The sequence below is a fragment of the Mus musculus genome, chromosome 10 (assembly GCF_000001635.26).
Source record: "Mus musculus strain C57BL/6J chromosome 10, GRCm38.p6 C57BL/6J".
Classification (NCBI taxonomy): Eukaryota; Metazoa; Chordata; class Mammalia; order Rodentia; family Muridae; genus Mus; species Mus musculus.
The window spans coordinates 23,828,734-23,972,912 of NC_000076.6; the positions used below are offsets into that span (position 1 = coordinate 23,828,734).

The following is a 144,179-nucleotide window of genomic DNA, read 5'->3' on the forward strand; positions in this document are numbered from 1 at the left end:
GGGAAACTTACTTCAAATAAAGAAGCTTGAAAATGAAAACTTTATTTTCTGAGCGCTCAGAGAGGCAGCCAGTTTTTAAACATTTTTTAAAGGATGGGAATACAAAGTGAGGGGGTAGCTGGGGCTAGCTGCAGTGTTATCCAATTGTATTTTGACATTATGGGTTAAGCCAGGGAGTACTTGTTGGAAACTGGGCCAAAACCAGGGCAGGTCCTTAATTCATTCTCCTAGACATTAATTCCAGAGCTCAGAGTGATAAGGCGACCAAGGAGCAAGTCAGCTGCTGTAGTTAATTAATGCATAGCAGGCAATTAAATTGGTTATATGTTTTTATAATTTATGCACCTTGGTTTAGGTAACAGCAATTTCTATATTCTTTAGCTGTTAACAGAAAATTAAGAAAACATTTGGAGAAATGGGATAATTGTTCATTCCTAGGCCTAGGAACATGAACTCGTTTGACCCTGCCAGCAAGATGGAGGAGAAGTTGTCCTTGAGATGGTAAACTAGACAACTGTCTACAACAGAAGCTGTCCAGCTAAAGGGAAGTCCCCAGCTCCCCTAGGGGCTGGGACCCTGAATTTAATTTCTTCCTATGATTAGATGGAGTCTCAAAATGAAATGGTAGTACTTAGAATAAGCTTCTTTTGCTGTTTTCTAACAGTATAATGCCTGGTTCTGGTTATGCCTGCATGGATACTAATTTGTACAAACCCATGCCATGGAAGTGAGACTTCAGAGTAGAGACCTGAAGAAAAATGAGGCAATCATGGCAGCAGTCCACTGGCAAGGTGGAAGACAACAGCAGGCTCCGCTGACTGGAGTCTGGTGTGCGGCAGATAGGCGGGATGAGATAGCCATCCAGCTTGGCGATGAGGGCCACCAGAAATGATGTCCCTTTTGTCAAGTTCTTTGAGTCTGTGTGTACATTGGGCGAGGATGCTGATAAGCAAGGGTGGAAATGGAAGGAAAACTTTGAGAGGAAATCATGTTTGGGGACCATGGAGGTGGTCTTAGAGCTCAAGAGAGAAGATGATACCCAGGAATGGAAATATGTCAGCCTTGCTGCTGTAGGTGAGGTGGGGAGCAGATTCAAGATGGCTCCTAGGTTTGGCCATATGGTGTAATGATTGGCTCCACCTCTTAGTGAGATGGAGAAGGGATGGAGCAGAGATTACTGAGGGGGCAGCTTAAAACCATGATGATCGAAATGTGGTGATGCATGCCTTCAGTCCCAGCACTCCTGACGGAGAGGCAGATGTATCTCTGAATTTGAGGCCAACATGGTCTACGTAGTGAGTTCCTCCAGGACCAGCCAGATCTATATAATACAGAGACTCTGTCTCAAAGAACAACAAACAAAAATAATAACAGCATAAGTAATGATAATAACAACTGTGATAAGACACTTTTATCTTGAACCATCAAAGGGCAGTGCACGGATGAAGGAGTCCTTCTGAGGAAGTGGCTCTGAGGTTCCTGGTTCACTGTGAGATTGTGGTTCATGTACTCAAGAGCTCATTTCTTTGTTCCCACCCCATCTTTGCCTTTAAACCTAAGAGGGAGAAATGACCTGGGTCAGCATGTGCTGACATGACCAACCAATTTTTATTAGATGCAGTTAACTAAGAAGAGTAGGGTAGATTCTTTTGCATACAATAATCCCCTTTCCCAGACTACAGAGAGTGACTGTCTTAGTCAGGGTTTCTATTCCTGCACAAACATCATGACCAAGAAGCAAGTTGGGGAGGAAAGGGTTTATTCGGCTTACACTTCCATACTGCTGTTCATCACCAAAGGAAGTCAGGACTGGAACTCAAGCAGGTCAGGAAGCAGGAGCTGATGCAGAGGCCATGGAGGGATGTACTTCATTGGCTTGCCTCCTCTGGCTTGCTCAGCCTGCTTTCTTATAGAACCCAAGACTACCAGCCCAGAGATGGTCCCACCCACAAGGGGCCTTTCCCCCTTGATCACTAATTGAGAAAATGCCTTACAGTTGTATCTCATGGAGGCATTTCCTCAACTGAAGCTCCTTTCTCTATGATAACTCCAGCTGTGTCAAGTTGACACAAAACTAGCCAGTACAATTGACCCCTTGTCAACTTGACACACAAAAACATCACTAGTAAGCCTCAACCCTTACAATCTTATTCATCCCCAAGATCTAAATAACTTTAAAAGTCCCACAGTCTTTACATATTCTTAAAATTTCAATCTCTTTAAAATATCCATCTCTCTTAAAATCCAAAGACTTTTTACAATTAAAAGTCTCTTAACTGTGGGCTCCACTAAAACAGTTTCTTCCTTCAAGAGGGAAAATATCAGGGCACAGTCACAATCAAAAGCAAAAGTCAATCTCCAACCGTCCAATGTCTGGGATCCAACTCACGATCTTCTGGGCTCCTCCAAGGGCTTGGGTCACTTCTCCAGCCATGCCCTTTGTAGCACACGCGTCATCCTCTAGGCTCCAGATGCCTGTACTCCACTGCTGCTGCTGCTCTTGGTGGTCATCTCATGGTACTGGCATCTCCAAAACACTGCATGACCCCTTCAGTCCTGGGCCATCAATTGCAACTGAGGCTGCACTTTCACCAATGGCCTTCCATGGCCTCTCACAGTGCCAAGCCTCAGCTGCTCTGCTCAACTCCTTCATGCCTTCAAAACCAGTACCACCTGGGTGACCCTTACACATTACCAAGTCCAGCCACAGCACAAGGTACAACTTTGGCTATATCTGGAACACAGCCACTGTGCTTTCAGAAAATACTTCCCAGAAGATGTCACCTCAATGATGCTGGTCTCTTCTTAATCACCGCTAATTTCTTAGCTCCAGCTAACCAGCATCAATAGTCCCAGTAATGCAAAGTTTTTGCTTTAGTAGTTCTGGTATCTTGTTAATCACAGCTGATTCTTCAGCCCCAGCTAACCAGAACTACAGAATCTTCACAATCAAAACAGGAATGGCCCTGAAAAGAGTCTTTAATTTTCCCTCTGAAATTTCACACACCAGAGCTCCAACTTCTGCAGTGTTCTCAACATTATCTTCCAAGCTCCTACACAACATCCGACAGAGGTCTTAACAATGGATGGATCTTCAAGCCCAAAGTTCCAAAGTCCTTCCACAGTCCTCCCCAAAACATGGTCAGGTTGTCACAGGAATACCCCACTCCACTGGTACCAATTTGTCTTAGTCAGGGTTTCTATTCCTGCACAAACATCATGACCAAGAAGCAAGTTGGGGAGGAAAGGGTTTATTCGGCTTACACTTCCATACTGCTGTTCATCACCAAAGGAAGTCAGGACTGGAACTCAAGCAGGTCAGGAAGCAGGAGCTGATGCAGAGGCCATGGAGGGATGTACTTCATTGGCTTGCCTCCTCTGGCTTGCTCAGCCTGCTTTCTTATAGAACCCAAGACTACCAGCCCAGAGATGGTCCCACCCACAAGGGGCCTTTCCCCCTTGATCACTAATTGAGAAAATGCCTTACAGTTGTATCTCATGGAGGCATTTCCTCAACTGAAGCTCCTTTCTCTATGATAACTCCAGCTGTGTCAAGTTGACACAAAACTAGCCAGTACAGTGACCAAGACCTTTGAGCCAGTGTGAAGAACAGTGCAGGGCCAGGCCTTGGTGGTCCTGATCTCTCTCAGAGGTTTTCTCTCTTCTTTTGCATTGAGGAGGGTGGGTGAGTAACTGGGGCGGGGGGGGGGCACCACCATCTCCTCTTTGGCAGATGTCCGAAGATTCCACTGAGTCCCTGCACTTCTTATTACCACCTCCAACAAGGGATGCTACTGAGGCACCGTCTCACTGAGACACTGGGAGCTGACCATGGCTCTGTCAGCCAGCCAGTTATCAGTCACTGAGTGTTGAGAGTCAGAGGGCAACACTTTGTGGCTGTCTTGGTAATTGTTATGGTTTGTATATGCTAGGCTCAGGGAGTGGCACTATTAGAAGGTGTGACCCTGTTGGGAGTAAGTATGGCCTTGTTGGAGTAGGTGTGTGGCTGTGGGTGTGGCCTTTAATACCCTAGTCCTAGCTGTCTGGAAATGCGTATTCTAGAAGATGAAGATGTAGAACTCTCAGATCCTTCTGTCCCATGCCTGCCTGGATGCTGCCATGTTCCTGCTTAAATGATAATGGACTAAACCTCTGAACCTGTAAGCCAGCGCCAAATAAATGTTGTCCTCTATAAGAGTTGCCTTGGTCATGGTGTCTGTTCACAGCAGTAAAACCCCAACTAAGACAGTAATTTATAGCAGCTAATTCTGAAGTGATGACCGACCTGTCAGTGGTATTTCATAATAACATGCCCAGACCTGTGAGTTAAATCCTTTGAGGACTTCTTGCTAACAGACTTTATTTTTTTTTTCTTGTCACTCATAGAGAAACACTGGGAGTCAGATAATTATTTCAGAAATTCTAGTGTAGATAGGTTTCCAGAACCAACTTCTTAGTGAGCTTTAACAACAAAGGAACAATTTAGGGGCCAAGTGTAATATACAATTTATTGGTGAATTACATGGGTTGTTTAATCTCCCTCAGAAGCTGACCGTAAAAGTGGAATTGACCCCCACCCCAATTACAGACCTAAATATGTTTGGCTCAAAGTATCCTCTAAATCCCTGTTTAAGAAGAGACTGGGCCCCGCTAACCCTGTGATAGGGAAGGAAATGAGCCTTTCTTGACAGAGATCACCATGGTCCATTTGCTGACATCGGAATGTCTATGGTGGGAAGGAGAAGCCAGAAGTTCAGCTGCAGGTTCAGCTGTGGGTTGCTCATCCCTGGAAAGAATGCTCAGTGGTTGGGAACTCCCCTGACTGCTCCAGAGTTCCATGTGCGAGCAGCTGATCTGATGATGTTGCTTCTATCTGGTCCTTTACTTGGGAGCCTCACCCCTGGGGACACCCTGCTATGCCTGGGACTCTTTGCCTCTGAATCCAGAACTCCAGCTGACGGATGCAGTCAGCTTCTGCTGACTATTTGTAAGCACCTGATTTGATGATGTTTCACTGACTATCTGTTACTTCTCTCTATTTATCAGATACTTATTCTTTTATCTTTGCTTGCTATACTTAACAAATGAGCTCATTCAAAACCCAGAGCATGGCTATCCTAGAGCATTCATTCTCTGGGTCATTCAGACCATATGGAAAAAAGAAAAAGAGAGAGAAAACAGTAGGATTGCTCTTACCAGAAAGATATTATTACATGTTCTAGAAAAGGAACTTAGAATCTAAATCAATTCACGCATGTTATCCAACAGAAGAATGTTTAAACTTGAGGTTTCCATGTCTATGTATTATCAGACAATATGTATATTATATACATGTATTATCAGACAATATGTATATTATACATATGTATTATCAGACAAATGTAATATTTGTCTTAGTTAGAGTTTCTGTTGCTGGGAAAAGACACCATGACCAAGAGCAACTCTTCTTTTCTTTTTTTTTTTTATTAGATATTTTCTTTATTTACATTTCAAATGCTATCCCGAAAGTTCCCTGTACCCTCCTCCTACCCTGCTCCCCTACCCACCCACTCCCACTTCTTGGCCCTGGTGTTCCCCTGTACTGGGGCATATAAAGTTTGTAAGACCACGGGGCCTATCTTCCCAATGACGGCCGACTAGGCCATCTTCTGCTACATATGCAGCTAGAGACATGAGCTCTGGGGGTACTGGTTAGTTCATATTGTTGTTCCACCTATAGGGTTGCAGAACCCTTCAGCTCCTTGGGTGTTTTCTCTAAGGAGCAACTCTTCTAAAGGACAACACTTAACTGGGGCTGGCTTCCTGGTTCTGAGGTTCAGTCCATTATCGTCAAGGCAGGAAGCATGGCAGCATCCAGGCAGGCATGGGACTGGAGGAGCTGAGAGTTCTACATCTTATTCTGAAGGCAAACAGAAGACTGCTGTCTTCCAGGAAGCTAGGAGGAGGGTCTTAAAGCCCACCCCAACAGTGACACACTTCCTCCAAGAAGACCTCTCGTCCTAATAGTGCCACTTCCTGGGTCAATCATAATGAAACCACCACAATATTAAAATTATTTTAGGGTTGGCTCAGCAATTAAGAGTGCTTACTGCTCTTTCAGAGGACTCTGGTTGGCTCCTGTCACCCACAAGTCAGCTCACAAGTACTTATAACACCAGTTCTAAGCAATCTGATACCCTCTTCTGACTTCTGCAGGCACCAGGCATATCATATCTGCATATATGTGGGCAAAATGCTCATACACAGAAAACTGAGAAATAAACAAAATGATTTTGGGGGAAAATGTATTCTGCAAAGCCAAAAGATTTTCTTTTTGTTGTTTTTATTTATTTATTAGCTTTGTTTATCTTTATGTGTATGGGTGTTTTTTTAAATTTTATCTACATGTATGTCTGTGTGTCACATATATACCGAGGCCAAAGAGGGTATTGGATCTCCTGGAATTGGAGTTACAGATAGTTGGGGACCATGATGTAGGTGAAAGACCCCCGAAGGGACCCTCACTCAAGTCTCAGTATAATAACGGACCTTCAAGAACTCACGAGAGACCAAGCTTGATGCAAACCACATGAGGCTTTATTCGGGGAAAGCCAGAGCTCTGGGGATGACTCATATCCCACGCAGGAGTAGAGGATTCGACCCCGAGGGGAAAGGGGTTCCAGTTTTTATAGGCCCTCAGGGGGGAAAGGAGAAGGGGGGAGTAGGGGATTTCCAGATCTAAACAATGTAAAATGATTGATTTCTCAAGAAATGGGTATGGGAGGGAAACAAGGAGAGTCTAATGCAGGTGTAGTAACTCCGGATTGGTCCCAGCTGTGGTTGCTGGGGAGATTTTCCGACTCTATCCCAGCAACCAATACCACAAACACCAGGCAGTGAGGTGCAGCAGTGGGCACACACCTGTGTTCAAGGAACGGTCAGAACATTGGCAGACACACGGGTTTGAGGAGGGACCAGAGCATTGTGCACCTCTATTTTTCTAAATCAGTGTAGCTACTTCTGCTAACAATGAAATCTATTTTGCCAATTTCAGGGCTTCTGTGACCTTTTACATTCTGGCAGGATCTTTCATAGGTACGAAGAATTGAACCCAAGTCTGCTAGAAGAGCAGCCACGTAATCACTTCTAACTCTCTAGCCCCACAAAGTCAAAGGTTTAAACCTATAATGCAGCCTTGGACCTGTGAAGAGCTAGCAGGAGTCCTTGGTATCCATAGAACATGTCTTAGGTAGGAGCTTTTGAGGGCATCAAGGCTAGAAGGGAAATGTAGCTGCTGGATTTAGATGGTTAAGGTTAGACTTCAAGTCAGGAATCTAGACAGAAATTTCACTAAGTCTTTCGGAGGAAGCCAGGTTGGCAGAAAAATCAATGAACTGAAAATCTCCAAGGTCACTTCAAGGAAGTGAGGGAACACTGTCTCGCAGGGCAAGCTCAGCAAGCTGTGTCCTCTTAGGCCCTAGCCATCAATCAGTGTTGTGTTGACGCCGTGCACTAGCAGAAATCTCTGAGGCATTTCCTTGGAGTAGGGCTAAGTATTAACTTCATGAAACCACTTGATCCAAGGGAAAAGGACTAAAACATGGAGTTTCCCAGATCAAATTAAAGGTTCATAGCCAAAGGCCATTTCTTTTTTTTTTTTTTTCTTTTTGGAACTGAGATGGAAACTTTATTTTCCTAATATTCCCACATCAAGAACTCAGATTGTGCTGAGAAATACAAAAACATCCAGTGCCTCTGTGTGGTAGTCAGTCATCCTGTCCTGGCAGAGCCTTAATAATGGAGTTATTCTACATTCCAGCTGAGCAGGCTCATCCTCATCACATCAGCTCTTGAGGGAAAATAAAACGGCCAAAGGCCATTTCACTATCTTATCACAGTAGCATTGAAAAAACTGGGTGGAGATTGCTGGGGAGGGAACTGAGAAGAGTAGAAAATAGTCCACAAAGCGACCCACTGGTTTTTTAACATCTAATCTTACGTAGGGAACAGTTAGAGAACAGTTAGCTGAGTAAGACTTAAGTCTTAACTCAAAGTCCACATAGATCTGGACAGGGACCCAGTTGGATCAGTCTCCCAGCGCTGGCTGCTTGTCCTTGCCTGGGAGTCGGGAGAGAAGAAAAAGCACTTCTACATGGTTGGCTTTGAGATCTTGCCTTGCCTACACCAGTTCATTTTCAGAAAGAGAAGATGATAGAGATAGAGAGACACAGAAAGAGAGACAGAGACAGAGTTACAGAGAGACAGACAGACACACACACAAAGAGATGAAGAGAGACAGAGAGATACAAACACACCCAACATGAACCCCCCTCCCCCCACAGAGACTGGGAGAGGTAGTGGGAGAGGGAGAGGGGGAGGGGGAGGGGGAGGGAGAGCATCATCAAGGTTTTAGGAAACTAACACAATCGATAAAATGACCTTCTTTTGAAAATAGATCAGTTACCTAGAGAACAAAAAATTGTCATCTTAATAGGGCTCTCCCCTGGATAAACTATGAACCCAGATCATGGAAACAGAAGGGTTTGGGCATTTATGGAAAGGGACAAGGCAGCCTGAGGCGATGTGCTTCTCTTAGGCCTGGTGCATAGGGTCAGGTTTCACTTTCCCTGAGAACCAAACTGTAACTAATTCTTTATAGTTGTACTTACCTATTTACTTGTTCACTTATTAATTTAGTTCTTTCTCCAGCGGCCTACAGACCCCAGCCCTTTTGGTAGCATATAGTTTCTGAAGTGGCAGATTATAATATTTTATGTGATATATTTTATTTCAGTTCTGCTTACAATGACTTAAGAATGTCCCCAGTTCCAGCGAATGACAAACACTGCCCCTGCAAGCATTTACTAGTCACCTTAGAAGTTTATGGGGACAGAAAAACCAGAACGTTGCTGTGTACTGTGTGTCGTCTCTCTTGCTCACTGGTTGTAGGATGAGAGGACAGAGTGTCACTAATGTGGCCACAGATGTTGAACAATCTTACTCAACAAATCGTTAGCAGGTGGCATCTAGAAACTAGTTATGTAACTTTTGAAAGGTCTCTCGGCCTCTGAATTAAGGCCTTTCCTTACAGATTTGGCTAAGATCAAGGCTAAGATCCCATTTGTGCCTTTCTCTCTGCCCCCTCAAGCCCCATCTCCTTCCCAAGACAGGATCTCACTGCACTCGCTTAAGCTAGGCTCAAACTGGCAAACTCCCTACTCTGAGTATCTGAACGCTGGGGTTACAGGTAATTGCTACCATATTGACCTTATGCTCATCTTAGCAGTGAAAGTGGTTAAAATGTGCCAGAAAGAATTACAGCTATCCTAAGTTCATATAAAAAACAATCTAACTTAGGGCATCTGTAGCACTGAATTGTTCCATCCAAAGACTAAGGCTTAATTTTAGGCACAGATCCTATAAAACAGTGAGTCTATATAGCTGTGGTTAGTAGAGTTTCAACACTACTGAAGCTGGAAAGAACCCAGATGCCCCTCAACAGAGGAATGGATACAGGAAATGTGGTACATTTACATAATGGAGTACTACTCAGCTATTAAAAAGAATGAATTTATGAAATTCCTAGCCAAATGGATGGACCTGGAGGGCATCATCCTGAGTGAGGTAACACATTCACAAAGGAACTCACACAATATGTACTCACTGATAAGTGGATATTAGCCCAAAACCTAGGATACCCAAGATATAAGATGACTTTTTTCAAGTCACATAATTCTATGGTTTTTCTCTTTATACGCCCTGGGATAATATGGCTAAATGCTACATCTTGAATATCTCAGGTCTTGGAACACAGTTCTGGCACCAGGTACAGATGCCAGCACCTGAATAAAAGTCTCTTCTTTGTTAAATATCCTCGTGGCCAGACTGGTGAATCTCTGAATGACCTAGACCCATAGCACCCAGTCAGAATTGGAATGGGGAAGTTATAAGAGGGCTGGAGAGATCTCACATGTGTCTGAGTTAAGTCCAGGCCCAGGGGAATTTTCTCTGACTCTGCAGTCATCTGTGCTTGCACCCCTCATAAATGAGAGCAAGTTCTGCTAACAGCATTTATCTTTTTTTTTTTTTAAGATTTATTTTATTTATTATATGGAAGTACATTATAGCTGTCTTCAGACACTCCAGAAGAGGGCATCAGATCTCGTTACAGATGGTTGTGAGCCACCATGTGGTTGCTGGGAATTGAACTCTGGACCTTCGGAAGAGCAGTCAGTGCTCTTACCCACTGAGCCATCTCACCAGCCCCAGCATTTATCTTTAACACACTTTAAGACTTCAGCAGTCCAAATGAAAAGCCCCGTACAGCACCCTTGCCTTGCACTGTTCTATGCTGTAGTCTGTACTCTGAGCTGAAGCCAAGCCTAGCCTCTGACATGCAGCACCAGTGAACTTTGCTTCTAACTTAGTTTACGTAACCTTTCCTACCTTTTTGGCTTCCAAAAACTTCTGGACTTAACTTCCTTGACCATGCCAGTAGTATACCAATAACATACACATTTGGGAGGCAAGTGAATCATGAGTTCAAGGCCAGCCTGGGCTATAGTGTGGACCCTGTAAGAATAATACAAATGTGCTGGTGTAATAGGGGCAAGGCTCTTTCTTATGGGGTCTATCAATGCTTTCTCACGGAATTGAGGCCTATGGCACAGGGGGAGAATTCCTGTCTGGTACTGTAAATCATATCAAAAGCCCATTACTAGAGTTGTAATAGGCACTAATGAGAACCCTACAGCTGTTGCTTTGCCAAGTGAAAATGAAGAGCTGATCAAATTGCCTCTAAATAACTCTTTATCCCCACCCAGTGGTGCCACTTGTAACCTCCCCTCCCCAGCCTGAAACTTGTTTGCTCAGGTTTCAGTGTTAGAGAGCATCGGGCGGAGCTTGCGGCCTTATCGTCCTACTACTCCCACTGCCGCTGCCTGCCACCTAGCTGTATCACCTGTTCACCTGTAACCTTACTCCAAGATGATTTGGCGGGAATCGGGCCCCTTCCCCTCCTTCATAACTCGGTGCACGAACTAGTAAAATTGAGCTTTGATCAGAATTTTGTCTTAGCTTCATCTTTCTCTTGTCTGCCTAGCTCCCTCTTCTCTTCCAGATTCCAAGATGCCTTTCCAGAACAGAACCCAGACATGTGAGCCGCTGGCCGGACACAACAGCCACTGTCAGCTTTGGCTAGAGAAGCACCTTTCTACAGTGGGCATCAGTAATAGCGGGGACTCGTAAGTGATCAAAATGCTGAGAGTAAGTGGTTGGTGAAGTTTCCATCGAAGTGGGGGGCATCTCCATTACACTGTCCACAGCTCAGAGAAGGTGAAGAGGATACAAAAGACTGTGCACTCTTTCATTTGTTTGTTTGTTTTGAGACAACATCTTTCTAGGTAGCCCTGGCTTGTTCTGAAACTCACTCTGTAGATCAAGCTGGCCTCAGCCTCACAGGCAGATCAAGCTGCCTCTGCCTCTCTTGTGCTGGGATTAAATGTGTAAACAGTGGATGAGATTACCAGGCAGGAGATCGGACCCCTCCAGCCTGTCGTGGGAGAAATGAGACTCATGGGATCCCTTCATCTCCAGGATCCATAAGCCGTTAATGGCGGGTGGAGGAGGAAAAGACATTTATTTTCTCAATGGTGTAGCTACTGGTAATGTGCACAAGTTCCTGTAAAACAAAACAAAACAAAACAAAACAACAAAAAACAATGAAATTCACTGGGTCATATAAAAAAAAGAGGCTGGTGAGACGCTCAATGGGCTAAAGAGCCTGTACCAGACTTGACACCCCGAGTTTGATCCCCTGGACCCATATGGTGGAAGGACAGAACAGATTCCACAAAGATGTCCACTGACTTTCACATAAGCACTGTGCCACGTACCTGCACACATAGAAAAGTCACCCAGAAGTGATTAAAGCCAAAGACGTGACAGTAAATATGAGAGGAAAGTGGGTAGATGAGAAAATGAAGGGGAAGTGAAAGTGGGAGGGAGAGTAGGAGTTGGAGGAGCGATCAGATGATCACACACATGCAAGTGTGTGTGACCTGTCACAACAAAGCTCACTATGTGTAAACTATCACACACATGCAAGTGTGTGTGACATGTCACAGTGAAGCTCACTTTACAAAAGTAAAAGCAAAAGGAATAATGGAAATGAAGAGAGATCTCACAGTGAATGAGAAAGGAAGGCTTGCAGAGGGCCAACAAAAATTCTCTTCCTCCTTTAAAATTTCCCTTGCCCTCACACATGCATACTCTCACATAGAGGCATTCATATTATACATGCACACACTTACACAGAGGGATAGTTGTTTTACACTCACACACACACATTCACAGAGACAGTCATCTTACACTTAAATATACATTCACACACAGAGAGGCAATCATCTCACACACACACACACACACACTCACATACAGAGACAGTCATCTTACACTCACATACATACAGATAGACAGTCATCTTATACTCACACATACACTCACACACAGAGACAGTCATCTTACACTCACACACAGAGGCAGTCATCTTACACTCTTACACACACATACACACACACTCACATTGACTCTCTTAAACATACTCATACACATTCATACAAAGAGACACTTGTAAAAGCATACACACACACACACACACACACACACACACACACACATTTTGATGCCGTTGGGAATCAAACCAAATGTAGGGCCTCCTGCATATTAAGCAGGTTCTCTGCCACTAAGCTGTCTTCAGCTCTTCATTTACATATTTAAAAGAAGTTACATTTATTTTAGTACAAAAGTCCAAACTCCAAACTTTAAATTTCCCAACATTATAATAATCCAAACTGTTGCTGGGATTATGTATAAAATGTCATTTTAAGCCCCATAGAGGGAACAACAATATGAACTAACCAGTACCCCCAGAGCTCTCAGGGACTAAACCACCAACCAAAGAAAACACACGGAGAGACTCATGGCTCAAGCTGCAAATGTAGCAGAGGATGGCCTAGTTGGTCATCAATGGGAGGAAAAGCCCTTGGTCCTGTGAAGGTTCTATGCCCCAGTGTAGGGGAATGCCAGGCCCAGGAAGCAGGAGTGGGTGGGTTGGTGAGCAGGGGGAGGGGGAAGAAGATGGGGAAGAGGGCTTACAGAGGGGAAACCAGGGAAGGGGATAACACTTGAAATGTAAATAAAGAAAATATCCAAAAACAAAAAGAGGTTTAATCCAGAAAAAAAAGTCATTTTAAGTGACCTCTGTGTACAATCCTGGTTCCTAATACAGGAAGTAAAGGGTTTATTAAATTCTTTAGGTAAGTAAATATTTATTTTGAGTTTCTATTGATTTCAACATGCTAGAAACTGAAACATTTCTTGGACTTAGAAACAGGGAAAGGCTGGGGAATTCCCATCCTCTTCCCTCGGCTTTTATTCAGATAGTCAGGTGAGCCAAGACATGCTAGAATTTCAACATGAAATGTAAATTTAGGGTTTTGTTATCAGGAAGCAATCCTTAAACATTCTTCCTGAATTCTGAGAATCTACGGATGCTGTTTCACACATAAAGGCATGGAGGCCCTGAGAAAAGACATACCCAGTGCAAAGGTTTATGGAATTCAAGGAGATTTGAATCAATTAAAAGGCAAAAAAAATACACATTTCCCAAATCTGTACATTTTCCTAATAATAAAAAAAAACCATATGAGAGAACTTTTAAGGAAAGGAGTATTACTAATTCTGTAGTCAGATTTAAATTAAAATTAAAAGATTTAAAAGAAAATTGTTCTACCTTAAATCAACTTATATGTAAACAAAGCAAGTTTTCAATTTAAAACCAGGCCAAAAGTATGCAGTTGGGTAGTTTGTGATTCCACATGAACAGCTGAACTGAAAGCTGGCCTCTGTCCTTGGGCAACTTATAAAGATGATATGACTACAAATAACAAAACTGTCTGGAGGTGGTAGCACATTCCTGTAGTCCTGGAGTTCAAGGCCATACATCCTTAGCTATATAGAGAGCCTGTGCTAAACTGTGTAAGATGAGAGCCTGTCCCAACCCTTCAAACAGAAGAGTAAAACCCTTTGAATTATCTAATAATCTGTTACGTGGAAATAAGATTGAAGTTTGTTTGTTTTTTTCTAATTTTAAAATTTTATTATTGCATTTGTGAGAGAGAGAGAGAGAGAGAGAGAGAGAGAGAGAGAGAGAGAGAGAGAGAGAGTTAGTTTTGTGTATGTGAGTGCTGCCATGAACCACAGAAGACAAAGGACACTTTTACCAAATCTCCTACAAGTGTTTCTCTGTGTCCTGGAAAAGAAATCCAGGCCCCAAAACTTGCTTAGGAAGTAAGCACCTTTCCCATTGAACTATCTCCTGGCCCTGTTTGTTTGCTTGTTTGTTTTTTTATTAGGTATTTTCTTCATTTACATTTCCAATGCTATCCCAAAAGTCCCCCGCACCCCCCACCCCACTCCCCTACCCACCCACTCCCACTTCTTGGCCCTGGCGTTCCCCTGTACTGAGGCATATAAAGTTTGCAAGACCAATGGGCCTCTCTTCCCAGTGATGGCCGGCTAGGCCATCTTCTGATACATATGCAGCTAGATTCCACCTCACACCAGTCAGAATGGCTAAGATCAAAAATTCAGGTGACAGCAGATGCTGGCAAGGATGTGGAGAAGAGGAACACTCCTCCATTGTTGGTGGGATTGCAAGCTTGTACAACCACTCTGGAAATCAGTCTGGCGGTTCCTCAGAAAATTGGACATAGTACTACCGGAGGATCCCTGTTTGTTTTTAAGACGTGATTTCATGTAACCCATGATGGGTTGAACAGATTCACATTCCTCCAACCAATACTGAAATTGCAAACATGAAACACCATATCTGGATGAAGTTGCTGTTTTAAACTCTAAAATACACACAAAGAAAGCTAGAATAAATTTTAAACATGAGAAAGAAGTTCTAAACATATATAACATTCAATTGTCACTGTGTTTTAGGCTGTTGAGCACGGTGTTCGTATCATAGACAATAGCAAATCTTGGTTTGTTATTCTGCACACAGATATTCACATTTTCCTACCTTGATCTCTTTGAGAAGACATGATGTGCTCTGACAAACATGCTTCAGAGTATGATTTATTTAAGGTCATGCCAACATCAAGGAATGAAAGACAGTCAACAACACATAAAAACATTGTAGGAGTTCAGAGAGAGCTATCAAGATAACTCAGAGGATAAAGGCATTTGAGCTACAAATCTGGCAACCTGAGTTCAATACCCAAGCCCTACTGAAGGTGGATGGGTAGAACCAACTCCACAAAGTTGTCCTCTGACTTCCACAGCACATTATATATGTGTTCAGAGGCATATAAATAAACATACATCTATTAAAATGAAAAATAATGTTTTAAAAATATTTCAGAAAAAAAAAGAGTTCAGAAATGCCACTTACAATTAGGGTGGATTTGGGAGATCTATACAAGAAAATGGAATGCAGACAAATTAAGGAACTTCCAAGGAGATGGGCTTAAAACCATCCTTGCAAAGTAGTGTGGGTTGTGCTCTCTGATGGGGAATGATCACACTGAAGAGAGCATATGTTAAGCAACGTTATGTAATTTCTGTATAAAGCATATGTAGAAATTAGCTGGGGCTCAGAGCTAAACAAAGAATTCTCACCTGAGGAATACCGAATGGCTGAGAAGCACCTGAAAAAATGCTCAGCATCTTTAATCATCAGAGAAATGCAAATCAAAACAACCCTGAGATTCCATCTCACACCAGTCAGAATGGCTAAGTTCAAAAATTCAGGTGACAGCAAATGCTGGCTAGGATGTGGAGAAAGAGGAACACTCCTTCATTGTTGGTGTGATTGCAAGCTTGTACAACCACTCTGGAAATCAGTCTGGCGGTTCCTCAGAAAATTGGACATAGTACTACCGGAGGATCCCGGAATACCTCTCCTGGGCATATTTCCAGAAGATGTCCCAACCGGTAAGAAGGACACATGCTACACTATGTTCATAGCAGCCTTATTTATAATAGCCAGAAGCTGGAAAGAACCCAGATGCCCCTCAACAGAGGAATGGATACAAAAAATGTGGTACATTTACACAATGGAGTACTACTCAGCTATTAAAAAGAATGAATTTATAAAATTCCTAGGCAAATGGTTGGACCTGGAGGGCATCATCCTGTGTGAGGTAACACACTCACAAAAGAACTCAAATGATATGTACTCACTGATAAGTGGATGTTAGCCCAGAAACTTAGTATACCCAAGATATAAGAGACAATTTGTAAAACACATGAAACTGAAGAAGAACGGAGACCAAAGTGTAGACACTTTGCCCCTTCTTAGAATTGGAAACAATCACCCATGGAAGGAGTTACAGAGACAAAGTTTGGAGCTGAGACAAAAGGATGTACCATCTAGAGACTGCCATATCCAGGAATCCATCCCATAATTAGCCTCCAAACGATGACACCATTGCATACACTAGCAAGCGTTTGCTGAAAGGACCCTGATATGGCTGTCTCTTGTGAGACTATGCCGGGGCCTAGCAAACACAGAAGTGGATGCTCACAGTCAGCTATTGGATGGGTCACAGGGCCCCCAATGGAGGAGCTAGAGAAAGTATCCAAGGAGCTAAAGAGATCTGCAACCCTGTAGGTGCAACAACATTATGAACTAACCAGTACCCCGGAGCTCTTGACTCTAGTTGCATATGTATCAAAAGATGGCCTAGTAGGCCATCACTAGAAAGAGAGGCCCATTGGACACGCAAACTTTATATGCCCCAGTACAGGGGAATGCCAGGGCCAAAAAGTGGGAATGGGTGGGTAGGGGAGTGGGGGGGGGTATGGGGGACTTTTGCGATAGCATGGGAAATGTAATTGAGGAAAATACGTAATAAAAAAAAAAGAAATTAGCTTAGACCATTATTATGTGCAACATGAAAAAGTCAACATTCGCCAAGTTTCAATCATGTTATCTTATGATTTTTGTGTTAATTATGCACCATTCATGATTTATTAATTGAAAATGTTTGTGAGAATATGGTGTTTGTATGTGTGTTGGGGTATGAATGTGTGTACATGTTTATGTGTGTGTGTGTCTGTTTTACAAGAGTGAGGGAAAGTTCCATGTTATAGCTTCTAGTTTTACAGGGGTTTTGAACGTCAGAACTCAAGTCCTTATGCTAATGTGTGTGGAAGTTTACTCAACAAGTCATTCCCCAAAGCCCTCAATATTTTTCTCTTTTTTTTTTCAATTTTTTAATTAGGTATTTTCCTCATTTACATTTACATTGCTACCCCAAAAGTCCCCATACCCTCCCCCCAACTCCCCTACCCACCCACTCCTGCTTCTTGGCCCTGGCATTCCCCTGTACTGAGGCATATAAAGTTTGCACGACCTTTGGGCCTCTCTTTCCACTGATGGCCTACTAGGCCATCTTCTGATACATATGCAGCTAGAGACACGAGCTCCAGGGGGTACTGGTTAGTTCATATTGTTGTTCCACCTATAGGGTTGCAGATCTCTTTAGCTCCTTGGGTACTTTCTCTAGCTCCTCCATTGGGGGCCCTGTGACCCATCCAATAGCTGACTGTGAGCATCCACTTCTGTGTTTGCTAGGCCCCGGCATAGTCTCACAAGAGACAGCCATATCAGGGTCCTTTCAGCAAACGCTTGCTAGTGTATGCAATGGTGTCTGCATTTGGCAGCTGATTATGGGATGGATCCCCGGATATGGTAGTCTCTAGATGGTCCATCCTTTTGTCTCAGCTCCAAACTTTGTCTCTGTAACTCCTTCCATGGGTGTTTTGTTCCCAATTCTAAGAAGGGGCAAAGTGTCTACACTTTGGTCTTCGTTCTTCTTGAGTTTCATGTGCTTTGTATCTTGTATGTTGAGTATTCTAAGTTTCTGGGCTAACATCCACTTATCAGTGAGTACATATCATGTGAGTTCTTTTTCTAACAGTGACAGATGGCATTGAGGTTGCCTCATCCTAAGCTCCACTGTGTATAAGTTTGATAAAGACTTCTAAGGTTTTTTTCTAATAAACATGACAATTATTTTGTAACTTAAAACAATGTTTACCTGAATATCTTGAAAGATCAACTTGCTTATTCCTCATGGGTCATGGAATATGGAATGGACTGAAAGTTTTCTGCTCTTTGAACTCTGAAGTAGAATCTTAACAATCAAGGTGATTGTATGTGGGGTGTGGCCTTATGCTGATAAAAGCGCAGTTCTCATAAGTGGGACTGATGCCTTTATAAGAGAGACCTCAGAGAGTTCCCTGATCCCTTCAATCAGACAAGCACACGGCAAGGCAATGGTGTCTATAAAATCAGTGAGCAGAGTCTCACAAAAATCAAGATCTTCTGCCACCTTGATCTCAGACTTCCTAGCCTCTAGAACCATGAGAGAGAAATTTCTATTGATTATACATACGCTCCTTAGTATTTGGTGATAGCATTGGAAATAGAATGAATAGCACATCAGTGGAACTGATGCTTGGAATCACAGAGAAACACTGACTGTTTTTGAAGTCTGGGTGGCATAATTGGAACTGCATATTGGAAGGAACTTTTCTGGGAATATATGTAGAATGAACAATAGTTTCCAGAGTGAGAAATAGGAGAGTGGTGGTTAACTTAGCATAATGAATTAGAAAGGAATTTTAGAGAAAAGCTATGAATTAGATGCAGGAAAATAGAGGCAGCAGGATCACAATGGTGACTTAAGTCAATAGCTGAAATGAGGGTGTTACTAGCATACCTACACAATAGCTTTAAACCATGTAACTTGTTTAAAAACACAAAGAAATGCCATCATGAAGGTGGACTTTGAGGTCATGAAATAGAAGAGGACTTTACTAAAGTTAGCCAGTTTTATCATGATGAAGACATTACTTGATGCAAATAGTCCTATATCCCCATCTTTCTGCACGAAACTTCAGAATTAGCAGTGTTCCAGAGATGCCTAGACATTCAATCCCAGGGTTCTTGTCATCACTGACTGTGCCAAACTCTAAGAACTATGTGGTGTCCTGCTAAATTTCAATTATTTTAGAATATTGTGTAGTCTATTCAATTATTTTAGAACAGCCATTGTTCTGATTAATGTCTTCCAATGATGCAAAACTTTGCCTGTTTGTTCTTCAGCATCTTTCATGAATGAGGGAGGCCAACCTTTTCATATGTGTGAGCCCAAGGTAATCACTGTTTTCTATTGTCATTTTGCAAACTCAATCAAGAATGGAGTTTCTCATATATAAAAGGAGTTTAAAAGGAGTCACCCTGTAATAGGGGACAATGCTTTTCCCAGACACCATAGATCATCCAATGAACACCCAGTTCTAAGTATGGATTACCTCTTTGTGAGTGTTGGTCAGTGGGCGTTGGCTCTTCCAGAAATTGATGGCAAGACCCATATTGCTGCAGACACCACATACTTAAGTCATGGGACATGGGACAGTTAGCCTGGCACTAACCTAGTTGCTTTGTTTCTAATTGGCTAGATTTCATTGTGCCAGAAAGTTCTACTTTGCTACAGAAAGAGAAAAGTATTTAGCAATCGTACTCAGCTTTGAACCCTGTGAACTGTACCATGGGTTAGCCTGCAAGATATGCCATTGGTAAAATAGTTTCATGGGCACAACCAAACACGTTCTGGGTTAGAATTAAAGTCTGCTTCTTAAGACAGAACTCATGCCTGGCTGATGCAATAGTGCTGCCCTGGTGGCCTGTCTGGCCATGCACTGGAGAGCAACAATCGACCTGTTATTATCTCATGGAGACTCTCTGGCCTGGAGCTCCCAGCATGTCTCCACCCAGCTTTCTAAGTTTCCACTGATGGATTGCTACCACACCAGCCCCATGCTTCAAATCCCTCACGGCCTTTGTGGTGCACCTCAGGCAAATCCACGCTTGGCTGCTGTACCTTTCTCTCTTGAACCTGGACGAGCCACCGAGTGAAGGAAATCACAACACAAACTTAGTTCAGAAATGATGGTAACTCAATCGCTTGGTGCAACAACTAAAATCCTAATCTTGTAAGCCTTGTTAAATCTAAATCCTCCAGTGGTGAATCCTGATGATTCAGCCATCGAAACCAGGAGACATCTTGTCCTCATGCTATCCCTGTTCCAAAAAGACCTAACTCTCTCCTGCTTCCTCTCTTCCCCTACCCAACCCAGAAGTCCCTCCTACTCGCGCAGTGATTGGCTCCTCTATTCATTAGGGGATTGGTTCACAAGACGTAACCTGAGTACTGACTCAGTCCTTGTCCACAACCTCTCCCAGGAGAGCGGGATTATCATCAAAATATAAACAGCACCAGGCTCATCCACAACACAATAGTAATTTTTCTATTGCTAGGATAAAACATGTTGACCCAGACAATTTATAAAAATAAGGACCTGTTTATATACCTTGAGATACCAGAGGGATAAAAGTCCATCAGGGCAGAGGAGTACAGTGGCAAACAGCTGGCATAGTGGCATGAAGTGGTTGCTGAGAGCTCACATCTTGATCTTTAAACACAAAGCAGAGAGAAGAAACTAGAAATGTTGTGACTCTTATACCCTCAAAGCCCACGACCAATGACATACTTCCTCCAACAACGTTATACCTCAAAAACCTACCTGATACCACCACGAACTGGGGCCGGTTATTACATGAGCTTATTGGGGGGGGGGGGGGGATTCTCATTCAGATCACTATGGCAGACTGTCATAGACCCTAGGAAAAGAATTTAACACTATTATTCTAAATGGACATAGAAATAAACTTCACCCTAAGATCGTATCTTTACATATGTAGATTAGTACATTTCTTAACCTTCATCAGAGAAGCTCCTCTTTCTCCTCCTCCTTCTTCTTCCTCCTCCTCCTCCTCCTCTTCCTCCTCCTCCTTTTCTTCTTCTACATTGATTAACACAGGGACCCATAACTGGCACACATGCAGAGAGTAAGAAAGAGTGGAGTGCTCAGCTCTAAATGACAAATCTAAATCACTCACCTCCCCAAGGATCAAAGATGACTGTGGAGGAGGCAATGGAAAGAATGTAAAAGCCAGAAATAGTGAACATCTACAGTGAATTGCATTTGCACATTGGACATGAGAGGGCCCTGGCACACACAAACTCAGAACCTATAGACTGCATAAGACCCACTCTAGATCAAGCTGCCTAAAATTCAGCAAGGATGGAGGAGAGGCTGCTGAAGTCTCACTCCAGTGCAGAAGGTGGCAATTGGTTGCTGCTGGGGGAAGAAAGATAAGGTTTTATTTCTGTTTTTCTTTCTTTGGTCAAATTTTATTTTATTTTTATTAAATTTATTTATTCACTTTACATCCCAATGTCAGCCCCCCTTTTTTTCCCAGTACCCCTCATGCAAATCCTCTCTGCATTCTTCCCTCCTTTGAGAAAGGGGAGTTCCCCTCTAGGTATTGCCCACCCCCAGCCCTTACTCTGCCTCCTGCACATCAAGTCTCTGCAGGGCTAGGTGCATCCTCTCTCACTGAGGCCAGATAAGGCAGCCCAGTTAGGGAAACAGGATCCAAAGGCAGGCAGACAAGGCAGGCAGGCAGACAGCTGAGTTAGAGACAGTCCTCTCTTCTGTTGGAGGACCTGCATAATGACCAAGCTACAGATCTGCTACATACGTGCAGGGACCTAGGTAGGTCCAGCTTATGCTTGCTCTTTGGTTGGTGATTCAGTCTCTGGGAGCCCCCAAGGGTCCAGGTTAGTTGACTCTGTTGGTTTTCCTGTGGAGTCCTTGTTCTCTTCAGGTCCCTCAATCCTTCCCACAGCTCTTCCATAAGGCTCCCCAAGCTCCATCTAATGTTTGATATGAGTCTTGCATCTCATTCCATTGGCTGCTGGGTGGAGCCTCTCAGAGGAAAGTTATTCTAGGCTCCTGTCCTAGAGACTCCTTCCCCCTACCATCAACTATGGAAAACCTGGACTCATTTGGACCTGATATATATATATATATATATATATATATATATATATATATATATATATATATATATATAGAGAGAGAGAGAGAGAGAGAGAGAGAGAGAGAGAAGAGGTGTGAGAATGGGGGTTGGATTTGTGTGTTTGACTAAAACACATTATAGACCTGTATGAAATTCTCAAATGAAACAAAGGATGGCTGGAGAAATGGTTTAGTAGTTAGGAACACTTGTTCTTTCAGAAGACCTGGATTTGTTTCTCAGTATCCTTGTCACCACCAATACTCATAACCCCTGAAACTCCAATTCCACGGGGAAATCTGACACCGTCTTCTGACCTTCCTGGATTGACCTGACCAGTCATGGACTTGGTACAGATACACACATAGAGGCAAAATACCCATACAAATAAAACAAAACAAATCTAATTAAAATAAAACCCTCAGGCTTTTCTTAGACTGTTTTGTCCCTATTGCAGCCATAAGTATAAATCCTCAACAAATTGTTGATGTGATAGCTGTCTTCTAGAACACCACAGTATTTACTGTACTAATGGGAATATTGGTGTGCTAGTAAAATACCTTTAATTTAAAAATACACCAATTAAGAACTTGACCAGTACGTTTAGTATGGACTCAACTGGTTGGTTCAGTGATTTCCCTTTTAGAGATGAGTTGGCCTCTGAGCAATGTCAACAATTGCTGCAAACCCATGCTCATGCAATTCTGAACTTCTGCCAATCTTGCATAACCCTGTTCCTCAATGCCGTGTTCCATAATATATTCACAGGCAGCTGGCTGGCATCACGACTTGCGTCTGAATATTTTTTTTTCCCACTGAGATACAGTAGAAGAACCTTCTGATTTTCAGAGATCACTCTATTTTAATTATGGCTTCATTACATTTTCCTCAATGGGCAGTGAGTTTTGTCTTCTTTGCCCAGGCTGTGGGTTCAATGGACACTTTTATTGCTGCTGTGTATGAACATGCTGTTATACTGCCAAACAAAACTGAAAGTCCTGTTTCCACTGAAGAGGCTTTGCTCCTGATAAACAAGAACATAGACATTTTGGAGAGTGCAATCAAGCTGGCAGCCAGACAGGTAACACTCTTTTGTTCATGTCTGAGATGGGATATTGATTGCAGCTGGACAAGAATGTAGATATTTAAAAATGATGAGGAAACTTTTCTTTCCATGTCTGTTTTGAGCAGGGTGCACATATCATTGTGACGCCAGAAGATGGAATCTATGGTTGGATCTTCACCAGGGAGACCATTTACCCCTACCTAGAGGATATACCAGACCCTGAAGTGAACTGGATTCCCTGTAGAGACCCTAGGAGGTAACATCATGCCAAAGAGTAAATGACTCTGTCAACAAAGAGTTAACGATGAGATAGAGCAGTAATGTCACCAGGCTTGACTTGTTATTTTTTTCTGATGATTAGACAGTCTGTGGCACTGGCCTAATGCTTCATAGTGTCTGCTACTCACTGTGCCTTCATGTGGCAAATATCTTTGGCTAAGAATACTTGATTCATTACGACAACAGTTCTCTTTAAAATCTAGCATGTGAACTGTTCCCCACAAGTATGTTTAACTAAGTTTCAGCCAAGTGAGAATGGTACTTCTGGAACTTGAGCTCTCAAGTGCAAGTCAGTGGGTTCGCCCAGGAGCCTTCACAAGAAGAGTGAAATGATTAAGGAGCCTGTGTGCCTTGCCTTTTCCTTTGCCTTTGCCTTTTCCATTTCCTTTTCCTTTTCCTTTTCCTTTTCCTTTTCCTTTTTCTTTTCCAGTCACTGTTTCTAAGGTCCAGAGACACATTAAAACAACTACCTATGACTGTCTGTAAAGACATGGATACAGACAGATGGACAGACAGAGCGATAGAGACAGAGAGACACAGAGACAGAGAGATAAGAGATAGACAGAGACAGAGAAACAGAGACAGGCAGGCAGGGGCGAGAGGGAGAAAGGGAAGAGAGCGAGAAGGGGGTGAGTATCACGGCTGAAGGAAGTCCAACTGGAAACTGTTGAAAAATCTAAGGCCAGCTTTTAGATAATATAAATATACCACCTGAGAGTCTACAGGAAGACACTGGTTAGGCTTGTGAGTGGATCCATAGGGGAGAACACTGGGGAAACTGTGAACGGTTCCCAAGCTAACCCTTCCAGAGCCTGTGTTGCTAACACCGTGCCGTCACCTTGGTTCCACAGTAGTCAGTAAGGTGCATGGGAGTTTCAGGGGGCTTGAACAGGAAGCTTCCTTTCTGAGTCCACATCTTACTACCTCCCAGCTGAGTGGATGGGTACACAGCACAAATGTTTCTCTGTCTATAATATGAGTGCAATGAAATTCCATCCCTACTTTCCTTATAGAATAGACAAGAATGTCAAACAAAATGGTGTGTGTGACCCTTTACCCTGCAGTGTTCTTTTTAACATCTCAGGTCACAACGACTTCTTTTTGGTAGAAGAAAACATGTGTAAACTACTACAAACTTTTTTAATAGAGATTTTAGAAATTATTAATAAGTGTGGTTTGAGCATAACTTCCTTAAAATATATATTTAATTAAGAAATTATGTTTATTAATTTAAATGAAGATGAGATAGATTTGTTGGTGTCCTTACCTTTTAGCATAGTTCACAGGTGATTTTTTTTTAAGTAGGGAAATTTTAAAACTGCTTTCAGTTGCCAACTTTATATCTGCATGCACCCGTTCAGACTCATATCTATTGCCTTCAAGGCAGTGGTTCTCAATCCATGGGTTGTGATCCCTTTGCGTCAAACACTTTAACAAGGGTCATGTAAGACCACTGGAAAACACACGTATTTACATTATGATTTATAACAGCAGCAAAGTTATAGTTAAGAAGTAGCAACAAAAATAATTTTATGGTTGAGGGTCACCACAAGACGAGGAACCGTCTTAAAGGGCCGCAGTGTTAGGAAGGCTGAGAACCACTGCTCCGAGGAAGAGCTTTTAGACATAATTCTGGCCCCCTGAAGCCAGCTGGAAAGAAAATCCAAAGCTTCCATATTTGAGCTCTGCTATTTGAGTCAAGCCTCACCTTGAGACTTCTACCTTTGGGAAAATATTTTCCAAATGTCACATGATCTGTGTGTCCAGGAAGCGCAGGAGAGTGACTCCGTGTCTTCTTCCTGAAAGCTTCTCCCAGCACAGGAGGCAGTCATTACTTGCTGTCATTCTACTGCATGCGTTAACACATACCTCACTCTATGAGGTCACTCGAGCTGACACTCCGAAGAGAAGGTGCCCGTAAATCCGATAGTCATGCTTGCTTGAATTCTGTTAAGTCGGGAAGGCTTAAGTGGCTTATGAAATTCTAACACTGAATTGTTCCAATGATGAACATTCAGCTCTGAAGAACAAAAAGGAGGAAGTCAACTGGGTATCCGAGCTTATGACTGCAATCCTAGCACTCAGGAAAAACGTGGCAGAAATTGGTTCTTGAGCTCAAAGGCAGCCTGGGCTACACACCGAGAGTCTACTTAAAACCAAGCAAAACAACAACCTGGAACTGTTAGGGAGGTGGCTCAATGGATAGGGCACTTGCCAATTAAATGCGATATCTGGAGTTCAGATCCTCAGAACCCACACAAAAGCCAGGCTGGCATAGAGGCCATCTGTAGTCTAGTACTTTGGAGGGAGAGATGGGGGATTCTCAGGGAAACTTAGCTAGTCACACCAGCAGGAATTGGCAAACTGTTTAGTGAAAGACCCTGTCTTGATAAACAGAGAATGAGTAGGCAGGACGCATCAATTTCCAGCTTCCACCTGGATACCCACACACAACTGCTCACGCGTGTGCACTTATACACATATGAACACACACACACACACACACACACACACACACACACACACACACACATGCCATCTCTGTCCTGCTTGTCTTCTCATAATTACAGAAACCCGTAGATATGTTAGCTATTCATTGTGATTTTGTTGAATTCCAGGAGTTCTATCTGGTATGCTGGGCGTATCCAATTGTTTGCTTGCAATAGCAAGGGTCACTATTTGTATGTTACCTATGAGGAGAAAAAGAGGGAGGAAGGCTGTGTAATTAGTAATTAGGGTACGTGGAATTACAGCCATTTGATGGCTGGGGAGAGGCCTCAGTCCATAAAGTGCTTGCCTTGAAAGTGTGGAGCCCTGAGTTTGATCCTCAGAACCCGTGTAAAGAACTGGGACAGATGCACACATGACATCCTGGCAGTGGCAAGTTGGGAGGCAGAGACATTCTAATCCCTCGTGTTTGCTGCCAGCCAGTCCATCTTTGCTTGGTGAATGAAGTCCAGGGCCAGTGAGAGATGCTGTGTGAGAGGCAGCAGGAATGGAGGAAGGAACGAAGAAATGACACTCAGGCTTGTCATCTGATTCCACACACGTACACCTACACACCCACACCCACAAGTGCACCCATGAGCATACTCGTACACACACATCACACAGTCACTTGCATTAAGCCATGGCAACTTGCTGCCAGTAGACTACATTATACTGAAAATTATAATAACTAGCAAATGTATTCATGAAGAGTAGTCTTCTTTCTAATATTTGCTACCTGATTTTTTTTTTTTTTTTGCAAATCTTCCTCCTTATAATATTGGCCTTTGATCTGTCTTGTTGAGTACATTTTTATTCATAACATCACACGAGGGATGTTCAAATATTAGAAGCCACATGTTGCCTCACTCCACTCCTTTCGTAGTCTGCGATAAAAATAAAGACCATTTATTCCTTCTCCCTGAGATGTGTACCTTCTCCCTGAGAGCCCTCTAAAATAGAAAGGAGGCTGCATATCACATTTTTTTTTTTTGGATGTACTTTTGCTTACGTTCCCACTGCACAAGCTCCCCATAGAGGGTGGCCTGCAGAGGACCAACTATTTTCGGCCACTTGCTACTTTGTTTTTGATCACAGTTTATAGCCACAAATCTGTAATATTCTAGGTGCAGTGGTAGGCAAGGCCCTTCTCATAGAGGAGTTTGCTAACTTTCAAGTCCTTGTATAGCGTCTCACCCCATTTTAAGATAGAGTATTATTTTCTCTTCAGTCTTCTCTAGGCTTTCATCCTGGACTCTGGCATAATAAAAGACACTAGCAACCATAAAGACAAACACTATGTTCTACTCTTGTTTGAGGTAGAGCCTCTCAGCACCCTGGAACCTGTCACACAGGCAGGCCAGCAGACCCCAAGTCTCTGGGTTCTGACTCCCATCTCCTCATGGCTGAGATTATAGGTGCATGGTGCTGGGCCTGGCATTTACATGGGTTCTGGGATCTGAACTCAGGTCCTCACTTACAAGGCAAATACTTCACTTAGCCATCTCCCCAGTCTGCTTGTGAGTTCTAAAATCTTTTCTGCCGATTCTTGAACTAGAGCTTTTGCGTTATAGGAAATATATAGCATCACTGTGATATTTAGGAGGTCGCTGTCATGGCATCCACTTGAGCTAACATCTGTTTGATTAGGTTTGGCTACACACCAGTACAGGAGAGACTGAGCTGCCTTGCCAAGGAGAACTCTATCTATATTATGGCAAATATTGGGGACAAGAAGCCATGCAATGCTACTGATCCTCATTGTCCCCCGGATGGCCGTTACCAATATAATACCAATGTGGTCTTCGATTCTAAGGGTAGGCTAACAGCCCGCTACCATAAGGTAAGAATTACCCATGCCTTCATTAAACTTGTTTTTTTTCCTGTTGTTTGTGATGTAAATATATATATTTGTTTGTTAAATACTGATGATATAACTATTACAGAGATTTTCATAACTATTACCATTTCTAATTGAAAAGGCAATTTCCTTTATTTGTATACCAGTTAAGGATTCTCTGTGTGAATTAATCATAAAGTAGGATGTAGTAAAATGTTAAAGAAGATGTGAGAATAGCCTTACAAAGATCCTTTGGGAAAGGAGAAATGATGTTCCATCTTTGAGTTAATATCAGAGGATCTGGGGGTACACTGTTGTGTCTGGCCAGCAGACCACAACCTGGGTTTTAGCCTGGAAAGGCATTTTGGAAACCTGGAAGAGAAGAGGGGCTAGGTGGCGAGAGAAAAGAATGTAGCCAAGACAGTTACTCTGATCAAGGCTCAAATTTTATTGTTGCGACACTAGTTATGAAGGAAAGGGGAGGGGACCCGATTCCCGCCGAATAATCTCTGGTCCAGTAGAAAGGTGCACGTGTGTGGCTCCACAGGTTCCAGCAGTGGGCGTGGCAGAACGAATGAGCAGGAAGCTCCACCCCTGAGCAAGCAGGTTTCAGGCTGGGGGAGGGGAGACTACATTTCCTCCCTTTTATTAACAAAATTTAAAAAAAGAAAAAGCTGGCCTGAGGGGGGGGGGAAATTATCTATGCTCAATAGTTCTGCCTGGAATCTAGGGCTAAAGAAAAAACTTGCTTTTCTGGGATTCCTTAACTTTTGTTATGGTAAACTGTATCTGGCTAAGACTGTCCTTTCTTATCTTAGTAAACAACTAACTGAAAAGCCTGGAGCTGTAGGCTCTGACTTTATAATGCTAATTACTACTAGGTAGGTAACTTTCTAGTTGAATTTTAAGTAGGGCGTTGGAACTCTGGCTAAGTTTGACTGAACAAATGTGAAATACACTATAACACTAAGTTGATATTCCTCTGCATTTTTGGATGATAGGTGGGAAACAGGGAGAAGGGGTTCAACCGGCTCTGTCCGACAAGGCCAATTGGCTTTTTTATTTGGGTGGGAGGCAGTGAAGGGCTTGCCCTTTCAATAGTACGTCTCCAATCTCTCTCCCCCCTATTAATTAAGTTAAATAAGGCAACGCTTAACTGAGGTGATCAAATGATTTTCTCATCTGTAGACGAGTGGGCTTTTAACCTTGGCTTGGGTGGACATTGACCCGATTTCTCCCGTGGGTACTGATAAGACCCACACCTGTGGCTCTGGGTATCTTTTGGGGAGGTGAGGCAGAGCCGAAAAATATTTTTGATTTTTAACCAAAATATGATACCAACCTCTTTTAAACCGGGTTTATCTCACAGGAAACTCAGAAATGGTCAAGATGGACCTTTCCCTGCAGTGCCTCTGTACCAAGCGATGCCCATACTGAATTTGTACGATCACAAACCAGTATGCACAGTTTTGAGTGCTGTGTAGCTCCTAAAGGAGAATTATCAACTTCAGATTTAGCAAGACCTAGGGAAGAATTATGTCATTAGTAACACCACGACTTGTGGCTAAAATAGGAGCTGGAAGTCGTTTTTCCTCATCCTTGTTTTTTTCACAGCCTAAGGACACCTTGCAGTAACAGCAAGGGTGAAAAGCCAGAGGTCAGCTAAGGGACTAAGCCTGTCTATCAAAATAAAAACCAATCTTTATTAATATAGAAATATCTACTTTTTTAGCCCTCTTGGTAAACCTAATTTTTAACTCAGACTGAAAGCCACGTGTTGGAAATGTCCTTGGAAAGGAGATAACAGCAGCCACATGTGTGCTCTAGGGGGGCGGGGATGCACATCCGCTGGTCTGCCTCGAGAATGTTGATTTACTTGCTTGAAAGACAAAATCTCGACAGTGAGAAAGTAGGAAAGCAGAACTTCTTTTGGGGAAGTTTAGGTACTTTATTCAAATGCAAATTGTAAAGCTGAGGCTAGTCTCTGGCCTCCTGTCGGGAGCTGGCTCAGAGAATAGCTTTTTTTGGAGCCTGAGTCCTCAAGCCGACTTTTAAGCAAAAGAGGAATTTTAGTCCTCAAGGTGATACTTTAGAAGATTTAGAATCTGTGTTCATCTAACAAATTAATTTATCTGGCAGCCACTGCGCTCTATCTTCATCTCGTGAAAAAACACAAACTGAGTCCCTACCCCAAATTAGAACTGGATCTGGACCCTTCTATTCGTTAGTCAGGGGTCCTTCTATTTTACCAATGTATTAAGTGACCAATTGCTCTTTAATAGCTTTTTTTACTAGCTGTAAGGCCAGCAATCCTTTTGAGGTTAGGGATCTAGGGAAAGTGGGGGATGTGCTCTGAATTAACTTTGCTAGGTAATTTAGAATATAGGAATCTCTAACATTGGACTGAATATTAGACCAGTCTGAGATTGAGTTAGAATGGCTGGTCACACTGAAGAAAAGAGAAAAATCATTATGACTCTATTAAATGACTAATTTTATTAAGTCTGAATATACAGTCTCTGATGTATTATTGCCATAAAGTTAAAAAGGCTAGAAGCTAGTCTAAACTGGAAAAATGACAAGTAAGGATGGATCTAAAACATGAATTTAATTTAGTTTTTTAGTCAATTTAATCAGGACATGAGTCAACTTACCTACCAGCTCGTCACACGAATTAATATGTTTTGTAGCGTTCTGTGGAGAAAACCTGTTTTTCCCTTTTCTAATAAGGTAGCTGTTTTAGGATTAATCTATAAGCCAATAAGTAGATCCCTTTAAGATACTATAAAGCATTTATTAAACTCTTTGACATTAAAATATTAGATTTTGAAAATAAAGGTAAGACTTCAATAGTGGGCATGGGAATGCACTAAATAGTATGCACGGGGATAAAATTTCTCTCTTTTTTGTCTTTTAAGAAGTTAAAGTTTTAAAATTTTACAATACCTAAACTTTTGAATTAATAACTAGTTGACAAAATATTTTAAATACTTGGCTGTAAAGGGCAGTGACTAATTGCACTTTCAATCAATTTTTTTAAGGAGCGGTTGTAACTAGAAGGCTTGCAAAGTTATTAAGAGTCACATGAGCATAATTTATTTATTAACTAGAAATATGCATAAGCAATTGTAAATTTGAGAATAGTATTTGAGGGATGAACAATTTAAGCAATTGCGAGCTCAGAGATATGGCATTGACTATTAATATACGAATTAAGGTTTGATTGTTCAGCATTTTAAAACACATCTACAGCACACAACTAGATCATCTGTGCTGGAACAGGGGAAACTGTGTCTTAAGACTCCGCCCCACAGAAGTTAGTTGGGCCCACATGGGCCAACGATTGGCTGGGAGGATGAGAAAAATGACTTTACAATAATGTTTTCTTTTTGGCTAAAGAATTGTTTTGGGCACAACCAATTTTTAATTACCAATTAACAACAATTATAAAAGCTTTATTTTTTTGTAGAAACTTTTGTAGTAAACTAAAACCCTAAGTAATAAAAGGATATTGTCTCTGAATTTTTTGGGTGAGAGCAAGAATTTAAGGTAAACTTTAAGAAGCATTAGTTAATAAAATACTTTTCACTTAGGAAACAATATACACTGAAAGATTAAAACTCTTGGCTTCTTGTATAGAAGCAGAAACAATAAAAATTTTTCTTACATAATGTAAAGTTACATTAGCCATACCTAGAGGCAAAATTTTCTAGTGATTACAGTTCACTAGAAGCAAAACTCTTTGAATTTAAGCATTATTTTAAACATCTGAATAGATCTGTAACACTGTTAAAAAGAATTTCTCTTGAACACAGGGAAAAATCTTTTTCAGGCACTGTTTGCAAAACAAAAGAAAGGCCACAAGCCGCTCTGGGGCTGCCCAGAGCCATGTATTGACTCAAACGTAAAATACTTTTTAATCTGAGCATCTTGGCCCTCCTGTAATAAGGACCGATTCTAGAGAAACAATATTTAACTGTCTACGCCTCTAAATTTTGATACTCTTTTTTTTTTTTTAATTTTTTAAGATTTATTTATTTATTATATGTAAGTACACTGTAGCTGTCTTCAGACACTCCAGAAGAGGGAGTCAGATCTCGTTACGGATGGTTGTGAGCCACCATGTGGTTGCTGGGATTTGAACTCTGGACCTTCGGAAGAGCAGTCGGGTGCTCTTACCCACTGAGCCATCTCACCAGTCCCCTTGATACTCTTTTTTAAGATGACTTACAGTTAAAACGTTCTTCACAACTTTAGTGTTGTGAAAAAATTGTCTGTACTACAGTTTCCTGCCAGGCAGCAACTATAACCAAACTGTTTGTCTAATCTATTTACAGAGACAAACATAACTAGATAACTTGTCACAGTTTTGTATGAAGTGAGCTGTATGAGCGCTCTCATAAGATGATTACTCTTGTAATTATCTTAATTACAGTATACAGGTGAATTAAAGATCTTAAATTTGAAATCAAACTGTAAGCTGCAGTCAATGGAACAATAGCAGTTTTAACCATAATTTTAAAGTTTTTTGTGCAAGGTTAGGATAATACCTATAACCTTGGGAAAGCAAAACCCAAGTTTAAAACAATTTATTATCTTTAAAATCAATATTAGAAGCATTACTATCATATTACGAAGTTTGGATGTCAATTAATACCTATGAATACCTATTAAAGCAAGCTTTAATGCTTTAATAAAAAGACATTGCTTTAAATCTTATCTTAAATTTTACTATTTAGGATACGAACTATATTAATTATTACCTAAACTAGAAATATCTTTAGAGACCCAGCCTCTTGGCCTGCTTTATGCCCCGTGTCGGAAGGACTCTAAACTTGAGTTATCAAATTTAACAGTAACCATCTGTAGCAATGTAACAATTATTAATCTTAACCAACAACTTATGAGCTGATTGTGAAAACACTCAGAGCACATTACCAATAAAAAAGAACCAAATGAAGCAGTTACATTTAGACCAATCAGAGAATATTAATTTTTGTAGCTACAATCATAAAATAAAAAACTCTTTACCATTGTCAAACACATTAATCATGAACCATTTATTAGCTTTTTTACTCTGAAACTAAGAGGCTGTGCACTCGTCCTTATTTCCTAAAACGAACAGTTTTTCCAGCAGGGGCCCTCCCGCCATGTGTCTGATTCCTGGATGAAACACGTGGCAGCTCTTGGCTTTGCAGATAAAGTTTTTTATACCATCTTTATTATCCAACACAAAACATAGAACATTCATTCATACAGACTGGACAGGAACATACATGAATTGAACACGAGAACAGATTGGTGCACCGGACATTAGACAAGACACAAAAGGGAACAGAGTACTCCTGCTATAAGGCCCAGAGAGAAATTTCTCTCTGCTTTTTGGGACATTTTTCTCCCTTATGATGTATTTTTTATTAACTGGGGCAATCCGCCTATTCCTTTTAATAAACCCTTTCTTTTTTCACACCTCATGTAGCTTCGGAGAGCTACGGCCTACCGCCTGATACCCAGCTCCTCACTGCTGAACCTAAGTGAACCAGCGCTCGGGTTTAACGCTGTCTTAGCTTAGCCCATACCTTCTCCGGTATGAATTTCCTTTATCCTTTATTTTATGGAGCTCCGAACCAGCAGCGTCTCTTCCAAAAATCCTTTGCCGTTTCTCAGCCCCACGTTGGGCGCCAATTGTTGTGTCTGGCCAGCAGACCACAACCTGGGTTTTAGCCTGGAAAGGCATTTTGGAAACCTGGAAGAGAAGAGGGGCTAGGTGGCGAGAGAAAAGAATGTAGCCAAGACAGTTACTCTGATCAAGGCTCAAATTTTATTGTTGCGACACTAGTTATGAAGGAAAGGGGAGGGGACCCGATTCCCGCCGAATAATCTCTGGTCCAGTAGAAAGGTGCACGTGTGTGGCTCCACAGGTTCCAGCAGTGGGCGTGGCAGAACGAATGAGCAGAAAGCTCCACCCCTGAGCAAGCAGGTTTCAGGCTGGGGGAGGGGAGACTACAGTACACAATATGTTATTATTTAATACTATGTTGCTACTTACCTCAACATGATGCTTTGATTGCTATGAAACAAAATCCCAACAGAAACTGACTCTTTAAAACAGAGGGAAATATCCATGTGTGTGTGTGTAGCTGAGAAGTATACTTATTCCATAGAAAGTAGGTTTCATTCCTGGAGCAACCAGACTATTTCTCAGAGATACTATTCACCTCTCTAGGTCTGAATAGCAACTTTTGCTCAGGTTAACTGTCTATTTAGAAGTCACTTGGCTACAGCTGCACAGCACAAAGTTTTTATATTTATGAACAAAGTCCACAGAGAGATGTGTTTCTATTACTTGGAAACCCTGAAATGGCCTCATTACTCCTTCATCCCATTGAGGTCACATGACTGTCCTGAATGAACCGTTCCCTGTTCTGTGTAGGATGCACTACCACAAAGAGGGTGAGTGGAGGAGCCAGATAGTCTCAGGAACACTGGGATGGGGGTGGCTGATGCCAGGCCGCTCCAGCGCACACATCAGACTGAGTAGAAACCAGGCCAAGTCAATGTGCTCCTGCCTGGGTGAAGCAGGAGAGACTAAAGCAGGAGAGACCATACTAAAGCAAGGCACACTCAGCTGCCTGATGAGAATAATGATGTGTGACTAATACTGAGGACAAACTGCTGTTAAACTTCAGGAATCTTCAGTATCCCTGTCTTAGGGTTTTATTGCGATGAAAAGACACCATGGCCACAGCAAGTCCCTTAAAGGAAAGCATTTAGTTGGACTAGCATACAGTTCAGAGGTTCAGGCCATTCTTGTTGGCAGCGCGCAGGCAGACATTGCTGGAGAAGGAGCTGAGAGTTCCACATCTGGATCAGTGGGCTACAGGAAGAGACAGTGAGGCAATGGGCCTGGCTTCAGCATCTGAGACCGCAAAGCCCGCTCCAGTGACACAATTTCTCTTCCTAATTGTCACTCTTCCTAATTGTGTCCTATCTTATGAGCCTGTGGGGGCCATTTACATTCAAATCACCACAGCCCCCTCATGGCTGTCATCAATATAATACATACACTGTAGAGTCAACATTCAGGCTGAAAAAAATAAGATAACTAATAGCTTAGTGTTAGCAAGACTTAGCAATTCCATAGTAGAAATTAAGTCAACTTCATTTAATTTATATAAAGGCCACAGTAGACATGATAAAGTTTGTTAACACATGCTAGACCTCACACAGGGAGTACTGTCGATACTTAAAGAACACTGTGGAAACAGTTTTAAAATTATAGGACTCAAGAGTTCATTCGGTCTGTGGGCTTGAAAGACGGCTCAGTAGTCAAGAGCGTATACTGCACTTACAGTGGATGTTACTTCAATTCCAAAGGCCATATTGGGCACCGACAACTAAATCCAGAGGATCTGAAAGCCTCTTCTGGTCCATTGGACCCCAGACTCGAATGCATGTACTTACACATTGACTCTTAGATATAACTAAAAATAATGTAAATGATTTTTCATTCTGCAGGGGTTTTTTGTGTTTGTTTGTTTGTGGTTTTTCCAGACAGGGTTTTGCTGTATATCCCTGGTTGTCCTGGAACTCACTCTGTAGACCAGGCTGGCCTCGAACTCAGAAACTCCCCTGCCTCTGCCTCCCAAGTGCTGGGATTAAAGGCATGCGCCAGCACTGCCTGGCTCATTCTGCAGTTTTAAAGATTGAAATATTCACATCTTAGATGTCATTTGAGTTCATTTGTTCATCGATGCTTAAGCATACTATTTTGATTAATGTCATAGCATGGAAACTCATCGATAGCTTATGTAACAGGCATGACATTTGCAAATCTTCATGGAACCATATGCACTTCAATATACATGGAAGAAAAGATTTAGGGTACTGACCATACCTACTGGTATTTGTTCCATAGTAATTTCCTGCTTTTCTGCTTGTCTTTGACAGTACAATCTTTTTGAACCAGAGATTCAGTTTGATTTCCCCAAAGATTCAGAGCTGGTGACCTTTGACACCCCGTTTGGGAAGTTTGGCATCTTCACTTGCTTTGACATTTTCTCTTATGACCCAGCTGTGGTGGTTGTGAAGGACACCCAGGTCGACAGTGTTCTCTTACCCACGGCGTGGTACAACACCCTGCCCCTGCTTTCAGCAGTTCCATTCCATTCGGTGTGGGCCAGAGCCATGGGGGTCAACGTGCTTGCTGCAAACACCCACAACACCAGCATGCATATGACAGGTAACTGGCCAGCCATCCTTCAGGTGGCAAGGACTCTTTTGGGAAAGACCTCCCCACTGATTATCAAGCCAAACTTTTCCTTAGTGGCTCTATGACTAACTCCACTCTCATAAAATTAATAACACTATGGGTTTCTGCTTTGGGTTAATTTATTTACTTATGGGTTTACTTTCTGAGGACAGGCAATTGATTGCTTTGTTTTCGAGACTAGATCTTGGCATATAGCCCAGAAAGGCCTCAAATTTATGATCCTTCTGCCTTAGCCTCCCAAGTGCTGCAATTACACCCATTCCCTGCCATGCCTGGCAAGTAGCATAGCTTCATGCTTAAAGAGCTTTATTATAGTAAGGAAAAGATGCAAATCTTATCTCTATGCTTCATGAGAAAAACTGAAGTTATAAAGAGGTCGGGGATCAGGTAATGGGAAAAAAAAAGTGGTGGCGACTGGGGAAGTGACTCAGCCATTAAAGGCTAGGTTCACAACCAAGGATACAAAGAAAAGAGGAAGAAGAAAGAGAAAGTCAAAGTCAATGCTAGGAACATTCCAGCCAACATCTATTTGTAGTATTGAAATTAAATCTTTTAGTGTGATGGCAGAATTACTAAGCTTAATTGGTTTTAGAGTTTACTCTTGTGGTATCCACTGTAAGGGTAACACTTCTCTCATGGCTGGTTTTTGATATGGCAAATGAATTTTAAACTCAAATATATCAATTAGATCATTGGAGAGCAGAAATTATTCTTCATATTTGGGAGAATTTTTGATTTTCTTGTTTAATTGGCTTAAAAGGGGAATTATTTAAACAAAACCTTCAAATGATCATTTCAGTACCTTATGCAGAAAGCAAAGTTAAACTGAATTAACATCTTTTAAAAAGTCACTGTGCTTTAATAACATTATGTCTAACTATATTTAATTTCCCATGAGAATGTTCTCTTTTGTCACCATAAAAAGTTTGGAAGCAACATTTGCGATCCGTTATCCCTCTTGGCCACAGGGAGTGGAATCTACAGCCCGGAAGCTGTCCGAGTGTACCACTATGACATGGAGACAGAGAGTGGCCAACTGCTGCTTTCAGAGCTGAGGTCTCGGCCTCGCCAGCACGCCACCCCTGCAGAGGTTAACTGGAGCGCTTATGCCAGGACTGTGAAGCCGTTCTCATCGGGGCAGGCAGACTTCCCAGGAAAGATTTATTTTGACGAATTTAGCTTCACCAAGCTTACAGGAAGTGCTGGCAATTACACAGTTTGCCAAAAGGACCTGTGCTGTCACCTGACTTACAAGATGTCTGAGAGCCGAATGGACGAGGTGTATGTTCTGGGTGCCTTTGATGGACTCCATACAGTGGAAGGCCAGTATTACCTACAGGTAGAATGCTTGGATACCTTATAGCTATGTTTTCTTCTAAGTCACTGCTCTTTATAGCTGTGAAGAAAGACCAAGACTAAAAGTAATTTAGGGATGGAAGGGTTTACAATTCATCACCAAGGGAAGTCCGGGCAGGAACTGAAGCCAAGCACTGACAGAGCCCATGGAGCAATGTTGCTTACTGCCTTGTTCCTCATGGCTTAGTCTGTTTCTTTTATACATCCTGAGACCACTGCCCAAGGGTGGCACCACCCATCGTGGGCTGAGCCCTTCCACATAAATAATTATTAATCAAGAAAATGCTCCCACAGACTTGCCTACAATCTGATGGAATTCCTCAATTGAGGTTCCACCTCCAGATGACCCTAGCTGGGTCAAATTGACAAATAAAATATAAAATAATCAGCACGGGTATCCTAGCTTTTCGTTAAACGTTGAATTAAATTCAGCTAATTGGTATAATGTTGCATTTATCATGGATTCGTTTGCGGCCCCAGAACATTTAACTTGTTTCATTTTAGCCAGAACAAATTCTTTTTCTTGGCTACAAGGTGAAAAGCATGAAGCAGATTGACAAGGTTCTCTGCAGGCAAGTTCAAGTTAACTCACTGCAACTTCGATGCATCCTCTCGTGACTTTGGAGACCTGTTTTGAGGGCTTCTCTGCTGGGGGCTAGACTAATTTGTGACCCAGTATAGCACATGGATGCATGAGTGAATTTAAAGAAATTTAACTAAAGCAAACGCCTTACAAAACAATCTAAATCAGAAGTATGCAGAAGGCTGACCTTTAAAATTCTGTTGACTTTTCCTTCATTAAAAGTGTAATAATTGCCAGGTGTCGGTGGCACGTGCCTTTAATCTCAATGCTTAGGAGGCAAAGGCAGGTAGGTCTCTGAGACTGAGGCCAACCAGGTCTACAGAGTGAGTTTCCATGACAGAGAAACCCTGTCTCAAAAATAAACAAACAACAAAAAAGTGTAATAATCTTGCCCCATTAAATCTGACTTAGTATTTAACAAGTTGCGACTACTTAAATGGAAACTGTCCTTTGAAACTGAACTATGACTACTTTTTGCCCTCTCCTTTTACATAGATATGTACATTGCTGAAGTGTCAAACCACCAACTCGAGAACTTGTGGGGAACCCGTGGGGTCAGCTTTTACAAAGTTTGAAGAATTCTCTCTCAGTGGCACCTTTCGGACAAAATATGTTTTCCCACAGATCGTGCTAAGTGGGAGTCAACTTGCCCTGGAAAGATATTATGAAGTAAGAGGCCTTCAAGGGGATACATTTCTTTTGAATACATGAAGTAGACCAGCGTAATAAGGATATGGTCTTTGAAATAAAGGGCTGGGCGATGGTGGCTTATGCCTTTATTCCAAGGTTTGGGAGGCAGAGGCAGGTAGATCTCTATGAGTTCAAGGTCAGCCTGGTCTACAGAGTTCTAGGACAGCCAGCTCTACATGGGAAAATCCTGTCTTAAACAAACAAAATGTAAAACAAAACAACAAAACCCACCCCAAAGCAAACCAACCAAACACACAACAAACAAACAAAAAAGAAGAAGGAAGGAAGAAAGAAAGAAGAAAGGGAATAGTTATTGCCTAGTCTATGGTAGATGGGTCACAGGTCACATTAACCCTGAAACAGAACCAGCTGTAAATGCAGATTTACCCTGTGAGAGACAAATCTGGGTGCGTTGTTCTCCAAATTGTGAAGCCTTGGGGGAGTTAACCTTTTGTATAATGGAGAACCTCAAGTTAAACAGTCCATCACACAGTGTAGCTCTCTGGGCCTAGGAGAGCAACCTGTAATCTAAGCTACATAGACGACCGAGGTCAGATGGCTCAAGGCCTGCACAGGCTACAAAGTGAGTCTGAGGTCAGTGGAAACTAACAAGTTGGTGAGACTTAGTCTCAAAATGAAACTATAAGTATTTAATCCCAGCACTTTGAAGGCAGAGGCAGGTGGATCTCTGTGAGTTTGTGACCAGCCTGGTCTACATAGCAAGTTCCAGGACAGTCAGGACTATCCTGAGAGTCTTATCTCAAAAACAAACAAACAAACAAACAAACAAACAAATAAAACACACACACACATGTTATTAGACGCGTTCTCACGCCCGGCCAGGAAGAACACAGCAAACCAAAATCTTCTGCGGCAAAACTTTATTGCTTACATCTTCAGGAGCAAGAGTGTAAAAAGCAAAAGAGCGAGAAAACGAAACCCCGTCCCTATTAAGGAGAATTATCCTTCGCCTAGGACGTGTCACTCCCTGATTGGCTGCAGCCCATCGGCCGAGTTGACGTCACGGGGAAGGCAGAGCACATGGAGTGGAGAACCACCCTCGGCACATGCGCAGATTATTTGTTTACCACTTAGAACACAGCTGTCAGCGCCATCTTGTAACGGCGAATGTGGGGGCGGCTCCCAACACACACACACACACACACACACACACACACACACACACACTGAAAGAATGGTTCAGCAGTCAAGAGCACTTCCTAGTCTTGCAAAGGACCCAGATGTGGGTCCCAGCATGCACATCCATGACAGGCATTACAGCTGTGCCTGTAACTCCTGCTCTAGGGAAGCTGATGCCCTCTTCTGGCTTCCTCAGATGCTGTATGCACATGGTGCAAATGCAAATATGCAGACAACCATTCATATACATAAAATAAAAATTAATCTGAAAAGATGGTTCAAAGCACTTGTTGCTTTTGTCGAGAAGCGGGGTTTGATTCTTAATTCCTTCATGGTGGCTCATGCCGATCTTTAACTCCAATTCTAGTGAAGCCGTGCTCAACATCCTCTTCTGACCTCCACAGGCAACAAGCATGTGTGTGGTGAACAGACATACATACAGACTGGTCAAATATTCATACACATAAGACCAATAAATAAATCTAAAAGGTAAACACACATTTTAAGGAGTTAGGAATCTATAGGTCATGATAGAGACTTTGTCTAGCATGCACAGGACCTTGAGGTAAGTGCTCAGGACGGTGGAGAACGCTGCTTACACAGGCAGCTCACTCCATGGGAGAGCTGAGAAGCTGCTCTAATGCTAGCAATAGTTGTGCAGTGGCTCATGACCTTAAAGGATACATTTCCATTTACACTTGTACATTATTTAACTACCCTTAAAAGAGATTACTTGCTACATTTTTACCCCATCCCTCTATAATTAGATGAAGGTCAAAAAGCTAAGTGTTCTGCCATCAAATCATGTATACTATAGATATACCACTCACTCCTGCTTTTGGCAGGATGTTTCTTTTTCTTTTTTATCTTTTTTTTTCTTTTGAGACAGGGTTTCTCTGTGTATCCCTGGCTGCCCTGGAACTCATTCTGTAGACCAGGCTGGCCTCAAACTCAGAAATCCCCCTCCCTCTGCCTCCCAAGTGCTAGGATTAAAGGCGTGTGCCACCACTGCCCAACTTGGCAGGATATTTCTGAAGGAGGTACCTCTGGAAACTGAGCTTTGCATTGATGTCAACCCTTTGTCATCTGTCTTTCATCAGGTCTCAAGAGATGGACGTCTGAGGAGTCGAGGTGGAGCCCCTTTGCCTATCTTAGTGATGGCCCTGTATGGAAGAGTGTTTGAGAGAGACCCTCCGCGCTTAGGGCAGGGACCTGGGAAGCTGCAGTGATCCCTTCATTGGGGACCCCACCCGCCTGCCCTGACACAAGGGGCGGGGTCTGCACAGGATTAGCCTGGCAGAGAGCGGGGCTCTAAGAGCAAGAACAAGGAGCTGCAGGGTTCCATTAGGAGATACGATGTAAGCTGCTGAAAAGGCAAAGCAAGTGAGAGGAAACAATAAAGTAAAAAAGCAATTGCGGTGCTATGGCCTGCATATGGTTTGTTACCCCCAAAATTCATGATCAAATTTAATTTTCGCCGTGAAGGACTAAGAGAGTGGGACATATAACAGGCCCCCAGACTACAGTAGGTACTCAAAACTTAACACAATTGACTCGATGATGGAAGGACCGTTTAGGCTGTAAAACGCAGCACATAGACACTTGGCAAAATTAAAACAAAGGTCTAATCCATCAAAGCCCATACAGCCCTGGGAAGGTCTCCGAAGGCACTGCTTTGCTTTTGACCTCCTGTAGTTCGGCTTTTGCTTAACTCTTCTTGTTAACAGAATGTTTTGTTTGTTTGTTTGTTCTTTGCCTTTTTGTTCATTTTTGTTTTTTGTTTTCTTGTTTTTGTACTTAAAAAACTTGTTCTGAGAAAGACTCAGGGCTATACTAGGATCCCGAACACCCAGTGTAGTTGCCAAACAGGTAATAAAGACTTACTGTTGGCTTAAACCCATGTCTGAGCCATCTTCTCTAGTGGATACCCTAACAACAGGACACTTAATTCAACCACGGTTTTTAGAAGTGATTCTTTCAATAATCAGGGTGGAGACCCATAGTTGAATACTGTGGTTTTGTAGGTGTATTTGTGGTGGGCCAACAATGGGGGCGGGGCCTGACACAAGAGGCAGGGTCTAGCACATAGCTCCATTTCCTACCATGTGACGTCTAACACTACTCAGAGACTCTGTTAAGAAAAGAGTATTACCAGATGTGTGTGTTATAGAGTTTGTGACCCCTGAGAAAAGACCATAGACTTAGTCCCATTATACTTAGAAAGATTTATTGATTAGCTGCTACCTGGAAGGATGAACAATCTCTGAGCCAAATATGAGATCACCTTGAAAGAGGGGTTTGGGAAAGGCCTTTAAAAATTTATTTTTTGAGGATGTGGAGAAAGAAGAACACTCCTTCATTGCTGGTGGGATTGCAAGCTGATATAACCACTCTGGAAATCTGTCTGACGATTCCTCACAAAAATTGGGCATAGTACTACTTGAGGACCCAGCTATACCACTCCTGGGCAGATACCCAGAAGATGCTCCAACATGTAATAAGGACACATACTCCACTATGTTCATAACTACCTTATTTATAATAGCCAGAATCTGGAAAGAACCCGGATGTCCCTCAACAGAGGAATGGATACAGAAAATGTGATACATTTACACAATGGATTACTACTCAGCTATTAAAAACAATGACTTCATGAAATTCACAGGCAAATGGATGGAACTTGAAAATATCATCCTGAGTGAAGTAACTCAGTCACAAAAGAACACACATGATATGTACTCTCTGATAAGTGGATATTAGCCCAAAAGTTTGGAATACCCAAGATTTAATTCGCAGATCATATGAAGCCCAAGAAGGAAGACCAAAATGTGGATGCTTCAATCCTTCTTAAATAGGTGAACAAAATACTCATAGGAGGAAATATGGAATCAAAGTGTCTTATACGCGTTCTCACGCGCCCGGCCAGGAAAGAACACAACAAACCAAAATCTTCTGCGGCAAAACTTTATTGCTTACATCTTCAGGAGCCAGGAGCGCAAACCCCCAGCCCCAAAAGCGAAAGCCACCCCAATAACGAAACCGAAACCCCTTCCCTATTTAGGAGAGTTATATTTCGCCTAGGACGCATCACTCCCTGATTGGCTGCAGCCCATGGCCGAGCTGACGTTCACGGGAAAGGCAGAGTACAAGTAGTCGTAAAATACCCTTGGCACATGTGCAGATTATTTGTTTACCACTTAGAACACAGGATGTCAGCGCCATCTTGTGACGGCGAATGTGGGGGCGGCTCCCAACATCTCCCCCTTTTCTTTTAATAAGAGCAAATAGGCCACCCATATTAATGAGAGTGGAGATAGAGGTCAAATCCCCAGTGTGTAGGTAAAGGAGCCGTACACATAACCTCCTCCCAGGCTCATCACCCAGAGGGGTCCTGGTCTGGTCCCGTGTTGTTTTTCCTGGGGGAAGGACACTTGAACACTCAACCTTCTTGAAAGATGACATGTCTCCCTAGAATAGGCTCATTTTATGCCGCAGAGCCCTTCTATTGCAGTGCTTAGCCGTGCAACTCTCTCGGGCTGCTGAAGCACACTCACTCTATCCCGTGCAATGAGACTAGCCTCATGGGATATAAGAGCTGAGTGGCCAGCGACCTATTGCCTAAGCATAGATATATCAGGGGAAGCTCCATGTTCTAGTCCTGCAAGCGCCTGGGCAATAACCACCTTGTCTCTCCTAGTTTGGGCCTTAAGCTTACAGACCAATCAAAGAAGCAACACTAATCCACAGCAAAGTGTATCTCCAAATAATATCAATCCCACCCATTCTTTAAAGAAGGGAAATGCTGAGGAGATCCAATTGGGTAATCCTTTGGTCAGGGACAGGTCCAAGCGCGTGGAGTTGACCTGAAGTCTCAATTCCCGAAGGATCTGTTCAAATTCAGCCATCTAATTCTGTAACATATACTGAAAAAGACTTTTTGACAAATTAGCTGCCCTAGTAAATTTAACATACTGAATGGAAGTAACACACAATCCCGGAAACTTTTGTTTACACCCCAGCTGAGTTATTTGTCATAATACATCTAGTTGATTCTGGACAAGATCTATGAGTTGATTAACCAGCATGAGACCTCTCTGTATCTTGACATTAGCTGAGGCCTGTTTATCTATGACTGTAGTCACTGAGGCTGACAAAGTGTTAATGGTGTCAGTCATCTGGACCTGTCCAGACAGAGCCAATGCTGTCTGAATCAAGGCCAAACCCAGTTCCTAGTTAGTGGTAAAAAAGCAGGAGAATACTTGAGCATTATACATCACCGTCATTGGGAGTGGAAATGTCGACATTATCCCCCAACGCTGCTCTCTCTTTATTATTGACGCCCTGGACATCACCAAGACGAGGGACATCAGTATTCCCTTGGTCAGTCTGGATTTTTCGGGTGAGTCTTTCTGGTATCCAAAATGGGTTGTCTTCATTCTGTGGGAAAACACAGATAGCTCCCCTGGATCTTATCAAAATAGGATCCGGGCCATACCATTTATTATCAAGGACATTTTTCCATTTAACCATCTCATTGGGCCTATCTGGCTCTGAACAATGACGTTCAGCCGCAGTATGGCCATGAGCATCAATATTTAAAAAATTGAGTGTAAAGAGTGCCATAGACACAGACACTCTTGGTGCTCGGGGTAAAGTCTCCTCAAAAGTTCCCCTCTTCTGTTTTATAAGATAGGCTTTGAGGGTGCGATGCGCACGCTCAACAATACCCTGTCCTTGAGGGTTGTATGGAAGTCCAGTCAGGTGGGTCACGTCCATCTGACGGCAGAACTGCTGGAATTTTTGAGACGTATAAGCTGGTCCATTATCAGTCTTAAGGAGTTTGGGTTTCCCCCAAGCACTCCATGCCTCAAGACAATGTTGAATCACATGTGAGGCTTTTTCTCCGGTTAACGGAGAAGCAAACATGATGCCAGAACATGTGTCAATGGACACATGGAGATATTGAAGTTTTCCAAAGGAAGAAACATGTGTAACATCCATTTGCCAGACTTGTAGAGGTCGAATACCGCGTGGGTTAATTCCCACATGAGGAACTGGCAAGAACTCACAGCAGCTTTGACATTGAGTAACAATGTCACGGGCTTCTTTTCTTGTCAAGGAGAAACGACTGCGTAATGTTTCAGCCGTCACATGAAAATTGTTATGAAAATTTCTTGCAGCCTCTACCGGGGATGATAGGGCAGCAGCCACCACTTTAGTGGCCTTATCTGCCAAATCATTTCCCAGAGCCATGGGGCCAGGTAGGCCTGAATGGGCTCTAACATGAGTAATATAAACAGGAAATCTTCTAGATAACAAAACTAATTGTATCTGCTGAAAAATATTGGCAACTCTACTGGAAGGCTTAATCACTCCAGCCACTTCTAAAAGATTTACTGCATTAACCACATAACAGGAATCTGACACAATATTAAGGGGTTCTAAAAAGGTTTTTAAAACTTCTAAAACCACTAAACATTCTACCACTTGAGGTGAATTTTCATTATATTGTTTGGATACCACTTTACCATTAGCCACATAGGCACCTATGCCAGTTTTTGATCCATCAGTATATACCACAATCCCATTTTTAAGTGGGTTTCTTACTGTTATTTGTGGAAACACAACAGATTGATTTTGGGCAAACTGTAAAATTGGATGTTTTGGATAATGGTTATCTATTTGTCCTGAAAAGGAGGTAACTAAAACTGCCCAATCATTAGATGTGGCTGCCAAGGTTTGAACCTGTGCAGTGGTATAAGGTACAATTAAAAGATATGGACTTCACCCAAAGTGGGTGATTGCTGCTTTTAGGCCTCTAAGGGCAAGCTGTGCAATTGCATCAGGATACCAATCTATTATTTTAGCTGGGGATACGTTTGGATGGATCCACAACAATGGCCCATTCTGCCACAAAACTGCGGTTGGCAATTGTGCTGTCTTAAAGACACACAAACTGAAAGGTTGCGAATCCTCAATACGTTGTAATTGTGCATTCTGTAAGGCTTTTTCCACCTTTTGTAAGGCCTGGTTAGTAGCTAGAGTAAGAGTCCTAGGGGAGGAGATATGAGGATCTCCTTCTAAAATACCAAACAAAGGCCTTAACTCAGCGGAAGGAATCTTTAAAAAAGGTCTGAGCCAATTAATATCTCCCAACAGCTTTTGAAAATCATTTAAGGTATGGAGGTGATCTCTTCTTATCTCTACCTTTTGGGGCACAATCTTATCTGGGGACACCACAGAGCCCAAGAATTGTCCTGTATCAGAAATTTGGACTTTTTCTGTGGCTATCTGTAAACCCCACTGACTTAAAGTTTTAAGTAGAAAAGGATATGCCTTTTGTAGCATGGTAAGGTCTTTATGGCACAGGAGGATGTCATCCATGTAAAGGAGCAAAATTAAAGAGGGGAATTGTTCCCTCACTGGCAAAAGAGCTTCTTGTACATAAAGTTGACACATAGTAGGACTATTGGACATTCCCTGTGGTAAGACCTTCCATTGATACCTCTTATCAGGTTCCATGTGATTAATAGAGGGGATGGTAAAGGCAAATCTGGGCCTATCTCTTGGACACAAAGGTATAGAAAAGAAACAATCTTTAATATCTATAATAATTAAATTCCAGCCACGTGGTAAGGCGGAAAGTACAGGGAGACCCCTCTGTACTGGGCCAAATAAGTTCATTTGCTCATTAATGGCTCTGAGGTCATGGAGCAGTCTCCACTTTCCTGACTTTTTCTTAATTACAAAAATTGGAGTATTCCAAGGTGAGGTAGAGGGTTCAATATGGCCTAGTTTTAATTGTTCCTCTACCAGTTGAATCACAGCTTCCAGTTTTTCAGAGGATAGGGGCCATTGAGGAACCCACACTGGGTCCCCTGTTTTCCATGGTATGGGTCGTGCTGCCCCAATGGCCACTAAGGAAAACCCAGACCCTGTCTGTCTTGGTTTCCATTAGGTGAGATGGGCTCTATCCTTCCCTGTTCTTGATGTCCTAACCCTTTTCCTTCTTTATAACCCATCTTTGCCATGATATTTTTTGCTTTAGCTGAATACCCTCCCGATGGGGCGTTTTCATTGGACAAAATAAGGCCCAAATGCTGCATAATATCCCTTCCCCAGAGGTTAACCGGGAGTGGGAGCACATAAGGTATGAATTTCCCTTGCTGCCCTTCAGAGGATTCCCACGTCAAGGCAATGGAGCTTATAGTGGGACATGATTGATAACCTAGGCCCTGTAATGAATGAGATGACTCTGTGGTGGGCCATGCTTTGGGCCACCAATGTGTAGAAATTATACTTTTATCTGCTCCGGTATCAAGGATGCCTTCAAACTCTTTTCCGTTGATCTTAAGGCGGAGCTTAGGTCTATCATTCAAAGATACAACCAAATAGGCAGAATCATTTCCTGAGGAGCCCATTTTCTTTATCTCAGGTCCTGCAAATTTCTCCCTGGTATTATCAGGGAGGAGCAGCAGCTGAGCTATCCTATCTCCTTTACTAATAGAAAAAACGCCTTTAGGGCTTGAGCACAGGACCTGTATTTCAGGGGAATGTTGACAATCCATAACTCCAGGGTGGACTACTAAGCCCTGTAAGGTGAGTGAACCCCGGTCGAGAATAAGGCCCATGGTTCCCGGGGGCAAGGATGGTATAGGCTCCACTGGCACCGGCTGAATACTCATTTGAGGCATTAATAGGAAGTCGGAGGCGGCACGCAGGTCCACCCTTGTGGGTCTTCCTGGGTCGCCTCTCTGACTGCTTCCTGGGTCCTGACAAACTGGTTCCCATATCTTTGAGGGCCCTGGGACCGAGGGCCCGATGACCCGTTTTTTGGCACATAAGCTGATTGACTATCAGGTGGGGGAAGGATTCTGCCCTTTATATCCCTCACAGAGCGACACTGGTCGGCTCTATGATAACCCTTGCCACACTTAGAGCAAAGAGTGAGAGTCCCTCCCTGTTTATCTGGAGCTCTGCAATCTTTCTTAAAATGCCCAGGCTTTCCGCAGTTAAAACATGTCCTCTGATTATTTCTGCCCATGGAGCGGTTTTGGGATTGAAGGATGGCAGCCGCTAAACCTGCATTGCTGAGAGGTCCCCCAAGCTCTCGACAAACCCTGAGCCAGTCTTGTAAGCCTTTGTTCTTTCTTGGGGCTATGGCCGCTCGGCACTCCTTTGTGGCTTGCTCATAGATGAGCTGTTCTATCAGAGGCGCGGCTTGCTCTGACTCTCCAAAAATACGCTCTGCTGCCTCTGTCATTCTGGCCACAAAATCTGAGAAGGACTCCTGAGGTCCCTGGATTATCTTTGTTAACTGCCCAGTGGCTTCACCTGCTCGGGAGAGCGCCTTCCAGGCCCTAATAGCCGTGGAGGAAATTTGGGCATAAGCTCCCCAATGGTAGTTTGTCTGATCAGCAGAATAAGCTCCCTGACCCGTTAACAAGTCAAAAGTCCAATCTCTCTGCTCTGGAGTCAAAGCAGCTGCGTTTGTTCGGGCCTGCGCTTGTGCAGCTTCGTGCCAAAGAGCTCTCCATTCCATATATTTGCCCATACTAGGGAGAGCGGCTTTTACAATCGTTTGCCAGTCAGCAGGAGTTAGTGCCATGCCGGCGAGCCTGTCTAACTGCACCAAGGTAAAATTAGCATTGGTTCCGTATTTACGGACCGACTCGGCGAGTTCTTTAATCTGCACGTATTCTACCGGAGCGTGGACACGCCCACCCTCGGCTCCTTCAAAGACTGGAAATGCCTGTTGTATTTTCCTTTGTTCCTCTCTGGGAATGAATGAGTCTGCGCACTGCCTCTCTGCGCACTGTCTCTCTGCGCACTGCCTCTCTGCGCACTGCCTCTCTGCGCATTGCTGACGCACTATGCAGGGCGGGGGCTCCGCATAGGGCGGACCTTGAAACCGACTGCCCGGAGGTTGAACAGTACGCTGGCTTTCGCCAGCCGCTTTTGGCTTTTTTCTTGACCAATTAGCTGGCTGGTAATGGGCTGCTTCTTCCTCCCAGTCTGTTTCCTCAGAGGAGAATTCTTCATCTGCTTCAGAGCTACTAAGAGCTGGCTTCCTGAGCTCATCTAGTGACGAGTATCTCCTAGAGACCTCCGCTAATCGATCTTTTTTCTTTTCTTTTTTCTTTTCCTTCCTTCTAATCTCTCCCCAGGTATTCTTACCTGACCTAAACTTTTCCTCGGGTTCAAGACCCTTGGAAAGGCCTGTATACTTATTTTGTGTACCATATTTTCTCTTTGCTCCTACTCTCTCTCCCCGCTTTACTTCTGATAGATTGCCCTGAATTTCATCCAGAATTTTCAGCCCTATCTTAATCACCTGATAACATGTGAAAAGGAACAAAAGGGCTCCTAACACTAGAAAAAATTCAAGGCCAAACATACCTTGTAAAGCCATTTTCCACTTTACTTCTGATAGACTGTCTTGAATTTCCTTAGAAAGTTCAAGACCAGACTTACCTTGTAAAGCTGTACTCACTGGTACTCTGTTCCCCCAGCTGAAAAGTTCTGAATTCATGCAGTTGAATCCTTCTCAACAGTCTGCTTTACGGGAACCTTTATTACCGCGACCCGCAGTTCTGGTTCTGGAATGAGGGATCTTCCTTGCGCCGGTCCCGAGTTTTCTTGTATTTTTTCGTCCCGGATTTCAGCACCAATTCTTATTAGCGTTCTCACGCGCCCGGCCAGGAAAGAACACAACAAACCAAAATCTTCTGCGGCAAAACTTTATTGCTTACATCTTCAGGAGCCAGGAGCGCAAACCCCCAGCCCCAAAAGCGAAAGCCACCCCAATAACGAAACCGAAACCCCTTCCCTATTTAGGAGAGTTATATTTCGCCTAGGACGCATCACTCCCTGATTGGCTGCAGCCCATGGCCGAGCTGACGTTCACGGGAAAGGCAGAGTACAAGTAGTCGTAAAATACCCTTGGCACATGCGCAGATTATTTGTTTACCACTTAGAACACAGGATGTCAGCGCCATCTTGTGACGGCGAATGTGGGGGCGGCTCCCAACAAAAGTGTGGAGCAGAGACTGAAGGAAAGGCCACCCAGAGACTGCCCCACTTGGGGATCCATCCTATATACAGTCACCAAACCTGGGTGCTATTGTGGATGCTGGGAAGTGCTTGCTGACAGGAGCCTTATATGGCTGTCTCCTGAGAGGCTCTGCCAGAGCCTGACGAATACAGAGGATGATGCTAGAAGCCAACCATTGGACTGAGCACTGGGTGCCAGATGGAGGAGTTGGAGAAGGGACTGAAGGAGTTGCAAACCATGCAAACCATGGGGGTTTGTAGCCCCATGGAGGGTGCAACAGTGTCAACTGGTCAGCTGCCCCTCTCCCGCAGCCCCAGCTCCCGGGGTCTGTACCACCAACCAAAGAATACACATGGAGGGACCCATGGTTCTGGCCAAATATGTGGCAGAGGATGGCCTTGATGGTCATCAGTGGGAGGAGTGGCCCTTGAGCCTGAGGGTGTTCGATGCCCCAGTGTAGGGGAATGCCAGGGAAGGAAGACAGGAGTGGGTGGGGGAGCACCCTCATAGAAGCAGGGGGAGGGAGGATGGGATAGGGGGTTTCTGAAGGGGAGATCTGGAAAGGGAGAAAACATTTGAAATGTAAATAAAGAAAATATCCAATAAAAATAAATAAAAAATAAATTTTTATTTACTTTATAAATAAAAATAAATTTTTATTTACTCACTTTACATCCTGATTGCTGTTCCCTTTCTTAGTCACCCCTCCTCTTCTCCTCTGAGAGAGCAGAGGCCTCCCCAGGTATCGCCCCAATCCTGGCATATCAGATCTCTATATCCTCCCCCACTGAGATCAGTTAAGGCAGACCAGCTAGAAGAACATATCCCACGTATAGGCAACAGCTTTTGGGATAGACCCTGCTCCAGTTGTTGAGGGGACCTGCATGAAGAGCCAGCTGCACATCTGCTACATCCATTCAAGGGGCCCAGGTCTAGTCCATGTTTGTTTGTGGCTCAGTCTCTGAGAGATCCCCAGTGTCCAAGTTAGTTGACTCTGTTGGTCTTCCTGTGAAGTCCCTGTCCCCTTCAGGGCCCTCAGTCCTGGGGAAGGACTTTTAACAGGGAAAACCACAGGAAGACCTTCGATATCTACGCCAGCAAGCAAAAGCTGTTCTGTTCTGCTAAGTGGTTAGGCAACTCAAAACAATCTTTGGTTATATGCGTAAGCAAGTTACAGAAGCAAAAAAGCAGTTAGCCATATCATAACAAGTAGATGGTCATGGTTGTGCATTTGGGGTGGGCGTCACTGGATCAGGGTTATTGGGAACTTGTCTTCCAGGGACTGGAGTCACAGACAAACAGCTGGTGGGGACCAAGATGATGTCTAGCATAAAATGGAGCGTCTTTAGCCAGAATAGTATGCCCTTGTTTTCAAGCAAGCACCAGGAACCAAAGTCGATTTTTTTTTCTTTATACTGTACCCACTATACAATACTGTGCTGTGAGCAAATGAAGACAGGCTACTGTAGGGTAGGCATATACGTGGGATAGCATCAATTTGTTAGTTGGAACTGCATTCAGCTTTCATGAATGTGTTCAGGTTCATGTAAATATAGAATGTGGACTGTGTATTTAAGAAGAGGATTTCTTTTGCAGGAACTGCGCTGTTGTATACAAATAATGATTGCATCAGGTGAAGGTTAATTTCATGGTACCTTGACTAGACATGGATGTTCAGTAAGGTGGTTAATCATTTCTGAGTATGTGGCAGGGACATTTCTGAAAGATAGTAGCATTAAAATAGGTGGGTTTGGGGCTGGAGAGATGGATCAATGGTTAGGAACACTAGCTGTTCTTCCAAAGGACACAGGTTCAATTCCCAGAACCCACATGGCAGCTGACAACCGCTTGCAACTCGTGTTCCAGAGGATCCGACTCCCTTACACATGCAGGCAAAGCACCAATGTATATTGAAAAAAAAGAATTACTTTCTACAAATGTAGGCATTAATCCTGGGTGAGGAAGGGCTCAGAGAGGCAGACACAGAAAGCAGGGGGCCCAGACACTCATGGGGCAAGAGTGCAAAACTGGGAATAGCCATAAAAGCCTAAGAAAAGTACCCACACAAACCAGGAGTGTGATGGTTTTGCACCTGAGCCTGGCAGATGGACCTAACTGTCAGTTACTACGTTAGAGCCCAAGGACGCTGAAGTTCCAAGAGTGTGCATTACAACCACAGCTCTATGCCCCCTCCTGGTTGGTTAGTTCTCAGAAGGCCTTGAACATATGAAGATAGAACTCTGCCGGTTCTGACGGTAGTTCTTCCTACAGTTGCTTCCCACTCTCTTGGCACTCTTGGGAGACACCCCTAACTAAAACAATTATTCTGGGTTTGGGGCGTGGGTGTGGGGGAACCTCTGATTCGGGACAATCTTCTACACTATAGAATGCAAAACCAAATGTGGCCAGCAGAGGGCCCTAATATGCAAAGAAGTATTAGGCCAGTAGGTCTCAACCTGTGGGTCCCGACCCTTTTGGGGGTGTCTTATACCAGATATCCTGCACATCAGATATTTACATTACGGTTCATAGCAGTAGCAAAGTTATAGTTTTGAAGTAGCAATGAAAATAGTTTTATGGTTGGGGGTCACCACAGCATGAGGGTCACAGCAGTGGGAAGGTTGAGAACCACTGCCTTAGACATTTGCTCTGTAGCAGCATAAACCAAAGGAAAAACAAGAGTGAACGTATTCAGTGGAGCCTGCCTGCCTGCCTCTGTGCCAGTGACTGGCACTCAGCATCTTTCAAGGAGCCAGAAAGAACCTGGTGTGCATCATTCCTGCTCTCTACAAGGATTTGTACTGTATTGTGATTTTTAAGATGTTTTCTGTTTTTGTTACTTTTCTTCAAACAGTCATCTGGCTTTGTTAGTATGTTTTCCCATTATTGGACAGTATTTTTTTCTTTGCCTTAGTTTTAGCTTTTTTTTTTTTCTTGTTCTACACTTCTTATTACCTTGGTTTTATTTTATTGGTTTATTAAAAATGACTTTCATAGCCTGGCATGGTACTGTATGCCTTTGAACCTAGCACTAGAGATGCAGAGACATGTCAATCTCTATGAGTTAGAGGTTAGCCTGGTCTATATGGAAAGCTCCAGACCAGGCAAGGTTGTGTAGTGAAACCTTGTTTCAACAAACAAACTAAGAAGCACTTGTGATGGATTCTAGGCTGTTAAACTGACTACATCTGGAATCAACTAAACCCAAATGGCCAAGCACACCAGTGAAGGATTTTTTGTTTTCTCGATTAAGTCGTGTGAAGCAGGAAGACCCACTTTTATCTGTGTCCGTGAGCAGGAAAGAGACTCCTTTAATTCAGATCTCTTGAGGTGAGGTGAGATCTGTGGTCTGGGGCACATCTTCTGCAGCAGTCTACACAAAGGACACTGAAGAAGGAGGCTCGCTCTTTGCTTGCTTGCTTTGTCTCTCTGTTTCTTTCTGTCTCTGTCTCTGTCTCTTTGTCTGTCTCTCTCCACATACATATCTCACTGGCAAGCCCACCCCTTCACTGACGTTAGAGCCTACTTCTTCAGGATTCCAGCAGCTACAGAAGACCAGCAAAGACATCCATAATCATGTGCTGAACAACTACTGGATTCTTGAAACCTTCGTTGGTAGACAGCCATTGTTAAACAAGCTGAAACACAGCCTGTAAGCTATTCTAATAACCTCATATCTCTCTATATTTATGTAAAATATACATTTATTCTATAAGTTCTGTTCCTTTATGAAACTATGACTAATACAGAACTCATGTTTCTCATATTTATCTAATTTTGTTTTTGAACTTTTTCACAACTGGAAATCCATCTGCCTTTAGTTAGGGTTTCCATTGCTGTAAAGAGGCACCATTGCCAAGGCAACTCTTACAAAGGACAACATTTACTTGGGGCTGGCTTATTGGTTCTGAGGTTCAGTCCACTATCATCAAGGTGGGAAGCATGGCAGCATCCAGGCCGGCACGGCACTGGAGGAGCTGAGAGTCCTGCATCTTCACCCAAAGGAAGCCAGGAGCAGACTGTCTCCAGGCAGCTAGGCAGCTAGGAGGAGGGTCGGAAAGCCCAAGCATCCTAATAGTGCCACTCCCTGGGCTGAGCATTCAAAGCACCACAGTATTCTATTTTCCTTTTTATTGTTTCTTTTTTTTTTCCATTTTTTATTAGGTATTTAGCTCATTTACATTTCCAATGCTATACCAAAAGTCCCCCATACCCACCCACCCCCACTCCCCTGCCCACCCACTCCCCCTCTTTTTATTGTTTCTAATCATTTACCTCCACCCCATACCACACTTTTCCACTGCAACTCTTTCTCCTCTTATCTATTTAACCTTGTTTTCCCTCTTTGTGCACACATTCTTGTGTGTGTGTGTGTGTGAGTGTGCATGTGTGTGTATGGAGGTGTGTGTGTGTGTATGGAGGTGTGTGAGTGTGTGTGTGTATATAGGGTTATGTGCATGGTTCATGTGTGTGCATGTGTGTGTATGGAGGTGTGTGTGTGTGTGTGAGTGTAAGTGTGTGTGTGTGTGTGTAAATATGGAGAAGCCAGAGAACAACACTGGCAGTGCTGCTCTATCACTTTTCACATCATTTCCTTGGAGGCAGTCAGTTCCAGAGATCATTGTCTTCTTTTACAAGGATGGGGTTATATGAATGCATATGACCATCCTGTCGCAGGATTTTCCCTGTCCAATTACATTAGTGCAGAAGAGGTCTGTCATTGGACAGGGAAAGGGACACAGCACTAAGAGTTGCAGAGACAGGGAGCTTTCAGGGTAGGAGGAGAAGGAAGATGGCTGCGGACGGGAACATGCATGGCGTTTACCAGCCACATGCAGTTGTGGTATCGTAAGGTTAGATTTATTGGGATAAAGCTTTATCATTATCAATTAACTCTGAAATTATTGTATTTACATCTTATAAATTATGATATTATTGATACATAAATCTGTTTGGTTAATTAAGCTTTAAGAGTCCCGATTTTACCTGGTTACTGGGTATTGTGATATGTAACCGTGAGGTTGGCGGTTCCATTTAGTTACTGGGGTGTGGGATCATCGATGACATGGGTTTATGGCTGAGGAAGAACTAGTGGCTCCTGGGACAAGCAAGCCAGATGCTGCAGGTGCTAGCTGGCGAGAGTTGCTGGTGGCAGCAGGAGCGTGGGAGCGTGGTCCGGCCCGGCGGAGAGCTGGCAGGTTTGGGGCTGGCCTGGGCTACATGACACTTTGTTCCAAACGCAATAACAAAGAAGAACTGATAGGCTGAGTTAAGCAAGGGTCTACTTTCGGTAGATGCTATGTTTTGGGTATAAAATGCACCCCACCCCACCTTATGTGCTTTAACTCAGTTCTCAGCAGGCAGCAATGTTTTGGGTGGTTGTGGCACCATTAGGAGACAGGACATGGATAACTGGGTTCCATAATAGGACATTGGAAATGGGTGAGCCTTGAGGGTTACAGCCTTGGGGTACATTTCTAGCCTGAGCAATCTATGCTTTTTAGTCAGATGACATGTGAGCAAGTGGCCTCATGGGCCTGCCTCCTGACAGAAAACCTTATCTTCCCAGCTATGATAGCCTCTAAACAGGGAGCACAAGGAAAAGTGGCTAAAGAAACAGTAAATCACGTATCAGTAGCTGGCACCCAGTCTTTGGAAGGCAGAGGAGCCGAAAACAGGTTTTTCTGCCTGTGTGAGCTGGTGCTCAGGCCTTTATGTCTAGATTGAAGTCGACACCATGAACATTCAAGTTGTTAGGCCTTCAGACTATGTCTTTGTCCTTCATAGTCTCTAGCTGTTAGATAGTAGATCATGATCCTTCACAGTAGCCACAATTGTGTGGGCTACTATTTTATAAATAACTCCCCTTCTCTCTCTCTCTCTCTCTCTCTCTCTCTCTCTCTCTCTCTCTCTCTCTCTCTCTCTCTCTTTCTCTCTTTCTTCCATCCTTTTGACTTATTACTGCCTTAATTAGGGTTTCTATTGTGGTAAAGAGACACTGTGACCAAGGCAACTCTTACAAAGGACAATTAATTGAGGCTGCTTACAGTTCAGAGGTTCAGTCCATTATCACCATGGTGGGAAGCAAGGAGCTGAGAGTTCTACATCTTGATCCACAGGCAGCAGGAAGAGAGAGTGAACCACTGGGCCTGGCTTAAGCTTCTGAAACCTCAACATCTACCCCCTGAGATACACTTCCTCCAACAAGGCCACAATAATAATGCCACTCTCTGTGAGTCTGTGGGGGCCATTTTCATTTAAACCACCACAATTACTCTTCCTTCCTTCCCTCCCTCCCTCCCTTCCTCCTCTCATGAATCCTAATATACATAATTTATAAATATACAAGGTGAGTTTTGTATACACAAAGAGGCATTGACCTTAAAGAACAAGGGTATCAGGTAACTATGAATACTTTATGGTTAAGCAAGTTGTTCATAGCCTATAAGTTAGTAATAAAGAAACAAATTGTCCCTTTCAGAACCCTCTCTCTCTCTTTTTTTTTCTGAAGCTACTGTAGTCCAAATTTCCTGACTCCACTGAATCACAGCACTCAGGGATTTACTGTGGCTTGTGGTTGTTCAGAGCTTCCTGGCAGATACCTCACCTTTCCTCTAGTTACCTTTCGCTTGGTCCTGAGAGTCTATTTCCAGGTTGATCATTGATTAACTTAGGAAAGAGTTATTGGTTTTTTTGTTCAACTAAAAACAGATGACAGTTGAGGTTCACTGAATTCAGAGACACCTCTGATCCCTACAGAAAATGACAGAGAACTTTTAGACTTTCTTAAGTGTTTTTTTTTTCTTTTCATTCACTATCACTTACTTCAGTACCTAGAAGTCAGCAACCATTTGGGAAATAGAAAATGCTTTTTGGTATGTCAAGTCCCATTATTCTTCAGTTCTTTCTGCAGGAGCTATATGGTCCTCAGCTCTAAGCATAGCAGGAAACTAAGGCTTTGATTCCTTTTCAAATTCCTTTCTTGTGGATGCATGTGAGTTTCGTCTAGACTCCTTTGGGTCCTAGACAATTATCTGGAGTGAGTGCATCACAGTGATCTCAACTTCCTCAATATTGAGCAGCTTGTTACATACACAAAAATTGAAGACTACGTTAAACTCAGACCTTAGAATCATTTCTCAGCTGTTTTGTTTTGTTTTGTTTTGTTTTCGTATGGAAGTTTGAATAAAAATGACCTCCATATGGGCACAGAGCAGGTATAGCCTTATTGGAGGAGTTGTGGCCTTGATGGAGGAGGTGTGGCCTTGATGGAGGAGGTGTGGCCTTGATGGTGGAAGTAACTCCCTGGCTGTGGGCTTTGAGGTTTCAAAAGCCCAAGCCAGACCCAGTATCACTCTCTTCTTTCTGCCTGTGGAACCAGATGTCCAACTCTCAGCTACTTCTCCAGCACCATGTCTACCTGCATGACACCATGCTTTCTGCCTTGATGGTAATGGGCTAAGTAAATCTCTGAGCTGCAAGTTGGCCTCAACTAAATGTTTTCTTTTGTATGAGTTGCATGGTCACTTTGTCTCTTCACAGCAATAGAAACCCTAAGACAGTTGATTATTTTAGAAATAGTCTCACTACATAGGCCTAGATAGCTTAGAACTCACCATGGAGACCATCCCGGCCTTGGACTCATAGAAGCCAGCTTACCTCTGTCTCCCAAACACTGGGATTAAAAGTGTTCACCACCATGCCTCGCCTCATTTCTCAGCTCTTGCTCATCATGACAAAGCAACTGAAATCTTGAAACTACCTTGCCCCCACGACCAACACAGACACATATACCACAGTGAGGTTTATCTTGCACCACACCCTACCCCACTGCCAACATACACCACAGTTATGTTTACCTCTGCAACCCCACCCCACCCCCCTGCCAACACCAACACATGCAACACAGTTAGACTTTTCACTTTATTTATCATGACTTACAAATGAAGAGTTTTACCAGAAGTGATGGTTCATGTTTTTAATTTCAGCACTAGAAAGACAGTGGTGGTTGGATTTCTGTGAGTTCAAATCAGCCTGGTCTATCAGTGAGTTCCAGGGAAGCCAGAAGTACATAATGATGACCAGTTTCACCCCCTATACCTACCCCCCTGAGTCCAGCAAAACAAATAAAAAGAAAATTGTCAGGTGTCTTAGTCAGGGTTTCTATTCCTGCACAAACATCATGACCAAGAAGCAAGTTAGGGAGGAAAGGGTTTATTCAGCTTACACTTCCATACTGCTGTTCATCACCAAGGAAGTCAGGACTGGAACTCAAGCAGGTCAGAAAGCAGGAGCCAATGCAGAGGCCATGGAGGGATGTTCTTTACTGGCTTGCCTCCCCTGGCTTGCTCAGCCTGCTCTCTTATAGATCCCAAGACTACCAGCCCAGAGATGGTCCCACCCACAAGGGGCCTTTCCCCCTTGATCACTAATTGAGAAAATGCCTTACAGCTGGATCTCATGGAGGCATTTCCTCAACTGAAGCTCCTTTCTCTGTGATAACTCCAGCTGTGTCAAGTTGACACAAAACTAGCCAGTACAGTCAGGTCTAGTGGAAATTCCCCAAACTCTTATTTCTCCTAATTCCAAAGGCAGTCCACATATCCAGAAATGGGCTCAACCTAGACCATAGAGGACTTCTGGAGGTTAGATAAAAGCCAGCGTTTCCCCAGGGACTGTGAAGCTAGTTCCTCTCTACCAAACGGTCATTTTCCTTATCTCTGGCAGAAGGGACATATGGTGACCTTTGGTGCCTATTAGAATGTCAAACCTCATGCTGGTCTCTAGGCTCCCTCAGTATCTCAAATACTTGTTACTCATCTTAAACTCCATGTCATTTCTCACCTCCTCCCTTTCTCTAAACTCCCTCCAGCTCAGACGCTTCCTTGCCCCCAGCTACCCATCCTTCATATAACCCTGCTTTCTCTCTCTTTCTCTTCCTCTCCTATTGTGTTCTCTATCTCATGTTACTCTCCCCTTTCTCACAGATAGCCCTGGCTATATTCAGTCCTCCTCTTTCTCTCTCTGCTCTGGACTCTTCTGTTACCTTCCTCATATCTACAATAAAACCTTCCCCTTGGTGCTGGTTTGAATAGGAATGGCACCCATAGACTCATGTGTTTGAACGCATGGCCCATAGGGAGTGCCACTATTAGGAGGTCTGGCCTTAAATGTGTCACCGTGTGAGTGGGCTTTGAGGTACCATGTGATCAAGCTACACCCAGTGTGGCACACAGTGTCCTTCTGCTGCCCACAGATTAAGACGTAGAACTCCCAGCTCTCCAGCATCATGTCTACACATTGCCACACATCCATGTTTCTTGCCAAGATGATAAAGGAATAAACCTCTGCCAGCCCCAAATAAATGTCTTCCTTTATAAGAATTGCTGTGGTCATGCTATCTCTTTACAGTGATAAAACCGTAACTAAGACACCCTTAACTGTACCATGGAACACTCAATTCTCAGTTTATATGCAAATGGCGGGCTTTGAAAACTTCTGTTCACACAGTTGTGCCTCTCTCTCTTCCAGACTCTGTGAAGAACAAAACCTATGATATCATCTAATATTTCTGATATTGCAGAACATAACTTGCTAGCTAGAAGTTTTTATTTTTTTCCCTTGTGAGAGCTAATTCAAGATGCTAATTAAAAAATGATAGGGAATTATTGTTTGGGACTCAGGTTTTCTGTTCTGGGCTCCAGCGAAAGAAGACTAAAATCTTCCATTCCGAAGAGTCAACCCACCAAGGAGAAACTCCTCAGCTTATCCTACATATGCTTTGAAAGATCAGAATTATAGAGGTTACGCATCTTAAACTCCATGTCATTTCTCACCTCCTCACCACTGCTAGGTGTCAAACCCAGGAAAAGCAGCTGAGGTGCCCATTAACCATCCTAATGGATGGAGGCCTTCAGGACCTCCCTGTATCCCTCAGTCCCCACCTGTTATAGTACACAGCTGGCATACCCCACCCTAAGCTACCCTAAGCTTCTCCAGCCTAGGCTCTGGGCCGCCTTCTTCCGTCTGTGCTTCCCTATGCAATCCAGCCATTTTTGTTACCTGGTCTTTTTTGTCTACTCTCTTAGTCAATATCTTGGTCCAGGCTGCCCTTTTGTTTGGCAGCTCCTCTTCCCTCTCCCCTCAGAAGGCACAGCTCAGTCTGGTCATGCTTAGTCTGGACTCTCCCAGATGATCCTCTGACTATGATCTGCCATGCATCTACAATAAACCCCTCCTCCACCACACCTAGGAGCAGTTATGTCCTTCCCTTTGTAATTTCTTTTTTTTTTTTTTTCATTCAACCCCAGAGACCCAGCAGGCCAGCTTCTCTTAACGCAGAAGTGACCTCTGCTTTCACCTGTTCTCCTAGGAGTCAACTGGAGCAATCCGATGTTAGTCAAGCTCTTTCTCCTCCACATGGTCGTGTGCCTGCCCACATCTTACAAGGAAAGGGACTCAGGAGGATTCCCTTTCTGCCCTGATCCAGCTTCCGCTGGCCTCTCTGTTTAGATGAACCGGATTCTGGCTAAGACAAGAGCGCTTTTGGACATGTTCCTTTCTTCTGAGAGCCTTTCTCTCTTAACCCTCATGCTTAAATCTATGTGAAAACATTTTTTTATTAAAGCCGGGCCTGCTGGCTCACACCTTTCATCCCAGCACTCAGGAGGCAGAGACAGGTGGATCTCTGTGAGTTCGAGGCCAGTCTGGTCTACAGAGGGAATTTCAGAGCAGCCAAAACTACACAGAGAAACAGAATCTCAGAAAAATAAAAAAACAAACAAACAACAAAAGCGAAAAGACATCTTTATGAGTCTTCTAGCCCCGACCTCCAATGTGTTTGTGCTCAGTCCACAGGAAGCTAAGTTTGTTTCATGAGATGAAGTTTTGACCAATTCTACAACTGAAAATACAATCAACAAAGATCTTTAAACCACATTGTCATTTTGTCCCATGACAAAAACATAATTCTTAGTGGCAACGTTGAAAATTATAAAGGTAGCCAGAGACGCAGCTAAATGGTAGAAGATTTATAGAATATGCACGAGACTCTGAGTTTGTTACACGGAACCATTACAGAGGCATAAATATATTCTTATATACAACTTTGTGGACTACAGTAAAGTTAATCAGAGAATCACTTTGAAGTTATGATTAACATCTATATGCATTTAGCAGAAACACAGAGGCCAATGTCTAATCTTTCATCACAAGCCTGTACACACCTGTCTGTACACAGTGCTCCAAGTTCAGAGTGCAAGTGGTCATGATAACCTACTTGGTTCTCCTTCTCAACTTCTTTTCCCTAGTGTGTGATGGTTCTGTCTGCTTACATGGTCAGGAATCGTCTCTGAGGTCCTTGTGGGACCTGCTACCTGGTGAATGTCAACACTGTTCTCTCAGCAAAGACCAGAGGAGTCTAAGTCTCTGTCTTTCCCTTCACCCCTTTCTTAAAATTAATTAATTTATATCAAACACTGCCCCCATCATCCCAAAAGAGATCCTCCATCTTCCTTCTCCATCTCCTCTGAGAGGGTAGGGATCCCCCGGGGCATTCCCCACTCTGATGCAGTAAGTTTCTGCCAGGGTAGGCATCTCTCTGTGTCTCTGTCTCTGTCTCTGTCTCTGTCTCTGTCTCTGTCTCTGTCTCTCTCTCTCTGTGGAGTTTTACCATGTCCTTTTCATGTACTTTAGATAATTCTCAAACTTATGAACATCGACTCTCTGCCAGGGCAGGCACCCCTCCCCCTTTGTAGGTGGAGTTTGACCATATACTTTAGATCATTCTCAAACTTTTTTTTTTAAAGATTTATTTATTTATTTATATGTAAGTACACTGTAGCTGTCTTCAGACACTCCAGAAGAGGGCGTCAGATCTCCTTACGGATGGTTGTGAGCCACCATGTGGTTGCTGGGATTTGAACTCCGGACCTTTAGAAGAGCAGTCCGGTGCTCTTGCCCACTGAGCCATCTCTCCAGCCCTCATTCTCAAACTTATGAACCTCCTGCTTGGATGCCTGGATGATTGTGTATGCCATCACTCCCAGACTAAAGTGATCTTGCCCCTTTTCTAGGGAGAGTTATGTCTATTTTGTCCTCAAAAAAAGTCATGTTCTCCATCCTTGCAAGTCAGTCTGGTGAAGTCTGAAGGTTGCTGGGAACATTTCTCAGCATTTAGAGCCTTTTGACTACAGATACCACCCCTGGGATGGCCTCTAAGAGCAGAGTGCCTATGTGTTGCTACACATAGCCTATCAGGCTGCAGAAGAACAGGTCCCAGGGGATATCACAGACATCAAAGATCTGAAGGCCCAGCAGAAGAGTTCAAAGGAAGCTACTGGTGCCTCTGGTATCCAGGTCGAGCTCATGCCATCCAAGAGCTGCAGCCTCTGAAGTCTTGCTCCTGTCTAGCTATGTTTAGTAAGTACTTCAGGAATGTTGGATGGATACGCTGGAGGCATGTAGGGCTGTGGCAAGTATTCTCTAGTCCTGTGGTGGGGCCTCAACCTTTCCCCAAGTCTCTCCTCAGTCTGCAGTGCTCTGTATGAGCCTCCAGTTTCCTTCTGTTGCTGAGGCAAAAAACAAGGCAGTGGAGGTGAGAGGCAGTAACCCCTTTGTCAAGTTTAGAGGAGCTGGGGTTGTTTCCCCTTTCCCACATGGATTAGGCTCTCAAGAAACACTATGTATCCCTGGCTGTCCTAGAATTTACTATGTATCCCAGGCTGGCCTGACTCAGAGATCAGCTTGCCTCTGCTCACAAGTGCTTTGATTAAAGGTTTGTGTTTGGTTTGGGACCCCAGGACAAGGAACTGAGGTGCATATTTTACATATCAGAGAGAACTTGGCCTACAGGTTCTCCCAGCATCCCTCAGTCCCTGCCTGACACACATTGGTCCTAACCCTGAACTTTCCAGTCCATGGGCTGGGCTGCCCTTCCCCAGAGGCTCTTCCCTATATAATCCGAACATTTCCTGCTCCTCCCTTCCTCCCTCCCTCCCTGCCCTTCTCTCTCTCTGTGCATGAACCCTTTCTCTCTTTCTTTTCCTTCTGCTTTTCCTCTTGCTTCCTCCCTGCCTCATTCTCCCCATGGTGACTTCCCTGAGCAAGGTCCAGCTTCCCAATAAACCTGCCTTTAATATATTCTATTCTGCCTTGAATTGGCTTATTTTACTGGTAGAGAAATAACCATACCAGGCCTTGAAATTTTGTGTGTGTGTGTGTGTGTGTTTTTTTTAATGGAGAATAAGAATGGAAGGTTCTGGGCCTTTTTGAAGATGAGTTCATTACACCCTCCCTTCTCAGCGCACTATAGCGGGAAGCTTTAGGGGATTTTAAAAATCTGTTTGAAACCTAGTAGGGCTGCTCTAGGTATAATTATCACTGACAAAGGGATGCGTCTCCTTAAGTCCCTGCAGAATTTTCACTCATGAGAAGGTCCACAGCATACTTTTTCCTGTTCACCAACCATGGGCAGTGTTGTTCCTGGAGGGCCAGCTCCAGCATCAGGCTCCGCTGTCTCCTTTACCTTTCTCTCCAGTTCAGAGGGTCACAGACTGTTCTAAAGGCATGTAGGGAGTTCTATCTTGTGGTGAGATCCTTGGTTGTTGGGAGCCATTAAGACAACACAATTGTCCTGATCTCTGAATTGGGCCTCTCCCCCCAAGAAGAAAAGGGGGTCAAAATCGGTTCACCAACACACCGATTCTGAGAACAACCACAGAATGTTCTAGCCCTAAGTCATCTCCGATGTCCTGACCACACCCTGATACCACCAAGTTCCTGCTTCCCCATGTAGCTGCCAAAAGAAAAAATTTCTATTGCCCCCCCCCCCACTGATAAGTACTTCTCCTTTTGCTTGTGCAATTCTATTGCCCCACCCCTCCCACTGATAAGTACCTGTACTTCCCCTTTTGTTTGTGCATTTAGGCCTTGGGCCTTGCCCAATACATTGGGACCTTGATGCTTCTCAGACTGTTTCCATGTCGTTATTCGCACAAGGTTCTCGTCTCTCTCTACCCCCCAATTTGGTTCTTAGGAGAAGGTCCCCTCAAGACCCTCGAATAACTGGACCTGCTGGACGGGTCACTTGGTAAACATCATACACTTTAGACGAGGAATTCAATGTAAGAGTCTTTGTAAAATATTTTGAGCCAGGTGTGGTGGTGCAAACCTTTGAACACAGTGCTTGGGAGGCAGAGGCAGGAATTTCAGGCCAGCCAAGGCGTGTTACATAGTGACACTGTGCCTCAAAAAAATATGCACATTAAAAAAAAAAAAAAACAAAAAAACCTTAGTGGGTCTAGGACTCATCCTGGTTTCAAATTTTGTCCCAGAGAACTCATTCCTAAACTGTTAGGTAGTGACTACTTATAATACTTGGGTGGTTCTCCATCTTCTGCCCTTTCTCTGGGTCTCTCAGGAGGAGTGACCGTGGCTACAACCATGTGTTGGCTGTTTTTCATCACTCTTGACAAAGTGTGTAGTCTCCTATCCACCAAGAAGGGGGCATGCTGCAAGAGGTCACCACTAAGTGAACTGGGACTTAACTGTGCCCAAAAGTCATTCAAGTGCTCACATGGAGATAGTTTAATAACTTCAAAATTGTAAAGCTAGTTACTCTTTACACTACTTAGACATGTTGAAATTCTAAAACACAGGTGTTGCAAGAAAAAAAAAATCCTGTGCTGAAATCCAGTTCATCAAGATGTGACCACGTGCTCTATTAAGCAATAGGATTCAGGATACCATCAGTTAAGAGGAGGTCATACTGGAGTGGACTGGGTACCACATCCACTGTGTGGTGACTTTGTGAAAAGAAGAAATCTAAACACACACATGCTCATCATTTGGAGACACAGGAGGAAGGCAGTCAGGTACATGCCAAAGAGAGAGAGACAGGAGCAGGTCCGCTCTTACAGCCTTGGCTGGAGGCTCACTTTGCTACCAGGATACAATATACCCATGTTCTTCACATTGCTCGCAGTACGACGTAGCCAGGTAGCAGGCCTGGGTACTTTACACAGGACCCCTTACCTGTTCCTCATCTGAGAGAGAAGCTCTTTTGTTTTCTTAGAATAATGTGAAGATGCAATGTTTTCTTTCTTTCTTCTTTGGTTTTGCAGACCGGATCTCACTATACAGCCCTGGCTGTCCAGAAACTCACTGTGTAGACCAGACTGGCCTTGAACTCACAGTTCAAGTGACAGCTGAGTGCTGGGATTAAAGGCCTGTGTCACTATACTCAGCTTCACAATGTTTTTTCACCTTTCCAAAACAAACAAAAATAAAACAAAACTTGAAGAGTTTTTATTTGAATTTAAAGAAAACCCCAGGGCAGGCAAGCTGTAAATGTCAGAAGGTGTGCAGAGGAGGAGGAGGGGACAAAGTTACAAAGCCTTGTTGTTTTGAGTTAGGCTTGGAGGTTGGACACAAACTGCCTCTGGCTAGCATCTGAAAGCAAGAGAAGAAGAAGAAGAAGAAGAAGAAGAAGAAGAAGAAGAAGAAGAAGAAGAAGAAGAAGAAGAAGAAGAAGAAGAAGAAGAAGAAGAAGAAGAAGAGAGACACAGAGAGACAAAGACAGACACAGAGACAGACAGCCAGAAAGCCAAAGACAGCCAGATACACACACACACACACACACACACACACACACACACACAGAGAGAGAGAGAGAGAGAGAGAGAGAGAGAGAGAGAGAGAGAGAGAGAGAGAGAGAACAGCTTTCTGAGCCAACAGAACCTTAAGATGGCTTTGGAGCAACTGCCCTCTCAGCATAATATTTTTTTAGGGATGATTGTTCTTCCTGTCTCTTTCTTTAGCGTGGCTTAAAAAGAATCCACCTTTCTGAGGGGCAGTGCCTTGGCTAGGTGATTGACCTTCCCACGCCCAGAAGGACTATTAACTCTTATCTCGTAGGTAGTTTGGAATGTTAGGTATTCCCCAAGCCAAAGAAATAGCTTTCCACAGTGGGCTTCCACGGAGCCTTAATCAATGCTTCTGTAACTTTCCCCTCTGACGGGATAATCATAAAATCTGTTTGGAGATGGGCTGAAACTGGCAGATAGCTATAACACAAGTTTACACTGAAAATCTGAAGATACGGTTCCAAAGCTTTTACCAGACAGGGACTAGATTCCTGTCATAACCTCACGTGTGACCTCCAGGCAGTGGGTGGGGGCTCACTTAGGAGGCGATAAGTAACCTCTGTTCTTGTCTGCATTCCTGACCAGAGAACTAAGGACATTTCTGAAACTGTTGCTTTCAGGGACAAAGTTTTCTTAACTTTGAAAAAAAATTTTTTGAAGCTACCAAGGTCTGGGAACCACGTGACTCATGCCTTGTTTATAAAAGTATCCTGCAAGGTTTTGGTTTCCCGCAGTCTTTGGACTTCAGCATGGGCATGTCTTGGTGGCTGGCGTGTGCTGCAGCGTTTTCTGCCCTCTGTGTCTTAAAAGCCAGTTCGCTGGATACTTTCCTCGCGGCTGTTTACGAGCATGCTGTGATCCTGCCTAAGGACACCCTGTTGCCAGTGTCTCACAGTGAGGCTCTGGCATTAATGAACCAGAATCTGGACCTTCTGGAAGGAGCGATCGTATCTGCAGCGAAGCAGGTATCCTATCTCCTCTCTCCCGAGTACCGAGTCCTGAGGATGAGTACCGAGTCCTGAGGATGGGGGAGGGACCGTGTGGTAGGGATAGGGATAGCTCTCGGGAAACAGGGTGCCTGTCGGGGGTCAGTTCCGCTCACTACATTAGCATAGCCAAGGTGCTTTGTTTTACAGTTAGAATCTTTTCACCTCAAAATTATTAAACACACTATTACACATCCGTAACAAAGGAAGGGAACAGAGTTTGAAAATAACATTCTGCTCATTATTTAAGCAAGACTTTGAGGAACGAAATAGCATTTTGGGTTTTCCTTTCTGCTATATATAAAAGAAACGTTATAAACACAGCAGAGACCATTTGCTATTCCCTTTTTGAAAAATGGTTATTTTATGTGTGTGAGTGGTTTGCCTGCGAGTACACACCGTATGTGTGCCAGGTACCCACAGAGGTCAGACGAAAGTATTGGATCTCCCGGAACTGTTTCAGGAAGTTGGGAGCTGCTCTGTGGGTGCTGGGACTTGAATCTGGGTCCAGTGATCTCAGCCACTGAACCATCTCTTGAGCCACGCCCCCTTCAGTTGTTTTTTTAAGACTGAAATAACTTCAGCATACCTTCTTTGGGTGCATTTACAGTTACAAGATCTGGGGTGTTCAGAGTGCATGGCCACAGACATTTAGCTTACAGCCTGAAATAATTAAACTGGTTACAAACTCCTGACACTAAGTATTATAGTCATCCGTTCATTTTAATTGCACTATGTCTGCTAAGTGTGAAGTTTAAAGCAAATTTTGCAATGTGAGTGTGGTTTGGATAGAAGGGTTTAAGTAAGAACTCAGAGGTCAATTATACACCAGGGACATGTGAAGTATGGTTAACAGTAACAAATAGAAACACACCAGTGTGGTGGGTATAGCAGCATATGCTTTTACTCCCAGGGCCCCCAAAGAAGGTACATCCCTGTGAGCCCCAGGCCAACCAGGGTTACATACACAGTGAGACCCAGTAGCCAACTAATTAATATGTGTGTGTATTACTATTATATAGTAATATAATAAATAATATATTATTTAATTAAATATATATATATTTACATGTTGATATTTCACCCTTAGTCCAACTGTTTCTTTAAAGGCCACAGCAATCTTCAAGGTGGTTCTCCAATCCCAAAGTGCCCATTGCCTTTAGGCAAGGAATAGGCTAGGTGACCAGTGTACGGTGTCCTATCTCCTGAAATGCAGGAGAATTCTGAGGTACCAAACAGGGATTGAGTGGTGAATCAATCCAGTTGAGCCAGGCACAATTGACCAAAGTTCAAAAAGGGGTTGATTTGAAGGGGGGGGGGGGAGAGGAATGGGTTTATAATTAAGGGGTAGAGGGATTGCAGAGCTCTGGATGGCGTAGACAGCTGTTAGTGTGCATTAAAAAGTCACCGGTGTGATAGGGCAGGATTAGAAAATGAAAGTGGCCAGCGTGGTGGCACACGCCTTGAATCCCAGCACTCGGGAGGCAGAGGCAGGCAGATTTCTGAGTTCGAGGCCAGCCTGGTCTACAAAGTGAGGTCCAGGACAGCCAGGGCTTTACAGAGAAACCCTGTTTCGAAAAATCTAAAAAAAAAAAAAAAAAAAAAAAACCCAGGAAGAAAGAAAGAAAGAAAGAAAGAAAGAAAGAAAGAAAGAAAGAAAGGAAGGAAGGAAGGAAGAAAGAAAGAAAGAAAGAAAGAAAGAAAGAAAGAAAGAAAGTAAGTAAGAAAGAAAGAAAGAAAGTGTGTGGGAAATGCAGATGTATACATGTGATCTCAGCACGTGGGAGGTAGAGGCAGAGGCAGGAGGATCAGAACTTTAAGCTAAATCTATGCCATATAGACAGTGAGTTTGAGGCCAGGGTGGGCTACATGAGAGCCTGCCTCATAACACAACACAACACAACACAACACAACACAACACAACACAACACAACACAAGCAAATAGCTTGGGAAAAGAAAAATAGAGAAAACTGAAGAATATGACTGAAAAGTATCCATCCCCCCCATCTTGTCATCCATGTCACCTTGACTGTCCTAGAGCTTGCCGTGTCTTCTAGGCTGGCCTTGACTCACTGAGCTCTCCTACCACGCCCAGCCGGCCTCTCAGTCCCTCAACTCTGCAGCCCACCTCTGCGAGTTAGTGTGCCTGAGAAGTGTTTTAACTCTCTGTTTCTAACAGGGTGCGCACATTATTGTGACTCCAGAAGATGGCATATACGGTGTGCGTTTCACCAGGGATACGATCTACCCATACCTGGAGGAGATCCCAGACCCTCAAGTAAACTGGATACCCTGTGATAACCCTAAAAGGTAAAATTAACAGTATGCAGAGGGTAGCGAGTAGGGGGAGACGTGAGGAGGAGAGTAGACAGATATGATTACATTACACTGTAGACATATAAGAAATTCTCAAAGATACAAAAACAAAAACAAAAAAACAAGCCCACGCCCAGCTCAGTTATGAGCCTCTTCTTGTTTTACCAGGAACAGGAGTTGAAGACACTCCTGTGTTGGTCAGATCTCTGCTTCTATCACTGGACAGTGGACATAAACCAACTTAAAAGGAAACTCGGAGTTGCAGAGGCTTTAATCTGTGCTCACGTGGCCTAGTCCTTTAGACTCATGGTGACATCATACATCAGAATGGAGAGGCATGGCAGAGCAGGGCAGTCTTACACGCAGTGCAGGGCAGCGTGGCAGGGCAGCCTTACTACAGGGCAGCCGGCTAGGGCTGGGGCTGGGCGGAGAATAGACACTACTAATCAGATCAGAGTTGAGGAATTTAACTACGTTGTGGGCTGTTGAATGGACTACAGAATTGCAGACTAGTCAGTACAGGTTCTGCAGTGCAGTTGTATCTAGGAGACAGGTTCCAGAGTCTTCTTTATTCTGCTACCTTCCAGTTTCCCTCCAGTCCAATTCTGAATTTTGAGTCATGCATTTATTTCCTAGTTCTTCCTAGTGCATCTCCTATCAGGCCTTATTTCATGAACAGACCACGGAAGGATTTGCTTTACAGTGTTCAGAGTATGCTGCAGACATTCTACAATTGCATGTACAATGACATATTGACACATAGTATGATTCAGAAATAGGTATGGATAGATTCTTAACCCCAGAATATATTTCTATGGCCAAATTCCCACTATTGGCGTCCTTTGAAGCCTTTTGTTGTCTTAATCCTTTTTTTCCTACCTATCATTTTGAATTGTTGTATACACCAAACCATAGATTTTTGTTAAAAACTAATCCAGACTTTTAAAAAAATTCTCTCCCAATGGAAATATATACCAGATTTGGCTCTACCCCGGTGCAGGAGAGACTCAGCTGCTTGGCCAAGAACAACTCCATCTATGTTGTGGCGAACATGGGAGACAAGAAGCCGTGTAACACCAGCGACTCTCACTGTCCACCTGACGGCAGATTCCAGTACAACACTGATGTGGTGTTTGATTCCCAGGGTAAACTGGTTGCGAGATACCATAAGGTACAGTTAATTAATTGATTAATTAATTAATTAGCACTCATCAATATTAATGCTCATCAATGGAGATAGTAGGTGATATTCATCAATAATAATTAATCTACATCAACCAACGTATTAATTAATACCAATCAACAGTAATTAATATTAATTAATCAATAGATGTTAATAGTAATTAATTAATATTAACTAATTAATCAAATAAAAGTGAGTGGGAGAACAATTATTTACAATGATAAATGTGCTTTAGAGTGGAGTGGTGACAGCAGAGAGGGCAGTATTTAGATGTGATGAATTCCCATAAGGAGACCCAAGGCTTTCCCAGTGTGCTCAGTAATCCAGGAGCAGGCCATCTGGGGTGGGTGACAACCACTTGCACCCATCTTCACTGAACCACTCTGTCATCTTTTGGGCTTTGACTTTTAAAACTCTGCTGAGGTAATGGGTCAAAGGTAAACGAAAAAGACCTTATGGGACAGATTTTGTCCTGAGAAAGGAGCGAAGGAAGTTCTTTGCACAGTGAGGGTGAGGTGCTTTGTCAATAGTTGTCTGTTTCACTGTCACTTTTAAGATCCGAGACTGTCTGTATAGACGAGTGCACTGGCCCTCACCGTCTGTACTGAGAAGGGAGTCATTGGCTCTGTTCTACTGGAGTGGCTCTGATTCCCTAAGGAGCTGCTCTTCCATCAAGACAGTGGTCATAGATGAAGTATTGAATGAATATGGTTTACGTGGACAGAAATGTCTCAGGAAGCTTCCTGGACTTTTATTCCCCTGAATTGTTTGTTCATTACAGCAAAACATTTTCATGGGAGAAGATCAGTTCAATGTCCCCATGGAGCCTGAGTTTGTGACTTTCGACACCCCCTTTGGAAAGTTTGGCGTCTTCACCTGTTTCGATATTCTCTTCCATGATCCCGCTGTCACCCTGGTGACAGAATTCCAGGTGGACACCATACTGTTCCCAACCGCCTGGATGGACGTCCTTCCTCATTTGGCAGCCATTGAATTCCACTCAGCTTGGGCTATGGGCATGGGGGTCAATTTCCTAGCAGCTAATCTACATAATCCCTCGAGGAGAATGACAGGTAGGTAATATGTGCTCTTTAAACTTTAGTTAGAGAGGGCATCTAAAATATTAGTATGTACATCTTTTATTTTCTAACTCGTAAATTTTAAAGCTAATGTAGTCTTTTAATAGAAACTATTTGTTAATATATATATAACTATATATGTACACATATATAGTTATATATAGTATGTAATAAAAACATATATATATATACTAATTCAATATACATATATATATGGATGTATATATATACATATACATATATATATATATATATATATATATACTCTGTGTGTGTGTGTGTGTGTGTGTATTATGCCTGCATGTATGTCTGTGCAATAGATGTGTGCAGTACCCTTTGAGCACATCAGATTTCATGGAACTGGAATTACAAACAGTTGTGAGCCACCATATGAATGCTGGAATCAAACTTAGGTTCTTAGGTCTTCTTAGTGGAAGAGCAGCCAGTGCTTTTAAACACTGAGCCACATCTGTAGCCCAACTCCTAGTTTTGAATATTTAGTTGGTGATATGCTGTCCATTCAATTTCTAGGTAAAGTATTTTTTCTCTCTGTGTGGGATATTGCACAGTTGTAATTCCAGGATTCAGAAGACTAAAATAATCCAAAGGAAATAAAATAATAAACATCAAAATAATACATGTCCCCATTTGCTAGATTTATTTAATGTTACTCAACTGGAAAGTGAACCTTTTCTTCATTTTCAAAATTCCAGTATATGTAAAATTCTTTTTATTGTCATGTCCTATTGGATTTCACCTTTCTTTGTCTCTGCCCAGTATATTTTAAGGGAATTAGTATAATATGCTGCTTAGAAGGAATAAGACAATGAGTTTTAGATACCAGTGATTATCATGAAATCTCTTTATTTTCCTGCTTCCTATTGTATTTCCAGGAAGTGGTATCTATGCACCCGATTCTCCAAGGGTCTTTCACTACGACAGGAAGACCCAAGAAGGAAAACTCCTCTTCGCTCAGCTGAAATCCCACCCAATTCACTCCCCGGTGAACTGGACTTCCTATGCTAGCAGTGTAGAATCAACCCCAACCAAAACCCAGGAATTTCAGAGTATTGTCTTTTTTGATGAGTTTACCTTTGTGGAGCTCAAAGGGATCAAAGGAAATTACACTGTTTGCCAGAATGACCTCTGCTGTCACCTAAGCTACCAGATGTCTGAGAAGCGAGCAGATGAGGTTTATGCCTTTGGAGCCTTTGATGGGCTGCACACCGTGGAAGGGCAGTACTACCTACAGGTAATGTCAGCCCCAGAAGATCCAATGACGAGCAAAACTGAATGTCAATGATAATGGAGATAGTTTTCAGTACAGTATATGTGTACATCTCATTTCAGGACGTATTTTAGTTAGGGTTTCTATTGCTCAGTTGAAACACCAAGATCAAAAGCAAGTTGGGACATGTCTTGGTCACTATTGCTGTGAGGAGACACCATGACAATGGCAACTCATATATAAGAAAGCTTTAATTGGGGCTTTTGTAGGGTTTCAGAGGGTTAGCCCATTATCATCATGGTGGGGAGAGTTGTTAGCGGGCAGGCAGGCAGACACAGTGCTGGAAGAGTAGCTCCGAGTTCTACAGCCAGATCTTTGGATAGCAAGAAAGGAGTCACTGGGCCGGACTTGGGCTATTGAAACTTCAAAGGTTACCCCCAGTAACACACTTCCTCCAAAAAGGCCACAACTCCTAATCCTTTCAAATAGTGTTACTCCATGGCAACAAGCATGCAAATCTATGAGCCTGTGCCTCAGGCAGGAGAGGGTTTTTGTTTTGTTTTGTTTAATTTTGTTGTTTTTGTTTTTTGCTTACATTTCCCAGCCAGTGCATGTAATCTAAAGGAGTCCAGGCTGGAACCGGCAAGAGGAGCCGATGTAGAGGCAACAGCAATATTAAAATTATTCAAATTTCAGAGAAAGGATAATGTAGTACCTAGGATACGTCCCGCGTGGACAAGTCTAGGGATTTTCTGTGTGCTCATCAATGCCTGCCTTCCTTTACAAAGAACTTAACACCAAGTATGTACTCAGTGCTTAATATAGATGGAGTTGCCCCCGAGACTGTTAGGCAGGATGGGTTACAGCTGAGGTGTAGGTATCTCCCCGTCAGCAGGAAGAGGAGGGCTTAGATAGGGCCTGTGTTTTGATTCCTTAGTCTGGCTTTCAGACCACTTTACTCAAAACATTACAGTGTTCTCCTCCCAGGACTATCAACTGACAGTTTCTGCCATATCTACTCTAGTCCTTATACTATTGCAAAATAAATTGCAATGCTTTTTCTGATTTTATGATTTTTCTTGCTGAAAATTCCTCACTAAGGTACTAATTGACAAATCAAATGCTTAAGGGACGCAGAAAGGCTTGGTATGTGCTCTCTATGCTGTAGTCCTTTACGCACGCACGCACGCACGCACGCACGCACGCACGCACGCCCTCAGCTTCCATTCCCAGAAACCATAGACTCTCCACAAGTTAACAAGTTCCTATTCCCTTTTCGATGGTGGCTCCTGCCTGCTCACCCTTCATACCACTTCTGGTTGTTATCTTTGCCGTAAAGGATGCTTGCTGCATCTGCAGGACCTCTGTCACACCTCAGCTAGGTTAGCAACCTCATTTGTATATCCCCAGAACATCTTTGCTTGGCTTCATTAGAGCCCTATACCATGACGCATCAGTCATATACTTGAGGACTAACAGTTCTGCAGTGCTACAACCGTGCTTGCTGGTGACATTTTGCTTACTGTGTAAACATGTCAGCCATGCTGCCTCCTTTTCACAAACATTCAGATATTGTGTATGAGGTGAGGACTAGGTGAACAGCATTGTTAATGATGCGAAGGCGCGTGTATCGCCCACTTGAGAAACAGTGCCCAGTGGAGTAGAGAGACACGTGAGAGGGTAGTTCTGCAGGGGTGACCCATGAGAGGACATCCTGTGTATGTTTTGCTGGAAGAGTATCTAGTTGCTGAATTTAATCTAGTCTGGAGACCCAGGGAAATTGTCTATAGCTGTTTTCCCTGACAGTGTATTACCGGGAGCACTGAGGACTAAAGTAATTTATAATTAAGTATATTAGTTATTTAGCAGTAAACCAGGTTATTATAACGAGGAAGAAACATTTTACCCACTAAAGATGCAGAGGGGGTTTTCTAGGACAGAATATTTCAACTGACTTCTTTCTTCCCTCCCTCCCTCCCACCCTCACTCTTTCCCTCCCTCCTTCTCTCCCTCCCACCCTCCCTCCCTCTTTCCTTCCTTCCCCCCTTCCCCTTTTCCCTCCCTTCCTCTCTTCCTCCCTCCCTCCTTCCATCCCCCTCTCCCTCTCTCCCTCCTTCCTTTCCTTTTATTATTGTTGTTATAAAAATAGGTTCCTGTTATGCGGCCCTGATTATAAAGTTCAGCTTTGTCTTGAACTCTTGGCTCTTCAGACCCAGTCTCCAGATTACTGACATTACAGGCATATGTCACCATATCTAGTTTATCTGATGACTTCATTTTTTTTTTTTGAGTAGATAGCATCAAGCTAATGAGTGAATTAAAACATTTTCACACACCTTTAAGGTGTAGCTAACATATGGCACACAGCATGGCATTTTGATGCACGGCTACATTGCAGAGAAATTTGATAGGGCTAGTTCTACATTTGTCTTGAGTTTCATGTCTCTGTTTGCACTCCTTGTCTAGATCTGCATCCTGCTAAAATGTAAAACTACCAATTTACGCACCTGTGGTAGTTCAGTGGACACGGCTTTTACCAGGTTTGAAATGTTCTCGCTCAGCGGCACTTTTGGAACCCGGTATGTCTTCCCTGAAGTGTTGCTGAGTGAGGTCAAGCTCGCACCTGGGGAGTTTCAGGTAACACTCTCCGCTTGATGTAGCCAATTAACTTAGAATAGGAGGCGTTCGGACATCAAAACTTAACTCAAATTCTTCCAAATATAAATATCCATCCCTATTTCAAAGGGGTAACTAACATGGTCTTTGAGGATCATGAAAAATACCAAGTTGGCTGAATTTCCTGCCTGAGAATTAATGTAATGGGTGTGTCCTTTTTGGCTCTTAACAATGAAGAAAGCTTATTGGGGCACTGCATGGTGGAGTCTGGGTTGTTCAAGTAGGGAAAAGATTCAGTGATAGTTGGAGGTTCAGGACCAGACTCAACAGAGAAGTCCCTTAAGAGCACTGGGTTTAATGCCCAGTAAGATGACAGGAGAAAAGGAGGGAAGGAATGCTGAAGGAGAGAATTCCGGAGTGGTCACTGTTTGCAAGAAGGAAAACCTGCAAATCCCAGAAATAATGGCCTGCTCCACAACCTAACATGTCCTCCCACCAGCGTTCTTCCATGACTGCAAAAGTCCCCGTCTCAGTCCTCTTTCCCGATAGAATTGGTTGCAGGGGTGAGGGAGCACCATGGCAGGCTAGGGACAGTGGGGAGCCAGTGGCGGACGTGGTCTAAACCCCGCCTCGGTCAACTGCTACTGACTATTTGTGGTGGCCTTAATGGGTCTGAATGGACTGGATTGCAAACTACCACCTCCGATTTTTTATGCTTATTAATTCATGGGGAAGCTTCCTCAGAGAAGTATATCATTAGGCATTGATTATATGCATTAAATTATAAAGGAATTAGTGTTAAATTTTCTTATACTCTGCAACATTTTTAAATATCCAAAGAACAAAGTTGGGCCATTACTTTAGGCTATTTCTTTTGTTTATTAAAAGCACTATGGGATTTTTGTAGCTTAAATAGACTTTATGTTTCTGTGTTTTAATCAGGTGTCAAGTGATGGGCGCCTGGTTAGCCTGAAGCCAACCTCGGGACCTGTGTTAACCATCGGGCTCTTTGGGAGGTTGTATGGGAAGGACTGGGCATCCAATGCTTCCTCAGACTTCATAGCACACTCGCTGATAATAATGCTGATTGTGACGCCTATTATACATTACTTGTGCTGATGGAATTTTTACATTTTTTATTTTATTTAGAAAATTTAAAATTGGTGGATGCAGAAAAAATAACTGTTTGTCAACAGTGGACTCGGGTGTAAGCAAATAAAGTGCCTCTTCTTTAGAGAAACATATGTACACCAGATACATTTCAGGAAAATTAATAAAACTTTGAGCATTGGAACGAGATGGAGGGCCAAGTAAAGGTCGCATGTGTTTTATTCAGAAGAAATAAAAATTACAGTTAAAAGGCACTTCAAACCATCATAAGATAGATTTACAAGAGGTGTAAATCTATTATACATCTTACTCAGTTATGCTTAGAATTTCCAATGTGTTTGTTCATTTGGGCTATTAAGTATTTATCTCAACATTTCCGTTCTCTCATGGACCAGATCCTGTAGTTTTAATTCTTCAGTTCAAGTCCCAGTTCCCACAACCTCAGAACGTGACTGCCTTGGTGTCTTTGGCAATGAAGACATAAGAGGCATCATTAGCATGGACTTTAATTCAATATGACTGATCTCCTCAGAAGAAATCAGGACAAAGACTTGCATCAAGTGAAGCCCTTGTGAACACAGGAAAAGATGGTCATGTACAACAAGAAAGGGGGCCTCAGGAGAACGCAAACCTGCTAACGTGTCAAACTTCCAGGTCTCCAGAATCATGAGGCAATAAATTTCTGTTTTAAATGGTCCAGTCTTTGGCTCTCTGTTATAACAATCCAAACAGACAAACAACAGTAACAAGACCAACACAGTTCTCTCCTTGGCCCCATTTTCAAATCTAAAGATTTGGACAAAATGGTTTACTTAGTAGAGTGTCTAGCTAGTCTAGTCCCCAAGACTCCAACAGACTCCAGGAGAAAATGGCTCCTGCATTGATGGTACAGCCACCAGATCACTGAAAATCTAGAATTAAGAAACAAGAAAGCCACATTTTTGAAAATATGTGTTTAATCTAACACTACATGTTCTTTTTCAGTAATAGCAAAATATTTAGATACTATACCACTTAGCAAAACATAGGGAAAATTTTAAATAAAAATGCACACACATGCATTCTCATGTTTTTGTGGAATGGATGTGCATATGTAGAGGTCAGAGGGCAATCTTGGGTTTCATTCTTACCCTTCACCTAGTTTGAGACAGGGTCACTCTTTGTAACTCATTGTTGGAATTACAAGGCTGAGTAGTCACCAAGCTTCTAGAGAATCTCCTGTCTTTACCTCCACCTTGCTACAGGAGAACTGGTATTACAGGTCACGTGATCCAGTTTCTGGCTTTTATGTGGGCTCTGGGATTCTGAATATAGGTCATCAGGCTTACATAGCAGTGTTTATCCTCTGGGCCATCTCCCTACCCAAAGGATACTGATTTCTTATCCAGTGATTATTAATGCCATGGCACAGTTGCATCTCTGCCTTTATAAGAGAGATAAGTTACATTCCTCATCATCAGAGAAGGCAAAAGAGAAAGTATATAATCAATATCTACATACACATATGTCTTAGAGAAAAGATCAAAGTGGATTGATCATATCTGTTGATTTGTCACAGAGAACAAAATCTTGAGATATGGAGACAGCCGTTAACATGAAGAAAGGAAAGGTTCCAAGTCTAAAAGGTAATTTTATAATGATCAGTGAACAGTCAGTAAACAAAAAGCATAGCGAGCTGCTTGCTTGCAAGTTCCTCTTCCTCTCCCTCTCTCTTCCTCTCTTGGTGTGTCTGTGTGCCTGTCTGTCTCTGTGGTCTGTGTCTGTTTCTGTGTCTGTGTCTCTCGGTGTGTCCATGTGTCTGTGTGTCTGTCTGTCTCTGTGTGTCTGTGTTTCTGTCTGTCTGTCTCTGTGTGCGTGTGTGTATGTGTGTCTGTCTGTTTGTCTGTCTTTCTCTCTGTATGTGTGTGTGTGTGTGTGTGTGTGTGTGTGTGTGCACATGTACATGCTTACGTGCAGGTCAGAGATCATTGTTAGGTGTCTTCCTAGAACATTCTCCGTCTTGTTTTTTTTGAGGCAGGGTATCTCCTTTAACAGGAGCTTGATGAATCCTTTCTCCTGGCTGGAAAGCACGCTCTGCCTCTTCAGTGCTGAGATTGTAGGGACACCACCAGTCCTTGCTTTCCCCGTAAGTATCGCGTAGCCCATCCTCATCAGGCCCTCATGTGCTTCAGGTCCTCATGCTTCAGTAGCATTTGGCTGACAGAGCCGTCTCCCCTCTGGAAGAGTACACCCTTTTAATTTTCTGTTCTGAAATTGTTCTTTCTGGTGGAAGAGCCACATGGATAGCAAACATGGATATCATCTTGACTAGCTCTTTAGACAGCAAAACTTTCTAGAAACTTTGACACCATGCCAAAGCAAAGAGGGCCTGCTTGTCACTGTGGTGGCAAATTATCTGATACATAGTTGATGTTTGGGCAAAGTACATGTAGACATGTTAATTGACTAAACTTTGAATTGAGTTACGGAAATATAGTATCACAGATTAGGTGTTAATTTAATGAAATTTGTGGTAAACCAAATGGCATCTTTCTTTCCATTTATGGTAAAACTTTACTTTTTTTTTTTTAACCAAAACAATTAATTGAGGGTTTATTTGCTGTTACAATGTAAGTGAAAGTGAATCAAAGTCCCTGCTTTAATGTGCACTTAGTACTAGGGAGGAAGGTATTGTAAAAATTAATTATAAAAACACCATAATAAGAAAATAACCTGATAGTCTGGAATTAGCTTTTTTTCAAGAACACATGTAACAACAGAAAGATGTAACATTGCCTTCAAAGATTGCCATGGAAATATATTACATTACTTTTAGTGATTAGGACAATTTTGAGTACTATTTTGTAATAAAAATACCATTTTATCTCATCTGCTGTTAACATCGACTTCAAAAGAATATCCTACTTGACCAGTGTACTGGCTAGTTTTGTGTCAACTTGACACAGCTGGAGTTATCACAGAGAAAGGATCTTCAGTTGAGGAAATGCCTCCATGAGATCCAACTGTAAGGCATTTTCTCAATTAGTGATCAAGGGGGAAAGGCCCCTTGTGGGTGGGACCATCTCTGGGCTGGTAGTCTTGGTTCTATAAGAGAGCACGCTGAGCAAGCCAGGTGAGGCAAGCCAGTAAAGAACATCTCTCCATGGCCTCTGCATCAGTTCCTACTTCCTGACCTGCTTGAGTTCCAGTCCTGACTTCCTTTGGTGATGAACAGCAGTATGGAAGTATAAGCCAAATAAACCCTTTCCTCCCCAACTTGCTTCTTGGCCATGATGTTTGTGCAGGAATAGAAACCCTGACTAAGACAACCAGATATGGAGATGCACAGCTGGGCAGTGTGCAGAGAGGAGAAACTTTGGAGCACTCAGTCCTACATGGGATGTCTCCTTAAATCCCTTCCCCTCAGTGGTCAAGGAGCCCTGTGGATGAGGAGACAGGAAGATCGTAAGAGCCACAAGGGGTGGAGGACACCAAGAAAACAAGGCCTTCTGAACACAGCAGAACCGATGCACATATGAATTCTAGAGACTGTATCAGCATGTGAAGGGCCTTGTCTTAGTTAGAGTTTTACTCCTGTGAACAGACACCATGTTCAAGGTAAGTTTTTTTTTTTTTTTTTTCGAGACAGGGTTTCTCCGTGTAGCCCTGGCTGTCCTGGACCTCACTCTGTAGACCAGGCTGGCCTCGAACTCAGAAATCCACCTGCCTCTTCTTCCCAAGTGCTGGGATTAAATGTGTGCACCACCACTGCCTGGCTTCAAGGTAAGTCTTATAAAGGACAACATTTAATTGGGGCTGGCTTATAGGTTAAGAGGTTAGCTCCAGTATCATCAAGGCAGGAACATGGCAGCATCTAGGCAGGCAGACCTGCTGCAGGAGGAGCTGAGAGTTCTACATCTTCATCTGAAGGCTGCTAGCAGAATACTGACTTCTAGGCAGCTAGGAAAAGGGTCTTAAATCCACACCCATAGTGACACACCTACTCCAAGAAGGCCACACTTCCAAATAGAGCCACTTCCTAGACCAATCATAGTAAAACCACAGGCCTACACAGGTCTGAACTGGCACAGAGAAGTGACTTGAACACAACCCCTCATCTCTAACCCAGAAGCTATTTCTGCTTGACAAATGTTTGCAAAGGAAAACATAGTTTTTCCAGGGGAGTCTCATTGGGTGATAAATCACCCTTAAGGGTAGGCTCACTTCCAGATTGTCAACTTAATGGTATTTTGGGAGGATTTTTGTCTCTTAATTTTTTGATGCTTTGTCTGAGGGTTTTTTTTTTTTTTTTTACCTTGCAGGTTTATCATAAAATAAAACTGAATAATATTTCCAAATAGCAATAGCTTCATGATAGAAAGCTACTTGAAAACCCAACAAAATGTATCTACCACTTGGATAGCTACTTTTAAAGTCAAAGCAAAGAGATACTGGGATACTTTTCAGAAGACCACAGTGGGCTTCTTGACAGTGTGGTTTAGAAATGACCATTGGCGTGTGTCCTGTTTGAAGAAGAATTCAGCTGTGGACAGTACTGGGTCCACTCTACAATATCACAGAGTTGAAATCTGTTAACCAAAACCTTTCTCTGACCAGCCCAAACCTGTACTGGCTGGGATGTTTTCTCAAGTATTGAACACATTATGTTTTCCTTATGTTATTTAATGGCAAATAGCACTGGGCATGGTCATCCTCACCATGTTGAATATCCAAGGCCTCGGACAACATTATCTCCGTGTGAAAATAAGAGCTCACACATGGAGAGAAGTGTGTGAAAATCCAAAGAAAAGGTCTCACCACCTTTTTAATAGTTTATAACATTTGTATATTCTTGTGTGGAGTTAGCATTTTCACATATAATGCATCAGACTCTACTGTCATTTTCTTGGTCATTTTCACAATGTCAGGTGTGGGTTGCATGTAATGAACTGGCCTTAAATCCTATTTTAAAAAGTGATTGGGTTAGGGTTAGGGTTAGGGTTAGGGTTAGGGTTAGGGTTAAGTTAGGATTAGAGTTAGGGATAGAGTTAGGGTTAGGATAAGATTCCCATATACTTTTTCCAGTCTTATACAAGGATGTCCTGCAGGCTGGTTTCTGTTTTTTTTCTCAGGTTTTGTGTCTGGGTTAAATTGAATATTACCTTTCTCTTCTGATAATATACTGAGAGCCTTCTAGCACTTTGAACACTAGTTAGAAGGGTTAAAGCTTCAGGTTCAATGTTTCCTTGCTCGATGAACTGAGTTGGTGTTGTTTGTTGTTTTGTTAGTGACAACCAGTCTGATTGGAGCAATATGGGATCCTAACATAGTTTTAGTTCACATTTTCCCCTAAGACCGTCTCATGTTCAAGTTGTTTTCATTGTTTTATTCTCTGAACCCCTCAGTCTGTCTAGTGTTACTTCCTTCCTCACTTTCCTTCCCTGCAATGTGTTCAAAACATTTATTCACCTGACTACCTCTTTTTGTGGTCCAGATCTGTTTGAAGCAGGTCATGATGATATAACCTTTAGCCCTGGCCCATACACAGCCATCACACTTCCTTTTGGTGACTGCTAACCTGTCTTCTGAGATTACTAAATGCTCTCCACACTTCTCTGACAAATCAGGAACCTTAATCTTATGCACTGGAGAGTCTTATTCTCATTTTTCTTACAGTTTTTTTTTTTTCAGAACAAAATGTGAATGAAATGAATTAAAGCAACTAATAATAGCTCCCTTCACTTAACTTTCATTTACTCAGTCCATTTTAGTAAAATTTCTATTATTTAAGAGGGTGTGTGAGACCATAGTAACTGTAACCCCCCCACCCCATATGGAGCCTAGACTAGCCTCAAATTTTATATGTAGCCAAGAATAAGTTGAATTTCTGATTTTCCTGTCTCGCTTCCCAAGCAATAAATTACAGCCATGAACTACCAAGGACAGTTTTGTGAAGATCTAAGGATAGAGCTTCCTGCATGCCAGGTGGACACACTGGTGAATAACCCGTGCAAACACCACAGTGTCGTTTCAATTATCTACTGCTGAACACAGATAACTGCTTCTTAGTTTATCTCACAGTAGGAGAGTTATAGGATATTGGGAAAGCCATTTAAGGTCTCCCTACTTCCTATAATCTGTAGAGAAGTGAAAATTTCCAAGAAATATAACCAAAAGTTCCTCCTGAGAACCTATTTGAATTCCAGCACCGACAAAATGGCTCACCCTTTTTCGGAAACCCCCATCTCTGGGGATCCATCGCCTTCTTCTGGCTTCTTCAGGCACTGCACACACGTGGTACACAAACATACGTGTAGGCCAAATACCCATAGATATAAAATGAAATCACACTTAAAGGGCGGGGATATACTTTTCACCCCCAATGAAGCAGAGACAAGGTGTGAATTTTAAGAGCTTAAAGAGCTGGCAGTAAAATTCAGTCATTCCTAGCATCACATGCTTCCCACGTAACAGTCTCGAGCGGACGAGAAGCCCCGCTTAGAGCTGTTCTGGTTAGCTCCCGTCCAGGCAGGTGCTCCATGACTGACAAGGGGATCCATCTGGAAATTGTGTATGTAAGGAATGAAATAAGGCCATAGGTAAATGTTTGTGACCATATAACCGCAAAGAAATGCAAGGCATGGTGGTTCACACACTGGGGAGGCAGAGGCAGGTGGATCTCTATGAGTTTGAGGCCAGCCTGCTCTAAAGTCCAAGACAGCCAGGGCTACACAGAGAAACCCTGTTTTAAAAAGCAAACAAACACACCCCTTACAAAAGCTAAGAAACAAACTAAAGCAGAAAAAGAATAGAACAGCAAATACCAGAGAAGATTAAACAGAGCAGAATCATTTTCCTAAAGTCTCCGCTCCCTCACATGTTTGCTTTTTACCTTTATCTTTACCTTTTGGGTTAGGATATAAAAAAGCTTTCTTTTTAGCTATTAATATTAATATTAATATTATTATTATTATTACATAAGAACCGTATCTTTGTTGCATTTTCTAACTGTAAGATATTTTAGGTTTCAGTTTATTCTATGTACCTAACATCTGTTCCTATAATGAATATGTTTCTGAATACCGGCTGTTTCCTTTGTACCGGTGTGTAATAGAGAAGTCCTTTGCTTTCAGATCAATCAACAATTAAGGCAGGCAAAATAGATATGTGTTTTCATTTATATTCTGTTAACACTGATGGCTGTGATTATGGGTGGCCCATCCCTGGGGTTATTTTTAAAGTCGTGGTAATATTTACCCTGGCTATTTAGCTTGCTCACAGCGCACTTCCGGATGGTGGTTAAGAAATCAAGCACCTTCCTGCTATACTGATAACTCGCAGGTACCTTGTTTCAGAAAGATTTATTATCATCTTATCTGTTTCAGATTTTAATATTCGTGGCATTCTGTGTGTGCTGGCTATCTACCGTCATAAACTGGTAGCGGGCTCTTGTCAGTAGCACGTGGACAAGAGGCAGAGAAAGGCAACCTGGTCCCCAAGGCAGGATTTCTGCTGTGGGCTCCAGCATGGGCTCTGCCCATTCTTCACCTAGAAGATAGGTCTGCAGATAATCAGCTGCTGAAGCAGACCCTGCAGACCCTCCCTCCGTCCTGAGCTGTGGAGAGAATTTGTGGAGAGCATGACAAAGGTAATGAGACCCATCGGTGGCTCCGTGCTTACTCGGAAACTAAAATGTAGCATTATCTAGTGCATTGATAAACAAGATTGCTATAATTTAATTATGTAACAGTTGCTTTAGTAGAAGAAGGATGCTTTAAAAATTATTTTTCAACAATGTGCTCCACGCGGGACCTTGCATCTACAGAAAGCTAGGAAACCCTGAGAATTGAAACACTTGGCAGCTCTTGTAAGTCAGTGCATTCCGTGTGATAGCTTTGCTAGTTTGAACTTATTCGGATATTTTCACAGATTATTTTTAGACATTTTGAAATTATAATATATCTTATCATCACCCTATACTAAACTGTGGAACTAAATTATTAAAGTATTAATTGGGGCATTTATAATGCTAATATAATTTTGAGAGAAAATGTTGGCATATTTTCAAATTACCTCAAGTGTGTGTGTACTAGTTAAAAAATCTTTCCCCACAGAAGTATCAGCTGACACCCATTTATGAACCTCATGTATGTTAGAGTAGCAGAAGCTAAGCCGCTATACTCTAGGGGGAGTGTTCTTAATCTTTTTCTGTTGGTCTCTATTGATAGTGATGACTCTAGTGAGTTTTGCCACCTCTCCTGCTCTGTGTGATGGGATGGTTGGCTTCTGGTCATGTTTCTTCTCTGGCATGATGACTTCAGCTGCATCCCCTGCCCCTTGTTTCTTTCCTCCTTCAAAAATATTGTCAGAAATAGTCTCGTTATTAGAAGAAAGGATACAGGGTGAAATACAGAGCTGTAAAATATTTTAGAATAGAGTAATTATTAGATCCATAACTAATTTTATTTGCAAATTTGTCTAGTGGTAAGCAAGACATGAGTTGAGCTGAGAATCTTAGCAAAAGTGTGATTTAAATATAGAGGAAAAAGGACAAAAGCTTCATGAACAGAAGTGTCCAGGCAAAAGAAACAGGTCATTGGAGTGTGTTAATAACAAGTCCTCAGCAGTATATTTTAGACTATTCAATATCTTTTACTGGATACGGTAGTAAAGAATTCATAGAAGGAACCCTGAATTCGAAAAAGAAGAAAGAGTAACTGATGGCCTAGGGAAATCTATGGCTAAGTTTTGTGTTAGTGCCTCTCTTGCTATGGTTTTATCTGTTCAGTTTCAATTTCACTATCCCGAAGAAAACAGTACTGTGAACTTAGATTATACAACTCAATGACTATTTTCATGCTTACGTAAAAAAGCATATTAAATATGTTTGTATAAAATACTATAAATGAACTTAGCCTATGAGGTTTTGAAATACCCTATTAACCTTAATAATAACCCTAATGAAAATGTTACAATGTTTCTTTTCTTTATTTTAAAAAATATCATTCCACTTTTAGATAAAAGAACTAGGTCTTTGTACTTAACATTTTATTGAATATGCACCATATATATATCTAATGATACATATTTGAAATAAAGTTAGACTGTTTCAGATACTTTTGTTGGTTTAAGAACTGTTACAATGAACATTTCCTGAGTTACAATATAAACATTTTAAACTTTAAAATAATAGCAATAAAACCAAGTGTTGGGTGCATTAGTTCTTAGATCAAAGCAGGAGAATGCCAAATTCAAGACCAGACTGGACATAGTGAAACCTGTCACAAACAGCATCTCACAGTCCAGTGGTGAGAGAGATTGAACTGCAGTTTCCAGTGGTGAGATTGACCTGCAGTTTCTTGAATCCAGTGACTTATGAATTGCACATCTTCCTGACATCTCACTTTTATCTTCTTCACTCCTGTGGCTTCTTCCTTTCTGGGGCATATCAAAACAGTTCAAAAAGTAAGTTCTAGGTTAACATTAAGGTTTCCTTAAAGTAATGAATTGACTTATTCATTGTTTCATTTATTGAGATAGAATATCATGTGGCGGAGACTGACTTGGAACTCCCTATGTGGGCTAACCTCAATCCTTTGGCTTTCCTTTCCTAACCACTTCAATTTTAGGCATCACTAGATTAAAAGAAATAGCTACATTTTAAGTTTTTCAATGCTCAGAATTGAAGTCACCCATGCTAGTTAAGTGCTTTTAATACTAAGCTACATTAGTAGCTTCAAAGTTTTTTTTTCAGTTAAAAATCCGTATGCTATGCAAAGATAATGCTCTTTAATTTAAAATAAATATTGTAGTCTGTGTGTGTATCTGCTGTGGTGTGAGTGTGAAGGTCAGTAAGCAGCTTTGCAGAGTTGGTTTTCTCCTTCCACCTCCAGGGGTTTCAGGGGTTGATCTTAGGTCAGCATGGCAGGAGTTTTACCCACTGAAGCTTCCCTGCACCCTTGAGATTCTTTTCCAGGCTGGCCTTGAACTCACAGAGCTCTACCTGCCTCTGCCTCCTGATTTAAGGCATGTACCACCACACCCTGCAATTCTTATTTACAATCAAACTTAGTTCAGAAAATATTACTCTCTACTATTGCTTTTATTCTTCCTGCCTTACTTAACATTTAAGTGCTTTTGTAAAATTAATTTTTTATCGGAATTTTTTTATATTGAGTTTTTCCTGGAGTCTTTGTGGAGGTATTTTCTTTTTCCTTTATATAGAAATTGTTTTGGCTGAATACAGGGCTGCTGGATTGTCATTCACTATCTTGGATTTTTAGATTATCCCAAACTATAGCTCTGTTAGCGACAGCCTGATACTTTTCCTCTCAGTTTCATCATCCCCACCTTTTCTCCCTGCCTGCCTTCTGTCCACTCCCGCCCAGGGCCTCCCAGTTGCTAGGCTTGCTCAGACACTCAGGAGTGGGCTAAGATCTAGGAACGGAGAAGGACACAGGAAAATGGTATTTGAAGAGAGTGCAAGTAGTCAGAGGGAGATATGACATTTTATTTACAGGCACAGAGTCTCCTGGACAGGCTGGTGAAGGTGAACTCTGATTCAAAGACCGTGTGAGGGGTATCCACCAGAGAAGACCGCTGGGACCAGGGCTTAAGTCTTTATTAGCAGGTCGGTGTCTACACTGGGTGTTTGGGATCCCAGTGTAGTCCCGAGCCTTTCTTTGAGCCTTTAAGCACAAAAAAAAACCAAAAAACTAGTTTCAGGGTTGACATACTTCAGTTACCAAGAACAGTTAGCCAGAAGTGGAACTATAAAAGCCAAATAGTAAGGTTAATACATTTGGAAACTTTCCCAGGCCTTTGATGGATTAGGTCTGTGTTTTAGTTTTGGCAGCCAGTGCTATGTGCTGAGTTTGGCAGCCTGAGTGATGTGTCTATCATGGAGTCCATCATGCTAAGGTGTCAGGGTCTACTAAAGTCTGTGGGGCTGTTACAAGGCCATATTCATGTAAAACCTACACAAACGTGCCATTCTATAAAAGACGGTTACATAACAGGTATATCATGATTTACTTTCGGGTTCTCTAGATATCTGGTGTCAGTCATTTTGTGCTGACTCATGGTGGTCCTGAAAAAGTATAACGTAAAAGCAAAATTCTAGGCCTTTAGGCCCAGGCTTGAGAATGTGACCTCTGTGACTCAATGCTCCAAGGTATGCTAATCATAAAACAGATAGCGACATTCCTCCACCCACCCTCTTCCTGGGTTCAAGGAGTGTTCATTTGAAGAAAGTCGCCCTGACCCACCCTGACCTTTGCTGGAACCCGCTATGCAAATGTGCTATTGTTAGGGGCTCTTAGAAACTGTCTTGAAAAATAACCCGCACAATTACCAGGTATTCCTTGTGACTCTTGTGACTTTGCACTTCCTTGTGACTCTTAACTGGTATTTTTGGTATTTTCCAACAATGCCCTTCACACCCCCTTGAGTTGTGGTTTCTTCCTTTAAATACCCCCTTACCCAGCTACGTGGGGCGCCATGGTCCTCTACCCCTGTGTGGTGTATGACCGTGGGCCCAAGAGTGCTCTTGAAATAAAAAGTCCTCTTGCAGTTTGCAGCAAGACCGTTTCTCGTGAGTGATTTGGGGTGTCGCCTCTCCTGAGTCAGAACGTGGGGGAGTCTTCACGTTGTGGGTCTTTCAGTCCCCACTCTTACATCCAGCCTTAGCCATTTTGATCCATTCCAGATTCCTGTATCAGAGCCATGTTCTTCTCTAAGATGCCTGTCACTCACCGGCATTCGGCAACCTTCATCGTTGTTGGTTTGTAAACAAGTGTGGGGATGCTCTTTGACATTTTCATTTCTATAATGTTTAGTACGTTCACTGTCCATCAGATCAGTATGATATTTAGTCACGATTTCATTATTCGCTTTTGTACTTTCCTGGAGAAATTAAAACACCACATACCATTTCTTTAGACCATTCACATTTATCTTCTTAGTTAGTGTGCTTTATCTGTTTTTGGCTTTAGATTTTCATTTCTCTGTCTCCACAGTCCTTTCTTATTTGACTTGGCTTCTGTCTGCTGTCATTCCACATTGCTAATGGTGTTTTAATGTTTCTTGGCAACACATCTCAGGAGCACGGGATTTGGAGCATCTCTAAGATTCTGCTATCGGGGTCTCTTCAGTAGATTCTCTTTCACTGACAAAGCTTACTGTCAGTGCTTGAGAGCTCACTCCACACTTGGTTGTTACACATGCAGCTCTCCCGTAATTGCATTTGTATTTTAAGGCAGAACTTGTTGCAATTATTGAAACACAATTCTCTTTGATTTGCATAGAATTAATTATTTGGTTTTGTTTAGAACCCAGTTCTCAACATCTTAATTTTCCTGTCTTCTTCAAGCAATAAAGGACACATAGGTGTTGTATCTTGTGATTCCTTGATTCTGAGAGACATCTTTCACACTTACACAAAGACATTTCTTTGTTCTTTGTTAAATATTCTTACATTTAACATTCTCTTGTTTTAAACAAGTTCCTTGTAGCTCTCTATGTTGTTTCTTATTAAATGAAAGGCTCAGCATTCCTGAGACATTTAAGGCTATGTGACTCTGGGAAAACACATTAATTAAGGACTGCAACTGTTTGGAGAAATGTCAAGTAACATCGACCCTACTGGAAAGTCCAGTTCTGGGTTGTATGAGCTGCTGATGTGAGTCCCTACTAGCCGTCTGTTCTAGTTAGGGTTTCTACTGCTCTGATGAAGCACCATGACCAAAGAACTTGGGGAGGAAAGGGTTTAATTGACTTACATTTCCACAGCAGTGCTAATCATCATCAAAGGGGATGTTAGGTCGTAACTCACACTGGGCAGGGACCTGGAGGCAAGAGCTGATGAAGATCCCATGGAAGAGTGCTACTTGCCTAGTCCTAGATTCTCATGGGTACTGATTGTTCAATAACTATCTCCGCCTTTACACATTTGACGTTAAGTTTGAGAACAATACGATTTGTTGGTCCACAGAATTTTATAACTCATCTAAGACCAATAAATAATCATAAAACAATAGCCTTTGCATTAAGGCAAAGTTTAGTTGCAATTTTAGGTCCACATTATTTTAAAAGAAGTCTACTCACCTCTAAAAATTAGACTATCATCGCTCTCATCTGCTGGAAGTGAGGAATAGCCACGGAAGACTCCAGTGTAAGCCAAGTGCATTCTGGGATCTGAACTCCAGGCTGTGCTTTAACCACTGAGCTATCTCCCAGGTGCAGTTTATGATGAATTTCCCTACTTGATTACAGAGAACAGCACTCTCCTCTGCTCCATACCACCTGTTAACTATGTCTTATATATAGTTCCTTCATGATCTTCACCTTCTATGAAGAATGGTGAACAGGGAACCAATCCACTCTTTTCTTAGCTTAGATGCACACATCAAGAGTCAGGAATAAAGCAAAAGCGAGTTCAGTTTGATAAATGCACAACTTTGGAGAAAGCTTTCCTTTCAGCCTCCGAAGTCTTAAAGATGAGCAGAGTTGTCGTCCCCCAAATGATCATACCTGGATTTTGGAAGTTTTATTTGTATTCTGACTAGTGAAAAATTCCACAAATCTATCATAGCTTCCTTAGATTTCACCTCTAAGGCTGTGAAATTTCACAAAAACTCTACTTGAATGGTAATGAAAAAAGTCACCTAGTTTGCATAAACCACAGAAGTTCTTGCGTGTAGTCTTCTCTGTTGCCCTCTCTCTGAGCACAGGAAGACCGTGATAGCCCAGCCACATGAAAATAGATCTCAGAACAGAAAGAATGAGAGGCTTAATGACTCCATAAGAAGTTGATCAATGGATGCAGCATGATTTCACCATGAATATGGTCTTAATAGAAAACAGGGGCAGGTATGGGACATCACTGTACAGCTTCCCTGAACCTCTAAGCCCTGAGTGGGTCCCATGGCTGCTTGGGATTGGTTCTGAGAACATATTTTTTTGTTATTACTCTTTTTATAGTACGTCAATATTTTGGGAAAATATAATTAACATATGGGTTCTTCCATAATAATGCTGTTTCCTTGGTTGGTATCCTTGTAAGGATACTAGAAAATACCATGGAAACCAGCTGGGAAAATGTCATTAGCATCTGACAAGTGGCTTGGATCAGAATGGCTATCAGTAGAAATAAAAAGTGGTCTAGTCTTAGATATATTTTCCATGAAGAGCCAAGATAATTTTTTATTAGGTAGATATTTTTAGCATGAGAAAAAAAGAATTTCATCAAGATTTTGGATTGAGGAATGCTATTATAATATTATTATTGTTGTTGTTAGTGCGGGCATACATGCTCTGTCTCAGTCTCTCTCTCTCTTTCTGTGTGTGTGTTTGTGTATGTGTGTGTATATGTGTATGTGTGTGTATATGTGTATGTGTGTGTGTGTATGTGTGTGCATATGTGTGTGTATGTGCATGTGTATGTGTGTGTATGTGTGCATACATATGTGTGCATGTGTGTATGTATGTGGGCATGTGTATGTGTGTGCATATGTGTGTGTGCATGTGTATGTGTGTGCATATGTGTGTGCATATGTGTGTGTGTGCATGTGTATGTGTGTGTGTGTATGTGCATGTGTATATGTGTGTAGTATGTGTGTGTGTGTGTATGTGCATGTGTATATGTGTGTAGTATGTGTGTGTGTGTGTATGTGTGTGTGTGATGGAAAATACATCCAGTTAAAATAACCTTGGGAGTATTCTCTCCTTTTACTTCCTGGCTTCTGGAATCAAATTCCAATAATCAGTCTAGCATGAAAAGCATTTTTATCCTTTCATCTAGGATCCGGATCAAGTACTCTCAAACTGGAGCTCATACTTCCAAGACATTCAGGTCAGAGAAAGAGTAAGATTTGGGCAAATGATGAAGAAGAGACAGCCTGACCTAGACATTAAGAGTGATATCTTCCAGCAAGCAGGAAGCTACTCTGGTGTTTTGAGGGAAGATGAAGGCAGATGCTTGTTTTATACTTGTTGGCTTGCAGATTACACACGCTCATGAGAAGCTGTCTGAAGAGAAGGTGCAGAAGGGAACTGGGGCTTGTGGGAGGGGGAGGACAGATGAGCAGCTGGGACCGAAGGCATCAGCTTGTCAGGTGCCAGACTTGTAAGGGGTGCTGACTCAGGAGCCAGAGGAAGGATCTATCTGAAAAAAATGACGAGATCCCAGACAAAACGTAGTTGGAAGACTGACCACTGAGTTTGGTAATACAATAGTAAGTTGGCTAAGAATGACGTTGATAGAGTATTGATGGAAAAATGTCTCCCAGGAAACACTTAAAGGCTTTTTTAAATCTACCTTCTGCTCAGGTAACTCTGACATGTAGATTCTGTCTTCCTTCAGACAAAGTCTATTCCCTTGATGGAAATACAGAATTGTCATCACTTGACTCTCTTTGGCTTATGAACATGGAGATTTTATGTGCTGACTTTATTTTATGCTGAGCTTTATATTTTAGCAGAATGTCCAGCTCCAACTAGGTATTAAACATGGTTTAAACTGAAGCATTACACGGACCTTGTAAGTCAAATTTCCAAAGCAGATACTCTTCACCAAGAATGTGGAAATATGGTATAAAAGACTGAGTTAGTTGCTGACTGGTTCCTCATTTTTCTTCTCCTTTTCTCTCCTCTCAGATTTCAGGGACAGGTACGTGTCCATAAAAATAGAAGAAGGTGGAATTCTAACCTGACTATGAGTTCTGGAGAAGCATTGCTCAACAGCCAGAGGGAAAGCCCAGCCTGTGTCTAGTTCTCTGCAGTGATGCATCTTTGCCACGCTATCACAAACATTTCCCACAGAAACAGCGACTGGTCAAGAGAAGTCCAAGCTTCCCTGTACAGCTTAATGTCACTCATAATCCTGGCCACTCTGGTTGGCAACTTAATAGTAATAATTTCCATATCCCATTTCAAGCAACTTCATACACCCACCAACTGGCTCCTTCACTCCATGGCCATTGTCGACTTTCTGCTGGGCTGTCTGATAATGCCCTGCAGCATGGTGAGAACTGTTGAGCGCTGTTGGTATTTTGGGGAAATCCTCTGTAAAGTTCACACCAGCACCGATATCATGCTGAGCTCCGCCTCCATTTTCCACTTAGCTTTCATTTCCATTGACCGCTACTGTGCTGTGTGTGACCCTTTGAGATACAAAGCCAAGATCAATATCTCCACTATTCTTGTGATGATCCTCGTTAGTTGGAGCCTTCCTGCTGTTTATGCATTTGGGATGATCTTCCTGGAACTGAACTTAAAAGGAGTGGAAGAGCTGTATCGCAGTCAGGTCAGCGACCTGGGCGGCTGTTCTCCCTTCTTTAGTAAAGTATCTGGGGTACTGGCGTTCATGACTTCCTTCTATATACCTGGATCTGTTATGTTATTTGTTTACTATAGGATATATTTCATAGCTAAAGGACAAGCAAGGTCAATCAATCGTACGAATGTTCAAGTTGGATTGGAAGGGAAAAGCCAAGCACCACAAAGCAAGGAAACAAAAGCCGCGAAGACCTTAGGGATCATGGTGGGCGTTTTCCTCGTATGCTGGTGCCCGTTCTTTCTCTGCACGGTCCTGGACCCTTTCCTGGGCTATGTTATCCCACCCTCTCTGAATGACGCACTGTATTGGTTTGGGTACTTGAATTCTGCCCTCAATCCGATGGTTTATGCCTTTTTCTATCCCTGGTTCAGAAGAGCCTTGAAGATGGTTCTCCTTGGTAAAATTTTCCAAAAAGATTCATCTAGGTCTAAGCTATTTTTGTAACGCAATTCATGAAACCCATGTATTTTACAGTTTTTAAAAGCAGTTGGTGATTGGGGGCTGAAGAGATGGCTCAGTGACTAAGAGCACTGACTGTTCTTCTAGAGGTCCTGAGTTCAATTCCCAGCAACCCCATGGTGGCTCACAACCATCTGTCATGGGATCTAATGCCCTCTTCTGCTGTGTCTGAAGATAGCTACAGTGTACTCATAAACATAAACTAAATAAAAAAAAAGTTGGTGATTATATTTATGAACATAGTGAGCCAACTATAGGCACAGATTTCATGGTTTTTTAACATCAGTTATTTGAGTTAAAATATATATGTAAGTTATACTTTGGTGTTTGTATATAATCTGTTACTTGACATAGAACAGATATGATCTCGGACATTATTGTTATGTAGGTTTAACTGTGGTAAATCTAGTATTAAGACTTACATGTAAAAAACTTTTTTCTGCCCTTAGATGATCTTTTGTGAGCTGATGGTAATTGTTCATTCAGAAATTGAAATCACAAGGCTGAATTTAGAGTGCAAATCAGAAGGAATTTGTCATATATGAGTGTGTATATATGTATGTATATGAATACCTATATGTTCATATATATGTATATACACATATATGTTATTTTTGTAATGCAATCCATGGAACCAATATATTTTAATGTTTTTAAAAAGTTTGTGATTAAATTTATGAAAATGGTAAGCCAACCATAGGTTTTCATATATCTATCTCTCTATATCTCTCTCTCTCTCTATCTATCTATCTATCTATCTATCCATGAAAACAGGGGCAGAAATAGTGGTTTCCAAAAATATAACCTAAAAGGATGTAGGGAAATATAAATTATATTCATTAATTTGAAATTAAGGTATTTCTCAAATAGATCTTACAGAATTAGTTTCAAGTTAACTATCACTAGAAATTTGGATTTATTTAATGACAATGACATTTTCATGACCAAATTCATGACAAAGAAAGATAGCCAACTAAAATTAAGATAGCCAATTAAAATGTACATTCCATTGTCTGTTCATAAACCTGAAGATCTTCTAAGGAGGTAGTAAATTCTTCCATCCCCAGATACAGTGGCTCAGATCTGCAATCTCAGTACTGATGGCAGAGGCAGGGGCAGGTGCAGGGGCGGGGGCGGGGGCGGGGGGTGGGGGCAGGGACAGGGGCAGGGGCAGGGGCAGAGAAATTGTCATTGAAGGCCAGTTAGGCAAACAGCAAGTTCCAGGTCAGGCAGGGTTACACCATAAAACTGTCTCAAAACAAACAAACTAGTAACAACTGCAAAATCCTGCCTTCTGTTGCAATCCATTTCAGGATTGGGTTGTCTTACTGATTGGGCTAGAGTTTGCTCTAGCACATTTTTAAAAACAGAATAGTTGGCCTTTGACAATATTACATTGTAATACAAGTCTAAGAAACTATTTTGAATTCCTTCACCCATGTGACCAATTTGTTCACCACTGCCCGACTCAAAATTTCAAAAAGGGAACATGCATTTTTGGAGAATCATCTATACTTTACAGTGAGTTTCTGTGGCTTTATTTATTTCAAGATCTTCCTTACAGATTATTTCCAGATGTTGTATAAATCTTTTAAAAACTGTGGTACTGATTCACATGAGAAAAAAGGCTCTAGAAATGAAGAGCCCAAGATCCAGAAATAACTGTCTGGGTTTATGAGCAGTTGTGTAGCTGTGTGATCAGAGGTTGATTATGTACAGTCTAAGGGGAGTAGCTGAGTGAAAAGGAAAAAGACTAGTTTTTAATGTAACCATTATTGCCACTATTATATATGTTATATAAACAAGGTTATGTATAAACAATAAAGTTTATATTATATTTTCACTTGTTTTGTTTCTTGTTTTATAATATATAGGCATATTAAACTTTACATTGTTTTAACTTTTTTTAAATAATTGCTATTATTTTTTTGAGACAGGGTCTTAGTATATAGCTTGACTAGCCCAGAAGTCTCTGTGAAGACTAGGATGGTCTCAGACTCAGAGAGATTTGCCTGCCCCTGCTGCCCAAGTGCTGAGATTTAAGTATTTAGTCATTAAGGTTTGTATATACATTATGTCTAGCCATTGAGGTTTTTATATTCACCACATCCAGATGTTAAGGTTTCTAGGCACACATCCATTTCTTACTCTATTAGTCAGAATTTCTAGAACAATACTGATATTAAGGATGGATCTTATTACTTGGGTTTTTATTAAGCCTCTATCAATCTATTTTTGAACAGGTTCATGAGTCACGTAATTCTACATGTTTTGCTTAGTCTCCAAGCCCTTACCACTTGTCTTTCTTTGTAGTCTCTGCTTTACTATTCGTGAGAGATAGCCAGCCCATGTGGCTAGACAGGAGGATTTCACACTCCCAACTTTTCAGTAGCCTGCATCTTTTCAGGCAGAAGCCATTTTTGTTTTGCTTTTCCAGTCCCCATCTGAAAACCACTATTTTTAAAGGGGGTTTTCCATTTCAACTGGACAGAATCTCTTCTAATTGTCATCCTACCTCTGGCCTCTGGCCTTTCCCTTTAACTCCACAGATAAGTGCATAAGCTCCTTTAAAAATTTCAGAAGATTTTTTTTCCAGAATCTTTATAAATGTAAGCAGGCAGTGATCCTTCACATTATCATTAGGAGGGACTAGCCAAAGGGTGTAGAGTTCCAGTTTGCACAAGGGCTAAGGTCATGGTCAGACAGCTCCCTCTATGTCCATTTCCAATGTGAGTTACGAAACTTCTTACCAAGTTCATGAGTTCCAGACAGCCTTCCAAGAAAAGTTTTTAGTTACATCAATGGAAAAGATAGAATCTGGTTGTTGCAAGAAAAACAGTTACAACAACATCAATACTTATTTCTAAGTCAATTTGTGGCAAAAATAATTTCATTTCGCAGGTTCTACTGAAAATATTCATATAAATGTTCATTTCATATCAAGTAGTAATGTGTTGGTCAGGACTTTTTTGTGGAAATGGATTATTAACAACGGTGCTTTCTTAAGAGGTTAGTGAGCTAGGAGGTTCCATCATGATTTTAGACTATATCTGGAAGTCAACAATCCAGTCTTGGCAAACTCACACATATTTGTCAGAAAGTAGGACAAAGTGGGTAATCTCCAATCCACTGAGAATTTTGGTAAGTCACAGTTTCTGCTTAGCTGAACCAGAGTCAAGAAGAGCTTGAATATTAAGGGTAGAAAGATGCATGAAGAATGGTGGATTTGGTTTTTCTAAAACAGTTTGCTTTGAATATTTATTTTAGTTATTTTTTGGGGGGAGGAAAGTTTATTTAGCTTACACTTTCTTATTTGTTTGTTTGTTTGTTTGTTTTATTAGATATTTTCTTTATATACATTTCAAATGCTATCCCAAAAGTTCCCTATACCCTCCCTCTGCTCTGCTCCCCTACCCACCCACTCCCGCTGCTTGCCCCTGGCATTCCCCTGTACTGGGGCATATAAAGTTTGCAATACCAAAGGTCCTCTCCTCCCAGTGATGGCCGATTAGGCCATCTTCTGCTACATATGCAGCTAGAGATATGAAGTCATTAGATATGCACTCACTGATAAGTGGATATTAGCCCAGAAACATAGAACACCCAAGATACAATTTGCAAAACACAAGAAAATCAAGAAGAAGGAAGACCAATGGATGGATACTTCATTCCTCCTTAGAATAGGGAACAAAATACCCATGAAAGGAGTTACAGAGACAAAGTTTGGAGCTAAGACAAAAGGATGGACTATCCAGAGACTAGCCCTCCCAGGGATCCATCCCATAATCAGCCACCAAACCTAGACACTATTGCATATGCCAGAAAGATTTTGCTGAAGGGACCCTGTTATAGCTGTCTCGTATGAGGCTATGCCAGTGCCTGGCAAACACAGAAGTGGATGCTCACAGTCATCTATAAGATGGAACTCAGGGCCCCCAATGGAGGAGCAAGAGAAAGCACCCAAGAAGATGAAGGGGTCTGCAACCCTATAGGTGGAACAACAATATGAACTAACCAGTACCCCCAGAGCTCATATCTCTAGCTGCATATATTAGTTATTTTAAAGTTGTGTGTGCATGCATGTGTGTGCACGTGGGAACAGAAGTGTGGGTGCCAGTAGAGGAATTTCAATCCCTTGCAGCTAGAATTACAGGGAGACTTGAATTGCCCACAAGATTGCTGGGAACTGACTCTGGGTCCTCAGTAAGAGCTGCATTTCCTTCAAGGCTGGGCTCTTTCCATCTTTCCATCACACAGAGTTGGACCTGTTGAAGTGGTTTTAAAATATATTTGTGTGTGCCATGGCATGTGATGGGTGTGTTCATGTGTGAAGCTCTCAGATGCACAGGTTGAGGACAGATGAGGACTTCTGCTGTTCCTCTGTTCCTCTCTACCCTGCCTCATTGAGACAGGCTTTCTCACTGAAACGGGAGCCATACTGGTGACCAGTGAGCCCGCTCAATCCTCCTCTTTCTGCCCTTTACCACTCTGAGGCTCTGGCTTATGCGCTGGGTACTGGTGATTCAAACTCGGTCCTCACAGCTGTGCAGCAAGGGCATGTGCTCAGAGGCATCCTCTGAGCCCCCAGTTTTGTTTGTTTTAAGATAAGGTCTCACTGTGTAATGCTGGCTGCCCTGGAACTCTGTAATTAGGCTTACTTTGAACTCTCAGGGATCATCCTGCCTCCGCCTCCTGAGGGCTGGGATTAAAGGTGTGCACCACCAGACCTCACCCTTAGTACGTTTTAAGCACAAGAACCAAGAGAAAGACACTCAGAAGCAAAGACACACCTGGAAGCACAGATGTGCGCTTCTCTGAGTCACTCTTACATTTGAAGATTTAGTAGACAATGATGTGTAACAAGGTGGGTCTTTAGCAGTTGAGCAGGGCGCTCAGATTACTCACACAATCCAGGAATCAGAGTGCCTTTATCTTTCTATTAATTTTTATTTTTGATTCTATTTCTTTGCTTCTTTTTGTGGTATTGGAGGTCCCGCCTCAGGCTCTGCACGTTGAGCTAATACTGTAGCACCGAACAATGTCTCGCAGCAATCTTTGCCGTTTTAAGAAAGGAAGATGAATATGTAATTTTCAGAACGTTTGACCATAGCTCGTTGGATATATAAACAGTTGTAAAAACAAAGAATGCAAATTTATTTTTGACAGATTCCTGCTATTCTCTTCTCTCATATCTTCTTTTCCTAAAATTCCTTCCACATGGCTTCAAGCTGCTGGTGAATGTATGACTTTTTCCCCTTTTGGGTCATCCTTCTTGAGGCTAATTCTACAGTGATTCATATCAGCCTCTATGCCTAATTTGTATCTGTCTTTGATTTTTCCTAAGAGAAAATATTGCTGATTCATGAAAATTTTTACAGTTCTCGTGATATTTGCAAAAAGGCAGTGTCATGGGGTTTCCATGTCTGGGAAGAGACACCATGGCCGTGGCAACTCTTATGGAGGGAAACATTCAATTGGGCCTGTCTGCAGTTCAGGGGTTTGTTTGTTTGTTTGTTTGTTTGTTTTATTTTTTTGAGGCAGGGTTTCTCTGTATAGCCCTGACTGTCCTGGAACTCACTTTGTAGACCAGGCTGGCCTCGAACTCAGAAATCTGCCTGCCTCTGCCTCCGAAGTACTGGGATTAAAGGAGTGTGCCACCACGCCCGGCTGGTTCAGGGGTTTATTATCTTTATGGTGGGAAGCATGGTGGCATGCAGACAGACATGGTGCTGGAGAAGGAGCTGAGAGTTCTACATCTGGATAGCAGGCAGTAGGAAGAAACAGTTGAGCTTCTGAGATCTCAAAGCAGTGATACACTTCCCTCAACAAGGCCACACCCACTCCAACAAGGCCACACCTCCTAATATGGGCCTATGGGGATTATTTTCATTCAAACATCACAGTCGGTGACACAGCGACTTAAAGGTAGTTCGCCCACAGTGATGTGTTGATGTCCTCTGGATAAGCGTATCCATCCGGTTTTCACAATTTGCTCATGATCAGTGGTTTTACAATGCGGTACAGCCAAGTAATGCTTTTTATCCCTGGCTCTCCTCGGAGCACTTTAAAATAATGTGGGCACTCAGACCCACGTCAAGAAGATGATCATTGCTTTTCCTGGGGCTGTGACAAAGTAGGGACAACTATTCGTTATTTATTTCTGTAAGGAGATGGACTAGAAACTGTAATCACTTGAGCACACCTCAGAAGCACATGGCAGGAAAAAGTGTCCACAACTGTGAAAACAGACAGATATGGACTCCAATGCCAGCTTTCCCGTAACGGCCAGTTTTTTCTCCCTCCGTGTTCTTACTTCAGCAGCTCTGTCTGCCTGAAACGTCTCTTCCCCATGCCCACTTTGTAACTGGGTAACATCTAAGCACTCTTTTGAGAATCACCTATATATAGACCCTTGAAGTCAGGTAAGCATCTTTCTCCAAATTCCCAATTTATATCATGCAGTATCTGGTGCCCTCACTAACTATGTGCACTCATTGGCCATGTGCACACTCTGGCCATGTGCACACACTGGTCATGTGCACACACTGGTCATGTGCACACACAGGCTATGTGCACTCACTGGCTATGTGCACACACTGGCTATGTGCACTCGCTGGCAATGTGCCTCACTGGCTATGTGCACTCGCTGGCTATGTGCACACACTGGCTATGTGCCTCACTGGCTATGTGCACACACTGGCTATGTGCACTCACTGGCTATGTGTCTCACTGGCTATGTGCATTCACTGGCTATGTGCCTCACTGGCTATGTGCTCTCACTGGCTATGTGAACTCACTGGCTATGTGCACTCACTGGCTATGTGCACTCACTGGCTATGTGAACTCACTGGCTATGTGCACTCACTGGCTATGTGCACTCACTGGCTATGTGAACTCACTGGCTATGTGCACTCACTGGCTATGTGAACTCACTGGCTATGTGCACTCACTGGCTATGTGCACTCACTGGCTATGTGCTCTCACTAACTATGTGCACTCACTGGCTATGTGTCTCACTGGCTATGTGCACTCACTGGCTATGTGTCTCACTGGCTATGTGTCTCACTGGCTATGTGCATTCACTGGCTATGTGCCTCACTGGCTATGTGCTCTCGCTGGCAATGTGCCTCACTGACTATGTGCTCTCACTAACTATGTGCACTCACTGGCTATGTGAACTCACTGGCTATGTGCTCTCACTGGCTATGTGAACTCACTGGCTATGTGCACTCACTGGCTATGTGAACTCACTGGCTATGTGCACTCACTGGCTATGTGAGCTCACTGGCTATGTGCACTCACTGGCTATGTGCACTCACTGGCTATGTGTCTCACTGGCTATGTGCATTCACTGGCTATGTGCCTCACTGGCTATGTGCTCTCGCTGGCAATGTGCCTCACTGACTATGTGCTCTCACTAACTATGTGCACTCACTGGCTATGTGCACTCACTGACTGTGCTATAACATCCTTTATCCCCTGGACATCATAATCTTATTCCTCTTTGTGCTCTTGTGATTTTGGTTACCAGGTTTCAGAGGACATTTCCAGATGGGTTCCAGGATTTTTTTTTTTTTTTTTAGAAGAAAGAATTGCTTGGTGTCTTAGGCATTGTTCTGTTGCTGTGAAGCTACAACATGACCAAGGCAACTCTTATGAAAGAAAATATTTAGTTGGGGGCTCACTTACAGTTTTAGAGGTTCAGTTCATTGTCATCATGGTGGGGAATGTGGAAACATGCAGGAAGACACTGGAGCAGGCATTGAGAGCTACATCGTGATCCAGAGGCAGACACACACACACACACACACACACACACACACACACACACACACGAAAGAGAGAGAGAGATAGAGAGAGAGACAGAGACAGACAGAGACAGAGAGAAAGAGGACATATATGGTGTGGGCTTTTGAAATCTTAAACCTACCCTCAGTGACACAATTACTCTGACAAGGCCACAACTCCTAAGACTTATAATCCTGTCAAATAGTAAAGGGTTCCTGATGACTAAGCATTCAATGTATATAAGCCTATAGGGGTAGTTTTTATTTAAATCTTCACAATCGGAAACACAGAGTTGCAGCAGAAATAGGTAAAGCTTATCAAGAAAAAAATGTGTAGTTCAATACAGAGTACCACAATCAAAATAATGTAATGGGTTTTTTACACTGTAAAATTTTTTCAGTGGACTAAACATTTGTCTAAGATTACATTTCCACTAAATTTTAGGATTACAATGTTCTTCTCATTTATGAAGGTATGATAATAACAAGCAAAAGGCTTTTCAATTTGAAATTTTATTTTTATTATCTATAATTATGTGTATATGTCTATGTGTATATGTCTATGTGTATGTGTGTATGTGTGTATATGCATGTACCTGAGTACAGTTGCCTGCAGAAGCCAGAGAGTCAGATCTCTGTGGAGCTGGGGATACAATGGTTGTGAGTTGCTTGTGGTGGGTGCAAATTCAGGACCTCTGGAAGAGCAGTATGTGTTCTTCACCACTGACCCATCTCTCCAGCCCCAGCAGAAAGGGTTTTGAGATATTCTTATTTGACAAACCTGTTTGTTTTTCCATTAAAAACTTTGTGAACCCTCTCAACCTATTATGTCAGCCTGTTAATTACCTGATGGAATGAACAGTGAGTATAAAACAAACTTGGGAGAATATAATTTGCAGGTAAATAAAGTCACAAAGAACACTAAGAACTTTCAGAGAGTTCCCTGGGAAGAACGTGAGCAAGACAACAGCAAACTTTCTAAACCATGCCTGTAATGCACCAGTGCTCGTTGTGACAGAAAAGTTTACTTTATTTAGTGCATGCAATAAAGCTATGCATTTCAAAATGGAAATTATTTATGAGCAAAGAAAGAGGATATTTAGCTGAGGATTTTCTTATGGCAGCCAACCAGGGCTTAGGTGTGTGTGTGTGTGTGTGTGTGATGTCTGCCCAGTGCTTTTCTGGAGACTTCTGAGATTGCCCACATGGGGGACCCTAGTTTTGCTCACAACACCAGCTCTGTGAGCACCCTTGCATCAGAAATGGTAGGCGAAGGCCAGTCACTGCTTTGCAGTGTTTGCATCAGCTAAAGTTTTCTTTCTCAGTTTTACACTTGGACTTCACTTAATAGTTTGAGAATTCCCCTAGGCACTTAGTAGTTCCTCAAATGAAGCCCTGTGATAAATGTTTTCCCATCCCTATTAAGGGCAACTACTTGCCCAGGGACTTAGAAGATGAAAATGTTTTCCTTCAAGATGACACCAAACAGAAGTGTTAATGATACCCGCTGGTCTGTATTTACTCAGAAGTTTGGCAAATGAGAAGGAACTGCCATATAGACTTGTCTCTTTGGACTAAACTCTGGCAGTGGAGTGTGAACCAGCAAATAAAGTGCGGTGGGTATTGGTAAATAGCCAATCAACACATTTAATTACTCTGATTAGCAATTCTCTCAAGATGGCTTTGAGCAGACAGGAGGCCTTGCAGACAGTGACATCATATGCTTGCAAGAAAAGGATAGCTTCATTTTAAAATTGTAAACTTTTTAATATGCCTGCTCAATCTCCTAAGTACATAAAATCATGGAAAGTTTGGAGAACCAGAAAAGCCATGTAGATTGTAAAATGGGTTTTCTTCCACACTTCATAGGACAATAAAATAAAATCAACAAAGAGAAACTGAACAAAAAAAAAATCACAATAGTAACTCTTGTGTGTGCAGGCACACATGCTTGGAAGCTAGATACTGACATCAGCTACATACATTTCTCTATTGCTCCCCACCTTGTTTTTGAGACAGTGTATCTCACTGAACCCAGAACTGACTTTTGTGGCTGGATTACAGGCAGCACGCCACATCATGTTCCTATCTGACCTTTCCCCAGCTCCCCAACTTACCTAACACATTTCCAATTTTTCCATCTGTAAAATGAACACTGCATTTTTAGGGTTCTCCCAAAGATTTGTTCATCATCTACTCATTCATATGACACACACTTGTCCGCCAGCCATTGTTTTATTTGTATTCTAGAAATACAGATGTAGGACCACCAAGTTTGCTACGTCTCTAGAATTTGTATAGAAAGGAGTGTATAAAATCAGCATCCTGGAGGTGAAATGAGGTTAGACTGATCAAATGTTTGAACAGTGTTCAGGAGCATATGGTTCATAGCATGTGGTCAACAGTTAAGATTTACCATTCTCACTCAAATTCTCTTTGTTCTAAGAGTGAGTCAACCATTGCTGCAGAGATGGAATTTTAAGATGCATTCCCAGTACGTTTGAGCTCAGACCACAACACTCCATTGTGCCCTTTCTCTTTGACTGGATGACCTCAGAGACCATTGTGATCAAACTCTGTATCACCTTCTAGCTTCTAACAAAAGTTTGTGTATCCAATGGTATAAAACAAGGCAGTATTTTTGTCTTTTGGGTCTAATTTATGGACAGATATTTACATTTTTTTGGGGTGCTCAACAATGAAATCACCCAACCTACCTACTCTAGTGAACAATACCAGGATTCTGTAATTGCTCTGCCTAGGAATTTGGAGTTGATTCTCCTTCCCACCTCACACACACCCTGTCACACATGGGCCATGTGTTGCAGCCCAAGTGTTCCCTCCTGTGAACTCTGATTAAATTCCACAACTGGCTTGTGTTCTGTAGGTGCTGGCCACCCTGGTCTATTCTCCACTATGAAGTCACAGATTTGCCTGAAATTCAACCTGGGTGTTGAAGAGCCTCCTGTGACCGTATTTCTCTCGTTGTATTACAACATAACGATCCACATCTTCTGGCTAACATGAAAGTCTTCCAGTTGCCCTCTCACTTTCTGTCTGAGCCATCTACTCTTCTTCATATCACATTTCAGAAAACCAATTTGCCTAAATTGTCTGAACACTCAGCTCTTCATGAGAACTCTTGGTCTGTGAACAAGTTGCTCCTAATCTTTAGAACACTTTTCATCAGATTCATTTGCTTGTTCTAGAAGCTTTGCTTTAAGCATAACTCTTTCCTGAACTTTCCAGGACCTGCCCTGCTCAGGTTCCGTCATCTCCCAGACTAACTCCAGTCCAGACCTAGGAGTGAACATGATGATGACATTGTAATAATTTGTCTTAATTTCAAGAAGTATTTTTTTCCTATGTAAATTTCTTGCTTTTGTTTTCAGTTGAAATGTGTGGTCCCTGATGTTGTATTTCCTATGTATTTTGAGCATCATCCCGTTGTTGGATGGATAGAACTCTCTTTCTGGTATAGTGGCTTCCACACTGTTACTTGCCTCCTTTGTCATGTCTTTTAGTTTGCTATAGTCTCATCTGTATGTTTATGTTCCTGGTGTGGTGGTTTTGAGGTCATGTTAAAAAAAATTGCCCAGGCTAAAGTCATAACTTCCTCATTGCATTTTATTGTTTTTGATAAATGTTCTTAATCTTGTTACATAAACTGCCTCTTCTTTTAGTTTCCACAGAGGTCTTATTAAACAGTATAAATCGATTTTAATTTAACCTTGTTCCTATTGAAATAATCAAATGATTGTTCTTCCTTAATTTGATATTCTGATATTTAAATTATATCCTAATGTTAAACTCTTAAACCATGTTTCTGTCCTAGGGATAGGCCAATAAAGACAACCTTTTTCATTTTTTCCATGAATAGTTCATGAGTTTAGACACCTTTGGATTCATGTTTCCGAGTAAAATTGAGCTTTAAATTTCCTATTTTGTTGATTCTTGCCAGGCTTTGTATCCGGTGGATGTGATATGTCAGCTTCATAAAGTTAATTGGAAAATCAACCATTTTCTGAATCCTGAGTAGTTTGTCTTTATAGAGTCAGTAGAACTTGCCATTTGTATTACCTATAAGTCAGCTGGCATTTTCATTACATGAACAATTTTTGTAAGCTAATAAAAAATAACAAGACAGGAAAATAAAAATACAAATAATTATTATAAGAATATAGGAATGAAGCTGTTAAAAGTGGTATGAGACGGGCTAGGGAGATGATGGCTCAGTCAGTCAAGTGCCTGCAGTCTGCGCATGAGCTTGCATCTCTGGCACCTATGCGTGAGCACGGTAATAAACATCTGGCATCGCAGAGGCAGAGGCAGAGGCAGAGGCAGAGGCAGAGGCAGAGGCAGAGGCAGAGGCAGAGGCAGAGGCAGAGGCAGAGGCAGAGGCAGAGGCAGAGGCAGAGGCAGAGGCAGAGGCAGAGGCAGAGGCAGAGGCAGAGGCAGAGAGGAGGCAGAGGCAGAGAAGGCAGAGGAGGCAGAGGCAGAGGCAGAGGCAGAGGCAGAGGCAGAGGCAGAGGCAGAGGCAGAGGCAGAGGCAGGGTGATCTCCAGTTTGCTGGCCAGTCAGTCTAGTCCTGAGTTTGTGGGACCCTATCTCAAAAGATAAAGTGGAGCAACAGCAAAAGATAGTGACATCAAATCCCGGCCTCCACAAGCATACACACACACATACACATGCATCTGTGTGCACACATGCACATACACACTACATGTGCACACACAAACATATATAGCAGTGCCTAATTAATGTTACTCAAACTGATCCCTGCAGTGGCAGTGCATTCCTCGCTACCCACTCCAATGTTCTGGGTTCCAGAATGAAAGACACATGTGCACACAGCCTTTTTGGTTTTATAAGCCTGAAACAGCTCAATGGCTGGGCCACCTCCACATGGCTAATCCACCTCCACCTGATATTCTCAAATTATTACTGAAACCTATATTTCATCTTTGCTGCCATAGACCTAGTGTGTGTGGGTCATCTTTGGGCTGCCCCTCCCTGGCTCCTGCATGGTGGCTGAGCCCTCTGTCCTGCACCTTCTCTGCTGTAGTTTCTTCTCTCTTACACCTTCTCCCAGCATGGTGGCTCTTCTCCTTCCTCCTCCTTCCTCCTGTCCCTTGCCCAGGAATCCTAAAATTCTGCCTCTGTCTCCCTGCTCAGACATTGGCCACTGGCAACTTTATTTACCAATCAAAACCAACTGGGGGCAGGGTTCCTCAGTGTCTGACATGTGAATGTGTGGGTTCATGCAATTTTGGGGACCCAGATTAACATAATACAAGTAACGTTAGACCAAACCCACAACAAACATACACAAAAACGTACAAGTGTTGAAGGTATATTTCTAGAATTGAATACATAAACAAACATATGTATAAGACATGTTCGTATATGTCACAAAGTTTGTTGGAAGAGAGTTAGAGACCAAGTAAATATGGAGTCCATCCATGTCACTGAAGGGGAAGATTCGATGTTACACAGCTATTATTGCTGTTCACTTAAAATGCAACATAGCTTTTGCAGAACCTGGAAAACTGATGAATATCCAAATGATCAGAAATAGCCAGGTCACTTTAGGAAGAGGAAGAGGAGGAGGAGGAAGAGGTCTTGCTCTCTTATGTATGAGGACAGTGTGAGGCTCTGATAGCTAAGGCAACATGGCATTTATCCATTATTGAATAAGATGGTAAATGAAATTAGAGAGCTCAGAAATATATATGAGCTTTGATGTTCTGCAGATCTGCATGCCAGGACTATGGAGAAAAGTCAGGTCATTCAGTAGAGAGAAGTGGATAAAGAAGATTTATAAGAAAAAATTGAATTGCAACCTTATTTTGTCATAAACATCCTATATAAACCAGTATAGCCATTTGGAATACAGTCCTAATTAGCTTCGGCTGTCAACTTGACACAGTCCAGAGTCATCTGAAGTAGTCTCAGTTAGGGTGGGGTTGCCTAGATCAGGTGGCCTGCGAGCATTTTTGTAGTGACTGTTCATTGATTGGTATTAGGTGGTCCAGCCCACTGTGGGTGGTGCCTTCAGTAATAAGGTTGACTGTTGATTGGGGTTAGATGGCCCAGCCCACTGTGGGCGGTGCCTTCCCTAGGCATGTGGGCCTGGGCTCCATAAGAAGGGTAACTGAGCACAGGCCTGGAATGAGCCAGTAAGCAGCATTCTTCCAGGGCCACTGCTTCAGTTTCTGCCTGCACGTTCCTGCCCTGAGTTCTTGACCTGACTTATCTCACAGACAGACTCTAATCTGGAAGTGAAAGCTTAAATAAACCCCTTTCTCCTCAAAGTTGATTTTGGCTATAGTATTTGCCATGGGCATAGAAAGCAAACTAGAACAAATACTATTTGTTTTTATATTGTGCAAGATGAGTATCCACATTCTTTCTGTCTTTGCCATTGCTTTTCCATGTGTATTTATGAAAAAACAAACAAAAAACAACAATAGGAACAGGTGCTACAGCAGACTTCCCTAGAGTGTACTAGAAAGCATGGTTCATATTAGCAAAAGAATTGGAAATAATTCAAATGACAATTAATAAGAGAACAGATTTATTATATAGTAATAAAGTGAATGAATTACAGATAAAAATAAGAGATAAAGAAATAAGGGGAAATTTTTCAACAGACAGCAAAACTCATTTATAAGGAGTTCTAAAAACAAGACGAATTATATGCTTAGTATTTTTTTCACTTACTTAATAAGAATGATTATTATAAAATTGATGGAGTATTTGCCTGAGGTTATAAGCATACAGATATATGGAAGCAGTGTTACTTCATGTATTAAACACAACCAAGGGTGTTTATTATGCAGCTAACAAATAAGTAAGATGTGTGTCACAATTAATTGCAATTAATTTGAATTCTATATTCTTGTAAACATTTATGTTAGTAATTTACCTCTAGCTTAAGTTACAAAATGTGCCCACATCTTCTTGCAGAATTCATGTTTGCATTTTCCTTTACTCCCTCTCTTTTGGTTATAATCCCTGGGAACTAAATCCAAGCATTCAGATTTCCTAGGCTGCCTGAGGTGTTAAGAACAGACAGTCACTCACCCTGAGAGGGCAGATTCACCTTCCGCTGTGTATAGATGCTCAAACTTGGGCTATGAGGCTTGGGGTGGGGGAGGCTCTGCTTCCTAGCGGTATAGCGAGTTGGGGTCCATTGCGTTTATGGTCAGCTCAGTGATGTTCTTTGTAAGTCTTGATCTGAGTGTCTCGTGTATTAGATGTGGAGGTTCAGAAGAGTCTCCTTGGGACGTGCATGTATTGGGGTTCAGCCACATTACTGTCAAGTTTTTTTTTTTTAAAGATTTATTTATTTATTTATTTATTTATTTATTTATTATATGTAAGTACACTGTAGCTGTCTTCAGACAGCACCAGAAGAGGGCATCAGATCTCATTACGGGTGGTTGTGAGCCACCATGTGGTTGCTGGGATTTGAACTTCGGACCTTTGGAAGAGCAGTCGGGTGCTCTTACCCACTGAGCCATCTCACCAGCCCCTACTGTCAAGTTTTGATGCTGACTCTGCTTCATTCTTCCTTTTAGCCCCTGTCAAGATCTATCTACTCAAGAAAGCTCTAGCGTCCGAGATAGAATGACACATAACTGCAATCTGTTTGTGGAAGATACAAGGTCCGTCAGTAAGTGCTTGAAGTTGCAGATAGTACCAAATCCTATATACACTTGGATTTTCTCTGCATTTGCACCTCTGTGATAAACTTTAACACAATTAGGCACGACAAAATTTTAATGATAGAACAATTATAAAAAAAAAAAACTATGTGGCTTCTCTTTTTAAAATTTACTACATTCTACACACTACATCACAAGCACGCTTTATAATGGTGTGAGGTCATGCACGGTGAGATCAAAGAAGACAGATTGTGTGGCACTGTAGTTCAGCACTGGGTACTGTATCTTGGTTATGAGAGGTAATTGAACAAAAGCACCAGGATACTTCAACAGCAGCCTTGATAGCTGAAGTAGTTACCAAGGGACTACCAGACGCTACTACACTCCTGTGTAACTAACAGAGATGATGGTGGTGGTGGTGACAATGACAATGATGATGGTTATGATGATGACGACGATGGAGATAATAAAAATCATTTTTATTGCTGGAGATCTATCACTGAGCTATATCCTGTCCTCTAAGAATACTTGCATAATTCCTTACAGAGCCAAGAAAGATATTGGAAACTCTTGAGTAGAAATGCTGTCGGCTACATATTAAAAATTAATTCCTAACTTCATAATCATTTGGGTTGATATGTGTATTTAGAATGTTTCTTTAAAAATATAAATTTTCTGATTATGTTGTAATAAGCTTGCATTGCTCAGAATTTCTAAATGGGTGATGTTTTTTTTTTAATCTTTCTCCCTTATGGAAAGCTATCAAGAAAGGTCAAATCAAGTCACTTATATATTTTGTAGGGACCAGAGAAGTGAAAATGCAGAGTACCTTGCTAAAATCTCACTAAGATCTTCCAGAGGGAGACAGAAAATCAGTGAGTCCTCTAAAGCCCTTCAAAGCTCAGTTTACCCACGTGGCTATCCGAGTTTAATGATCCAAAGTCGTTACCACAATAGCCAAGGTCACTGACAACAGGCATAGCTAAACCCCAAGCAGGAACCTGGTGTCATATAACGACCAGTGTATCCTAGCAGAGGAAAATAAACTTTCTCATATCAAAAGAAGAAGAATAAAACTACAGGCATCTGTGATTAGATGTAAACAGATTTAAAGACATGATATCTGAGAGGATGTGAGCGCCTTCGTGGAGTTACTTAAGGCAGTGATAACCGTGTAACTCCTGCAGGGTTAGGAGCACTGAGCTGCACCCTAGCCAAATACAGGAAAACGGTGGATGAGAAAATCCCGTGAGTATAAAATGTGATATAAAGTATGGACTGTGCTTCTTCATTCTGGTCATCCTAAAGTGGCAGGGGACACCTATCTAGTCTACATCTCTCCATGAATTCTAACTTTATGTAATCAGAATTGAGAGCCTCCGATAACTGAAGGAGTTCCATTAACTATTACAGCCTTTACAGGCTAGCTGTTTTAGAGCATTCAGTGTGCCGGGGGTAATGAAAACAAAAGCAAGCAGAGATTCCTAAAAGGACAGAGGGGTAGTCAGGGTCACTTAAGCTGTTAAACTTCAGAATGACCAGGGCCCTCCCCTTCTCCCCAGCACACATCCAATGCCCTTGAGACCAATTGTTAAATTATAAAGCAGCACAGTTAACATAGCTCATGTCTTACAGTTCAGCGTTAGCATTCACAGGGAGCGGAGAAGAGACAGCTTCTTCCACAAAGCAGTCACGATGGCATCTTTTGAAGCCCAGCAGGTACATGGAGACGGGATGTGAAGGGAAAGATCTGTGTTTTCTCTTCTTCGAGTGTTAAGTAAAATGCCTCCACTACTGTAAAGCAGTGAGATTGTTTGTCCTTGTTTGCTTTTTGTCACATGCAGAGAGAATAAGCAAGATTACAGATGGTTAGAGAGTCAGTCAGGGCTTACTGTAAATTTGCAGTTAAAGGCAGCTCAGTTAAAATGTGGAAACAAAAGAATTTACTACCTTTTGACAACATGTCTCGTTTTCTGAGATGAATATTTACAACCCCAGAAAAGAGTGGGGGTTTTTCATGAGGACCCACTGATGTGTTTGGTACAGGTGTCCCCCTAGGTGAGGCAGAGGGACCTCAGGAGCAGAATTTGTGATCATTGTGAATCCCCACTTCACAAAAGAAAGACAAGGGGAACAGCATAGTAAACCTGAAGGGAATGTGATTGCTTCATTTTAAAGTCACTTCACTTAGAAAATAGAGTTGTCGGGAGGAGGGGTGGGGGATCTGTCTGCTTGTCTGTCTGTCTGCCTGGCTATCTATTATCATCTTGTATCTATACTATCTGCATCTCGGTCCCTTCCTGTGGCTTTTATTTTTTTTTTAATTACTGTACTAATAGAAACTCGTACTTTTAGGTACTAAAAATAAGTATAGTTTGAGAACTGATTATATATACTTTAAATATGTATGGGGAAAAGATTTTAGTGAAAGTATCCCAAGGTAGGGATGATCATGGGAGAGGAGGCAGGAAGAGGAGGTGGGAAGATTTTAAGAGTAAGAGGTCCAGACATGGCAGAGACACTCCATGCATGGATTCAAACTTCTTGCATGTACAAGATGAAGTTGGACAAAACTTCAACATGGATGGAGGGACTTCCTGGGCCCTAGTTGATGGCCCTGAATCTATGTACAGACTGGCAGTGCCATGTGGGTTCAGAAGGTTAAAGCCAGAGAGAGTACACAAGGTTGGGAGGAGTTGGTAGGGAGGGGAAGGGAGAGGGTGGAGGTGAAGGGCAGGGGGATGGGCTTGATCAAAACACATTACATGCAGGTAAGAAAGTTTCCAACAAGTGAACAAAAATTGCCCGTCTAGGCTGGGCATTGTGGTGCACACGTATAATCCCAACACTCCAGAAATGGAGGCAGAAGGATCAAGAGTTCAAGGCCAACCTGGGTCATATGAGTCCTTATCTCAAAAACCAAACAGCTAAGCACCACTACCACCTATTGGGAATAGATTGGTTTTCTGTGAACAGCATCTAAGGCATTAGCTGGCAGAGACCTTATATGTAATTTGGTGATATCCTGCCTGCAGTGTCTAAACACCCAGGTCTTGCATATCAGTGGTTCCTTCCTCCACTTTAACCCACTGTGAAAGCACAATGCTGTCACAGACTCCATTTCTTTTCTGCTGATGGACCTGGAGTCCCAAAGTAGGAAGGAAAGAGGAATAACTCTGCACTGGATCCCTTTCCTGTAGCTGGCTTAGTTGTTTCAATGAAAAGTTATCACTGCAAAGCCAGATGCTCTGCGTTCTGTCCCTAGGACCCACCTAGTGACGGAGAGAACCAACTCTTGAAAGTTGTCCGCTGACCCTTTGATGTACCTGTTCTGTGAAACTTGCTAATACTTGGGGATTTGCCAGATAATTAAAGATTCTTCAGTAATTCTTCTACTTAAAAATCTTCACACATTGACCAACATCCTCATTCTTTCCATGGCTGTCACTATAAAGTGACAACTAAAACTATAAAGTAAACAATTTTAATCTATTCTATTAGAATTCTATAAATCACAAAGTTAGTGAGAAAGACACGTAATCATATATATATATATATTTCAGTATAATACAGAAGTAATGATACTGAAATATATAAATATGATTACGTGTCTTCTGTATTTTTTCTTGAATCTGTCTGAGAAAGAAGAGATGAAATGTTGAGTCTTTGTCTAGTCTCTGATAAGTCCCCTGTGTTCTTATTTTTATATAGGAAACCTTTGATTGTTCAGAGTACGGAAATGGATCTTGCCCAGAGAATGAAAGATCTCTCGGCGTCCGAGCTGCCATGTACTCGTTGATGGCCTGCGCCATATTCATCACGATCTTTGGCAACCTGGCCATGATCATTTCCATTTCCTACTTCAAACAGCTTCACACACCGACCAACCTCCTCATTCTCTCCATGGCCGTCACCGACTTCCTTCTCGGATTCACCATCATGCCATATAGTATGGTCAGGTCAGTGGAAAACTGCTGGTATTTCGGACTTACGTTTTGCAAGATCCATTATAGCTTCGACCTGATGCTTAGCATAACGTCCATTTTCCACCTTTGCTCGGTGGCCGTCGATAGATTTTATGCCATCTGTCACCCTTTGCATTATTGCACCAAAATGACTATCCCGGTCGTTAGGCGGCTGCTGCTCGTCTGCTGGTCAGTCCCCGGGGCGTTTGCCTTTGGGGTGGTCTTCTCCGAGGCTTACGCTGATGGAATTGAAGGCTATGACATTTTGGTTGCATGTTCCAGTTCCTGCCCAGTCATGTTCAACAAGCTATGGGGGACCACCTTGTTTGTGGCAGGCTTTTTCACTCCTAGCTCGATGATGGTGGGGATTTACGGCAAAATTTTCGCTGTATCCAAAAAACACGCTCGCGTAATTGACAACTTGCCAGAAAATCAAAACAATCAAATGAGGAAGGACAAAAAAGCAGCCAAAACTTTAGGGATAGTGATGGGTGTTTTCTTATTGTGTTGGTTTCCATGTTTCTTCACCATCCTGTTAGATCCGTTTCTGAATTTCTCTACGCCTGCAGTTCTGTTTGATGCCTTAACATGGTTCGGTTATTTTAATTCCACATGTAATCCCTTAATTTATGGTTTCTTCTACCCTTGGTTTCGCAGAGCACTCAAGTACATTTTACTGGGTAAAATTTTCAGCTCGCATTTCCATAATACTAATTTGTTTACTCAAAAAGAAACAGAATAGACTTGATCTGTACTAGTCATCAACGACTGGCACTCAAAGAATGAATTTGCTTCAAGGGGCTTAGGAGACTGAGGAGGATCGGCAAATAAGGGTTGACATGCCAGGGTATGGAGGGATGGGGATGAAGAACAAAGGAAATATATGTGTGTGAATACATACATATACATATATGTACATATATACATATGTATGTATATATATGAAAATATATAATGTAGAACAAAAACTAAATAACAAAGACTTTACAAATGAAATGTATGTAGAAAAATGAGGACTCTGTATAGTGGAACCCACTTATGGTAACGTAAAAGCTAATAATAAAAATTAATAAAGAGTACCAAAACACAGATAAGTACAATAATTGCTTCTAAATCTTCTTTAGCACAGAAGGGTCACCGTTGGTTAAAACACACATAGAAAATTTTAAAATGATCTGAAAAGAATGAAGTTACCAATACCTGAAAATGGTGGAAGTGAGAGAGATGATTTTCAGTCTGATTTGATCGCAGCATACTGTGCCCACATCCTGGGTTGCTTTAATATACTTCAAGAAATGGACAAATTGTGGAAAAGAAAAAGAAAAAAAATCTGCTCAAAGTGCGTGTGCATGCACGTGTGTGTGTGTGTGTGTGTGTGTGTGTGTGTGTGTGTGTGTGTGTGAGCGAGAGAGAGAGAGAGAGAGAGAGAGAGAGAGAAAGAGAAACAGAAAGACAGACACAGATACACACACAGACACACACACACACACACACAGAAAGAGTGAGAGAGAGAGAGAGAGAGAGAGAGCAAGAAAGACTGAGAAGAAGCAAGTGAGAAGTGGGGAGAGATTTTGGCTAGCATAAAAGGCTCTTGGTTTCTAGTATGTAAGGGGGAAAACTAATTGCTCTTTGTACCCAAATTCTGTTTATAGTACTAATAAGGAGAAAAGAAAAAACAGAAAGGAAATCGAAGACAAGGAGAAATTCAGGAATTAAAAAAAGATGTGTAAACACCCTTTAAAAAGCAGGATTTTATTTATTTTATTCCATGTATACAAGTGTTTTGTTTACGTCACATGCATGCAGTACCCGTGAGGACCAGAAGAGGGTGCTGGACCTTCTGGAACTGGAGCTCCATCCAGATGGTTGTGAGATGCTGTTTGGTGCAGGGAACCGACTACCCGTCCTCCAGAAGAGCAACCAGGGCTCCTGAGCTCCCAGCCATCTTTAGCCCTGCCTGATTTCTTTTACTATTTAAAAGGATCAGAGTGCAGCTGAACTTGAGAAATCCTTTGTCCTATGACCACCACACATTTTGTGGGACATTTTCCTTTAATGTTTCTTTCTAAATGTCTAAGTACATCAATCATAATTTGAAATATGTATAAGTAAAAATTGTTGGTAATTAAATACCAAGGACCATCATTCTGGCAAAGCAGCAATAATTAGTTGAGGGTTAGGCTTTTACTAGATTTTACTGTGGTGAGATTAAATGTATTTTTTTTTTTTAATAAAGAATTGGAAGGCTGCTGAGATGGCTCAGCGGACAAAAATGCTTGCACAAAGTTTGAGTTCAATCCCCAGGACACACGTGGTAGAAGGAGAGAACCAGCTTTTGCATAAATTTTCCTTTCATCTCCACACAAATGGCATGGAATGTATACACACATGTGTATGCACCCACACACAAATAAGTAACACACAAGAAAAGAGAACAGAAACATCCTATGAAAGTCTTTGTCAGTATATCATCTTGTGATGGCAACTGCCTGTTCTCCACAGAAGAGCTCTCCGTGGTGACTTCTATTCTCCTCGGGCTTAGGAACAGCTGTATTGTACTAGATGTGTTGATGACTAATAAATGCAATACTAAATATATTGTGTTTTGAATCCATCGTTTTTGATGAATATCTATACTTTCGAGTATTAGAGTATTAACAAGGAAAGCAAAAATAATCTTAATATTTCAATGGAACATCAAGGGTTAGTGACTTTATATTTGGTGTTTACCGCTTTTCTTTTTTCTTTTTTTTTCTTCTGTTTTTCCTGCATGTTGAGACTCATTAATGCTCCTGGGTGAGCTATAGTCAGTGATGGATTGGCAAAAATACCCTTTAAAATTTGACATTTTCTGTGCCATTATGAACTCTAATCCCCAATATCCGTACGTCTGAGTCCAAGCTACGAATGCAGTGTCAATACTCCTGAAAACTTAAGCATCTATTCTTTAAAATGAGCAGCAGTGATCTTGGTACACTGTAAGCAACATTCTCAATGAAAAGACAGTAAAAGAGGAGACAATTGATATCCGCATTCCTGACTGAACTGACAGCATCGCCTTACAAAATTTTAATTTCAGACCTGTTTGTGTGCTCGTGGAGTGTGATATATCTGTAAATCCTCTCCTGGTGAATTGTTTTTATTTAATTCCATTACTCATTGCCATAGCAATTAAAAAATTAACATTATAAATAATAGTTAATAAGTTTGTTTTGATCTTAGCTCATCCCAGACATTAAAATGAGACAATGACCATTAAGTTGTCAGATTAAGTATTAGTCTTGCTCAAATGTAGCTCAAAAACAGCCCTGTGAGTTTCCTGTAGACCTGCGGCTGCATGTGCACTGTCCCACTGCTGGGCTGATTAGTCACAGCCTGAGGGGAGGACGTATAACACACACACACACACACACACAGACACACACACACACAGACACACACACACACAGACACACACACAGACACAGACACAGACACACACACACACACACACACACACAGACACACACACAGACACACACACACAAAAGAAAACTAAGCTAGTATATTAGAGCCTGAGATGATCTAGTCATTTTTCTCTTTAATTTTTATTATTCTCTGACAGTTTCATATACCAACATATTTTTGGTCCTTTCTTCCTACTCCCAGGAACACCCTCTTCTTCTCAGCAAGATATTCTTCATTTTCATTCATTTATTTATTAAATGTAAGTACACTGAAGCTGTCTTCAGACACACCAGAAGAGGGCATTGGACCCCACTACAAATGGTTGTGAGCCACTCTGTGGTTGCTGGGAATTGAACTCAGGGCCTCTGGAAAAGCAGTCAGGGCTCTTACCCACTGAGTCATCTCTCCAGCCCTATCTTTTTAGTTTTTAAAATTTCTCTTTCTCTCTCTCTCTCTCTCTCTCTCTCTCTCTCTCTCTCTCTCTCTCTCTCTCTCTCTCTCCCTCTCTCCTCCCTCTCCCTCCCTCTCTCCTCCCCTCCCTTCGTGTGTGTGTGTGTGTGTGTGTGTGTGTGTGTGTGTGTGTGTATGTGTAAATGTGTTATCTACTGGGTTCAGTTCGGCTCATCTGCAGATGGATGAACCTTGAAGAGCTTGCTTGTTTCTGCAGCCCAGAAGAGCATGGTGGTCGGCACTCCCCAGTAGCCAGCAGCTGTCTATGTCTCTTCAGGGATGAGTGGGGCCTCATGAACCTCATCTCCTGATCATTTTATAAGATAAAATGATCTGATATATTCTCCTCCTACCACACATCATCCCCAACTCTCTGACAATTACATCATCCAAACATTGAAGTAAAAGCAACCACTTCCTTCCCAAGTCAATGTCTTCTCATCCAGAGGAAAAATGAAAACCTTTCGCAATTAAGTCAATTATTCTTGCCTTGGATATTAGGCAATATTGAGTTTAGTTTCCTTATCTATGTATTATTAGTGCATGGTGGGTTTGGTATCTTCTCTTTCTGGAACAAAAGTCAAATCACCAAGAACTCAGAACTGAAATTGAATATCCTGGGACACTGAAATACACAGAATATTCTAATATCCTCAAGGGAAGAAAATTAAATGGTGATTCCATAGGGGATCTGCAGTTAGGGTTTCTCTCAGGATTCTGGATCTGCACTCAGTGCCAGCCCTCTTGAGAGCGGAGACAAACCTATATATGCAGTATGCTGAGTCTCTGCATCGAATGCGCCAGAACTTCCCGCACCACACCCACCAAGCCACTGGAAGGAACTCTCCAGGTGAAACTGCATTCTAAGAAACAAAAGGTACTACATTATAAAAGGAATGGGAAACATAACGACCATTTTTCCGTGATACAAATGTTTGGAGATTAGGATGCGTTACACATGGGTTATAACAGAAAAGGTAGAGTCTTGTTTCCCTAATTGGAAAACAACTATTATGATAGTCTCCTGAAAGACTTTTTAACATTTCCATCAAATTTTGTTTGGCAGGGCTTATAAGTTTCTATGTGGCCTATAAAAATGTTTTTACAAAGTACAAAGACTGTGTAAAGCATGCCTTAATAATGGTAAGGCATTTCAGTAGTGCTAAAGTGCATTTTGATATTGTATCAACAAAAATAACACATACTATTTAAAGCACTTCCAGGTGCCACATGTTATTTTAATATTTTCCCTTGCAAGCAGCGTTTATTTAAGAGTTTCTGTGGCTGCGCACTTGTCAAAACTGCTCCCTCTTTCCAAGAACACAGAATGCCCAACCGGAATTGCTGGGTCTCTAAGAACACAGAATGCCCACACGGGAAATGTGAGGTCTCTATGATCTAAGAGTTCTTGTTCATTCCATGAAAACATTGTGAGGTTGTTTCTTTGGGGGATGGTCTGATTTTTCATTTCAAACCCATTTCCAGGAAACGAGAACAGGGCTGGCCTATAGATTAAGTCTAATAGGATGGGTTGAGGCCATAAATACTTGTGCTGCCCAGGTAAATCAGCAGTATATTGTAGACAGAGTCGGATGAAGGAAGTTCCCTGGAACAGGGGCCAGAAGAGCTGGAGTTTAATACTGGTCTCAGTGTATAGTTGCAGTGCCCCCCCTCAAGATCTGAGATGTTTCATGTATATGCAATAGCTGGACCATGCGATAAAGCAATCACATGTTTGGCAGACTGGGTGTGATGTGCTGTGTCTGTAATCTCAGCATTTGCAAGTCTGAAGAAGGATGGTGGCTGTGGCATCCGGGCCAGCCTTGGTTACAGAGTGAGACCCTGTCTCAAAAAGCAAAATAGAACAATATGCAAGAAGAACAATTTGGTCTAAGTAGTTTTGAAACTTTTAGATATCTAGAATTTTTACCGTTATCTGAGTTTTGCTTGTATTTGGGGGAGTGGGAGGGAGAGGCAGGAGGCAAGGGTTATTTGCTACTTTCTAAACAGCATTTCCTATTTCCTCATTATCTTAAAATTTTCCAAGACAGATTAAAGAGTGGCAGGAGACAGAGTGCTTTACTATTTAATTAGGTTTCAATGATATGTTGGAGCTAACTTCATACTATTTAACAAATTATTCCTGCCCTATAGATGACATTGTATTATGCCATCAAGTTTAGCAAATAAATGGGATATTATCTCACTTCTCAAGAAATTTACATTAAGACAAAACACAGTACTAGAAGGAAAGGAATATTTGAAACAGCTTCTAATTTCTATAGTTATATCAATTATTTTTGTAAGATTTATTTCAACTGGGAGAGTTTTTAAAACAAGCTTCCAACTCAAGCCTTTAATTTTAGCACTTGGGAGGCATAGGTAGGAGGACCTCTGAGTTTGAGACCAGCCTGGACCATACAGATAGTTTTAGGAGAATCAGGGCTACGCAGAGAAGCCCTCCCTTGAACATACATTAATAAACAAACAAACAAACAAATAAACAAACAGGAAAGCTTCTGGAAGCTAATATTGTTTGTGCTGATTCTTAGGACAGCACGGAGACCACAGCAAGGTGCAGCAAGGGGATGGAAGGGAGGGGAGCTACATCAGAGTTTCCATGGAAATGGATGCTGAATATACATTGATATACCTGCAGGGCCAGTCGAGGTGTGTTTCCCAGACTCTCCCCCTCATCTACCTCAAAAGGCAAACGTGGTCCTTACGAAGGATGCCTTCAGTAGATTCTGTGCTATCAGATCTAACAAAGCGTCCTGTGCTTAGTTTTGGTAGATACTTTCTGTTTTACTAATTTTCAAAGAAAGCCACATCTAATGTAAGTTGTAAGAAAGGCTCATCATGATTCTCTCTCAGCTTTCTGTCCTGTTCAAGCTGCCGTCATCATCCTGTGTAAGCATCAAGCATCTAACAGTACTTAGCCTGCTCGTACCTGCTTTTCAGAAGATAGCGTTCAAAAACTACCTCCCTACCTGTTGTCAATGTACAAGAATCATTTAAAAACTGGCAGTTGCTGCTGCTTGTAATTTTTGATGCTATCAGTATCAACTGCTGCATGTTCTTACAAAGTAAATTTATAGGAGAAATGTTTCCCTTTTCCCACGTTTGTTTTCAGTGTGACACTTGGATATAGTCTCCCTTCTACCAGTCCTGCAGTGGTCTCCAAGTAATCTTTCCTGTTGCAGTCTTAATGTTGGCAATTAGCGAAGGGAACAGAAAAGATCTAGTCACACATCCTAGGAGATGTATTGTATCTTTCCTAGTGTGCCCACGTCAGTTATACTTTATAATAAAGTCTTTTCTATTTTATAAAATTATTCATGCAGTTATAATACCACCCAAAGAATGGTTTGGAGTCTTTACAGAATTTAAATCTGGCGATTTGTGCTTAAAGGTGCTTACTCCTCTGTCTGGATGTCTGTTTGTCTCACTTCCTTGTTGAAACTCACCATGTGGCCCACGCAGGTCTGACATTCTGGCAGTCTTCCAGCCTCAGCCTCCTAAGTCCTGGAGTGAGCTGCCACTTTATGCTCTGAGACGACTCTTTAGTGAACTGTGTAGAGCTCACATTATTTTCTGACCTGTGGAACTAGACGAAGAACCAGAGTTAGATCTAGACCCTAAAACTGGACGTAGTTATGTTAAGAGAATGGCGGTGTCTGTGTTACTCGGTAACGTGCACAAATATTTGCATTCTGTGATAGAATTTTGGATGCAGTTTTTAGTTCAAGCATAGCTTGCATTATTTTCATTTTTAAGGCGAAGGAAATTAGAGAATGCAGCTAACATAGCTTGCATTATTTTCATTTTTAAGGCGAAGGAAATTAATTAGAGAATGCAGCTAAAGTTCAGTGTGGAGTCACTATGCCTCCTGCTGAAATGAAGGTGTCTAGCGAAATGTTGATAGGTTTTAATTACATAACAATATACTGCATTACCTGCCCGACTTTTGGTAAGTATACGTGTCTACAAACATGCCAGCTTTATCAGCTCAACACCAAAACTAGGAAAATAAAATCTCCCAATGATAAACTATTTAAAATGATTATGAACATTTTCCTTGAGCAGTGTGTTATTTCTGATGCCTAAACTGTCTATGGAATGTTTGCATGTGAAGGATTCGCATTACTGAACAAACACACAGGAGAGGACTTTGTGATTTGACTTAAGATTTTACGTATTCAGTATTTTGATGGTGGAATACATCTAAACTTATTGTAGTTCTTGAAATGAGGCTGCTTAAGATAAATGTCCACAAAAAAAAAAAAAAAAAAAGAAAGAAAGAAAGAAAAAAAAAAGAAGAGAAAAGAAAAGAAAGCTATTTGGCAATCTTCCAGTTCACTACAAAAATAAAGCAATATAGCAGAGTGAAGGAGGGAAGGAAGAACTAGAATAAAAAGATCAGGAATGAACTATTCATCTTTCATTTTTCTAATGCAGAAAATAAGCACAGTAGGTATAATTTTGAATTTTTAAACATGTATTCTATTCTTCATGTATGGGTGCTCTGTTTGCGTGCCAGAAGAGGGTATCAGATCGCTTTATAGATGGTTGTGAGGTGACTTCCGGTTACTTGGAATTGAACTCAGGACCTTTGGAAGATCAGCCAGTGTTCTTAACCACTGAGCTATTTCACTAGCCCCTAGTTCTGAATTTTTAAATTAATGGTATTTAGTGTGAATTTAAGGCAGATGACTTTGAACATGAATGTACTCCTGGCAGGTGAAGTTCACTGGGATAATTTGAACAAAAGAAGAAACCCTGACTTCATCCTGGAAAGGAACTTGAAGGATAAAACACCATGGATCTAATATACATTCCCGAAGACTTATCCAGCTGTCCAAAATTTGGAAATAAATCCTGCCCTCCCACCAATCGCTCTTTCCGTGTCCGCATGATAATGTACCTGTTTATGACTGGAGCCATGGTTATCACCATCTTTGGAAACTTAGTGATAATCATTTCCATATCGCATTTCAAACAGCTACATTCTCCCACCAACTTTCTGATCCTCTCCATGGCAACCACGGACTTCCTGCTGGGTTTTGTCATCATGCCTTACAGTATGGTGAGATCAGTGGAGAGCTGCTGGTATTTCGGAGACAGCTTTTGCAAATTCCACGCGAGCTTCGACATGATGCTAAGCCTGACGTCCATATTCCACCTGTGCTCCATCGCGATCGACCGGTTTTATGCAGTGTGTGACCCTTTGCACTACACCACCACCATGACGGTATCCATGATCAAGAGACTGCTGGCTTTTTGCTGGGCAGCCCCAGCTCTCTTTTCGTTTGGTTTAGTTCTGTCAGAGGCCAATGTTTCTGGTATGCAGAGCTACGAGATTCTTGTTGCTTGCTTCAATTTCTGTGCGCTTACGTTCAACAAGTTTTGGGGGACCATACTGTTCACTACCTGCTTCTTCACTCCTGGCTCCATCATGGTTGGTATTTATGGTAAAATTTTTATTGTTTCTAGACGACATGCTCGAGCCCTCAGCGATATGCCTGCGAACACAAAAGGAGCAGTAGGGAAAAACCTGTCTAAGAAAAAGGACAGGAAAGCAGCTAAGACCCTGGGCATCGTCATGGGGGTGTTTCTAGCGTGCTGGCTGCCTTGCTTCCTGGCTGTTTTGATTGATCCATATTTAGACTACTCCACGCCCATCATAGTGCTGGATCTTCTGGTATGGCTCGGGTACTTCAACTCTACTTGCAACCCCCTCATCCATGGCTTTTTTTACCCGTGGTTTCGGAAAGCTCTTCAGTTTATAGTGTCAGGAAAAATATTTCGCTCTAATTCAGACACTGCAAATCTTTTTCCTGAAGCACATTAAGGAAACCAACCAACTAACCAACCAACCAACCAACCAACCAACCAAACCAAACCAAACCAAACCAAACCAAACTAAACCAAACCAAACCAAAACGATAATAAATAAGAACTGAATACAGAAAGTGAAAGACATTATTTTGACCCTTAGCAAAGCAGGGGTGGTGGTTTAAATGAGAATGGTCCCTGTTGGTCACAGGTTTGACTATGTTGCCCCCCCCGCCCCCCCCCCCAGCGGGTAGAGGTGTTTTGGGAGGGCTAAGAGGTGTGGCCTTACTGGAAGGAGTGTTGCTGGGGGTGGGTTTTGAGGTTTCAGTAGCCCAGCCATTCCCAGTTTGGGCTTTCTCTTTGCCTAGAACTTGCATCAAGATGTAAGCCTTTGGCTACTTGCTTCAGTGCCATGCCTACCTGCCTACTGCCATGCTCTCATTATGGTGATCATGGGCTCACCCTTGGAAATTTTATACCCCAGTAAACCATTTCTTCTAGAAGTTGCCTTGATCATGTGTCTCTACACAGCAACAGAAAAGTAACAAAACACCAGGTCGCTGCAAATATTGGTCTATCTATGACACTTCAGCAACTGCAGTTGTGTATGCTGCTAAGAAATCCTTCTAAAAGCTTTAACCAGTTAATCAATATGTCCATTGATTAATTAACTCTGTATCCAGTATGTAGGCTGCTAAACAACAACAACAATAAAAAAGCTGTGCAGAAGAAATATGAAGTGTAAGATGAAATAAATGCATACCTATGGGTCAAAGACTGATGCCAGAATAAATAATTCTGTTTTAAGAACCCAAAGGAAGATCCTTATGATCTGTTGGTGCTTTTAGTGAACTGCTTTATTCGACTCGATTCTCTGGAATGCCTTAGTTCTATGCTAGGTGCTTCTGTCCTTCCTGACCCTCCTCTACACAGGCTGTGTTAAAGCAGTGGTTCTCAGCCTTTCTAATGCTGCAACCTTTTAATGCAGACTACAAACATGAATTTATTTTGTTGCTACTTCAGAACTGCAATTTTGCTACGGTTATAAATTGCCGTGTAAATATCTTATACACAGAACATCTGATATGTAACCCCTGTAAAAGGGTCTCCAAAGGGGTGGTGACCCACAGGTTGAGAACTTCTGTGTTAAAGAGCCCTTGCTGTCCAGCGTGTACATAGTGTTTTACCAGTGGGACGCAGCAGTAAGGTGTCAGCAAATACAGGAAGGATGAAATGAGTCCCACTTTCCACATAGGTATTTTCTGCAAATCTGCCCCAGGCTGGCTGTGGTTTTCAGAAAAGGCCATCTGCTGTCCACACAGCCCAGCCATCTGTGGAAATTCCTTAACTGTGCCCTCCCACTTGCAAGAGATCTGGTCTAGCAAGAGTGCCAAACTGCCGTTGGTCTTGGGTACCAGGTTGTCTCTTGCTGTGTCCCTTAAACCAATTTCCACGTTCGACTTTGTTAAATGTGTCTCAGACTGCAGGGTGGCAGTACTATCTGTTCCCTCTCGAACATCTCATGAACAAGAATGTTGTATTGTTCCAAGGAGAAGTTTTGAAAGTCCTCTTGCAGGTGGCTAGTTCTGTGCAGGCAGACTCGACTTTTGCCTATGTTCTCATCCTCTAAAGCACTCCCTTGCTTCCCTGAAAGTCTGTCCCGTTTGTCACCCTTCACCCTCCTTTCCTACTTGCCATACATAACTTTCTTCATTTTGAAGATCAGTTTACAGATTGAATTCTTCAATATTCCTGTTGTGCAAATAAAGATTCTTCAAGGTAACATTGGCTTTTAAGTTAAGACCACTTGTAAGACAATACTAGAAAATGCAGTTTTTCCTTAAAATTTTTATTTATTTATAATTTTAGCTTATAAATAGAACTTCTATTTGTACACTTGCGATTTTTGAAAACCACTTTTGAATATAACCACAGCCTAGTTGTTGGTTAACATTGTGCATATATTTTGGAGATTAAAATGTTTACATGCTAGTTTGGGGCATTTAATCGGCAGACTCGTATATTATGAACCCATTCTCAAGCTTATATAATGCCTTTTGAACTGATGACTTGCAAATGTGCTGTTTTAAGATGCTTAATAATTACAATATTCTACAGGCTTTGGGGCTTCAAGGTATGTGCTTTTTCTTGAACTTAGCCATCTCTACACTAATTTGAAGTCTTCACAAATTTGAATATTAGGGTTCTTTAGATAGAGCTCATAACTATAATTTTTAAAAATTAAACTAAACCTGGTTTAAGTCAATTAAAATGTTAAAAAGGAAACTTTTCCAAAAAATGTCTGATGATTTCTTTTTCTTGAAATCGAATATAGAAACATCAAAAGTTGGAAGATGAGTGGGGCCTGTTGATGCAAAGGCCTCAGCCTGTCATCTTCATGTGCAGACTCTTCAAGCGTCTTCCTCAGAGGGACATATATCTCACAGATACACAGTACACACAGGGACAGCCACAAGCCATCCCAAATGGAAATATTGCTCCCACACTTACAAAATGCCTAAATATTATTACATTGGTTTTCCTCTTGGTTGCTCCACAGTGTATTATGTCTCAGAGATTTATTATATATCAATAAACATAAATCTGTGTTTTCAGACTATATAATGCTCTATTTTTAAAAGTATCGTATTCTATTTAACTGCTTATAGTTTCTGGTCTTTTGCTTGCATGCATATCCAAGGCATCTATCAACCAGTGCTTTGGAAGTTTGGCTTTTGAAAATTATTTTACTCCAATTCTCTGATGCTACTGCATTGCTTCTCTTTCTGTGTAATAAGATTATTTGATCGATTGGAGATTTGTATGCAATTTATATCTGTCTGTAAACTATGAGGAAAATCTTACTAAAATTTCCAAGTATTTGGTTTCTACAGTTGGAGGTTTTTGGGGTCTGAATTTTTGGGTTATTTTTGAAATTATGCTTCACCTGAACTTTTTGTTTTAATTTTATTTCACATCTCTTTATTTGTTATTCATTCCACTTTAATTATTTTTTATTTTACGTTGCCATTCTACTTTGGTTTTGTTTGTTTGTTTGTTTGTTTTGCCATTTTACTTTGTTCCTTAATTTTGGAAGGAAGATCAACAATTGAGAACAGTTTATTGGCAAAGGAAAAACAGTATTTAAAAAAAAAACAGGCATATATTGAATATGCCTTATCAAAAATTTTTAGGACAGAGGTGTTTTTTATTTTTATTTTTAGAATATTTACATGGACATAATAAGAGATTTTAGAAATGAGCTATAAAATCTAAGTACAAAATTTAATTGTTTCACATATACATTATGCATATAGCTTAAAGGTAATTTTAGGAAATCTTTTTAGTAAGCCTGCATGTAATTTTTAAAATTTATTTATTTATTTAGACACATGTGTGTGCGTGCGTGTGTATGCCTAGGGCCTGTGCATGCCACGGCACACAGGTGAGTCAGAGGACAACTTGTCGTTGGCTCTCCTTCTAGAGTTCAGTTCAGATTGTCAGGCTTCCCCATTGAGCCACCTCAGTGACAAGTGTCCCTGTGCTTTCACTATGTACCTATTCATGACATCGGGCAGGACATTTTTTTACATTTGGCATCATGTTTACAATCAAAGTGTTTGGATTTTGTAGTGTTTGGAATCTGGATTGTTCCACCTCTAATCCCCTTTCCTTTTGCAACTAACTTTCTTTTAAAATTGATTTTTCCATTCATTAATTTACGTATTCATTTTACATCCTGATCGCTGGACCCCAGGGGACACCCCCGACCCCCACGCCAGCCACATCAAGTCTCTGCAGGGATAGGCGCATCCTCTCCCACTGAGTCTAGACAGAGGCAGCCCCGTTAGGAGAATGGGTTCCATAGACAGGCAACAGCTTTAGGGACAGCCCATGCTACCATTGTTGGGGGAACCCACATGAAGACCGAGGTGTATATCTGCTGCACATGTGCCGGGGGCCTCGGTTCAGCTCATGTGTGCTCTTTGGTTGGTGGTTTGTTTCTATTTTTAGAAATACTGGGACTCCAAAAGTGGTTTTGCCCTGAAAAGCTCCAGCCCAGCAGACCTTTTGTCTGGAAACCTTTGAGTTCTTCCCTACATTAGCATTTAAAGCCATTAATAAATGAGACTGAGGTAGAGGGAGGGAGGGAAGGAGAGAGGGAGAGAGAGAAGGAGAGGGTGGGGGAGAGGGAGAGGGAGAGAGAGACTGAGGACTTCAACCACTGCTAGAATGTAACCAGTATCCAGCAGTTTTGGTAACATAATTTATACAAAAGTAACAATAACAACTACTATTGGATAACAAGAATTAACCTCCATAGAGGGTGGCTTCCAAGTGCCAGGGGAACCAGAAATAGCCAGCTAGCAGCCTCATCTCAGAACGTGGAGAAACTGAGGGGCCTGCATCATGCTTCTAGATTATGTAATCCCACCAGTGTCTAGTTTTCCAGCCCCAGGAGGGAGACGGACTGACCGTACTGGTAATGTTTGTTTTACTTTAGTTTTGCCATTTATGTCCTCTAATAGACATTAAACCACTTCATAGGCTTACCATCTATTAAAACATTACCTCTCCTTTATGTTTTCATGACTGCACGCTACTGAAAATGTCAAAATTAATAACACTTGGGTCGGGGATGGCTCTGTGTAAATGTACTTGATACACAAGCCAGGAAATCTGCGTTTGGATCCCCAGAACCAGAGTAAAGGCCACTCGAGGGAGCTCAGCGGTCTTGCAGGAAGTGGGAGCCAGAGGAAGGAGGATCTCCAAGAGCTCAGGGGTCAGCCAACCAAGAGACCTGTCTTAAACAAGTGGGAAGGCGAAGGTGGACACCTAAGATTGTCCTCTGACCTGCACACAGGATACAGTGGCACTAGCCTGCATCCACACACACTCACATACACATTCATCTCTCTTACAAACACGGAACATTAAAGCAACCAAATACACAGTATACATTTGTGTGTTCTCAATCTGGAAAGTTTGGAGAAATGAGTCTCGTCATTCTGGGTGAGCATAAAATCAAATCTCAACATCTCCAACTGTGTTATCTTTATTTATGAAAGTGTTTCATGGATGAATGAATTCCACAAAGGAGGCTGTCAAGTTAGTTTCTCAACAAGTTGATGTAGATATGAGCAATTGGATTTTGTTTTTGTTGAAATATGTAGGCTGAGCTTTAAGATTTTTTTTTTTTTGGCTCTAGTATATGATAGGAATGAACTGATATGGTATATCAAACTCTAGTGGAGGTACAATATCTAGTGCCCTTAAAGCTATTTGCATTATGATGGTGTCTTAGTCAGGATTGCTATTCCTGCACAAACATCATGACCAAGAAGCAAGTTGGGGAGGAAAGGGTTTATTCAGCTTACACTTCCATACTGTTGTTCATCACCAAGGAAGTCAGGACTGGAACTCAAGCAGGTGAGGAAGCTGAAGCTGATGCAGAGGCCACGGAGGGATGTTCTTTACTGACTTGCCTCCCCTGGCTTGCTCAGCCTGCTCTCTTACAGAACCCAAGACTACCAGCCCAGAGATGGTCCCACCCACAAGGGGACCTCCATACTTGATTACTAATTGAGAGAATGCCTTACAGCTGGATCTCGTGGAGGCATTTCCCCAACTGAAGGTCCTTTCTCTGTGATAACTCCAGCCTGTGTCAAGTTGACACAAAACTAGCCGGTACAGATGGGCTTGTCCCATTTCGTATGTGTCCTTGTAAGAGCATGTGGGAACCAAACTCAGGGCTTTCTTCTTCTTCCTCTGTTTTTATTTTTTATTTTTATTGTTTGTTTTGTTTTCTTTCAAAAAATATCAGTTTTGTTATACCATCCAGGTGGAAAATTGTTGCAATCCTCTTGTGCCTGCTTCCTGAAGGCTAAAATTATATATGCATTTAAAACATCCAGCTACAGAATGTTTATAGAGTAAATTCCTTAGTGAAGAATTAACTCTGATGTATTTTCTATTGCTCCAAGCTAAATGCCTGTCCACTCTACCTAGCAACTCTCAGGCCAGCCAGGACTACACAGCCACACCCTGTTTCAAAAAGTCAAATAGAGGCTGGAGAGATGGCATGGCCCAGGGGTTAGGAGAGTACTGCTCCAACAGAGGACCCCAGTGCATTTGTCAGCACCTACATCACTATGTTCACTACTGCCTATAAGTCCAGCTCTGGGGGTTCTCCATGTCTCTGGCCTCTGAGAGCACCTGCACTCATATGTGCATACCCTTTTTCCCCTACGCCCACCCAGACACATAAGTAAGAATAAAATAAAATTAAATAACAAAATTGCTAAAAATAATTTACTTAAAATAAAAACAAAGTAATAAATTATTAAAAATAAATCTTTAAAAGGACCAATAATCTAGCATCCAGTAAGAGATAAGTTAATATTTGATGAATTCCATTTTATTCTCTGTCTCATTCCATCTTTCTCTGCTCCTTTTTTCCCCTACTTCACACTTTCCTACCTTTCACCTAGTGCAAGACAAATCTGAGTTGTCTCTGAGGTCACAGCCATAGGACCACAAAGTTAGTTTGCTCTCTGGAGTCCAGTCTCTGGTGGATTCCCATCTTCTCAACTGGCAGCATAGCGGAGGTGATGACAGAGTCTCCTGCAAACTGCAGGACACAGCAAATGCAGCCTCAAGAGGTGTCGTTTGTGCTTAAGTACAGAAGACAGAGCAGCCTGCCAGGAGCCTCCCTCAGCAGTATGGACCCATGTCCTACATGCCTATCACAAGGGGAGCAATGAGCGGGAGTAGAGGACAGGAGGACACAAGTGTCCCTTGCCTGGTAAGAAACTGACACAGTAGTTACCCTTGGTTCAGTAACTGTTGCTCTAAATTACCTACTAGGAAACCAAATCCTAGTAAAATAAGGGAGATCGCATTATGAGAGGGAAATAAATTCAGAATGGCTTCAGGTGGAGTTGTTTTGCTATTGGTCTATCAAGGGGAACCACACTTAGAATACTGGTGTGTATAAATAAACCTGGAACACTTCAAAAGATCACTGTAATCCTAAAGAGACAGGGAAAGGAAGATCCCAGCAGATTCCACCTGTGTTTCCTTACCTAAGAAACTCCAGGATGGGTCAGATGTGGGGAGAGAAGAGGGAATCAATGTTTTTGCAGATAGTCTCCAAAGTGGGGTGTTTATGACTTAACCATTAAAATAAAATATATGTCTTGTAAAGCTGATATGATGTGTCTTCTGGTTCCTTTTCCACATGTTCATATCATTGAGTTGTTGACTACCATCTTCCTATTTAAGAGAAATACGTATACATTGATATAATTTAGGCATTTAATATTTGAGAACCATTAGCACATTGACTTCTTTCCCATTTATTTCTGGTTTGGAGCAATATGTTGTTTCTTTCTAGCTTTTAGAGACAGGGTCTTGCTATATCACCTAGGCTGGCCTCCAGCTTCTTATCATAAAATACAGACATCATGAAGAATTTCACATTTTATTGCTTAAAAACTTACTGTAGAGACTTTATAGTATTCGAAGGCAAATCTCCAAAAAAAGGGGGGTATAGGGGTAGGTGGGATGGGGTGGGATTTCTTAGCATGCCAAGCTTTAAAATTGCACACAAAAATTCATCTCTTCCCCCTTCCCTGACAGTTTCCTTAGAACAGAGAAGTATCCAGTTGTCAAATTTGTGTGTGCAGCTGTTTGTGTGGAGCTCAGAAAGGGATGTAAGCATCTTTGTCTTGACCTTAACTATTCTTCTGGGCAATCATCTTCATACAATGCATGTTTTATGTATCTCCTGTCTTCAGCTAATGTATACTGTTTATCTCCCAAGTATGTGTAACTATATTTTACTCTATTTTCTGTCTTACTCTAACCTTTAACTATTTTCCTATACATGTAACTATGAGACAAGAATGAGAGCAGATACTGATAATTGCTAGAAGTGTTTCCTTCCAAGTTATAAGCAAGACAGGGGTGTAGCTCACTGTTAGAGTCCTTGTAGGTCATGTTCACGGCTTGGGTTTCCAGTTCCTCTCCCAAAATATATTTTACAAACTCAAGGTCAGTGCAATTTTCTGAATCATTAGCTTAACAAAACTGAAACTTAAAACTTTACTACCCAGAGAGCAGCATATCTCAGACTGAACAGTTTTGTTTGGGGAATGAGATTTTTGTGTATAATCAGTAGCAGAAAATGCCTGAGTAATTTTATGGTGATTCTTGCTTATCTTTAAAGTTAGCTAGAAATTTAGTTTATTAAATGAGGTCATTAGGTGCTTAGGATTTCAGTATCTTTAGTCTCATAGCTAAGGACTCAAAAATGATACATAATCACCCCGAATGTCAGTAATGCAATGGAGCCTTGGAAATGTCATCTTTCTTGTATCTGTTTCTGTACAGTTTAGGTTTTTGTTCACTTTAATTGCAATTCGAGTTAATATAAAAAAGAAAAATACTAACCATAAGTATTAAATTTCTATATCCAAAGCCAATAAAATTTGCTATAGTGTTGATTCCAAATAATCCACAGCCACTGGTAACAATTATTGAGGTACTGAAGCTAATGAAACACTGTTTCCAAAGGTGCTACATTCCCAGAGTAAATCTGCGTCAGGATACACTATGCATGCATTCACTTTCTCAAGGGGTTCAGTGAGTTTGAGACTGTTCTCTGGCCAAAGTCCACAGCTCCAATCTGGCACACAATCTCACAAATGTTTGCCATTGGCTATGAGAAAGGCATGTCCAGACTCAGCACTGGAAAAACAAACCTGTGTCAAAGCGGGGGTGAGCCAGCTCCATTGTTCTCAGCTTATTAATGTTACAAATGACAGGTTAAATAATACACAGCTGTATATCAAATTCAATAGCAGTATAAAACGTGAATCTCTGTTCCTGTAGATCCTCCACCACAACTCTGCTTCCTAAATGCAGATGCTAAATGAAGTGAGAACCCATGAGACTTACAGAGTCTGCCATTTCAACCGTTTTCCTTCACTTTGAACATTACTTATGTACAATCTTGTAATCTTGGGCATGATTTTACTCTAAATTCTGCAGACTGTGTTTTTCACACTGCGAGGAGAAATGCTTCTAAGTGGAGGTGGCAGAGACAGAAGCATTTGTGGCTGTTTACAGAAAAAAATCATTCTGTAAAGGAAGAAGTATGACTTCAAAATTTAATCATCATTTAATTTAATTAGCAATTTCATTGTCCATGATCATTCTTGAGTGGATTTTAATCCAGGAAATTGGATTAAACTTAATTGAACTGGACAAAAGAAATGCTTGATCAGTTTATGGACTCAGAGCTACAAATTAATATGGTGGTATATTCTTCTACTCAGGATACTTGAATGCTGGGTAACAATATCAATCCATGAATGCTGGATAACAGTATTAATTCATAGATACTGGGTAACAATATCAGTCTGTGGATACTGGGTAACAATATCAGTCTGTGGATACTGGGTAACAATATCAGTCTGTGGATACTGGGTAACAATATCAGTCTGTGGATACTGGGTAACAATATCAGTCTGAGTTTGCTGGGTAACAGTATCAATCTGTGGATGCTGGGTAACAATATCAATCCAGGTTTTTTCAGTTGCCTTCCTACTCAAGGAATGGTCTCAGACTAACATTATTGTCCTCTCTCAAGAGATTGTAGGAATGCCGACTTAGGAATGCAATGTCAGAATTAGAATCCAAACTTTAGAAAGTTCTTCAGGTGATTCATATGCACACGAAGTGTGGGGGAAACGAATTCTGGTCAGTAAGGACTTCCAACTTGGTTCAGTCTCAGATCTACGCAAGGTTCAATGGACAATTGCCCTGCCAATGATTTTATGGCTCTTTTTCCTTCTTTCACAGACAGGATCACAGCTTTTTTGAGAAGCACTCATAGTACCCACAGGACAAAGACGATGAATACACCCGACCCCTGGAGCTCCCCAGAAGTACAGTTTTGCTTTGCTGCTGCAAACAGTTCTTGCCCAAGGAAGGCGAGGCCTGCGCTCGTTGTCTGTGCCATGTACCTCATCATGATTGGAGCGATAGTGATGACCATGCTGGGAAACATGGCTGTGATCATCTCTATTGCCCACTTCAAGCAGCTCCACTCCCCAACCAACTTCCTTATTCTCTCCATGGCTACCACAGACTTCCTGTTGAGTTGCGTGGTCATGCCCTTCAGTATGATCCGGTCCATCGAGTCATGCTGGTACTTCGGAGACCTCTTTTGCAAAGTTCACAGCTGCTGTGACATCATGCTCTGTACCACATCCATTTTCCACCTCTGCTTCATCTCAGTTGACCGCCACTATGCCGTCTGCGACCCTTTGCACTACGTCACCCAAATCACGACCCGGGTGGTAGGGGTCTTTCTACTCATCAGTTGGTCTGTTCCCATCTTTTTTGCCTTTGGCTTGGTATTCTCAGAATTAAATCTGATTGGTGCTGAGGATTTTGTCGCAGCCATTGACTGTACAGGTTTGTGTGTGTTGATATTTAACAAGCTCTGGGGAGTTCTGGCTTCCTTCATAGCTTTCTTTCTGCCTGGGACAGTCATGGTAGGGATTTACATACACATTTTCACAGTTGCCCAGAAACATGCCAGGCAGATTGGTACAGGTCCTAGGACAAAACAGGCCCTCTCAGAAAGCAAAATGAAGGCCACATCAAAAAAGGAAAGCAAGGCCACCAAGACTTTAAGCATTGTCATGGGAGTGTTTGTGTTGTGTTGGCTACCCTTTTTTGTCTTGACAATCACAGACCCTTTCATTGATTTTACAACCCCTGAAGATTTGTATAATGTTTTCCTTTGGCTTGGTTATTTTAATTCCACTTTCAATCCCATCATATATGGCATGTTCTATCCCTGGTTTCGAAAGGCCCTGAGGATGATAGTCACAGGAACGATCTTCCGCTCTGACTCTTCTACCTCAAGCCTGCATCCTGCACATCCTTAGGTAATGCCACCCCCAACTCCCTGTTAGCCTAGATTCTTTTTGATTTTTGTTTTATTTTCTTTTTTTTGTTGTTGTTGTTTTTGCTTTTTTTCCAAACAGGGTTTCTCTGTGTAGCCCTGGTTGTCCTGGAACTCACTTTGTAGACCAGGCTAGCCTCGAACTCAGAAATCTGCCTGTCTCTGCCTCCCAAGTGCTGGGATTAAAGGCGTGCACCACCACTGCCCGGCTAGATTCTTTTTAAAGAAAGGGAAAGAGGGATGGGTCTGTTAGACAAGAAAAACTTTCCAGCTGAGACAACGGCAACCTGAGAAAGCACTAGATCCAGTGAGCTTTGTTGTTGCTGCTACTGCTGCTGCTGGTGTGAGCCAAGCCTCACAGAGTGGTTTATTTCTGGGTGCTACAAAAGACACTCGTGTGAACAAACAAGAAAACAAAGCTAACTTCTTCTCAAGGCTGCTGAGGCCTGAATTACAAGGTTTGATGTTTTAGTTACTTTGGCTTAGATTTAATGACCATCCTCACTTGAACTTGGAGCATTGGAGGAGGAGTCATGGAGACCCTCTACAATCACAGACAGCAGTGTACTCCATCTGAATTTATCCAAACCTCTGTTGAGTCCATTGCTGTTTTTATAAGGGATCGAGCAGCAGCTTGAGCACATCAGAAGCCTGAACTAAGGAATATGGAAGAAGAGCAGATAAACTGAAGCAGACAGCTAATGGTACTTTTAGATTTAACTTTCCTTTTGAGAGGAATTGCTGAAGGATTTATAATATTACTGAACGGCCAGTAATGGAAAAAAAAAAAAAAGAAAGAGTTTTAGGAAAGCTTTTTCTTTTTTCTTCTGACACACATCTTTAATGTATCTCTCTCTCTGTATATATATATATATCCTGTGAGCATATGTACTGACATGTATGTATGTGGGGGTGGGTGGGGTGGGAGTATATGTCAGTGTTGTTGTGTATTTTGTGTGTGTACTTATTGTTAATCAAGACTGAACTTTATTTACAAAGTTGAGCTATTTTCTCTTCTCATACTTTTGGGACATCATTGCCTCACTAAATGTCGTTTTTCCATGTCCCTTTGTCTTTCCCTTCCTCACCTCTCATATGTGTATTTCATTAAATTTTGTCCCTCATTGTCTTGTTTCTTCTTTTGCAGTTCTAGCAGTAATATCAGAATGCTTGATTAAGTAGACTCTCCTCATATAGTCACTTGGCCAAATGATGTCACAGTCTGCTGTAAGATACTGTGTCCTGGGAATTTCACGAGTCTTAAGTGAGCCTTTAGGAGCCTGTTTGCATCTCTGAATCTCCTTTGGCCCAGCATTTCCACTGACCACATACTCCTTAGTTCAATAGACCTCTAAGGAAACATTTCTATCCCCATCTGGGAGCCCCTGGAGATCTCTTGACCTGAGTGTTTTGCATGATCTTTCAGAGGTCAGGATTTGCTCATCTGAACAGAGCACCTTCAGAGGAACTGAGAACGTTCTGTGAATTACTTTTACTATTACAGGAAAATATTTGAAGTGAACGTTTGATTTTGAAGGGCTAGGCCACAGTTTATGTCTTGTGGTTGAAGTCATTTAATCCTTTAGATATTCTTCCCCCTGAAATCTGGTGGCAGCATCCAGAAGCTACCATGTTCCTTCCTTTGGAAGAGCCAAAGAAACAGAAGAGTTTCTGAAGGCACAAGATGCCTCCTTGTAACTAATTGTCGGAACAGCTTAGGACTCCTTTCGATGGTGGGCCTGCTTCCTTCTGGTAGCTTAACAAGGCCCTTTGCACTGCTGAATCTGAGTGACTACATTCGCTCATCACAAACTCATTCTCTCTATTGAGCCTCAAAACTTCAAAAGGACACAAGGCCTGTGACAATCTGAAGACCTGGGGCCTGGGGAATTTTTATGTAGAAGTGCAGAATGATGGCCAAAGCTTGCCTTGTTCTTTAAAATCCTTTTGAGTGTCAAGAGCATCTTGTATGTGATCCTTTAACTTGGGATCATATCCAGAATGAGGCTTGGGGGGGGGGCAGTTTCCAGCTGAAGTTGTCACAAAATGGCTTGTCACAGGAAATAAGATGAGAGAAAGGAACAGCAGACCGTGTTGGCAAAGAGCCAGTTCAGTCAGCCAATAAAAACAAGCTGAGCTTCGAGGGAGTGAGACAAGGCTTGGGGAGCCCCACATACAACCTGCCAGGAAACAACATCCATTCGGTGAGTAGGAAATATTTAGATATGAAGAAATTTCAACTGCTAAATTTCCACATTTTTCTCTATACCCCACTAAAACATTTAGGATCTGTGTAGCCCAGGCCTATCTAGGTGTCTCAATCCTCCTGCCTCAGCCTCTTGGGTGCTAAAACAACAGGCCTGTATCTCTATTACAAACTAGTTGTGATTCTTTTCTAGATGGGCATATGAATGAAGAGAAAAACCAAAGTTATTCGGTATAAAGATAATATCGGATATTATTCTCACTCAGGCCTTTTTGCAGGTTGGAAAAGCTCTCCCACAGAAGTTGTGCTTGCTGCTTCAGTGTTTCACCACATGTAAGCTCTGAAATGATCTTCTGAGGGGCAACATACTTGCTTATAGAGAGAGAATGGAGGAAAACGTACAATAAGGTTCTGAAGCAATCCCTGGCGTGATCTACAGTAGGGAGAATTTTTTGTTCCAGCTTGTGGTAACAGCTTAGTATTATTATTTAGATTACCACTCCACTGCTCTGAGGTATAGGCTGCTGAAGGTTCAATTAAATAAAGCTTATTCTTAATTCCCACTATCTCAGAGAGCAAAGTAATGAAATGAGACTTGAATCTTCTGTTATCTAACTTGCCTTTTATGACCATAGTCATTACCTGCCATTATGTAAAAGCATAATAAGATTATAATTATAATTATAATTATTATAATTATAATAAGATTATGCTTTTACAAGTATCCTGCTCTTCTCTGTGATGTCTCTTCCTTTTCTTGTTCACCCAAGAAGGGTCTGGGGCACACAGCAGGATCTGTTCATGAGTAGAGCAGACGGATTTGTTGCAAACATGGGGTGATGGTCATTCAAGGCTTCAGCCAGTTTTTGAAGGACAAGTTAATGAAGAGGGCATGAGTTATAGAGCAAGACAGGCCACGCTGGCTTGGCTAGTTCCTCCTGAGTAATCTTAGACCACTCTCTTTGCCTTTGTAAGCCTAATCTGTATATAGACCCAGCAACAGTCTTCCTGCTTTGTGGGATCATCGGCTATACAATTAAGACACATGCAATAATTTCTTACCATTACTAATCATCTTTCTTTTAAAACTTTATGGATTCTTATTTTAATGGGAGAGATTTTCTTTACAAAAGAGGCTGGTGAGATGGCTCAAGTAAAGGAGCCTGTAGGAAAAGCCTGGAAAAGTGTGTTCAATCTTCTGAGTCCACTTAAAAGTGAAAGAAGAAAACCAACTCCATAAAGTATAATGAGGGAACCAACCAGAGACCGACTGTGATCTGTTACTTCTATGTACATATGTCACTTCCTGTGTACATGCATTCACTTCCTGTATGCATTCGTTACTTCCTTTGTGCATGCATCACTTTCTATGTACATGTGTCACTTCCTGTGTACATGCATTCACTTTCTGTATGCATGCGTCACTTCCTGTGTACGTGTCACTTTCTGTGAGCATGAACAGATGTGTGTGTTCAGTTTTGCTCCACATGACTTATAGATATCTGTCTTTTCTATGCAGAACATTAGTTGTTTTCTGAGTTCTGGTCCCCATGTGCTAGAGAACATCACGGCAGTGTGTGTATGAGGTTTGTGGTGGAAAAGAGGCGCTCACATCAGGACAGGCAGCCTGACAGCAAGCAAGGAGGCATAAAGGAGGGAGTGGGACAAGACACAGCTGCCAAGAGCACACCCCAGTGACCCATTCTGTCAGACAAAACATCACCTCCCACCTTTCCTTCCACTAAATCCATCAAGTACAAATCAAGGAAGAGGTTAACTCATTTATTATTAGTTCAGAGCCCTAATGATGTAATTACTTCTGCAAATACCTCCCAGGTGTATTTTATTAATCTCCTAGGGGTTTCTCATTCCTATCAAATTAAGAATTAAGATTAACCATAATTTTTACTAATAATGCCATGAACATATGCAATTGTATGAACATACAGCAACTGTAAAACTCTATCATCAAGTTTTAAATGTTTTTATGTATTCTTTGACACATTAATGTATAATGTGTCAAAGAGTATATTTTGACCATATCATTACCCTTTTCCTTCTCTTATACCTCTCCTATCTTTTCTCTCCACCAAGTCTCTCTTCTATTTCATATATTTTTAAAAAATGATCTACTAAGTTTAACTTGGATTGGACTCATAAGTGTGGTTATGGGCATGGAAAAATTACCAGTGGCTACTACTGAAGAAAAATTACTACGTTTACCCAGCAGCAGCCATTAGCTACCATTAATTCTTCATCTTGAAATGTGGCCTCATTAGTAAGTTCTTCTTTAGGGCTTACATTTTCTTCTGCCATGGGCTTTTGATCAGGTTTATAGCAACAGATATACATTCCCTCTTGTGGAACAGTCCTCAAATCCAATCAAGAAAGTAACTGGTTGCCTAACATTCCTGCCATTATTGCACCGGTGGAGACATATTATGTAATTAGTTTTAGTGATAGAAAGATACATTGTTGCAGGAATTATACTATAGTGTAATTTTTAATAATGTTTGTTTAATCCATCCTCTGTTTGAGACATGCAGGTTATTTCCAGCTATTACTACTGTTCACAGTGATCTGTAGTCTATACACAGTTCACATTTGTGTGGTCAACTCTCTGAGATATAGCCCTTGAATTGTTACTGCTGCTTTCAAGAATTCATGACCACTATCTACCCCCACTCCTTGTTCTAGAAAGGACTTAAGAAAGTCTTCAATGAACTCACATAAGAAGGAGACATGGCAAATACTTTTAAAAGAGAAGAAAAGAAAACCAGAATGATGTGGGAGATGATACTGGCCAGGGCAAAATGAAGGTCTGCCACCGACAGTAGTTCCATAGAGCTTAGTCAAGTAAAGTTATAGTACAAATCCTAACCACAGGCTCCTGTACTTCCCCATGTCTCACTGCCATCCTCCTGTACCTTTGAAACCCTTTTGTCTTTGTTAGGGTTTTACTGCTGTGAAGAGATACCATGACCAAGGCAACTCTTGTAAGGATAACATTTAATTGGGGCTGGCTTACAGGTTCAGAGGTTCAGTCCATTATCATCAAGGCTTCTGCATGCATGGCAGCATCCAGGCAGACATGGTGGAGGAGGAACTGAGAGTTCTACATCTTCATCTAAAGTCTGCTAGCAGAATACTGGCTTCCAGGAAGCTAGGATGAGGGTCTTAAAACCCACGTCCACAGTGACACACCTACTGCAACAGGGCCACACCTTCTAATAGTGCCTCTCCCTGAGCAGAGCATATACAAACCATCACACCTTTTCAGTACCAATGTGCCACATGTGAGGGCTTGTGGATCCTTACATCCAACACAGCTCTCCCATAGCAGCAGCAACACAACTTCTAAGCTGGGTTGTACATTGTGATCTAACTCACTTGTTTCTTGGGTGGTGAAGTAAAAGCTTCACTGCTGAGCGCTAGTCACAGAATTCTCACCATGTGAGCTAGTCTGGAGCGTATTCCATTATAGTTGGATCCATGATTCCTATGCGCGGCTGATGTCCACCAGGTACTGGGAGAGACTTTAAGCTCGGTTCCCTGTTCATGAAGATTTGATGGGGACCTGGAAAGAGACAGGAATATACAATAAAATATCCTATATAATGAAGAACAGAGAATCTTTTAAAAAAATTATTAGTAGGACATATAGTCCAGTCTATTGGAATCAAGGAATAACTATTTAACAATGTATACAGTACAGAGGAGGTTAGGCAAAATGCAGTGGGACACATTTGAAAAACACCAGAAAGTTGACCATGTTGATGACACTTATCATCATGCTACAAACAAAACAAAACAAAACATGTTTCTTAAGATCAAAACATACTGAACCACCCAGCAAAGAACATATACAGGTCTCCTGGCACATATGTAGCAGATGTGAGTCCTGAACAACTGGAGTATAGTATCCCAAAAGCTGTTGCCTGTTCATGGGATATGTTCTTCTATCTGGGCTGCCTTGTCTGGCCTCAGTAGGAGAGGAAACACTTAACTTCACAGGGACTTGATTGATGTGCCAGGGCAGGTGGATACCCTGGGGCCCCCACTCTCTCAGAGGAGAAGGGGAGGGAGGATGGGGGAAGGATTGTGGAGGAGGCAGGAGAGGGGCAGTGAGAGGGATGTAAAGTGAAAAAAAAGTACTCTAAAGTACTTTAAAGAGGGATGTAAAAAAAGTACTCTAAAGGTAACACAAAGAAGAAACTTAAGAAAATGCTTAATAGAGTATAAATGTAGGCAGCATGCAAAGAAGCAAGAGAAAAATAATTTTTGTTGATCACCCTCTATGCTCTAGGACAGTGGTACAATGTGTTTCATTTAATTGTCCAAATATTTTAATCCCAGTGTTTTAGAACTTATTTTCACAACTCCAAGACCACAGGGCTCATGTGTTAGAAGTGATGTTTAAAGCAGATTTACCTCTCTGGGAAGCTATTTGTATTCTGTGGCTTACTAGATCTTCCTACTTACTGGATTTAGCTTCTGAGGCCCTACTAAAAGTGGCCTGTTTTGTAGTCCATAATCACACCTGGTATTGTCACCCCTAAATGAGATGTCAGCAAATCCCTCTTACTCAAGGGTCATAGGAGCTCGTGGAAGGTGCTGGAAGAGTATCAGAGTCAGAAGGGATGGAGGACACCAGGAGAGCAAGGCCCTCTGAATTAACCTGATCAAAGCTCATGTGAACCCACAGAGAAGGGGGCAGCAAGCACAGCGCCTGTGCAGCTCCACACCAGGTCCTTCATCTGGACACCACGGCTGCCAGTTTACAAATGTAATGGGACTTGAGTGTGCAAATGACTGACTCTCTGTTTTTCATGTCTTCTCTTGGACTCCTTTTGTTTGCTTTGTCCAGTTCTGATATGTCGGGTTCTGTTTTATCTTACGGCTTTTCCTTAGTATCCTTTAGAAGCTGGTTAGTTTTCTAATGTGCTGCAGAAAGGGAGTGGATCCTGACGGGGAGGAGAAGTGAAGGAGCACTGGGAGGAAGGGAAACTGTGATCAGGATCTACAGAGAGAAAAAATATCCATTTCAGTAAAAGAAAAGAAAATGCACTATTAAAACCCTATTATCTGGCTGTTTCCAATACTGCTCAGTAGGTTCCTTTAGAGTCCTTGGCTTTTTTTTCTAGAATAGCTTGAAATAGTCCATCTGTCACCAACCTTGAGAGTTGTTCTCTGAAGAATTTATCTTTTTTTTTTTTTTTTTTACTTATTTGTGTTAAACAGTATCTTATTGTTCAGACTGGCCTCAAGCTTAATTAAGATCCTTAGCTTCTAAATTGAGGGATTTCTAGGCATACAGCACCACTGTTCAGGTAAGGATTAATCAGAGCCATTTCTAAGCTATTTCTCAGGTAAGTAGAAATGAACAAAGAGACTCCTGGAGTAGAAAGGCTTTATGAAACTTTCAAAACCCCTCTGAAATTCAGTAAAGCATGTTGTAAATTCATTGAGAAGTAATTGTTTACAAAGGAATAACTTTGTGGCTAGCCCCAAACACAGGAGTGTAAAGTAGAAACTAAAAACTCAATGCATTTAAATTGCATCTCTAATTAATTGCCATATTGGAAAGGAAAAGAAACAATGGAGATTTGTGAGCAGCTGAGCTGGGTCCCTTGGTGCCCTTACTCCGTTCGGGTGTATCAACTCACATGGAGGAAGCAGTTCTACTGAGAATATAAAATCTCTCCTGACCTCTTGCCTGTCACTTTTGTTGACAGAGGAGTTCTCTGCAAGGCTGTGTACATCTGGGACAGGCACTTCTTCTATGGGGGCACCATTTCCTGCTTGAGTAAGTAGTCTGGAAACCCGCAGTTTACTTTTAATTTTTTTTCTTTTTTCCTTTTCCTCCTTCCTTCCTTCCTTCCTTCCTTCCTTCCTTCCTTCCTTCCTCCCTCCCTTCCTTCCTTCCTTCCTTCCTTCCCCCTTTCTCTCTCTCTCTCTCTCTCTCTCTCTCTCTCTCTTTCTTTCTTTCTTTCTTTCTTGACAGGTCTGAATCCCAGACTAGTTTTGAACTTGCTGAGGCTCCAAAGATGGTCCTGGACTCAGGATTCTCGTCTCTTCAAGTCCCGAGTGCTGAGATCACAGGTGTGTGCTACCAGGGCCAGTTTATACGGTGCTAGAGATGAGGCCCAGGGCTTTGGGCACACTAGGAAAAGCGCTCTATACATGCAGATTCGGCTATAGCCTCAGTTCAGTGTGTAACACACATTTCATAGACTGCAGGTTAGTGTTAGACATGTCTCCTCTCATCTCAGATAGTTTTATCCTGTGTGTTACATCTAAAAAGGTGCAATGCAAAACAAAGCACTAAGGAGAATTTTGTCTTTTAATTTATTTGTCTGTGGAATTCTTCTTTGGGGCTGAATTGATAAAACTTAAAACTTTAACCTCCTACCTTTTTGTCAATTTACTTAATTATTGAAGGAGATGATCAGCTATTCTCTCTCAAGAATCAACTTGTTCACAATAGTTAATTTGTTGTCATTTGGGTTCAGACTCAGAGCTTCAAATCTCACTTTGAATTTGGCAAGAGTCTTATCAAGAAGGAGAATGCTTTATGGTTTTTATACCAAATTCTAAGACACACTTCCCTTTGAGGGAACATTTAGCCTGCATCTTTCTTTTCTTCTTTTAAGGATATTGTCTGCAGTAGTTTTAGAAGAGCCTTGTGTGATAGACCGGCCAGCAGTGTTGGCTCTGTGCCTGTTCTCCAGCGATGCACTTGATTTTCAGGATCTATTTGATCCAGTACTCAGGGACCAGTCAGTTCCATCACCCTTTACCTTCCTCTTCTATCTCATTGTGTGATTGATAAAAAAGAAATATTATTAATATCAATATTATTATGATTCTTGTTGTTGTTGTTGTTATTATTATTGTAGACAGGGTGACCAGTTCCCAGAGAAAGCAGAAGAACAGAACCTATAAATGAGAGCTGTCCTCCTCCCGGGCTCTGGAGAGCAGCCTACAGCGTTCTGCTACCAGGTGAATGGGTCTTGCCCCAGGACAGTCCACCCGCTGGCCATCCAGGTCGTCATCTATCTGGCCTGCGCAGTGGGTGTGCTGATCACAGTCCTGGGGAATTTGTTTGTGGTGTTTGCAGTGTCCTACTTTAAAGTGCTCCACACGCCCACCAACTTCCTGCTGCTCTCCCTGGCCCTGGCAGACATGTTGCTAGGTCTGCTGGTGCTGCCCCTGAGCACAGTCCGCTCTGTGGAGAGCTGCTGGTTCTTTGGAGACTTCCTGTGCCGTCTGCATACCTATCTGGACACGCTGTTCTGTCTCACCTCCATCTTCCATCTCTGTTTTATTTCCATTGACCGTCATTGTGCCATCTGTGACCCCCTGCTCTATCCCTCCAAGTTCACAGTCAGGACAGCCCTCCGCTACATCGTGGCAGGGTGGGGGATACCAGCAGCCTACACTGCCTTCTTCCTCTACACAGATGTGGTAGAGAGAGCACTCAGCCAGTGGCTAGAAGAGATGCCTTGTGTGGGCAGCTGCCAGCTGCTGTTCAATAAGTTCTGGGGTTGGTTAAACTTCCCTGCATTTTTTGTTCCCTGCCTAATCATGATCAGCTTGTACCTGAAGATCTTTGTGGTCGCCACCAGGCAGGCTCAGCAGATCAGAACTCTGAGCCAAAGCTTGGCTGGGGCTGTCAAGCGGGAAAGAAAAGCTGCCAAGACGCTGGGCATTGCTGTGGGCATCTACCTTGTGTGTTGGCTTCCCTTCACTGTTGACACACTAGTGGACAGCCTTCTTAACTTCATCACCCCACCCCTGGTCTTTGACATCTTTATCTGGTTTGCTTATTTCAATTCAGCCTGTAATCCCATCATCTACGTCTTCTCCTACCGGTGGTTTAGGAAGGCACTGAAACTGCTCCTGAGCCGGGAGATCTTCTCACCAAGGACACCGACTGTTGATTTATACCATGACTGATGCTAGCGGGAGGGAGGGAGGGAGGGCGGCATAGCCATAGGCTATGGCGGTTCCCTTGTTTGTAGGCAGCTCACAGGTCTTAAGCATGTTACTTAGTCAGCAAAGAAGTGCAGCACGGAGGCTCCCATTCAGTATTCTCATGGAAGGAAGTAGGGAGAGGGCTGACTGAAGTCTTCTAAGCTCTTTAGAATACCCAGCGGGTAAGCAAGCACCGGGGAAATGTCCAGCCTCTAAGTCACTGTTTCTTAGATATTGAGAAGCACAGGAGGAAGTCGGAGAAGTCTAAGGTTTGCTTTCTAAGTTCAGGCCCAGTGGGAAACTCCTAGCAGCCATTGTTTTCTCACTTTAAAAATAAAAATAAAAAAAATTCATACTTATATGAAATAAAATACCGTCTAATCCAATTTTGGGAAACTTGCCTGAGTCATAATTTCATGTCATTGTCAAGTGGGGTCCAACACTTTGAATATGCCTTTCTTAAAATGATCATTTTAAAATCTTCTTAGAACCTGACTGTTTAAAAGTCTGGAAGCTTCGCCTGTCCCCTTCAATGTGGGGGTAAATTTATATTATTAAAGGAATATTTTTCTTTCTTAAAAATACAAGAGCAATCTACAATTGTGATGGATTTTGTCATAACTACCCACAGCTTGCCATTTAATATTCCTCCTTTTCATTTGCATCATACAGACTCAACCTACTGTTCCCACAGGCCCGGGGCAGCAGGATTGTCAGAGGGAAAACTAGTACCTGAGCCACACTGAGGGATTGCAACAAATATCCACTAGCACTTGTTACTAAGAGGAGTTGCATCCCCTTCTGGCTTTTTCCTTAATATTTCCCCAAACCTCTGGTCTCCCTGCCCCCATGGTTTGCACTGGCTCTGTTTGCGAATGAATAATTGGTTCTTTGTAAAATTTCTTTGTAAATCAATTTGAAGCTTCTGGAGTCCATATGTATTTATAGGTGTGCGTATACGTATGTTTGTGGTTTTGCCAATCTCAGTAAACAGACTACGGGTGGATGCGTGTGTTTCTGAAACAACTTCAGTGTTAAAACTCACAAAGAATTTACCATTAAGCAGTTTAAGTAAAACAACCAGTCACACTCAGATAACAATCGTTAAGGAAGGAAATGTCTACCAAATATTTTGTTTTCTCTTCTGTGTGGGACCCAGCTTTAAAATCATCTGT

General features: G+C 42.0%; 7 protein-coding genes across 8 annotated transcripts; all 7 read left to right on the forward strand.

Moving 5' to 3' along the window:
• Positions 1-22,728: 22,728 nt before the first annotated feature.
• On the forward strand, positions 22,729-41,110 carry Vnn3 (vanin 3). Its single transcript, NM_011979.2, has 7 exons — positions 22,729-23,063; positions 23,174-23,304; positions 27,465-27,657; positions 35,605-35,896; positions 36,895-37,265; positions 38,361-38,534; positions 40,796-41,110. The coding sequence occupies exons 1-7, from the start codon at positions 22,851-22,853 to the stop codon at positions 40,922-40,924; spliced, it is 1,503 nt and encodes a 500-aa protein (NP_036109.3). The 5' UTR covers positions 22,729-22,850; the 3' UTR covers positions 40,925-41,110.
• Positions 41,111-65,954: 24,844 nt separating this feature from the next.
• Positions 65,955-76,611, forward strand: Vnn1 (vanin 1). Of its 2 annotated transcripts, NM_011704.3 has the most exons (7): positions 65,955-66,358; positions 68,560-68,690; positions 69,675-69,867; positions 70,661-70,952; positions 71,852-72,210; positions 74,653-74,823; positions 75,745-76,610. In NM_011704.3, exons 1-7 carry the CDS (start codon positions 66,143-66,145, stop codon positions 75,919-75,921), a joined length of 1,539 nt encoding a protein of 512 aa, NP_035834.2. In that variant the 5' UTR covers positions 65,955-66,142; the 3' UTR covers positions 75,922-76,610. The 2 variants fall into 2 exon arrangements, with proteins under 2 accessions (NP_035834.2, XP_006512781.1); XM_006512718.2 differs by lacking the exon at positions 65,955-66,358 and having other exon boundaries at positions 68,602-68,690; positions 69,697-69,867; positions 75,745-76,611.
• A 15,061-nt stretch (positions 76,612-91,672) lies between these two features.
• On the forward strand, positions 91,673-92,671 carry Taar1 (trace amine-associated receptor 1). The gene has a single exon (NM_053205.1). The coding sequence runs from the start codon at positions 91,673-91,675 to the stop codon at positions 92,669-92,671; it is 999 nt and encodes a 332-aa protein (NP_444435.1).
• Positions 92,672-109,838: 17,167 nt separating this feature from the next.
• Taar2 (trace amine-associated receptor 2) lies at positions 109,839-112,850 on the forward strand. The gene is made up of 2 exons (NM_001007266.1): positions 109,839-109,862; positions 111,855-112,850. The coding sequence occupies exons 1-2, from the start codon at positions 109,839-109,841 to the stop codon at positions 112,848-112,850; spliced, it is 1,020 nt and encodes a 339-aa protein (NP_001007267.1).
• A 7,974-nt stretch (positions 112,851-120,824) lies between these two features.
• Positions 120,825-121,856, forward strand: Taar3 (trace amine-associated receptor 3). The gene has a single exon (NM_001008429.1). It carries the CDS (start codon positions 120,825-120,827, stop codon positions 121,854-121,856), a length of 1,032 nt encoding a protein of 343 aa, NP_001008429.1.
• A 9,904-nt stretch (positions 121,857-131,760) lies between these two features.
• Taar4 (trace amine-associated receptor 4) lies at positions 131,761-132,804 on the forward strand. The gene has a single exon (NM_001008499.1). It carries the CDS (start codon positions 131,761-131,763, stop codon positions 132,802-132,804), a length of 1,044 nt encoding a protein of 347 aa, NP_001008499.1.
• A 9,168-nt stretch (positions 132,805-141,972) lies between these two features.
• Taar5 (trace amine-associated receptor 5) lies at positions 141,973-142,986 on the forward strand. Its single transcript, NM_001009574.1, has one exon. It carries the CDS (start codon positions 141,973-141,975, stop codon positions 142,984-142,986), a length of 1,014 nt encoding a protein of 337 aa, NP_001009574.1.
• The last annotated feature ends 1,193 nt before the right edge of the window (positions 142,987-144,179 follow it).

Bases quoted from the DNA above. Each gene is read 5' to 3' on its own strand.
- Vnn3 (NM_011979.2), top strand. From the start codon at position 22,851: ATGGCTTCATTACATTTTCCTCAATGGGCAGTGAGTTTTGTCTTCTTT. The intron at 23,064-23,173 runs GTAACACTCTTT...TGTTTTGAGCAG, and splicing joins TCAAGCTGGCAGCCAGACAG to GGTGCACATATCATTGTGAC. The intron at 23,305-27,464 runs GTAACATCATGC...CTGTTTGATTAG, and splicing joins CCCTGTAGAGACCCTAGGAG to GTTTGGCTACACACCAGTAC.
- Vnn1 (NM_011704.3), top strand. From the start codon at position 66,143: ATGGGCATGTCTTGGTGGCTGGCGTGTGCTGCAGCGTTTTCTGCCCTC. The intron at 66,359-68,559 runs GTATCCTATCTC...TGTTTCTAACAG, and splicing joins TCGTATCTGCAGCGAAGCAG to GGTGCGCACATTATTGTGAC. The intron at 74,824-75,744 runs GTAACACTCTCC...TGTTTTAATCAG, and splicing joins TCGCACCTGGGGAGTTTCAG to GTGTCAAGTGATGGGCGCCT.
- Taar1 (NM_053205.1), top strand. From the start codon at position 91,673: ATGCATCTTTGCCACGCTATCACAAACATTTCCCACAGAAACAGCGAC.
- Taar2 (NM_001007266.1), top strand. From the start codon at position 109,839: ATGGCATCTTTTGAAGCCCAGCAG. The intron at 109,863-111,854 runs GTACATGGAGAC...ATTTTTATATAG, and splicing joins CATCTTTTGAAGCCCAGCAG to GAAACCTTTGATTGTTCAGA.
- Taar3 (NM_001008429.1), top strand. From the start codon at position 120,825: ATGGATCTAATATACATTCCCGAAGACTTATCCAGCTGTCCAAAATTT.
- Taar4 (NM_001008499.1), top strand. From the start codon at position 131,761: ATGAATACACCCGACCCCTGGAGCTCCCCAGAAGTACAGTTTTGCTTT.
- Taar5 (NM_001009574.1), top strand. From the start codon at position 141,973: ATGAGAGCTGTCCTCCTCCCGGGCTCTGGAGAGCAGCCTACAGCGTTC.